Genomic DNA, 144,179 nt, shown 5'->3' with positions numbered 1-144,179 from the left:
CATTACCTGTGGTTATGATCAAGATTAAGCTTCATCAAATGTGCACAAGAGAAGGATCAGCAGAATCAAGTCAGGACTTCAAGCAATATATGAGTGTCTTTTATTTAGCACGTGTATATTGTTTAATTTTAGTCCTAGTCAGCTCATTTCTTGTATTCTGTTTTAGGTTGTTATAAGGTTGTTACAGTTATAACAACCTCGCTTTCTTGACTATGTATTATCTATATATAGGGACTCCTACATAGCTTGTAATTCATTTATTTTCATTTTTAATGGATAAGATTTTCTAAAATTCCTTTCACTTTTTGTTCTTCTGTTCTTCCTTGTTCTTGTATAGTTGATTGCTCCAAAGTGCAATCTTTAACATGTAACGAATACAATTTCTCTTAATGATTCATCTGTCCGTACAAATTCTCAAGATGAACTCAAATTTCTCTTACAGTATGCGAATCCATCACTTTTTCCGCAATCAATCTTTCCAACGAAGAGAAAATCCATCGAAAAACATTATTATCACATTTGAACCAAGCCTAGAAGTTTTTTGTATTAAGAGATGGCTGATCAAGAGTACCCATCCACAAAACACATTTTGTCTATACAGTTGTAATCCCTCGTTCCCGAAAAATATAATCCATTATACAGTGGATATAATATTTTAATAAATAATAAATTCAATGGAGGAAAAGTGGGATCATAAAACATTAAAATATATTAAAAAAAAGTTACTGGCAAAAATATAAACACCATAACTAATAATAAAATATTTATAAAAAGTTATTGGGAAACATGTGGGAATCATAAGAAATATAAAAATGTTAAAACAAAGTTACTGAAAAGTATATAAGGACCATAAGCATTATTAAATATTAAAATGAGTATAAACAAGATTATTTTTGTCTAAAATTTGTTATATAAATAGAAAGATTGTTTATAGAAGTAACAAATTAAACTATCAAAATGCCAAATATAAACTTGTTTAACAAATGGAGGGAGTAGCAGTATAGTTATCATGTATCGTTTCCAAATACTGTAACATTTTCCATCGAGTAGTGCAAGAACTAGATTTTAATATGTCGAATCGTCCGATGGATGAATATAATAAACACTCGAAAGATCCTGAGTGGGATCAATAAACTTACTTCTAGAATTCTTCATTTTGGGATACAGATATAAAGAAAAATCACGAAAGAAAAAAAAATTGATGAAATGAGAAAAATGAGGAAAAAATCACTATGAAGCAATGGAACATAATAGAACTAGAAAGTTAAATGATAAGAAAATAAACTTAATGATTGGTTAACCCAAAGTAATTTATACAATTATAGTTTTTATTTAATATAATTAAGACTATATTTTTTATAAAAAGTTAAATAGTAGGTTCTGAAAATTAAAAGTTAAATGAGAATCGAACTTAAAATCTTAAGTGGTACTTATTCCAAGAAGAGACAAAACCTTAGGCAAGAAGAGCATTGTTAAATAAACATCCCTAAATCCCTCCTCCCTAGCTAATAAAATTCATGCTTTTGAGAGTCTATGGAGTCATTCCTAATTGTTTTCCCACAACCTCATAATTAGCTATAGTTTTTAAGAAGATTCATCATTTCTTAAAAGAAAATAATCACAAACATCTTTTATTAAATAATTTAAGGATTTCACTAGCTTCTTAACAAAAACATCCTAAAACTAAACACATGATTAATCAAACTCAATAAACTCAAAAAAAAAAAAAAATACAAATATACTAAGTTACAAAGATAACCAACTCCAACTACTAATTTATTTTCCAATTCAACTCAATTAACCAAACATGGGAACCTCAATACATCATTTGTTATCCCTACATACAGTCCATAACAAATTGTTGCATAAAACAGTCCCACCGAAAGACACGTCATATACTTGGGTTGATTAGCCCATCTAATATGTATTATGTGATATGTGGGCTTCTTGTTTGAGGTCAGCTTACAAAAAAACAGTCTCTTACAAGAGTAGCTCACAACCCAATGTTACTTCATTGGGGTTGAGGTTGGGCGCGTTGTGGGGTCCAATAAGGCAAAGACGGGCTAAAATGGGCCGAAACAACTCTAGAATTTAGCAACTCCACAATGGGTAACACATTCACACATCTAGGCACTTTATATTGGTTGATAGAAGCTCCCCTAGATATTGCATAGTCCATTAACTCCTCAAATGTCCCATTCTTTACCACGCGGATCTCAAGCGGCCCAATGGATTTGTCCGAGACCCGACATTGTCGGTAAACAGAGTTGAGGGCCTCCTCCATTTTTAGACAACACTGGTCCAATACTTTTGCGCCCGGCCCATTTTCTGAGTCTTTAGTTAAGAGTTCCCAATAGATTACATAATGACCCGGAATTGTTGTGGTGTCTGCATAGCTTGTGTACTCTACAATGCTTGTATTAAAGGGTTTTAACAAAGCAGACGCGCTTTCAATCGCGTTTTGTAACTCAGACTCGTCCGTTTTGTCCGAGTCAATACTGAGTAGCACGTTCTTTCGCCTCACGAATTTGAATTGTGGGGCCGAGTTGTAGAACCCTGTCACATAGAGCACATCCCCAACACAGTACCTAAACAATAACAATATCAAACCGTTAATCAAAGCTGTCAATTAGTAAGGTCAAAGTAGTTCATCGTTAGGGCCTCAAAATTTTTAGGATCCAATGAAATTAATTTTCATCTTCAACGTCCATATTAACTTGATTTAAATCAATTAAAATATAATAAACAAAAAATATTATATTCTTTATTAAGCCATAAAATTTTAGGGGTCTTTTTAATTTATAGATTTAGGACCCAAAAATAAATGAGATAACTCTAACCTTTAATACATATACAAAAAATGAAAAATGGTTGATTATTGATCAAATATTAATTAACAAATTCTCAAATGAAACGATCTGACCGTGAAATCATTTTTATTGAGTTAACCCAATATATATTTAGTGTTCCATAATGATCACTATAGACTTAGAGTGATCACTATGATCTTAAAGTGATCAGTTATAATATTAAAATGATTACTTATAATTTTAAAGTACTCATATATAATTATATGAGCTCGTCTCATTGTGAGACGGTCTCATATAACACATTTCGACATTTATTAGTGAAAGTATTGGTAGAATTAAGTACCTGTACAATCCAGAATGGGTGGTGACAACGAGCTCGTACTCCTTTCCGACCTCCACGTCAGCCAAATTAACGAGTCGATTTGGACCACCGGAGTTTTTGAGTGGGATAAATTCGAAATATCCCATGTTGGGCAAAATAGTATAGGAAACCTCCGAAGGGGAACACAATGGGTTCAAATTTAGTCCAAAGAAACACTCCGAAGAAGCGTACATAGTACAAACCTTAGGCAAACCACCACTATAATAGTCCAATGTAGGTATATATTGGGCCATAGCACCCGTAACAATCACCTCTAAATACTTAGTATTGGGCCATATTTTTGTAATAATCCCTTCCCAATTTTCACCCTCGCATGCACATTTTATGAACTCAGCAAGTTCAGGGTCAGCCCGCATGATCTTTGCCATGCAAGAACGTAAGCCAGGGTTATTGACCTTCGGGCTTAAGGTTCCCGTGCTTATGTCATGGCAAAGATCGGTATAGTTGAGTTGGAGGAATCGGATGGCCCGGAGGAGTCCTGAGGCGAAAACGGCCCCCACTCGAAGGACCTCAAGGCGTTCGTACAGACCACAAATCATTTGGGTGTACATGGACTGAAAAGAGTCCGGGCAAAGTATGGCCTCGTTCGGGCTTGTATAGACATTGTACGGATCATATGGTCTATTTTTGAAGTGGCTACTCTTGTAATAGCTTGTAAGAACAGGACGTGCCACTAAACCTCCTGGAGTTCTTGTTTCGGCCTTAATGAATAGAAAGTAGAGGCCTTTTCCTTTGTCTAGGCCCGGCATGTATCTGTTACAACAACAATATTTTGGTTAGATCTACTTTCATTATAAGTATATACTCTCTCCCAGACAAAAATTATTTATTTAATATTTTTTATCATATATATAAATTTATTACCACAATAAAGTGTTTTATACTACGTATACAATAAGAAATATAACAATGAAAATATATTAGAATATCTACATATTCACAATATTTTACATGGGCTGGATCAGGAAGTGTATTATATTATAAAAAATGAAAAATCAATAATGATATTAAAAATAATTGTAAAATTATTTTTATTTTACAAGCTTGAAACTAACTAAACATGTTCCAACCTTCTCATCATCATTTACAATGTCCAAGTTTTAGTACACATTTTATATTCCCTCTGTTTGTTAAAGTTATTTCCGTTTTTAAAATTTTCTATTTTGGAGAAAAAAATTTAATTAAAATTTTTAAGACATATATAGATGATAAATTATATCCATATGAGATCTCGTTAAATTTGTCTTAATGTATACTTTTTTATCATATATTTTTTATAATGCGTATTTAGAGATATTAAGGCTCGAAAATTACTTTGAAAATTAAAACCATGCAAATAGTAAACAAGAAATAAAAAAGTGGGTAAAAGTAAATTGTAATTTTGTTTGCATGAAACTTTTTCTATGATATTGTAGCTATAGCTTGGAGTGGTATAATATATAATAATATTTTAAATAATCTATAAAAAGTCTTTGCTGAAAAAAGTTGCAATAAAAAGGTTCATAATATTAAAAATGACATCCTCTCCATTTTTGTTAAATTGTTACTATAATAAGATTCTATTGTATTGAGAGATTAATTATTCATTTATAATAATTTAAATTTCAAAGAATTTAGCTAAGTAGAGTAGTAAATATATTATCTATTATTGACATGATGTCATTTATGACTAGTAGGTAGAGAAAACATACTGGTTTAGAACGGGCATCAGAAGACTATAAAGCAGCTGCCTCCTATCCATTGCATCAGCAGTTGTTGGCATCAACTTGCGCTCGCCTGCTGATGTTCCTGAACTGCAAATATTAAATATATTTGTTAATTTATAATATATATCGATATTTTAACTACTAATTTAAGCTTATGATTTATTTCTCACATCATATTTAAAGTCAATAAAAGAGGTTACGAGCGAATTTAAATCTCACTTACTCCTCATTTAAATGAGTGAAGAATTTATATGAATAGGGTTAGCTTATGTTGCAACATTCATATTTCAGACTTCTGGTCCAAATAACTCTTATGTTAGGAGGCATATTAAAATATAAAACAAAGGCTTTAATTACTAGTTTAAGTTTTTAGTTGAGTTGGTTTTTTCGACAATATATATATATATATATATATATATATATATATATATATATATATATATATATATATATAAAACCTTATAAATTCAATATTTAAAATTTACAAAGGAAAATTTTTCAAAAATTAACTAAAACCCAAAATTCTATGGGCAATAATTTAAAAACATCATAAGATCAAAGGAAAACGTTTTATTTAGGAAAAAAAAAATAGGAGTACGTAATTTTATGTAATGAAGATTATAGAAGTATGGTTCAATTTGCTAAATTTATATATAATTATAAATATAATCGAAAAAGTAAAAAATTAATTACCTAGTGAGAAATTCAGAAATGGGTTGAGCACAAAGAATAGGAGAAAAATCCCCATTTGCTATACGTTGTATATCAGGTTGAATATCTTCATACGTCACCACTGGTATTTTTCTCTTAAAAGTCTCAACATCAAAACACCCCTTCTTCATTCCATGTCGTTTCAAGTACTCCGTTTCTGCGTTTTGACTTAATATTTCAGCCAAAACCTTTCTTTGCACCTCCCCACATTGGGTGGTTACCTCCTCTATGAATCGTAACGCCGCCTCGTCTTTCCCTCTCATCGCCATTGTCTCAACTTAAGAAAATAAAATGATTAAGAAAATGATTATGAAGAGATTAATTAGAAAGGTGACTTGGGAAAATAATTAAGTGGTTAATTTGATGATGATGGAATGAGTATGGGGAGAAATATCGGGGGTTATATATAGGGGAGAAATGAAGCACAACGTAGGCAAAGAAACGTCATGGTAGACGTAGGAAAATGTGCCCCATAGAGGAGGGACAGGTTATTGTTACAGTATTGTTGACAAAATTTTAAATAAATACAAGAATATAAGTATTACTATCCGTCCCACAAAATTTGTCGTAATTTTTTTAAGTTTGTCGTATTAAATTTATTATATTTTTATTTTTAATTGTTATTTATAATTTTTAAATTTTCATCTATATATTTACATTATGGTTTTATCTCACCTATCTTTAATGATTATACGCATAATTAACAACTTAGTATCACGCACAATTTAGATTCAAGGGAGAAGGATAATGAGCAAACTATACCATTTTATGTATCTTTCAGTTCTATTAAATTCTTCATCCATTCTAAATTAATTCAAATTTGAAATATTGCACTATCATTCATCACCTATTCACCTTTAATTTGCAATCAATTTTTAATTTATAAGTTAAAACGTATAGCTAAGTTGGGTCTTATGTGAATCGTGTAAATATAAAAATTATTAAAAATTAAATTAAATGTATTAAGGAATTATTAAAAATTAAATTAAATATATTAAGAATTAAATTAATACATTAGACTGTATGAAATATCACTTGTAGTAAGTATTTTAAAACAGAAAAAAATACCAATTTTTTTTTTTTTAATTTGTCCGTCAACTATCAATAGGGCAATTTTGTTGGTACAGCGGGAATAGTTATCCCCACTTTATTTAGAGCGACACGCATTTATTGTAAGACGTATGATGGTTGGTTGATTAGAGCTAATTAAACATGCAATAGTAGTCAATTTGACTTTATACAAATTGATTGGACATATATTTTGTTGCATGTGTTATTCATTTCTACTTTTTATATATTGTATATGGGCTGTTTACCCGTTTGACTCATCCGGCTTGAAAACCTGTGAGTTGGAACAATATTTTACAAAAAATAAATTATATTTGGATGGATAATTTTCGTCCGCTAAAATAAATAGACAGGTAAATATACATCTACTCACTTATTTATTAATATACAAATTTTTATTTTTTTATTTTAAAAATATATGAGAAATGGCAAATTACTTTGAAATTCTAACAATATGGAATTTTAAGTTTTACTTTTAAATTTTAAAACTCTAAAATTAAAGTTTTATCACATCCACATATTTTTCAAACTACTCTATAAAATTTACAAAATTCCTAAATGAGACGGTCTCATTGTTAGACTTTCTATTGGACTAGCTCATTTACATTTAGTGTTAAACTGATTATTTATAATTTTAAAGTAAACAATTACATAAATGGGCTATATATATGGGATCGTCTCTTAATAAAACAGTCACATACAATATGAATTGAAAAAAAAAAAATTTGTTCCTCTTTCTTGGTTTTCACATTAAACATTTATAGGATAAATTTAGTTGGATAAAAGTAGTATTTAGTCCCAATAAGTCAATGCAAACAACTATAGTAACAATGTAACATGATGCGTTTAGAGATGGTACCATAGTAAAATTTTGTGAGCTAATGAAGCGTAGAATATTGAGTATATTTTTGATAGATAATAATAGATGTATGAATATGATTTTACAAAATTTTAAATTACCGCATTGTAGTAGGTTAAGAGATTAAATGTTTATATTTACTTACGTCTATCCCAACTCCAACTCCTAAGTCCCACCTTATACCACCACCCCTTCAAATTTGAGGGGTCATATTTCATCGGTATTTAATATTTAACATGTACTATATTTGTATAATTATTATATAAAAGATAAAATGAAAAATTATAAAAAATTTTATAGGTGGTATATTCTTGTATTTGACGTAGTAATTGTTTAACTAAATATTAAACATTACTTATATGTATAGCTATAATACAACTACTCACTCTTATAACTACCTTGTATTGCCATTAACAAAGATCCTTTTAATTTTGCTATTAAATAGTAATTACTGTTCAATTAAAATAAGGAAGTTTCTTCTAGTAAATTTTCAAACTTTTTAAGTTTTGACTTAATTTCGTTAACTTGAACAAATTGGAAGTTTACTCTACTAGAAGTATTACTATGCCTTTTAAATTTACATTAAAGATAAATAATTTTTTTTTCAAAATATATGATTAATATTAAAAAATAGTAAAATATATAAATAAATTTTAAAAAATAATAAATTATAGTCTAAAAATAAAAATAATGTAAAATAGATAAAATAGAAAAAACATAACATTAAATGAGTGAGACGAAAAAACACAATTGTACTAAGTGATAGAGTAATATTCAAAAGCCGTGTACAATAAAAAATTGATCACGGTCCAGATAAGCATCTTCAAATAAATCCAAATTTTCCGTTCTTTGACTTATGTTTAGAGTGTAATACTAAAATTATTCTAAACCTGGTTATTTACTTGTACATGCATGGTCATAGAGAAGTACATTCTCTGTTCTGTATTTCTTGTTACAATTGTATGGGTATACATATTAAGAAAAATAATTGACCCACAATATAGTTGATTGTTTACTTTATAGAGTATAGTATTTTATTATTATTAATTGAAAAAGAAAAAGAAAAAGAAAAATAGATTGTTGGGAATAGATAAAGATTACATAATGGTAGATATAAAAGTTAAAGAGGTATAGACTAGGATAAAAATAGGAGTATGTAGAACTTTAAATGATTGTTTTATTACTAAAAACGGAAATGTAGCAAGTAATATGAAATTGCCAAAAATAAAAAATGTAGCGGGTATTATAAACGGAGGAAGTATATGATTTTGTTACTAGCTTTTGTCGTGATTGTCGGGCTACGAAGGGGACATGTGGGCCCACTTAAATACCAAACCGGGGACATATGGGCCCAATGAATGGGTCAAGTTAGAGAGTGTTTTGTCGGACATAGTACTATAGTACTATACGTGTTAACGGGATCACGGAGATTTATCAAAATGCAGAAGATAAGAAGTAACAAACCTCAAATCTAGGTTGCTGACCATGGATAACGATGGCCTGCGACCGGTTCAAATATAATTCTCCATCCATGTCGTTTAGATTATTTTTTTATTTGAATTGTTATTCTCTATTTATTATTTTTTTATTTTTAGACAATAATTTATCATTCTTTTTAATTTTAAAACATACATTTTAATTTTCTACCAAAAAAATCAAATAATTCATTTTTTTATTTATTACCAATCATTCACATTTTTCTTAAAAAAGTTAAATTTCTTTTTATTATTATTTTATAGATACAGAAGAGTACTGTTACGGCTATTAACTACGTACTAGTCGCTAGCTACATCCTAAGCCTCAGTGTCTGTGTCTTGATTTCTCTCATTTTATTTTATAGAAAATTATTTAAAACTACTTTTTTTATACCCTTCTTTGCAAAAAACTACCTTATTCAAAGTATTCTTTGCTAAAGACTACCTATTAACGGTTTCTTAGTGTTTGACCGTTGAAACTGACGTTGACCATCACGTGCAAGTCACGTGATGCATTAAAAAATTTTTTTTTTAAAAAGTAACAATAATAATAATAATAATAATAATAATAATAATAATAATAATAAAAATAATAATAATAGTAATATTAATAATAATAATAATAATAATAATAATAATAATAATAATAATAATAATAATAATAATAATAATAGTTATATAAAAATAAAAATAAAAGAAATAAAAAAAATAATATAAATTATAATAAAAATAAAAATAAAAATAAAAATAATAATAATAATAATAATAATAATAATAATAACAATAATAATAATAATAATAATAATAATAATAATAATAATAATAATAATAATAATAATAATAATAATACTAATAAAATCATAATAAAAAAAATAAAAATAAAAATAAAAATAAAAATAAAAATAAAAATAAAAATAAAATAAAAAAAAAATAATAATAATAAAAATAAAAATAAAATTAAAAAAAATAATAATAAAAAATTAATTAAAATAAAATAATAATGATAATAATAATGATAATAATAATAATAATAATAATAACAACAACAATAATAAGAATATTATTATTATTATTATTATTATTATTATTATTATTATTTATATTATTATTACTTTTATTAATATTATTATTATTTTTTTATATTTCTTTTTATTTTTTATTTTTAAATTTTATTATTATTATTATTATTATTATTATTATTATTATTATTTATTTTTATTATTATTATTATTATTATTATTATTATTATTGTTACTTTTTTAAAAAAAAAAATTTTTAATACATCACGTGACTTGCACGTGATGGTCAACGTCAGTTTCAACGGTCAAACACTAAGAAACCGTTAATAGGTAGTCTTTTGTAAAGAATACTTTAAATAAGGTAGTTTTTTGCAAAAAAATTTACAAAAGGTAGTTTTTTGCAAAGAAGGGTATAAAAAAGGTAGTTTTAAATAATTTTCTCTTTATTTTACTATGTTTAACTTTTTGTTTAATTTGTGACATAATCTAACCCTTTTACCTTTTGTATTATATCCCTTTATTACTCTCTTATATTCAAGTCAAGGGTCTTATTTGCTTTATACACTCTATTCAATTTACTTATTCACTTCTAAATATCTTTAATTGTGCATAATTAAAAATTATGAAAAATTGATGTGAATTATCCTTGCATTAAAATGAATCAATAAGATCTCATTTAACTATATTTTAACTTATATATTAATAATAGTATACAAATCAAGAGTAGGAAATAAATACTGTCTAAAAAGCAATTGAGACACCTATGCTAAATAAGAGGAAGTATTAAATATCGCACCTCTATACTTATTATATCTCATTTATAAATAGGAGGATATTTTTTTCAAAATTCTACTCATCACAATTTTTTTATAATCAGTCACAAACTTATGTTTTTAATTATATATGGCAAATTTAATGAGCCGGAATTTTAAGTTTTAAATTAAGCAATTGAATATAAGATATAACAATAATTTGTTTCTTTTATCAAGGAATATTTGGATTTATCTTGTAAAATGGAACAATTTGGGTTACAAATTTGATTTTGAGTTCAACCATGACTATTGATTTGAGGATGTTCAGATTTAAAGTACATTAATACTTCAGTTAGAAAATGACTTTTAATAAAAAAATAAATTTTTAAAAATTGCAAATTAAAAATAGTTTCCTTTTGTTTGATTTGATGGACACAAATAGAAAATATATAAATGTCAAGGATAAAATTAAGAGTTAAAGAAAGTAATTTCATTTCAATTTTAAGAAAAATGTATGTGTTATGTGAAGAGTTAAACTATTTAGTGATGGAGGTGATTTTTAATCGTCTTTATAGATGGGTGGAGGTTTTAAGCTCTAGTGGGTGGGCTTATAATGGTGAAGGATTTCATTATTATATTGTAATTGAATCTTTAGTGAAATATAATTCCCTTCGGAGGGCAAAGTTAATTTCTAAGACACCATTTGTATTTTTGTGTGTGCTTTGTTCATTCAAAGCTTTGATCTTTTGTTATGCTTGCTTTTGCTTATAATCTTCAGTAAAATAAAATCACTATTTTTATAATTTTTAAATGTCTTTAACGCAGTATAAATGGACTTTATGATATAAATGGTTTAAGTTATGCATTAAATTGCGTAAAAATAAAAAATGCCAAGTATAGTGGACAAATGAAGTTAGTGTCGGCTTTATGAGGGGACAAGCTGGGCCTACGCCAGGGGCCCATCCCAAACAGCTGTAACAAGTCTAATTCAAATTCATATTTACCTAATCTTGATACTCTTACATTTTTACTTTTATATAATAATTAAGGATCCACAATTATTTTGTTTGTTTGGGTCTCTTAAAACTCAAAATCAATCCAAGAAATGAGTTATAAGTATAAGACAAAGCCATGCAAAAAATGTAGCATAGTGAGCTTTTCTTTCTTTGTTTGTTTTATTTTTCTGATAGATTGTGCAGAATGTTATAATGTATTGGGACAAAAGTACTGTGTGATGATGTGTTATTGAAATAAACATTGAACTTGAAATTGCATGGAAACCGACTGATCGAAAGCATCACACTTGAAATGCCAACACAATTAAAGCCATACAGATAAATACAGTAATACTACATCTTTTATTTGTTAATGCTTTTTCCCTCCCATACTTTCAACCTGCTGCATGTATCATCACCATCCATTCTTTTTTTTCTTGTGACATGGTATTAGAGTCTTGGGGAATAAAAATTTTGGAGGCTTTATTTATTTTTACGATATTTTTTAAATAGTCTTTTTTTATATTAAAAGATAAAAAAGTTTTCAATTCAAGAAAAAAATTCTAATACACAATGCATTATAACATTATTTTCAAAAATTACTTCAAATATAAAAAAGTTCACAAGCACATCACTTAAAAAAATTTTGTTCAGAATTGGGCTTGAATAGCATCATTTTTAATATTTGAGGTCCCTTATTTTCTGGGGGACCGATCGCTACCCTGTATATGCCAAGAACCGGCCATATCAGAACCAACGTCACAATATACTCTAACAGTCACAGGTTCGTATCTCAATCATTTAAAGTGGAATATTCTGCGCCAACCATCGGGTATAAAAAAACGTGTTGCATCCATTCAACACTTACAGTTATAGCCCAAAGGACTCTCGTGTGAAGGGACGTATTAGAGTATATAACATATTATGGGCTTTTAATTATTAGCTTAAATTTTTGATTGCGTTAGTTCCTTGATAATATTCTTCACCATATACTCGTATATCCTACTTATTTTATATTATTTTTTTTAACGTAATTTTATTTTATTTTAAATTACAATGCAATAATCTTTTTACCGAAATTATTTAAATTGAGTGGAACTAAACATGTAAAGTTATGTGCCAGACGTAAATTAAAGTAATCCTGGTCTCCATTTTAGGTAGTTGTACGAATAGACAAGACCAGTTTTATTGTCTGTGACATAATAAAAATTATAATCTAAACAATTATTGTAAACATCTTGAAAACTAATGCACTAATTGTGCAAATTGTAATAAAATTTTATAAACGGCTACCCAATAAATTATATAAGATAAATAATTAGTCTTAGATTTTTTTTTAAAGAGAGTCTTAGATTTAATTAAAATATACTTTTTCAAAAATTATTTTTTCTATCTTTTATATTTTGGTTTGACGTGATTTAAAATGAAAAATTAAAATGAAAACGTGTTTTTTAATAGAAATATTCTATATAAACTTTTTCCACTCTTTGATGAAGGTCTTTAATTCTCCCTAGTTAGAATAATAGCTTTTCTATTTAACCAAATAAAAGAAAATTAATTATTATTTGTGAATTGTTATTAGGAAGTAGTTTTTAAGAAAAAATATTTTCCATAAAAAATGTTTTTCATGAAACAATTAATTCATGTGTTTATGATATAATGTATGAGTGCACCATGACGAAACAACTTAGTTTGAACTTGTAATTCTTGGAAGCTTTGGAGCACATAGATGTTAGGTTTGTTGGGTAAAAAAATAGAGACAATGTAGGTAGAGTGCAACAGATAAAAAGTTGATATTAATGAAATTTACAATAATATGAATTAAACAAGATCTCATATGACTATGTTGGAACTTATATATTAAGAACAAATTACATAATAAAAGTGATTGATAAATAGTGTTGAAAAATTAAATGAGACAAGTAAAGCAAATAGGAAGGAGTGATTGCATTATTTAGTTGTTACTTTCTCAATAGTTGGTTGTTAATTTCAAATTTCATCAAAAAGCGTACTATCATCATTATTGGGACTTGATACTTCCTTAAGTTGTTCCTTTGAGGACTGGACAACCAACCAAGCTCATTTGAGAATTTATAACCTTAAAAAATCAATTTAATTTAATTAATAATTAAAAATTTAAAACACGTGATGGATTATACCTATTTTTTACTGTCTTAACTTAAAGTACATTATGTTATAATCATTAATTTATTAAAACGTTGGGGACTTGCATTTCCAATAATTGACTATAATTTTTATAATAAAGAAATTATTTGTGATAAGAGTTGTTCAAAACAGACTTGATGATTTGAAATTTACCTAATTTTGTAAATAAATTTAATTTGATCCGACTTTAAAAATAATATAGTATACAATTATGTAAAAAAAATGACACAAATTAACTCAAAATGCTTAATCTAAAATTAGTTGGATATGTGATTGGGTTGGGCAAATAAAGAGCTGATAGGAAGAAGTGATAGATTTCTGAGAGCAGACACTTTATTTAAGAAAAAGTAATAGTTTATCACCAATTTTTTAGGAAGAAGCTAAGAGAGAAACAGTGCTAATTGTTTTCGCTTTAAAGAACAAATATAACGACTTCCTCTAGCGTTTCATTTAATTTGTACACCCTTCCTTCTTTATAATTTACATTAAATAAAAGATTCTTGTTATTTAGAAAAAGGGGAATACTCAAAATAAATTAAAAGAGAGATTGAATTATATGAATGAAATTAAAAAAGAAAGTTAAAATGTACGGACAGATGTAATGAAAATAGTGGGCTATAGTCAAAAATAACAATGATGCAAATTAAGTGAAAGAAGCAAAATTAAAAATATTACATATTAAATGAGACTGAGAGAGTAATGCTTTCAATTCATCTAAACTATTACTCTCTTTGTCGCTTTAAATTTGCACCATTTTTTATTTTAATTTATTTTACTTATTTTGTATATTTTTTTAGAAAAATTTCATTAATTTTTAAATTGCTTTCATTCGATATTAATTCTTGATCCAGTGTAAAACCAAATTATCAATTATATTGCTAATGTTCATGCTAAAGCATAAATGTGCATTACATAATTACATATCTGCTTATGTTCCTTTGTCTTATTAAGAATGATGTCCTTTTATCTTGTGATAATGTCAATGACATTAACTTATAGTTTATCCCACATCTATAAATTAAAAATAATATACATACTTTATAAGTTATTTGAGCTCTTTCTTCCACTTTTGCATGATTTATATTTTTTTGGCTCATGGAGTATGTGCATCTTAATAAAAGTCTGATACAGATAAATGAATTCAGACTCAATTAGTGGTAAGATACGGATCAATAATGCAAGTCAATGTATTTCGGCAATTTAATTAATAAATAAAGATATTAAATTTACACAAATATAAAAGTCTATTATAATTAGTCACTTGGAGATATATTTTATATTTAATTATCTCATCAAAAATTTCCAATTGGCAATAAAAAAAGGTCATCTAATATGTAAAATTGATGGTACAAAGCCATCAAAAATTGAAAACTAGCCTCTTTATAAATTGCATCAACATGAAAATTAGCACACATTCATGAAATTGATATCAAAGAAACGTTGATTTATGCTAAGCCATCAAAGATTAAAAGTAAACAACATTTATGAAGAAACAAAAATAACTTTAAAAAATTAAATATTTTCTCATGTTTCACCAATAAAAACCTATTGATATTGGAGTTTTTGGGATATACTTTTTCCGATCCTAATTAAATAAAAATACTTGTAGTTTTCTATGCAACATTAATCGGTTATTTTGCTCAATTGTTTTCTCATTAATTTGTAATAAATCGTAAAGTCAAATAAGCTCTTATTGAATTATATTCATCTCAAAATATAGTTTTCAAATATTAACTTTTTCGTAATTTTTCATGTATGCAATTAAAAATATTAATTATATAAATATTACACTAAGTTACATGAAAATTCAAATAATGCATTTATATAGGACCATAGGAAGTATCATTGAGAGCAACACAAAAGTGATCAAATGAATCAACAAAATTTATTTATAATTTTTTTTACCACTCCGTTGTAACGTTGTTAAATCATTTATGTGCACTTTTTACTCTTTCTTTTAAATAACTTTTTACGATATGAGCCGCGATATATAAAGAGGAAAAAATGAATTTATTATTACTAGTTAATTATTTTTCATCCATGATTTGATGATGAAAAAAATTATGAGATGGTGAAAAAATTATTACTATTGGGATAATGCTTGATTTTTTTTAATTTTCATCCAAAAAATTGTTTTGGTGATCAAAATAACTACCATTGGATTGGCCAAAAATAATGTATTGCTCTACATATAGCACTATTTGGAATAATAAGCTAAGTTCTCTTTTTTTTTTTTTTTTTTTTTTTTTTCCTCCGTAACTAATCGAGTTTGGTAAATTTGATTTAGTCTTTGTGCAAGACTGATCAAAAATAATATTATTTGTCAGTCTTAATCAATGTCGTCGGCCTTAATTAGTTATGGAGTAAAACATTTTTCTATTGACCTTATTTGGTCCACAATCCACATCTGTGTGATTTGTGGTTGATATGGATGTTGTTTTAGTGGATATTCGGATTTTGGATTAATAAACTACTCCTAAGAACTTTAGTTTTTAAAAAATAATAAAATTATAAATTATTTAAATATGTCAATAAATTATGCCCATATTAGAACTTTTTATTATTAAATTAATATCATATTAAGCAATTAATAATATTATTTTATTTACCAGAGCTCTGATAAGTTGATATTTAAAAATTTTTAATTATTTTTTTATATTATATATTGTCAGAGCTTTGATAAGTTGATATTACTGGGAGTCTGTGACGATTTCATGAAACAAAAAACTAGCTAGAGATATTTATTCAGGTCATCGGGTTAATTTCGAATTAGATGTTTTAAGTCAGTTCAATATTGAATTTTGTGTATACAGTGATTTTTACATTATTTTAGACTTATTTTGAAGTCGGGTAAATATTGAATTATCAAGTCTGTTTTAAACACTTTTACGAAAAACGCAGTTAGTTGCACGGAAGCTTTTAGGTAAGTCAACAAATAATGGAGTCATGTTTAAATTGTTACCAATTGTTCCTTGCAAGTTACAAACTTTGAATTGGCAGCACGATCAATCTAGCTGGCTAAAATCTATATCTTTTTGGTTGAAAATATATCATTTCGTTTTGACATTTGGGTGCTACTCTATCCAACTAATCTATCTAGACATCTTGACCATGTTATAATTTCTATACATTTTGTGTAATTATTAGTTAAAATTTCAAAAGATTCCTTCTTAAGTAAATATTTTATGTTATAAAGTTTTCAACTTTGTATTATTCCATACATGTATAGCTACCAAATGAAGAATTTTTTGTATATGTTCATGTGTAATTCAACTTTATAAATAATAAGAGAAAAGAACAATTGGTACAAACTTTATTTTCTCGAAGTATTAATTACTTTTTTATAAATTGTTGTATAAATCGATCTTACTAAAAAAATGGGTTTTATATTAGGTTATAAATAGCCTAATAAGTAGATATTATGAAAATATGTACTTTTTGTTTTTAGATCGTCTTACTAAGAGACAGTCTCTCACAAAAATAAATGTTATATAGTTTTTAGGATATATAAAAATATTAGTTGAGGTTATTAATAATTTATTAAAACTCTTCTCGGCCTCCTTGTTCTAAAAAGTAAATGTGAATATATTTTTTATATGACTAACTAAACTAATTTTAATCCTAAAAAGTAGATGTGTCTAGAAATTAAAGGGCATATTTAATTATGTAGGTGCATGTATAGGAATAATAATAATAATAATAATAATAATAATAATAATAATGTAAGCTACATAATTAATTATATGAATTAACCTTGATTTTTACTTTTTGTTCCCTACTAAACTAATTTAGCCGCTTTTAATAACATTTTAGTAGAAAAGAGCATCAAATTTGTGAAAGTGATAGGCTAATTAGGTATGACACCACAAACTAATTAACTTGTTGTGCATGTCTAGTGTTGGGGCTAGATGTCTTGGGTACAATTAACTCATTTGTTTATACTAACTATGCCCTAGAAAAATTACAATTAAAAACTTAATAAATAAAATCCCAACAACAACGAAGGAAACAAAATGTGGATGCACTCCAAACTCCAAAGAAAAAGCTAAAACTCTTCTTTTTTATAGGTGGTGACTCGCCGCTTGTCTCTTGACTTGAGAACTTCAAATGATAATCATCTTTTTCTTGGGTGTTAGAATCGGGCATATAACATATTGTTACAAATAAAGCCCTTAAAGTCTAATCTAGTTTACAACGTCACAAGTCTTGCATCAATACGTTCTTCTATCAAAAGCTATGATCAAAAGAGTGCGCATTTGTCAATTTAATTTCAAAACTTTTGCATTTTAAACACTATTGTAATCATTTGCTTCTCTTCGTTGTAAAAGTTCTTCAATGAAGCCAAAATCACCCTACTAAATCTACACTCATTAATATCATAAGTTTTACGCAAAAAAACAATCACAAACTCTCAAAATCAGCATAAACAAACCAAATGAGTAAAGTCACATAAATCTTCCAAATTAAGCACTGAATGACTGATAAAGACCATCATAAAAAATATATAACTAATTAATAAGAGTAAACAAAAAAATTTACACTTATCACTGATCATGATGAATTTGACTTTGACTTTTGACTAAGACATTTTAAAATCATTTTCCACTTCTTTAAAAGTAGTTGTTCTCGTCTTAATACAAAGATCAAGATCACCATTGTTAGATGTTTCAGAAATTTCATATATACTTGCTTTCAAAGTTTATTTTACAGATATTGGATGATTTTGCAAATGTTCTCCATAATGTTGTCCCCAACTTCTTCTATGCTTCTTGTTGGAAATAAAATCACAATCTTCAAAGTTTTGTTGTATGGCCAACTTCACGAGTTGATTTCTTTTGGTCATGAAATCCATGTGCTTTCTTACGGTCTTATGAAAGATTTTATCATCTAAAATTCCAATAAAACTACTTTATTTAATGGTAACATCGTCCAACAAGTTTCATATTTAAGTAATTATTGATTTGTTGTAAACTGACAATATTTTATGCGTACTCTTTTATTTAGGTTAATGCAATTATATTTTCCAAAACTAATTAAACTACAGAAATCATTTCAAGTTTAATTACATGCTATATACATACATATATATATATATATATATATATATATATATATATATATATATATATATATATATATATATATTATCTATTACCAAAACTGAAGACGTAAAGCCTAGTATTTTCCCTTGTTTTGTAATATATGATTAAATATTTCTTGTTAATTTGTGTTTAATTCACCATTTTAACTTTTAATTCACCGATTAATTTATCAACATCCTTAAATGTTGTAACAATTAAGTAGATATGTATTAGTGCTTGAAATGCACCTTTTGAACTTCTGAATGTACCTTTTGAGCTTATAAAATGCGCCTTTTGAATTATTTATTAGTATTTGTTATACACCTTTTGAACTTTATAATGCTAATAATTTGAATGAAAATAAAATTGTTACAACATTTAAGAACGTTGATAAATTAATCGATGCATTAAAAGTTAAAATGGTGAATTAAACATTTGAGAGCAAAAACTAGATGTTACCATGTGGATAAATCTTACAAAATGATGAATTAAACAAAAATTAATAAGAATTTAACGGAAAATGCTACGGCAGTTAGAGAGTGCATAATTGGATGCAACTATGTGAAAAAATCTTACAAAAGTACTATTATTGGCGTTTCATGAAAACTAAATACTACCATGTGAAATTAGGCTAACAGAAAATGGTCAACCATACACACGAATTACGTACGATAATTATACTCTATTATTACGAACAGCCGTACTCCATATTTCAACATGTGACTTAGTGGTAGGACAAGAAAGATTTGTTACTAGTTGGGTACAGTTTGTGACAATTTTTAGGCATTAAGCAACAAATAAAAAAGATCTTATATAAAAATTTTGGATATTTTCTTTAACTATATGTGTAGTTCAGTAGTCATGCGTTAAACTGAGAAACCTAATACTACAAGTTTGATCCATATTAGAAGTTACACTCATGCAAATACTTATTTTGTAATTATAAAGATTAATTGAATTTGGACCCCTTATGAGCTAAGATTTAGGCGGTTGCACATCAAAACTACCCTTAAGAACGACCTTAATTAGCTAAACCTCGCCACTCCTAAAATGCGTGAAATTTAGTAGAAAGAAATTTAGGATGGAGAAAAAGAAAAAAAAACAAGTGAACGACAACAACGAGTAATTAAGATAAAAAGAGTAGAAGTTTATAAATAACATTAAAAAAATAAAAATGTGATTATTATTAAAAAAAAAATGCAATGTTAATACTAAAATAAATAGTGATTGCACATTGAAAAGGGGAGAGAAAGTATTAAAGTTTTGCCAAAATAATGTTCCACTTGAACTTAAATTCTAAATATATACCATCCCAAGATTTTTTTTCCCAAAATATTGTCCAATAACAAATGGAGATGAAAGGTTCTGAACAATTTTAGTCAATAGAACACTTGAATTGCTTGAATGATAATAAAAAATTTGAATGAGAGTTTATATGAGTGTTGGTGACATTCTTATCAAAGAAAAACATGTAAAATTACTGACGCATAACAAATAAATAAATGTAGTAATCAATCAATCAGATAAAAAAAAAAAAAAAAAAAAAAAACACTCATTAAAACATTATTATTTTTAGTTCTTGGAAGATAAAACATATGCATGGTTATTACTAAATAAAACTTAAGCAATGTCAATATTTATCAAACTTTGTGATCATTGTTTGCAACTTATTATGCTTGTTTTAGCTCTCCTTTACATCCGTTTTGAGTTTAGCCAAGGTCAAGAAAAATATGACAATGAGGAGGCATAATGTTTTCAAGATAGCAGAGGCAGATTCAATACAAGTCAATGTTGTCAGTTATATTTAAAATGAACATATGTATTTTAAAAAGTGGTTTCGAATTATATATAGCATCTAGTAAGGTTTGAATATTTGTCAAATTTATATATTAGGAGAACAAATTAAATGAGCAGAGAAAATTTGGAAAATGAGCAAATAACTATTGTTTTGAGAAGAAGTATTTCTTAGGAAATAATCTTTATAAATGTGACAAGAAATTCACCTACTTCAAAATATCAAAAACCAAATCATTTGAAAAAAGCGATGTTCGAAAAAGAAGTGATGAGCTCGTTTGAGCAAATCGTAAAACTGGTGATGGCTTGTAGATGAGTAGGGCTCGGATGAGTAGGCCCTTGCTTTGACAAGCAATCTAAAGGCTTAGGAAAGCGATTGAGATAATGCTCGGTTAAGCAATCAAATGGCTCAAGCAAGCATCATCAACTAAGCATAGGCAATTACGTGAGAACAAGTAATTCTTCTAATCTTAACGGCCCATTTGGTAGTGGGTTTTAAATTGTTGGAATGGTAATGCAATGTTAGTGTAATTTTGCTAGGAAAATTTCTTGTTAAGTTTGATGGTCATACTTATCCCACTTCAACCATCTCATTTTCTTCACAAAATCTATTTTAATGTATTACCATTTAAAGATGTGGTATTAGATGGTAATATTGAAAAAAAAAAACTTTTTTATGATCAAATTTTCTTTCCCATGGAAATGATATGATACAAATCATGAAAATTTACACTACAACTCATTTCGATTATCACCATTTAGTACAACAACCAAACGGGCTGCAAGGGATTCAGTAAGACATTTTGAAATTGTAAGAAAGGTGTGAAACTTGTTGAAGTGCATATGTTTTCAATGGAAACTCTAAAGAGAGTTGGGAGGCAAAACCACCAAAGAGGATTGTAATTCTATCCTCCATAGAAGAAGGGAGGTATAGATCATAAAAGAAAACATTGAATCTAATTGAGTGCCCAAACAAGTGGAAAACAAGAATTAGAGATATAGATAGAACCATAAAAGAAAACATTGTACAAACCAATATAATTGAAGATGTTTGAGTTTTGTAAGCAAATATTTCATGTGTTTTTTGAGTGAAACTCATTTAATTGTAATTATCTGTGATTTATCTTGGAAAAGAGGACAAAGACTATCAAAAGTGAAGGTCATTTTTCTCAATATGTCTAGTTTTATATCTATCCAGAATAGCTAAATAACTGATCACTGCATACATATTTGTCTTAGTATCCAACTTATGGATACATTAGAAGAATAATCATTCTAATGTCTCATGTTCACATAATAATGTCAATAAATCCACTTCACCCAATTACAAGCAATATGTCCAACAAATTCTTGTATGAGACGGTTTCACAGTCAGACACGTCTTATACATGGGCTAGATAGCCCAACAATGCACATTTTTTGCATATGGGCTTCTTATTTTGTGGTCGTCTCACCGAGAGACGATCTCTCACTAGAGTAACTCATCAAACAAACTCACAAAATACTGCAATATTCCACTAAAGAACATCTCCCACCCCCAACCCCCTAATTGTTTGCGGGAACTAATTAATAGCTTACACCATGATCAAAATAAGGACTAGACCATAATAAAGTTCCACAATCCTTATCTTGTTGTATGTAAGCTCCATAATAGCATCAACAATTTTCGAAACCAGCTAAGTGATGTGCTACACTTATGAGAAATAAACATTGTATTTGTTGTTGCTCAAGATGCATTTCTCATGATGCTTGCATCTTGTTGTATGATAGCTTATTCCTCTCAATCCTTATCTTGTGTTTCTCCTCATTGTACACAAAACACAAAAATATCATGAGAATTTACATTAAGCCTACAGGGTAAAAAGGAAAAAGAGAAGGGAAACCATAACTATCCTAGTACATAACAAGAGAGTTTCTGAGCATGTTCAACATGTTTGACTGCACAAGCCCTAAAAAGTTTAGGGTCTTAATATTAATTTACATAGTGTATACTAAGTGTTTAAAAAAACAAAATTATTAGAAAAATATCTTAACTTTTAAAATTACACAGAGCTTACAAAAAATTTATCAATTTTTGCTCCGCCACTAGTACATATAACCAAGCTATGACTGGAAACAAAACAAGAGAGAATAAAGGAGCGAGCTATCATATGCATGTGAGTTACACACACAAGTATTATGCACAAATAGTCACTTTTATACCCTTTTCAAGTTGAGTTTGTTGTTATAAATCAAATCTTGAAGCAAATAAGAGTATAAGACAATGTAGACAATGTAGACAATGTAGACAAGCTTATTCCTCTGGATCTCTATTATATTGGGTGTTTTAAAAACATTGTAAAGAAACTTTCGAACTCTTGGAATTTTTAAAAACAAATAATTTTGAAACTGCGAAAGTGCACACCTTAATTTGTTGTTCGGATTGACTTTCAAAACATTTAATTGCTAATTATCAATCCTAATTTGATTTATTTATATGAGGCCACTATTGGGATGGGAGGAAATTTTGAAATAGATAAGATTTATCAAAAAAAAGTACATAATATGATACGAATGAACTTATTTTCATTTATTAGCGGCTCTACCCCTAGAGCTCAAATTCGGTTCAGTTCGCAGTTAGTAATTGCGAACAGAGGGTTGACCCTGTTTGACCAGGACTCCTTTGTTCCCAGATAGTAAGTGGGAATAGGGTTTTTGGTAAAAAAAACAAAGTCAACAGTCTGTTCTCACTGCGAACAATTCCTTTAGTTTTTTTGGATCACGACACTTGTTCGCAGTTAATAAGTGCAAACAGCCCTCTACTCTCAAGTTTGAGAATCAAACGCTTATAAATGAAAATAAGTTCATGAGTCTTATTGTATATTTTTTTTAATAAATAATCTTATCTATTTCAAATTTTCAAGATGGAAGCCGCATGGATTTTTGAACCTCTTGTTTGTAATTGCAATTTATTTTTTAACTAGTAACGGGTTCATCCAAGTAAATTTATCTCATATAGTACTATGTATGTCATCTTGCAAAGATATGTTGTTAAATGGATTTGTTGTACATCTACTTGTTTTTCTATTTATTTAGCATGGAAAAAAATTTGTTCTCCTTTTAGATTATTAAATGGCTCTTGCTTTTTATTTATTTAGCATGGGAAAAAATGATAATGAGTGATTGATTATCCCTATTATGTTCATTGCCATTTTTGCTATTATATTTTGAAAGGATTGAAAAATTAAAATGGTTAAAAACTAGGTCAATTATTCAAAAAGATAAAAGTCAGATCTTAGTTGTTTTTGACATCTTTAAGCTGCATAAGTAAACTAATGACATGCACAAAAATTGAAAAATATTTTAATTATTTATTTATTTTTAAAAATCCCTATACTTTGAGTTTTTTAATTTTCCTTTTTAATAAAATTAATTGGTCAATTTTTTAAAAATTAAAATGAGTCAAAAGTTAACAATAAAATTAAATAATTAATTTAAAAAAATAAAAAACTTAAGAGAATCAAGTTAATAATCAATACATTAGTCATGGACCTAAACCCTTAAGTAAATATTGTGATGTTGTAAACTTACAATATTTGATGTCAAATCTTTTATTTAGGTCAATGCAATTACAGGTTTCAAAAAACTAATTACATTACAGAGAATGCTATAGTACTTCTACTTACTACTTTACTAATATACACTAGTTAAATTAAGGGAACCATCTCGAGTCTTACTTGCTTCAACTTAGTCATAGACTTAGACAACTAATAAGAGCACTTAAGCAAAGCTCTTACATGGGAGTGTATTTATAAGACGGTAGTAGGCTTAACTTTCTTTCATCTACCGATATGGAATGTGGGATGTGAAACATGCAAAATAGATATTCTTCCATTCTAAGATTCATCAATATACAAGATTAGCATCCTCTTCATCAGCTCGAAACGTATAAGCATAAGTATCCCACCCTTGATCAGGATTCATCAATATATACAAACTATGGTCCTCACACAAAAGACATTAACCAGGAAGACTCTGATGTTTAAACTTTAAATCATTTGACGAACTAATTATGCCTTTCTCAAAGAGGCCATTATTTTATTAACCAATGCCCATGTTTAATGAGGTTTGTTCCTGGGATAATGAAGCAAAGGGGAAATTCTTACAAACTGAGCTCCTACCAGTAAAAAGATTATAAATGACAGGATGATCTACTCTAAAAGAGTATATAAAAGATTCCAAACAGTTCAAAAGTATCCAGCAGAATACACATGTCATGAAAGACTACATCACGTAATCCATTCAACATAACCAAGTAAAACATTATTCATCCTACATAAAGAATTGACAAAACAGGATTACCCATAAGTTCTTAAGGTAAAAGTAGGTTGAAATTCTTCAGACAAAAATTAAGAGTAAACTTCACAACAGAACACAAGGAAAGCATAAATGTAACCTACAGCTGAAAAATACTGCACCTTACATATTTCAAATCACTGTGCTCCACCAATTTCGCCAGAAACCTGAGTGAATTTCTTTTTCTTTTTTACCAAATCAAAGGCAAATTAAGTACCTGAAACATTTTAAAACTCAAAAGTTCAGAGAAATTGGAATGCTGTACACCCATCAAAATACATGCCAAGTTGGGAGACATCAACCTATGAAGTAGTGGCACTTGCCACGACTACAGATCATGAAGTCACTTCATCACTTACCAACACAAAAATGGGACATCAAATGTATGCTCCAAAGGATAGTTCATCTAACTCAAATGACTACATAATTCCACAAACCCTCACGTGGAAACAAAGCCAAACCATAAAGGAAAAAAAAGAAATATTGAGTTCATACATAGAGTTCGTGTTTACTATGGAAAGTATCATATCCTATTTTATTAAGTCCATATAATAAGTCAAATCCTGAAATTTTTGTTCCTAGACGTGTCTCAATATGTTCCTTAAGTTATTCATACATAGAGTTCAATATTACTATTTTTATAATGAGCAATACTTCTAGGAAAGTATGTAAGGGTTTAAGTGAATCCTTGTATTTGGAGTTAGAGAGGTTAAGTGAATTCTCTTTAAGAGTGGTAATTGAGAACAATTAGACAAGAGTTTTTTCATGAAAAGACTTTTGAGTCATTTCTATGGGAAAAATGAGTTGTAATTGGCTTTGACTAAAGCGTCAAATACAAAGTGTTGAGACAAGAATTCGAGAGCGCAGGGACATGAAGCTTCTAGGAAATTGAGTTCGTAAAGGAACTCTAGAGGAGAAAGAGTTAGTGTAATTGAGTTATTGTTTATTTCTAGTTCTAGAAAGTTTCCACGCTAAGATTTTTCTTTCATTACTCATGTTCTTGTATTTACTTCTTTATGGCTGTTCTTAATACTCGGCAAAAAGTTCATAACAGATCCTAATCTCATACAACAATCCACTATTTTCTTGTAGTCTCTAAAGACAACAGTCTACATGTTCTTCGTATAAAATCAATATCCCATAAGCAAGTTTCCTACTCCCTTTCTTTTCTTTTTACCTCCCTTTACAATTCGTTAGGTATAGAACTCAGCAGAAGTATATCTCTCTCCTCACTAAATTGACAGTAAGTAGCACTTGAACTCCTCGATTCTGAGTGGCTACAGATATTACAATCAGCCAAATTTAAAATCCCAGAATCAATAAATCCAAAACACCCTATACAGAGTCTCGTTACTATGTTTCAAAACTTGAAACGAATCAATATTAAAATAAATCAATCCGAAACAAAGCCTTTCCATAAATGTTTACTTTCATGGCACTCCTAATATCAACGTAACTAATATTTGCCCAGAGTGAAATTCATTCTAACTCTCTCAAATCTATGAAAACTGTAGTACCTTAGACAACACTCCCCATCTAAACTAACCAATTGAGGTTCCATATAGCCCAATATTGTCGCATTCATACTACAAACAAAAGCCTTACAAGCAGAATGGAATGACAACAGAGCCACAAGCATATGTGAGTATGGGACTACAATGGAGGTCATCTGATTCTGAGATGGAAAGATAAATGTCAAATTCAAGGTAAACATCTAAAATTAATCCTAACAACAGAAAATGAAAGTTACGCCATCAAAATTCAAGTTGAGAAAATCTTCTAGGCTAGTATAAACATAAGTATAGAATAAAACAAAATAAAAACTAACTATAATTTAGTAAAAATAAATATATGATAAAAAAATTTAAACAATTTTATTTCTAACTCTAAGACATTCAATTGAAATGAAGAATAGGAAAAATTAAGCAAACAAACAATCAAACACACAATTAATATAATAGATGGCAGGAAAAAAAACGAGACTCACTACATGAGTAAGGGGGAGAGGGATAGAGAAAATTAGCGATCTTGACAAGTGCGAGTGAAGGTACCCTGAGACAGCTCGCAAAAAGATCTTGCGTCTACCACAATGTGCGAAGTCAATCGAGCATCAGCCACCAGATTGTACATCGGCATCAATGAGTGCGCACATCCTAATACTCCCAGATTCCTGCATAATTCGTACATTTCAGAGAACTAGGCATCGATTTGGAAATATAAATTGACGGAATGAAATGGTAATGAAAAGACCTAGGGTTTGTGAAAGAAAGACGGCGAGATTGGCGGACGGAATTAGGGAGAAGTGGTGAAGAAGGGCGGCGGAAGGCGGTGGAAGGACGGATTGAAGGAGATCTTACGGCGTTGAGGAAGGACCTTGAGAAGGATCCACTTCGCCACGCCATTGTTTGTTGCTTTGTTTCTCTCTTTTTCTCTTGGTGCTGATTCTTGTGGGTTTACTGGTATGAAACAACTAGGGTTTAGGTCTACCCACGTTCTGCTTATACGTAAAACGACACCGTATCATGTCAACAATTTTATTTTATTTTTTTTTTTTTACCTTTTTTTGAAAGGATTTATGTTTTTTACTTTTTTTGTTTACTTACTATGTACTCCCCCGGTGCCATCCTTGGTAATTAGCTTATAATAATTAATTGTTAATTTTAATATAATTGATTGGCTAATAACTTGTAGGCTTAGCTAACGAAATTAGCTTTAGAATTTACGACTAAACTTGTTAAAAGTGTTTTGTGAAATCTGTTAAAATTGATTCTCGAAATATTATATGTTTGACAATTGATGTAATATACTTTGATGATGTGGGTAAAAAGATTTTTTTTTTTTTTTTACTTAAGCTTAAAAAATTTATTGAAAAGTCAAAACACTATTGGTGTGTAGCTACTCAAAATTAATATTAAACGATATTTATTGAATGTTATTTGACGAACATTTAATTAACTTAACTAAGTTAATAAGTTACAAAAAGCTAAAAGCTAACCTTAAAAACTAAAGACCAAATATGCCATTAGCCTCAATCAAAATTCAATATGTTTTTTAAAGAGAGATATTAAACTATATGAATGGTATAAAAGAGAACTTAAATATGTGAATGAGATTAAATAATGTGATAGAGTTTATTTTCGCGTTAACTGTGTTTGATGTGTAAGAGGAGAAACTGAGAGAGATGTGTGTTGGAGCTTAACGATTGATAGGTGCTTTTTAGCAAACTTTGATGGCAAAAACAATGTTGCACAAAACACAAAGCATGACTTTAAATTGCGTTTCAAAATGCCTATGAAAATGCTATGCTTTTTTAGTTTAGGAAGAGGAAAGAGAACAACTAGGATGAAAGGTATTAGTAATATTTATATAATGACAGAGGATGATAGAATTAGGGCTGCACACAGTCCGGTCTGGTCTAGTTTGACAGAAAAATCAGAGTAGAGTAGAAATTTCGGTCTGAAAATTTTTCAGACCAGAACAGACCGACGGTCTGGTCTGGTCTAGTCTACGGTTTTTTTCTTTTTATGTATTTTTTTAATTGAGAATCTAAGATAAATGATAATCTGTAAACAAAATACATCACCAAATCCGAAACATTACAAATTTTCAAAAGTTAAGTACATCACTAATTTTATAATATAGAACATAAAGTAAATTCATAGTAGTCACTAGTCAGTACTCAGCAATAGCGACTTCATCTATGAATAGGTATCATTGCAATAAGAAACGTCGATAACTGAAGGAGCCAAATTGATCTTCGATAAGTCTATACAATAAAAACAAACATCAAAAAATATGATTTTATAAAATAAACATAATACTAATCATGATATGAAAGATCGCATACTGTTCTCTAGTTGTGCTATATCCTCCAAGCACTCCTCAACTTTTGGAGAAGAAGCACGAAGCCAATCTTGACAAGAAATAAGAGTTTTCGCCATCTTTGGACTTAATGAACTTCAAAATAAATCTAGAACTCGGCCTCCAGTGCTAAAGACACTTTTCGATGCAAACTGTGGATATAGGAATGGTTAGCACATCACGAGTTACTAGAGAAAGAATGGAAAACCTTGAACTATTGTTTTTCTACCAGGTCAAAATATCAAAGCCATCTCCATCTTCTTCTGTAACCTCATCTAAATACTTGTCCACCTCTGTTTTAGTCAATTCCCCATCCTCACAAGACTCTTTGAGTTTTTTGAACTTAGATCTCATAAGTCCTTTTTTAGGAAGACCAGGTTCTACATCTTTGCTAGAATTTAAAACACCATCACTATGGTTCGTTGTTGCGGGTGTAGAATGAAAGCTTTTGTATTCATCATATAAATCATAAAGGGCATTCTTTACCCGAATGCAAACAACAAAAGCATCATTATCTTTTGTGTACGTTTGTCTTATCCCAAATTCCACAGTTTCCCATTTATATCTAGGATCAAGTACAGCAGCAACATATAGCATAACATTTAGTTTTTTAGGATCCCACCCATACTTATTACACTTCTCTTTCATTTTTTTTTTGTCATTTCCTTAAACTCATAATCAGGGCTTTCACACCATTCTTTTAGCAAACAACCAACATCAGTTATTTATATCATCAAAACTACCATTACAAGTAACATAATGTGAACCAGACACATGAAAAGTTAAATTATAAAACACTTCTAATAATTGAACTAAGTTCTTCACTTGGTCCCAATCATCAGTAGTAAGTTTTCCTAAACCATTCCCATAACCATGAGGATCTAGAAGATGCTCATGAAAATTTGGATCTTCCCCATCAAACCTCTCAAATGCCAATATAAACTTTAAAGCAATGCTTAACATCAAATAAGTTGAGTTCCACCATGTGACCATATCAAGAGACAACATGTTTTTTGATGGAATCTTCTCATCCGAAACACACTTATAAAATTTTTTAATTCTAGATAGAGAAGATAAAATAAATTTAACAGCACCTCGAACTCGACAAACAGCATCAGTTACTAATTTAAGACCATCATTAACCACTAAGTTCATGATATGAGCAATACATCTTACATGCAAATATTCTCCATTCAACACACTAGTTCCCCACGTTTTGACTCTTGTTTTTAAATAAGCAATTGTGGTGTCAACAATAATGGTCATCACATTTTCAAGAACCCAAGCAAGCAAACATTTCTCAATTGCTTTTCCAATGGCCTGACCTTTATGACATGATATTGGACAAAAGTTTAAGATTCTTTTATTTAACTTCCAATGATTATCAATAAAATGAGCAGTTAAACACATATAATTAATTTTTTGGATTGAAGTCCATGTGTCAGTAGTAAGACATACTCTCCTACAATTAGTTTTTAAAAAGATTTTAGATTCAACCTTTAATCCAAAAACATCTCGTAACAATCTCTAGCAACAATCATTCTAAAAGGAACTACAAACTTATTTTGCATATGTGAGCAAAACTACCTAAACCCCTGGGCTTCAACAAATCTAAAGGGAAGTTCATCAACAATTATCATGAACGCTAAGCCTTTCCTACAAGCCTCATAGTTAAACATCCAATCATTATGTAAGCTTCTTGTTCCCCTTGTTCATTAACACTTGATTGAAAACTCAATTGTGTTTGAGTAGCATTTGATTTGTTATTGAGTGAAAATCTAGGACACTTACTTAAATGTGCTCTATAAGTACTAGTCTGATTTACGCTAGAATTACACTTATATTCACGACCACAATAGTTGCACTTACATTTGTTTTCCATATTTTTGTTTGTAAATTTGGTGAAGTGATCCCATATGTCGCATCTTGGTTTCACAAGCTTCTTCCTTTGTTTGCTCATAACTTCCTCCTTTTTAGTTTCATTACCATCCTGATCATCCACTTCATTTTCATCACAAATTATAAAAGGTTCATCCATCGACATCTATAATTGAACCACCAATACTTACAAGTTACAACTTGTCATTTCAAAGCCTATTTCACATATATTCCAAATATTCTGTTTTCAATCAATATCAACAATCTATTTAGCCTACAATATCAACCAATATTAACAATATCAACAACATATCAACCAAACCTTAATTACTAAGAGGAAGCCAGTAAGTTAGTAACAATTTGGTCTACATAATACCAACCAAATAATATCAACAATCTACATAATTAAAGGAGCACTTTCTTGCATTTCCAAGACTATTTCTACCCAAAAATATCAACATTCAACATAATACCAAGTATCAACCAAATATTCTGTTTGCTGTTTCACATATATTCCACCCAAAAATATCAAGTATATCAACATAATATCAACCAAAAATCGGAAAAATCAAAACATCAACTTATAAATAGTCCAATTTATACAAAAATTGAACAAAAAAACCCTAAAAAATCAAAAAAATCAACCAACATACTTACATTACGAGCTTCTACACTTGATTTCGTGGTGAAAATTAGCACTTGAGATTGGAGAATGGAGATTGGACAATAGAGACTATAAATTAGAAAGAAACTATAAATTAGAAAGCAAGAACGAATCATGAAAGAAGCAAGAAGGTCGAAGCCTCGAAGGCGAAGCACAGAATGAACGAATGGAGAGTGAAAGAACACAGCTGCACATCGCCGTTTCCTGTTTGCGAAGAACACAGAATTAGGTCTGAATGAAAGAATGGTCTTGACTCTTGAATGAAAGAATGAAGGAACACAGCAGGTTTCCTGTTTCCACTTTTTTTAAGCTTGGGCCTAACATTTAAATAAAATGCTACTTGGGCTGCTAGACACAGTATTAAACGAAAATTTGAAAAAAATAGGGTTATTTAACAACTTAATTTCCAAAATAAACTTTGGAAAAACTTATTTTCCAAAATAAGCTTCCGTACATCCAAGTCTAGCATCGGGTAAAATCGCAGTTACTAACAGCGAAAGAGGAAAAAAAATAAAAAGGGCAAAGTCGCTGTTATTTCAGATTCCTTCTTCCTCATTTCAGTTCACGCCTTCTCTTTGCCATTTCGACACTTACGAGCTCTCTTTCTCCTTGCACCATTAAAATCAACTTCAATCCTTCAACTAAACTCATCAAATTTCAAGTTTGTATCAGTAATTAGTTATTTCATCTTCCTACATTGACGTAAGGTACTAATTTTTTGTGTTTTTTTCCATATTCGAAAAATTAGGGTTTACTTGATTTTAATGAACTTTCACATGAATGTAGGTTTTTAAACTTCTAATTTACTAATTCTTGTTCATTTACAGCTTATTGAGGTATGTTTTTAATTTAATTTTTTTATTTGGTCTTGATTTTAAAATGTATGTCATGTATGGTGATGTTGATTTTGTATGTATTGTTGTAGAAATGGATTCATTTCGTGTGACTGTTGTATGCTTTTGGAATGGTTAAATTCGATCAACTAGTAACAATTTTAAGTAAGTTGGGGGAAGACGTAAACTGTTTGCATGCAACTCATACATGGATTTGAATGAATTTAAACATTTTATATGCTCTAAGATTGGCATTGACACTACAAGAAGTACTGTTAATTTAAGTTTTAAGTACAATCTGAGTGGAGATTTGTTAGCTTTTCCGGTTGAGGATGAGGAGGCTATAGATGCAATGTGGGAGTATTCAAGGTCTACCCCTAGTCCTTCTTTAGAGTTATATGTAGAAGAGGTGCCCGGGAATGAAGATATCAATATTGTGGAAACAAATGCATTCATGAATATAACTTCTTCTGCTCCTTCTCATACGCCCTTCCCTACCCAAGAAACCCAAAATCTCTTTATGCTATCTTCCTCTTGTCCTTCTAATGAACCCAATCAACTTCAATTTCAAGTATCAAATGATGATACTTTTAACTTAGAAGATACAAATGAGCCTTGGGATGATGTTAATAGTGAGAGTAATGAATTTGTTGAAGCTCCTTCTGAGGACGATGTGTGTTGACGAGGAGGCTCTAGCTAATGACATGACCTTAGGAAACACTCCAACAATCGTTGCCCCTACACCCTATGCACTGGTTCCCCCTCTAGATGAACACATTGAGGACAACTCTTGGAGGTCTTGGGATTGTGATACAAGCTACACCGACGAAGGAGAGTTTCAAAAGGGTATGATGTTTGATAACAAAGATGCGTTGTTGGACGCTGTTAGATTGTATCATATTCGTAGGAACGTTGAGTTCCGTACTGAGACTTCAAATCAAACCGTGGTAGTCTTGAAGTGTAAGAGAGGGTGTGGTTGGAGGCTTAGGGCTAGGAAGAGCTCCTATTCACCATCATGGGAGATTATTACGTATAAAGGGAAGCATGGGGGTTGTGTATTAAGTACTGAAAACGTGTCAGCTGGGCACATTCATTTGACATCTTCCGTGATTAACAATCTTATTAGAAATTGTGTTGCTCAAGACCCATCAATTAAGGTCTCTGTTGTGCGTCAAATGGTGAAAGACCAATTCGGTGTCGAAGTGACCTATAAGCGGGCATGGTGTGCTAAACAGCAAGCCCTTCTGTCCATCTATGGTACATGGGAAGATTCTTATCCTCTTCTTCCACGCTTCTTGAAGGCACTGCAAATTTCAAACCCCGAGACCGTAGTTGAGTGGTTCTTTAAGAAAGATAATGATGTCGGTGTGTATGTATTCTTCAACATTGATTATTATGCATAGAACTTACACCTTATACATTTCATTAATACTTAAGTCTTACTGCAGGCACAAGGCATTGCATCAGTCATCAGCTCCTCCCAAGAGGAGCCCGTACGGGAGATTGCCCAAGGCATACTCCTAGGCACGCAATTTCAACACTTCATTCTGGAAGTGACTGCGCCCCACACCACTGCGTACGAGTACGAGTCATCTCCTCGTAACCCCGACGTTCATCTTGAGGAGGTTGACTTAACGTGCCCGGACTACGGTGTCGGGTCCTCACAGGGTGTCACATCATCACATTTTCAATCACCTCCCCTACCCGAGCATCATGCGACGGCCTCTTTGTAACACCCCGAGATTTTAATGAAGTAATTATTTAATATTTAATATTTCAGCCACCAGCAGGTACAGTAGCCGCAAGAGGTGGTTCCTCCACCATTTTCGTGCTCCACACCACTACAAAAACCACTTATACCCTCACCCATTTCTAGTTCCCCTTGTGAGCAATCTCTTACCCAAATTAAGTTTGTATGTGTTGATATTTGATTTCTTATTATTTAGAGTTCATATTTGTTAAATTGGAGTATGAATATCTTGATTTTGTTATGGGTTTGATTATTATGGTGATCTGAAATTAGATAAGTTAGGGTTTATATTATGATGAATTTAAAGGTAGTAATTTGGGTAAATTCATGAATCTTAGCTTGGATTAAGTTATATCTTAATAGGATTTAAAGTGGGTAAGCATTTGAAAGTGTGAATTGAACTTGAATAAGTTAGGGGTGGATGAATTAAAAGTATTATATACTATTTTTGTGGCTTGGATGATGTTTTGTATTGGAAATCTTGTATAAGCTTGTGTATGTGACACTTTGGATGAATGGTGACTAGTATTGTTAATATCCATTATTGTAGAGTAAACGATAATAATAATTACTGAGACGGATTAAGGTAGCGATTGTCATTAATGAAAGTATTATCGTGGTTATAGTCGTTTATGAGGTGGTTAGTTTTAAGCTCAGTTGCTATACTGATATGTTCAATTGTGTCGCTAAGTTGGGTGACTTTGACCCAAATTATACGAATCGTTATTGATTCGCCAAGCTACAAATCTAATTTATTCTTAATCGTTTCACTCTAAAAACCTTAGAAAAATAATAAACCACTACTATCATAGGTGATATGATTGTTATTAAGTGTAACGTCATGTATTACGTGTTCTTGAACATATCTTGATATAAACCTGACTAGAATCTAATGTTATGGTTTGATTGGAATTGATGGCGTAGTTCATGTATGAACATGGGTTGAATTTATTGCATGAGTATGCGTAGAATGCGTATTAGCTTGAATCGAAACTTAATTGGCTAATAGCGTAGCTTGTATGGAGTCGGTGCTTCGTAAATGATGTGAAGTAGGCTTATTAGTCTTACTTTAAACGTGTATAGGTGCCCGGTTCATAAGAGGGGCGTAAGAACCCCTTCGAAGCGATTTTTGTGGCTTGTCATCTTGCAGTGCAGGTAAGTACACGCAGTAACTGATTCTTGCATGCATCTTCAATATATTTTCCTTGCGTGATAATATTATACGAGCTAGGTTGAATATGATTTGCTATTTAAATACTGTTAAGTTTGTGTTACAAGTGAAAATCAGTTGTCAAGATGGTAGAGATTGAGTTCTGATATCGCGAGAGTAGAATGTTGGATTATATGAGATGGAATGGGAATGAGTCCCTTATTGATGAGATATTAAGTTGGATGTTACTGTGACTCCACTGGATTGGTACCCCAGTTGGTTTAGTTCCCGGAGGCATGGATCATCTATATATGGTCGCTGTACGGGGGTATGATCATACTTTGCCATTGGGCGCCGGCATGGCCGTCACCGCCCTTGGCTGAGGTGTTGCCATGTGGGTCTTGCAAACCCCAATATGGTGGCCTCTAGTCACAAAAGATGATACGTGGAATTAAGGAAGAAATAGAAAATGGTGAAGGCATTGAGAAGTGCACAGAAGTGAGGAATGGTTGGAGTAGATTTTTATACATTGGAGTGTCTTTCTTCCCTCGTTTTGTTGAATTGATTGTTGGTTGCATGTATAACTTGTTGCTAGATACTGACGTGTACTGCTTGTTTCCTTGTTGACGGTTTGTCTCTGATGGCCCTGCTATGACACGTTTGGTCTATGACTTTACGTTGAGCAGCAGGGGCGTCGTAGATAGGTCTTGCAGGTTTTGGAGTTTCCTTGCATTGCATATGGGGGGGGGGGGGGGATCGAGTGAGAACCTTGACGCGTGCCCTGTTCGAACCATTTTTGACGCTACATGTGATTTCGAATTGAAAGTGTGTATGTTTTGGTTGAGGCATGAGTCCTCCTTTTGATGTAATTCGTTCCGCTGCAAAGATTTATATCGTTTTATATTTTGTTATAGTATCTTGAATGGCTTGTACAGTGGATTATCTTTTTGCTTGGAAAACCCAAGTGTTTACATGGGAACCACGATCCATGCTTAGCATGTCGACAGAGGTTTTCGCGATGACCTTTCCGCCGTGATTCTGTTACGAGGCCATTGATGCCTCTTCATTATGATGATTTATCGTTTGTCTAAATCTTCGGCGCGTCAAATTTCAAGGCAGATGCTGCCGAAATTTCCGTAGGATTTTGTTTGGAAGTTTTCAAACGTCATCTCTTTCTTTTTCCTATTTAAATAAGTATTTATTTCTACAAGTGACACCCTTGAAGGGTCTGAAATTCAGGGGTGTTACAGGTGGTATCAGAGCCAGTGGTTCCTATCTTTCCCAAACGCTTCGTGTTTTCTCTAGTACTTATTCCTGTTTTGTTTTCGAAGTTAAACTGCTTTGTGAGTATGGGTAGACATGGGTTAGGTGCATTTATATATGCCTGCATTTTGAGTATTATTGCACATGAATTTGCACGCTTAGGCTTACGATCCTTGCAATGATTGGAATGAATCTTTGTAATGAATTTGTGGTGACTTAACAGATGACGTTTTATTAATTGAAATTTTAAGCATGAATTATGTTTGTAGGAGCAAATGTTGCAAGTTAGGGGTGTTACACTCTTACTATCGTAGGAGGCATCGTAAACCGTCACAGTTAGACAGGGTACAGGAGGAGGATTAGCATTAGAATAACGTTTGTATATATTGAACATTTGTACATACTCAATATTTGTAACATTTGGTCTTTTGTGTGTAAATTGTAACATATATGTTGATGTATATATTTTATCGTATTATCACACGTTTATTATGAATGAAATGATGTTAAGTATTCAGACTTTTCGGCGATGAATCATTCCGCCAAGAATGCAGTATGAATTTAATCAAAAACAAACAGACAATCATATTCAAATAAGGATGTTGCTATCGAACATTCAACACAATTTTAATCATGTTCAACAAATCCATATCAAATTACATACTTCATTCGTTAAGTTAAACTACCGTCGGTAACTAAGAAGGGTTCTTAAACTTTCTCATAATCCTTTCAGTCTCTTCTTTCCTATGTGTCATATCATCCATTTGTCTCTTTAGATTAAATATCTCATCTTTAAGCTCTTTTTTTCCTTTTCAAGCCGTACTATTAAGTCTCTCTGTCATTTTGTACCCTCCGGAGCAATCCATCTAAAGTATGTGCATCCTAATCCATCAACCAAGTAGAAAGGGCAAGCAACAAATTCACGCCCTGGATCGAAGTCACTCCAATCTGTATTAATCTCAACTTCATAACCACAATCACAAAGCTATTCAATACAATGCTCCTTTGACATCTACATAATACATATAATATAGTAACGTTAGTGAACTTTCTAAAATAATATTAACATTTATAAATTGAGAGTGAAACTAACATAATACCTTATGTTACCTTTAAAAATTGATTGAAAAGAAGAAGAATGATGTAGAATGGATATAATGAAGTATGGGAAATGATGGAGCTATTTATAGAGCATCATTACAACGGCTATTTTCAAGTTGCTAACGGCTAATTTTCTAATTAACAACGGCTACTTTAGTTCATTAAAAAAAAATTAAAAGAGCTAAAGTCGTTGTTAGTAACAGCGACTTAAGGAGTTGACTGGTCAACTCCATAAGTCGCTGTTACTAACAGCGACTTTAGCCTTTTATTTTTTTTTCTCTTTCGCTGTTAATAACAGCGACTTTACCCGAGGCTAGGCTTGGATATACGAACGCTTATTTTGGGAAATAAGTTTTTCCGAAGCTTATTTTTGGAATTAAGTTGTAAAATAATCTTATTTTATTCAAACTTTCATATTAAACTTGGGCCTTCTTAGTTCTCATATATTAATGCGGGTTTCGGTTTACGGTTTACGATTTTCAACAGACCGGAATTTATTACGGTTTTTCGGTCTGGTCTGGTCTGAAAATTTAAAAACCTACACCAGACCGGAAACCATTTAAAAAAAAAGTACCAGACCATTTTGACCGTAGACCAAACCAAATACTTAAATTACGGTTTGGTTTACGATTTAGACCAAACTCTGTTCAGCCCTAGATAAAATGTCACTACATAAGCGTCTGGTTAGAACCATAGGAAGATTAATATGATCCCCTTTTTTTCTATCTCGTCGTATCACATTCTCATTATGTTCGACGCTATTTGAAAATCTCCATCAATACTTCAGTGTAGGTCCAGGATAATCTTATGTTCCATAGTCCTGGGGCTATTTACAACTAGCCAATTAAGAATTCCTGGACTAACTAATAAAAGGCCTAGTGCCAGAAATGATCTTAGAAACCAATCACGTTCCGGGAAAAGATCTTAATATCGTATTTGTCTAGAAGAAAAACAAAAATTGCGTTTATTATAAGTTTTCATTATCACGTAGAATTGTCGTTCCATAGTAATATTAAAAAAAAATTATGGTACACTTGTGGCTAGGATTATTTTTAATATAGTTGGATTTTAAATATAATAGTAGTCTGAGAACAAAAATTTTCATCCAAGTTAATTTACTCAAATTTAATTAAAAATTTATTTTTAACATTTGATTAATTTTCATTTCCTTAGGATCTAAATTCTAAATTAACAGTTTTCATTTTCGTTTTCATTTCGTCTAATTGAAGCCAACAAAATTATGGTTGTATCATTGTTATAGCATATTATGGGCAAAGGCACTTATATTTCACTTGAATTGAAGGAATTAGAAGAAAAATAAATAGAGTCTCTCAAAACAAAAATAAAGTAAAGAGAGACATTTGGATGAAAATAATTTTCTTTATTTGATTTTCGAATTGAAAGACAGGGATTTTAAGAATTTAAGTCCCTAATTCTACGTTTGGATAAAAAATTATATGTTTTAATAAAATTTTCAAAAGAAATAAAAAAAAATGTGAGGCAAAGAAAGGAAAGGATAGGAAAGGGGAAAGAAAAAAATGGTAATGTAGGATCGAGAGTGACAAACAAATTACTAAACTTTTAAATTAGGAAAATTACACATGGTAGCATCTAGTTTTCATGAAACACTAGAGGTAGCATTTTTGTAAGATTTTTTCACGTGGTAGCATTCAATTTATGCACTATCTAACTGTCCTAGCATTTTCTGTTAAATTTAGGTTAATTTCTGTTTAATTCATCATTTTGTAAGATTTTTCCACATGGTAGCATCCAATTTTTGCTCTCAAATGTTTAATTCACCATTTTAAAGTTTTATTTACCGATTTATTTATCAACAACCTTAAATGTTGTAGCAATTTTATTTTCATTCAAATTATTAGCATGATAAAGTTCAAAAGGTGCATTACAAACACTAATAAATAATTCAGAAACCGCATTTTATAAGTTCAAAAGGTGCATTCCAAGCACTAATACATATCTACTTAATTGTTACAACATTTAAGGGCGTTGATAAATTAATCGGTGAATTAAAAGTTAAAATGGTGAATTAAACATTTGAGAGCAAAAACTAGATGTTACCATGTGGAAAAATGTTACAAAATGATGAATTAAACAGAAAGTAACAAGAATTTAACGGAAAATGCTACGGCAGTTAAATAGTGCATTGTAGCATTTAGATAGTGCATAAACGGAATGCTACCATGTGAAAAAATCTTACAAAAGTCTTACCATTTGCGTTTCATGAAAACTAAATGCTACCATGTGGAATTTCCCTTTAAATTATTTCAATACATCTTGTCACAAATAAAATTAACCAAGGTTTCCTGGAACATTGTGAATGTTGCAACTTGCAAGCATACACCAGCATAGATGATTTCTCAATTTACCTTCAACTTGAAAGAACTTTTTGAAAACAAAAGACTACACTTGATAGTTTCTTATTAAAAAGGTGCTTTATTGAATATTGATGCTTGACAATTGTATTTATGGTAAACAATAAAGGAAAAAAAGAAATCCGAACATTTAAACCTATCCTAGGTGGTTAATTAATTTGTCATAATAAGTTGAAAATTCAACAATCCCTAAAGAAGAGCTAGGTGTTTGGAAGCTATGCATGCTAAATCTAGAAGTACGAAGGCCATGAGGCGCAGCACGGGAAAGGATGGACATGATTGAAGCCTGTACGCCCTGTAGGCTGTAGGGTAAACAATGCTTGGGTTTAGCTAAACGGCTGTACAGTTCAATGAGTTATGCATGAAGAAGTTACGCCCCATCCATATGAACCTTTAGCGATGAATTGAAAGCCTTGTGCTCACGATGGCATTGTGTTCAAGGGAAGAAGACATGAATTGGTTGCTGCAGTTTTGAGATACATAGAGGATGAATTGAAAGCCTTGTGCTCACGATGGCATTGTGTTCAAGGGAAGAAGACATGAATTGGTTGCTGCAGTTTTGAGATACATCGAGATAGAGATGGCAACGGATCCTAGACCTGGCCCGGTTCCATGAGATCTATGAATCCGGATCTGGGTTCTGACAAATTGAATCCGCGGATCTGGAGCCTCCTTGGAAAACCAGATTTGTATCTGGGTCCACTTAAACCCGATCTAAATCCGATCCGTTACCATCCCTAGATAGAGATTACAACCATATATAATAAGCTAGAGATTAGTAAGGGATTAAAAAATTAAGAGTAATCCCTCGGACAGAAATCAGAGTATTAGGATACGGAGGACCAGAGCTCCAACAAAAATGTAATCTGTACAAATAATTAAATTACGGTTGAGTGTCGACAACATACACTGAACAAACAAGAAGATCTACTCCCCTAATATGCAAGCTAATCCTAATAACCCAAATAATAAAATAACTCAAATTACATTCTAATCCAGGACAAAGGCTAAAACCTGGAACTTCTAGTTCCTGTAAATATCCTCACTGTTACCGCCACATTCTGAAATCTAGAACACATACAGTATTGTTGGCAAAACATGCGGCGATTTTGTCGCCTTCTTTATTCCAACAAACTTCGAATATGCCCCCATTACCAGAGTACGTCTTCACAATTTTTCCTTCCCTAAGAGACCACACATGCAAGGATCTATCCAAAGATCCGCTAGCTAAATATTCACCATTAGGACTGAATGCAACAGAGTACACAGCTTCCCTGCAGATGGTAAAACATCAATCTTAGTAAATTCAGTTACGAGGGGAATACGAAATTTCATGCATCTACCTCCAATTTGTAGAAGCATGAAATAGTAAAAAGTCCAACTTGAGAACTTGTTTCAAATACAGCTTATCATCTGTCAAGAACAATAAAGAACAAAAAGTTCTAAGCTCTAACTTGAACCATCATATAATTGCTCGTCCAGGTCTCAGTCGACAGTCAACTGCACACTCCTTACCCTATAGTAACAATACACTTGCAATTTTTTTGGATTGAAGGAATTGGAAGGAAAGAAAGGGAAGAAATTTGGAGGAATACAATTTCTTTTGTTTGGATAGCAAATTTGGAGTAAAGTGATTTGGAAGGGAAAGATTTGAAGGGATTAGTTAACTCAATTTTGTTGATGACCAAATCTCTGCAAAAGTAGAAATATTTAAAAGGGAAATGGTTTCTCTACCTTCTTTTGTTTGGATAACAAATTTGGAGAAAAAGTGATTTGGAAGGGAGAGATATGAAGGGATTAGTTCCCTAAATATTGTTGATGACCAAATCTCTTCAAAAGTAGAAATATTTAAAAGGAAAATGGTCTCGGTCCCTTCCATTTCCCTACTTTTCTATTCTGTCCTAAATTCTTATCCAAACATGGCGTTAATAAAACCTCTATCCAATCAGGTCAAGGAAAGTAGCAACTGTCAAAGGCCCTCCTAACATCAAAACAAAGAAAGCCCTTGTCCCCAACTTAACCCGCAGCTCCTATTTTGATAAAGCGACCCAAGTACTATCATGTCACAGCAAAAAAAAGCTAATCACAAGTTTATGAAGCTCTACCAAAGTCCAAAAATGTCCCTAATGACCACAAACAAATAGAGAAAAAGAAAAAAGGTGGGGTTGTAGAACAGGCATTTTAACTCTTAAGCTATTGGAATGTATCTGAGATAAGCAACCCAGTTAGAGAAGGATGACAGAATCTCTTGACTATTTGCAAAAAGAATATATAAATAGTCAAAGGTAGCAAAATTAATTTATGTCAGAAAAGGAAATTCATATTTCCTCAAGTATCCTTAGACTCTAGCCCCTAATAATTATCAGATATGTGTACATCATATACATGCATCATGCATGGCAAATCATATAATCACAACACTCTACAAGTAGATATCAGGCTACTAGCGTATCATTTCAGCTAGAAATGATAATTTGTTACTCCACTTATCTCAGGAAAAATAAGTCTAGATATGGGACAAGTTCACATAAGCGCCAATACGGGCAAGACCAAATAAGTTAGATAAGAGACAATAACTTAGACAAGGGTCAATATGTCCACAAAAGGTGAATCACTCACATATTTCACTTATTTAGATTAAAAAAACAATGAAAAGCGCTAATTGACAGATACAGGTAAGTTCCGAAAAGCCATGTAGATGTAGCATTAAAGAATAAGCATCACAAAAAATCTACCTGTGACCATTCAAGCTGTGCAGTACTTTCCCTAGCCCAACATCCCATATTTTCACAGTGGAGTCAAAAGAAGCACTGCAAACATCAGTTACATTAGTGTACTAATAATCATTATTCAAAAATGGGACACCACATGAATCCATCTATAAAATACCTGTTGAAGACTGGGAATAAATTGATAATTGATGATTTACATAAATATGGGAACTCAGAGTCGTTCTCTTTTGTGTGCATTGTAACTTACTCATGCCATAACATAAGATATTCTATATTCTAATTTAAACCAAAAGTTCTCCACTAGAAAAATAAGGACAATAAACAACCATAATTGCGACGAATTAAGCACAAAATCAAAAAATTATTCAGGCACAAGACTTTACAAACCTCAGTAATTGTGTATAGCTACGTTCACATCAACCCTTCTCAGCAGTTATAGCACAAAAAATGACTACCTTGATATATTTTTGTACGAGAAACTTATAGGAGTACAATACACAACAAAAAAATCGGACATGTCCCTGAAAATGCAATTCTTGTGTACTTTACATGCTTTCTTAGGAAATGAAGTTGACAGGTGAGGTGAATATACACCATCATATCCTGAACATTTATAGCACAATATGACTACCTCGAAATATTCATGTATGAGAAACCCATTACAATACACAAGCATTGTTGACATCTTTATGCAAATGCATTTTGTATGAACTAGTTAAACTATTGTAAGGCAATGATAGAAAATGCTTACTCTGGAAAACGAAGTTGACAGGTGTGATACACAATAGTATTATTGTATGGCAATGATAGAAATTACCAACCTAAAGCCAAAAACAATAGATATATTTGCAAGTGTTTACATAAACAGTTTATTATCCAAGCTGAAAAAAGTGTCAAAATAAAGATCTTTTACAGAACAGGCACAACCTAATAATGAAAACACTTGATTATTCATTATACCTCATTTGCACTTGGTCAAAGAATAGTACCTGGCCAGAAGCAATTGCTGATTTGGGTTGTTTGTGCCTGAACCAGTAGGGCTCCACCTAATAGTGTATATCTCCTACAAAACAAACAGTAAAATTTATCATCCTTGATTTTCTAACACATAAAGACAATATTAAAGGAAAAACTAATCAAAAGCAAACCTTCGAATGATCTTTTAGATCATGGACAAAAGTATTCTGCTTCATGCTCCATACCTATACCAATACCAATATTTTATACATCGGTTTGACAAATCAGCCTACAGTATGCTCAAATATTAACCTATGATGCAGAGATGACAATATTCACAGGCTAAACTTTGTGAAAAAAACTTTAAAACGGTTTACATATTGATATAAGATATAACATGCATTCACATACTAGATACCATAGTCACACAAGAGATAAATCTTGTAGGAATAAGACATAGAAGTACTAAACCTTCCATCACACACAGTGAAAAATATAGCAGATAGCTCCGAAACCAGAATTTCTCAACTTATTCTACGTGCCACAATCCCACAACACAACTCTAAAGAGCAAATTTTCACTACAATAATGCGGACAGAGAGAAAACTCACTCAATAGTAGAAAAAGTGAACAGAAGATAGAAGTCAAATGCAGCGTAAAATTGCTAGAGCTTTTATAGCGTAACTAGAGCTGTTCAAATGTGATACGATCTAAAAACTCAAACCGACAGTGTATTCTTTTAGGTTTATAGAACCGCATCACCCAAACCAAAGTTGATCTAAACCGGTTTATAAGCGAAAATAGGAAAATTGAGCTCGATCTGCAACCAATTTTAATAACCGACATATAACCATTAATCGTGATTACTCGAACCTATAGTGGCCGTAAGTATCCGGCCCGAATTATGCACGAAACCGAACTTGATCAGACTAAAACCGACTTAATCCAAATCAATTTTTAATCGCACCTAGCTTTCATTTTGTCTCATGGCAATGTGGGATAAATTTTGTATGTCTAGCTCTTCTCCCTTTTCTTTTACAAGGAAGCACTTAACTACTTTCATTTAGTTTCCTAAGCAATGTGAGAGAAAACTTATTTTGATATTTTGCTCTTCTCCTTATTCCACAAACAATGTGGGTTAAAATTTCATTTGCCAACTTTTCTCCCTTTTCTATTATAAGGAGCACTTAACTTCTATTTTGTTTACTTAACTTTTATTTTGTTCCCCAACAATTTTGGGCAAATTTTTTTTTTTTTTTTGCTTTTATAAGGATTGAGCATTTAGCTTTCAAACAATGAGGGACAAAATTATTTTCCTAGCTCTTCTCCTTTCTTTTATAAGAGAGCACCTAGCTTTCATTTTGTTCCCCAAGTAATATGAGACAAATTTTATTTTATAAGTTTTACCTACTACATCAATATTACCATAAATAACAAAGAGGTACGTGTAAATTCAACTGAAAACTTAAGCATATAAATGAACCAGGCATTAAAATAAATAATTTAGAGTGCTTTTGTCAAGAATAAATAACTAAGTAACCTTTGCTGTGCTATCATCCGAACAAGAGGCCAATAATGTCCCAGTTGGGTCCCATTTGACACAGTTAACTTCACCCTGATATTGAGAGGAACACAAAACCATGCATTAATATTATGTTGCATACTTTGAGTAAACATCAGGTAAAAACTTTTGTATTAATGCTCCAACAAAAAATCAACTTCAGTCCTTAAGGCGCGAGACGCAAAAGGTCCATTTCTCCTAAGTGCAAGGCACAGGCTTTTTGTATGCAAGACGCACAATTTCGCTGAAAAGCTCCAGAAACAATTTTAATACATTTTTAATACTTAAAACAACATCAAATTCATATTTTAATAACCTATAAGTAAGATAAACACTACTTTAGCACATAAAGTCATACAATAAGTCGATAACATAGTCTTGACTTGATTTGTGAGAAAACAAGAAAGAAGAAGGGAGAAGACATTACCTAGGTGGCGAGGAGTAAAGATGGCGGCACTTCAAGGCTATGTTACATGGACACGGTTATGGGTACGGATAAGGGTGGAATCTTAGCATCCGGTACATCATTTTTAAATTTTTGGGATATGATTATTTAAAAAAATGTGAATTTTTAAATGAGATAAAAAAATAATTAAAACTGCCTAATTATAAGTTTTCCATAGAATGTAAAAAGTTAATAAAAATTAATAAGGGTAGAACTCTCGATTGATCTTGGTGGGACCTTAGAAAAATCAGAGTCTAATAAATAAAGTTTCAACTAGGGAGAGAGAAAGAGAACAGGTATATCAGGTAACTGTTTTCAAGTGGCAATAAATGTAGACTCGTTGTCAACTTGTCATGGTTTAATAAAAACAAAAAAAGTTAAAAGAATGATATAAACGTATTTACAACTTCCATGTAGCAGGGTATCACGTGGGTTTCTTTTACCCATTTTTAATTAAGTCTTTTATCCTTTTAACAAAGCCCAAAATTCACAGTTTTATAATTCACGAGAGAGAGAGAGAGAGAGAGATATATAAAAAAGACATCCAGGGAAAAGAGATGCAAATCAACAATGGAAAAAGACTAACGAGTTGAATACGATTGAGAAATTCTCAATTAAAAGATGTTTATAGTGGCCTTTTATCACCTTGGCGACCAAAAGCCCCAAATTCACAGTATTATAATTCACGTGAGAGAGAAAGAAAAGATATCCAGGGAAAACATATACAAATCGACAATGGAGAAAGACGAGTTTAAGAGGATGGAGAAACTCTCAATTAAAAGATGATTATGGCGACCTTTTATCACTTTCGCAACCAAAAGCCCCAAATTTATCCTCGATACAGTTAAGTTGGAGCTGTAAATTTCAAATTTATGAAAAAATTTCAAATCTAGAGTTTTAAAGAAATTGCAAACCCTAAAAATGGCGAAATAAATTTCAGATCAGGCCTACACAAGGCACAAAAGGCGCGTGAGATGTCGAGGCTCATGAGGTGCAAAAAGGCGCGCCTTTGAAGAGCCTCCTATATCGCGTTGCGCCTTAGAATCAAGGAGGCATTTAAGTGATGGCCTAGGCATGCTTTGTAAAACACAGCTTCAGTCTCAAAAGGAAGACACCAAACACTTCTTGAGTTCCCTTTCCAGCTGCAATCAAACCCATAAAACCCTTCCAGAGTCCAGACACCCTCCCTCAAAACACCAAATACTGGGGGGAGTACTCAGATGGGCAATCAACAAGAACCACTGATTTTTTTATCATAGACGATCTTTTTAGCCATTTAAAAAAGAAAAGACCAAATACTCAATGCACCATCCAAATGCCAGTTGCACTCAGCCAAAAAACAGACACTATTCACAGGAAGTGGTACAAGAACATGATCATCACAGAGAAAACAAACCTGGTGTCCCGCAAAGGTTTTTACAGGGCAGGCCTCGCCAACATTGCACACATATATCATGTTATCAGTGGAACTTGTTGCAAAAGAACTATTGTTCCGCCAGTCAACATCCAATGTTGGACCTAAAGGAAACCATAGATCGAGTAAAAAAAGAGCATATATAAGTTTCTAATAAAAGGAAATTTTCAATGATTCGACAATTTCCCCTAATAAAATATACCTGAATGAAACTCGAACTGTTGCTTTGGTTCTTCTGCTTTCACATCCCACACAATGGCTGTTTTATCACAGCTACCTGTAAGAAGATAATCACCCTTCTTGTTCCATTTCAAAGAAAATATAGGCCCCTTGTGTTTAGTTAAAGTAATCTTCAAGTCACCTGAACAGAAAATAATACGAAAGAAAGCTATAGTAATCAAATTGCAATGTACAACATACACATCTTGTACTGAGATCAGCATATAGCTCACATGATGACCAATGACCAGAAAAATCAATTCAAATTTGCAATGCAATTTGCGAACCAAAACAGTCCTGCCATGGTTACATAACACAATGCTCTGCTGGATTACATGACTACCATACCCACACATCTAATGTTCCAAACCAATCAGAAGCAGATTTAAGCAGATTTTTTAAAAAAAAGTTCAAGAAGTCCTAGGTAATTGAGGTTTACAGCCAGTTAAGACCCATAGGATCCAGTTCTTCCATTTTGATAAAAAAAATAAAATAAAAAAAAACAGGTGTAGATATACCATTAGTGTTCCAAATTCTTGCTTGGCCATCATAAGATCCTGTTGCAAGAAGTGTACCTTCCCCCTGAAAAAACGTAAGCAAACAAGAACCTTAAAACAAAGAACATACAAACATTAACCTCAGAAAACATATGGAGGCGAAACTAAGAGAAAGTTGTCCGTATCCACAAACTATCAAACTAGAAAAAGAAACAGGTAACGGATTTGAGGTCATTTCAAGTTATGGGACTTATCTCACATTGGTTGTATGGGCAACAAATGAGGGAGTTATCGATCACACCTCTCTCACCTAGTAGACTTGTCTTTTGGTATGAGCTCTCCGGTTTGATCTATAACATAGCACATTACACAACGTGTGATGATAACAACACTCCTTTAGTGTCGTTACTTCTTTTACTTCTCCAATCCAAAAAGTTATGACAAATGAAGTAATACTCATTATATGTTATCATGCATGTAAACAAGCAATCATATTCCCATTCATAGAAGTATAATCATGCAATTTGTGAAACTACTCAATTACAACTTACATTCCAATCAAGGGTAGTAACATCTTTGCTTTTCTCATTCGTTTTCCCCTTAACATGCTTCAACACCACAACATTGGCAGAAACATTTTGTGATCTAGAACCTTTATCAGAGATTGTCCAGATCCGAGCTGTTGAATCGCCAGAACTAAGACAGACAAAAATGAATGTTAAAATCTAAAGTGAAGCAGTCTGCTAAAGCTTCCACATGGCAGTGGTAGACTGATGTCAATCTGGAATGCTAAATCTTAAGATCCACTACAAGTAGAAAGACTGCATTTTAAGGATCAAGCTCTCAACAATCAAGTTTTAAATCCATCAAAATTTGCCTCAATGGATCAAACTATTTCTGTAAAGCAGTTTCTACTTTCTAGTGACAAAGATAAAGTTAATTGAACTGGAGACAAGCTTAGGCACAACCAAAAACATTGCAAAGTTACTCACCCAGATGCAAGAAGTGACCCAGAAGGACTCCATGCACAAGCGCAAACCTAAATAATATACAATTCAAAATACATTCATTAAGTTTATTTCTATCAAGGGTGTATTGAAATGAAGTGGGTTTGACTGGAGAGAAAAGAAATTAATAAAACCTCAGATGTATGTCCTTCCAAAATTGTCACATCAGAAGTAGAAATTTCACATTCCACAGAAAGTGTTGACGGGCATATATCCATTGGCTCAGGTTCTGTAACATCATGAACTGAACAATTTAACATCAACAAAGCCCATCTCACAGAGATTTGATCCAAGAAACCACAGGCAATGACATGCAAGAGGCCAGGAAGCCAAGGAACAACCATTTGTTGACATAAATTAGCACCAACCATTCAAGACTAACAAGCTTCACACGCTATTCACCAATCACTCAAGTTTGACAAGCTTCACACGCTAAAATGGCCAACATCCTTAAAATTATTCAAGTCAACAACATTCATGGACTCAGTTATTTCCTAATCAGACATAGGCCAGAGTGTCAATATACGTGCTTGAACCCACCCCATACTTGCATTCCACAATTGCACATGAAATGCCTCCTTTTCACATATAACAAAAAAAAAAACCCAATAAAGACCCCCCAATCAGCCAGTCATCCTCATTAAGATAATCAAGACACAAAGGTAATTTTCATTTTTCACTTAACAAAAAAATCTGGCCTTGGCAAGTATGAAATTGAAGTGGTTAAAATAACAGATTCCATTCTAATCACAAACCAAATTATGAAGTAAGTACTGCCATATCCAGATTTGATTGTCTTAAGGAGTTTTCTTCTCCCTTCTTATAATATCCTCATTTAAAATTGAATGGGAAGATTCTCATTATCCAGATCAAATTGCTCCTCAACAAAAGTGTACTCTCTTCTAATATCCTCAACAGGAACCAAAAGTGAACCATGTGAGCAAAAAAAATTTTTAAAAAATATAATGCAACAAGTTCCTTTATTAGTATGTCTCTTTCAATTAAGCTCAAATCTGAGCAGGATGAGCATAGCATAACTCTGAAATAAAGTTTTTCTCAACATATTAATACTATTACGAAAAAATTTCTAAATAGACAAAGGGATATGCACAATGTCTATGCTTTAAAAATTTAAAGAGCACCGAAGTATTTTTGTCAAATAAAAAAGTATAGCTAAGCATTTGCAATCCCACATCACAGCTGCAAAGATTTAGCAGTTAGAACACATCACATCAAAACCATATGGAACACAAATAGAAAAATAAACAAACAAATTAAAGACAAGGCACATTCAAATGAATTTTGCCGTAAAAAGAAGAGATAAGCACTTGCACATCCATATCCATAAAAATAGAGATTGAGGGGAAAAACAAGTAGAGCTGAAACACTTTCCACATAAAAGCATAAAACTAGACTCATGGATAAAATACCAGGACAAACTCGATTGTCTTCATTTTTTAAGACAGACTTCTCCTCTTGCTGAACACCAGTTTCTTTGTCAACGGGGCCATCTTGTAGCTGAATTTTGTCCTGCCTTTCTTTCCCAGCTTTATCTTCCTTTTCTTTCCCATTTTTATCATCCCTTTCTTTCCCGGCTTTCTCTTCCCTTTCTTTACTGATTTTTTCATCCCTTTCTTTACTGATTTTTTCTTCCCTTTCTTTTCCAACCTTTTCTTCCTTCTCTCTCCCAGTTTTTTCTTCCCTATCTTTACTGATTTTTTCATCCCTTTCTTTTCTAGCCTTTTCTTCCTTCTCTCTCCCAGCTTTTTCTTCCCTCTCTTTCCCAAATTTTTCTTCTTTCTCTTTTCCAGCCTTTTCTTCCTTCTCTCTTACAGTTCTTTCATCCTTCTCTATTCCAACTCTCTCATCCTTCTCTTTTCCAATTCTCTCATCCTTCTCTCTTCCAGATTTTTCAATCTTCTCTCTCCCAGCTTTGGCATCCTTCTCTTTTCCTTCTCCATCCTTAACATTATCTTTCTCCCTATCAATACCCCTACCATCTCTTCCACGCTTCCGATCTCTATGCTCCTTTTCAGATTCCTTTTCCCTATCCTTCCTTGAACTTCTTCGCTTCTCTCTAACCATCCGCCTCAACTCATTCACATCTTTAGTGATAAGATCAATAGGCTGAATAAATGAGAAATCTTCATCAATATCCGCATCACTCTGCCACATCAACAATATCATTAACATCAGAACCACATAGAGAACAATAAATAATACTAGAAAAAAAGGACGCACGAGCTTTTCGCTTACAATACTCATGTTCGCTTCCATTTCCAAATACTGAAGCCCTTTCTGCACGAGAGTAATAAGAGCACCTGGAGGAACCAAATTGCCATCAAGGGGGCACTTATTAATGCCGGCCTCATAACCTAAAGAAAACGCAGAGTGCGCAAACCCTACAACAGAAAATACATCACAAACTGATATACATTCAAGCAAATAGAAGAGTGAAAAGGAGATCTAATTATCTTACACATCCTATTATAAAAAATAATTGCAGTACAAGATAAAAAGTATTTTCTCAGGCAAAAGAAACATCCTAAACATGAACTCAAGCAATATATGATTTGACATCAAACATGAAAACAGAAGCATATTGCGTGTCATAAAGTAGGTTGTCAAACTGACTGCCACAATGTTATCCAAAGGTAAAGCTGTTCCCTGAATCAAAAGAACCAAAGAATTTTCTACTCCTTTAAATCCTTAAGTTCCTTTATACATGTACAACTCAAAGAAACACCGAGCAAACAAGCACCTATGAGATATAACCAAAAGCAACTGAAACTGGAGAGCAAGGTACATATCCAGATTCCAGAGTATTCATAATCGTACATTCGTATTTCGTGATGTCCAAACCACCCAGTCAACCAAGGGGTCCATCCGTCCATCATTAAATAGAGTCAATCTTCACTCAATCAAAAAGAGCTGATCAAACTACAATAGAACCATATATTGATCCCATCATTAGCAAAGTTGAAGTCTGGATGTACACACTACACAGCCACACCCTTACTGCCTCATAAGTTCATGCTAATACAGAGTTTTGTAAAATAGCATGACCCCAAAGTTATGCTAATACAGAAATCTTTTTACGGGTATAATAAAATCTTCATAAAATAGGAGATGAAATAAGAGAACCACCAAATGGAGCAGTGGGAAAAAACTCACATAAGAGGCAAAAGATTTAAAAATGGAAAAAGCATCTAATACATAATCTAAAGAGAGAAAATTTCCTTTAAAGGTCATCACTTCGGCAAGTTATCAATGGAACAAATCCAGCCCCATCAGTACCCTGGATTATACTAGTGTCTATTGTCTACTTCTTTAAAGATGTTACATAACAATCCAATAGTAAAATCTTTAAATATCCCCTTTAAAGGACACTAGAAAGCTTGTTCCATGTCCAAACCACTTAAAACATACATTATACATATTCAATCACTAAACTGCAGGCTTTAGTTAACATGTCATATATTCGATTGCCCTCATACTGGTAAAAAAGGGAAGTTTAGATCTAATCAAATAATTAAATCATGTAAAAAGACAGCTCAGATAATACTCTAACCAACTAATCCTAGCATAAAGAGGAAAGTTGTGCTATGATATGCAGATTCCAAAATTTCAAGAGTTTTCAAATAGGTGGAAGTAGGGCTCTGGTGGTCAATCTGCTGATTCCTATATCCAATATGTTTTCAGTTTCAAGCCATTCTTTTTATTCTGTTGATAATTGGTGTTATGTCAACTTTTGAGGCTTTAATTGTTTTTTCAAAATTATGGGTTTTTGATTTGAAATGCTTTTTCTTAGTAATTGATTTTGAATTGAGGGAGCTTGTATCTATTCCTTGGCAAAGTCATCTCATGTAGCCTAGTCCTAAACTTAATGGGGTCCTAAGCAAGTAGCATTTGGGGCCATTTAAAAAAATAATGTTCATACTAACTTAGAAATAAAAATCATAGAAGTCAACTTTACCAAAATAAAAAAAAGGTTCAAAGTATAAGCATTAATGTTATTACTTATTAATAGCAAATATGGATTTTTTAATGTTTGATTGAAGTTGAACTCATACAATTACTATTAAAACAGTAGTAATTTTCATTTCTAATGAACAATAAATCATATCCTTGTATTTAAATGAAACTTAAATTATCATAAACTAATAGTTTTCATGAAACTAAAATTCTAAGAGTAGTAGTTTCTAATTTTCAATAACCTTTTATGTTCGATCTCCAATCATAGGGAACATGAGAACTAGTAAAATTTTAACTTTATATGATGGGAATTTCAATAGTATTACTCTTCCAAACACCAAACTCCTCTAAAAAATTAGGTCTCATTTAGGACACTAAAAAATTTAGAATTGAAATTGGGCAAGAATTTGCAACTTTAGGAGTTAGAATTAAATCTACCAAAATCAATTTCCATATTTTAAGTTTTGGTTACCCATATTTTAAGTACATCCTTGCCAACTTTGATATTTTAGATTTGAAAATTCAAGTCATAAGATAAATTTCAAAAAATCAAATATGCAAATCTAAAAGAAAAAAGATCCCTATAAAAAAGTTATTCGATAAATATATAATCAAGCAATTAAGAATTTAAATTTAAAATCTGAAAATTAAAAGAATTGGCGAATGTTGAACATTAACGTATCTTTTACAATATCTTTACACAAAAAACACCTAACTAAAACTTTTTCCATCTCCTTAACTCTAAACCCCACTTCATTATTTCAAACTACAATCTCAAATCTTTTGCTATATAATTTCACCAAAAGCACATTTACTTTTCACCCATGTAGCACGTTGATGTTTGGCTTTTTCGCGTGTTGAAGAACGTTCAAAACCAAATAAATCAAAAACAGAAAGTAGAGTCATAGAGAAAAACCTGGTGAAGACAAGAAGCAAAGAAGAGGAGGAATTTCATCAGAGCGACAAGTTAATAATTTTTGAAAATGATCATAGAAGGTTTGGGTTGCTATCATGATGTAGTGGGTATGGCTGATTATGTTTATTCTGATCTAATCGAAGAAGGTGAAACTCCTCATATTCTATCCCTAAGTGGCAGCACCTTGGGCACGCCACAGCTGATATCATGTAAATAAGTGTGGTATAAAATGAGCAAGGGAAAAAGTACAAATACTAGGATATCGTCCGGAAACAATGGGCACCATGACCCATGTGTGTAATCAAATGAGCAACGGCACATAGGGTATGAGCATAGGAGGTTAAGGAAATATAAGAATCTTAGGTAATGGGAATTTAGAATATATGTAGCTTAAATGGTAAATATTTAGAGTTAGTAGATGTCATAGAAATGATTAAAATTAGCATTCTATGCCTAAAAAGACAAACAGGTTACCAATAGGGCCAAAACAATTGTAGCTGAAAAGCAGGAATATAAATTGAGGTGCTCGAGACAAGATAGAACGAAATTTAGTTGGTGTTATTAAGGATGAACAAACATCTAAGGATGTAGTTAGAGACATGCAGGAAAAATGATAGGATTATAGGAGTGAAAATTGTATATGGTAAAGAGATTTTGAATGCATAAGTGTATGCACTACAAGTGAGGATAAAGGAATCAATAAAAAGAAGACACTAGGAGGATCTCGATGATATGGTGCAAAATATACTAATTAAGGAGAAGCTCTATATCAAATATAACGTCACTTTTGACTGTTGTCCTATCATTGCGCACAAGCAAACTATTTCCTCTCTAGAAAATCGATCTTTGCCGCTTGGGGATGGAACATCCATCACATTTCCATTTAAGTTCCCCAAAAAAAACATTCATCTTTCTACAACTTAGACTACTCAAGTTTGCTTGTAGATTTCCAATGTGCAATCACTTTTTTCAATATGACCACTCATGTCATGACACAACCATAAGAAAGCATGACAAGCATAGGATGGTTCTTCGAATACATTGATGTCCGTTTGGGATTTTAAATGAGGAATTAATAGATTTTATAATTTGTTCACCTTTAAGGACTATCAACTTTATTGGATTTAGATGTAAAAGGGAGTCGCAATGAGCTTGGAAGGGGACTAAGCTTAATGGCCGAGAATGATGGAGCTTTTATGGATCTAAAACCTTAACTTAGTAATCAAACTCACTTGTACACGTACATATAGTTATGCACTCTTAACAACCTGATGGGCCAAAACCGCTCATACAAATTGATTTAGCTCCGCAAATAAATCCCAAGAAATTTGACACAAAAACTATATATATGAATATGAATATGAATATAAAAAATGTATGAAATACATATGAACAAGGCAATAACGAAAAGCTTCTTCTCAAATTTAAGATGGAACATATATACAAAAGGAAGTGAATTGATTAAACATTTTTATAAAAAGAATTCAACTAAAAAATTACTTGATGAGATTTTTGGATTTATAGAATTTAGTTCAAGATAGAATATCATCAATTTTGAACAACATTATGATATTTCATGTTTGATGAGATACTACAAAATTTCATATATTCGCCATCAGATGCAAAGTTGATTTATTTAACTTCTATTTTGACCTTTTGTTATGCATTGTTTTGTTATAAAAAGGATTTGGGGAGAAAAGAGATCATTTTTACCATATTTAATACTATTTTGTAGGATTCGTAAAATACAGTTGTAGTGTAAATCATGTTACGTTTATTATATTAAATAGTCGATTTTCACATGTGCTAATATTTATATATCTCATGAATACTCGTCGAACTGTATAATTTTTGTTCTTGTTAAGGTGTTTACATATACTCATAATTTTTACTACAATTGAAATTGGGAAAAAGAAAAAGGAAACAATGTTTTTTCTATATTTTATCAAAAGGCGCAGTACTAATGAGTTATGTCGGTCATTAAACACATTTTGAAATCAAAATTGAAGAATTGTTCAAGAAATAGCAAATAAGTCAATAAATAATGGTTCCAATAATTCATGTTTGATATTTTAGATTTTGATAAGGCATAGCAAGGGATGGGATTCAAAATTCAAGTACAAACGTACAATAGATAAAAACAAATTCAATAATCCATCCCAAAAGGGTAATATTTTTTGTTTATTCTATTTTGCATTGTTTTGGCGGCATGGCCGAGTAGAGCAACAAATCCTAGTTCCCAATTCAAATTTGATTATCTATTACAAGTCTTTTATTGACTATTGACAAAGATAACTCAAATAACCTAAAGCTTGCAGATTATAAATGATGATTTCTATGTATCCAAGAATTTTCAAAAGTGAAAGTTATGTAAGCTCTTGTGTATAGATTGCTAGGAAAGATTTTTCCCATATTAAATAGGGGAAGAAATACCATGAGACCCATCATTCGCTTCCATTTTGATTATTGATTGGACAGGGGGATCCGAGGATTAGTAATTGTGGAAAAGAACGGTGGAATAGATTTTGTACACATACTCAAAAAGAGTCTATGTATTACAAAATTGAATTGGTTAATTAAATTAACGGTTCAAACAGATAGTCCAAAATATTTTGACCGGTGCCACGGATTTCACTATTATTCATAAACAATAATGGAATAATTCCTTCATACTCATAGAAAGAAGACATAATTCACATAGATATTAACAAGTCTCGATTGGGTTGCTTTGATAATAATCATTACGTTTTCACCTTTCAAGGTAGCATGGGAATGAAGTGGACTCTAGAAAAAAAATGAAATCGTGAAATTCAAATTTACACCAATAATTAGCTTCAAAACCATTAAAATTGCACTAAAAATTGCTCACTTAGCCCTCCCCTTCCTTCGCCCTATAAAAACAATACTCCAAAATCTGAAATAATTGAAATCTCCAGACTCCATCTCAAGCCTTCATGGGAATTTTTCTATTTGTATTTTCGTATATTAATTTCAAGCATGCACGGTATACTGCTTAAACCAACTCATTTACAGATGGCATTTTCTCATCGATTTCCGAATCAACATTTGTAGAAATCTGATTCTACTACAGCATCTGGATTAAATCAACAATAATACAATTTTAGCAATAACTAACGAAACCCTAATTTTGAGTTCTCGAGTCTCAAACCAAAACAACGGCAAAAAGAGATGGCGTAAAACCGCAAACAACCCCCAGTGTATAAAATAATGGATGTTTTTCAGAATTAGAAGAAAACAATTCAAAAAGCGAAAAACAGGAGCAACGAATTATATTATATATTATATTTTAAAATGAAAGGAAATGATAAAAACAATAAAAAGAACCTGATTCTTGAAGATAACGAAAAATCAAAAAGTTCAATTCGTTGGAAGTGATGGAAGTCATGGTTGAGAATTCAGCGGTGAAGAAAATGAGTCAGGCAGCCATAGTTTTGAAGCTCGATATTTTTAAGCTTTCAATTTAAGGCAGAGAGAGAGAGAGAGACAGAAAATGAATGTCAAGAGTCAGCCAATACTGGAAACAACGTTTCGATTTGGGTTCAATTTTAATGACCATAAATTCTTCGGTAGGTATCGTGAGAGCAGGACCGGACCGCAATAATATAATCGGTAAAATTATAATTTTTTTTACAATATGTGAATAAGTTTAATAATTAATCAATTTAAAATTATATTCTCTCGATTTCTTAATGAATTTTTTCACAATAAATGTTTACGTCAATTAAGAAGAACAAAATCATTTATATAGTGAAAATTTATTGAATATTAAATTTGACAGAGAAGAGTGAAGATTATAAACATTAAAAAATATTAAAAGAAAATTAGTGCAAAAAATATGGGATTCACAACGAATAAAAAAATTATCTTCAAAAAAAACAAATAAAAAAAATAGTTTTAAGTTAGTAGACTAGAAAACATGTGGGTACCATAAGAAATATAAAAATTTTTAAATTAAAATTAGTGAAAGATATGTGAGGACCATAAATATTATTGAAATATTAAAATGAGGATGAATAAGTTTATTTTTTTCCAAAATTTATGACATATAAAAAATTCTTTGTGGAAACAGTAAATAAAAACTTCTTTAATGAACAGATGGACTGATTATTACCTTTAAGGTCAAAATTATTATTTTTTTTTAAGTTATAACTTATTGCTCCCTCCAATTCATTAGTAATGTCCTATTTGTTTTTTGGATACTATTCGTCTCTTACTCTTAATTTGTATTTTATTATTAATTTATAAGTTAAAACAAAGTCAACTGGTATCTTGTTTGATTCGTCTAAATGCAAGAATTAATTATATCAATTTTCCATGATTTTTAATTATGCACATTTAGAGATATTAAGGATTGAATAAATGCATTAGATGTAGTGCATAAAGCAAATGAGACATTAATAGTGAATTGGAAGGAGTATTTGATTGATCACTTTAAGGTCTGAATTGATCACGTTAATGTCGAAATGGAAGACTTTAAAATAATTGATTCATTTAAGATTATAAGTTGTAAGTCGAAATTTTTATCACTTTAACGTCAAAATTAATCACTTTGAAGTCAAAATTGAAATTTTTTATTGATTTCATTTAAGAGTTATAATTGATCACTTTAAATTCTGAATTGATCATTTTAATATCAAAATTAAAGACTTTAAAATAATTGATCCATTTAAGGTTATCAACTTGTATAGAAATTGATCTCTTTAATGTAAAAATTGATTTCTTTTAAGTCAATATTGAAATTTTTATGTATATTAATCTATTTTAGGTTTACATTAAGTTGAAATTGATCATTTTAATATCAAAAATTGATAAAACAAAATTAAATTTATATTTTTAGTTTTTTGATTTTGGGTCATTTTTATTTATAAATTTTTAACTTGTTAACTAGTCCAATTGTACCACCTCAATATGAAGTGCGTCTTTGTATGCTTTTATTGCAAAAATGTATGGATGACGCAATAAAAAATATTTTTGCAACTTTGAGCTTCAAAATACATAATTTTTTACTTAAAATGACAATTGCAACACTTAAAAATTTTATTTCAAGTCTTAATTTTCTTTTTCTAAATGCTCCAACTTTATTTTTAAACTATATATTTCAATTCATAAAAATCATATTTTAAGACGTTAATGAGCTATTTGGTTAATGCTCCAACTTTATTGCAAAAATGTTTGGTTAATTTTTAACTACATACTTCAGCCCATAATACACCTATTTCATGGCTTAATAATTGTCAATTTTAAATTTTAAAAATCCTACTCCAAGTCTTAAATTTCTTTAACACATGCTTAATTTAATTTTTTACTTACTTCAACGTTAAAATGTTTATCTAAAGCTTCAAACCTCTATGTCAAGGTTTAAAGTCTCTATTTCAAGTCTTAATTTTTCTCATTAATTGTTAAACTGACTAAGACTTGAAATATCTACTCTAAAAGTTTAAAATTGTCAATTTCAAGACATAAAAATGTTATTTTAAGGTCTAAAATGTCTATTATAAACTTTGGGAGATAAGTTAAAACATAATCAATGTGAGATCTTTGTTGAGATGACTTGTACCACATCGATCAATTAAAAATAATGCACTTACTTTATAATAATTAAAGCCCTTTTTTCCAGTGTCATATGATTTTGAAACGATATCTCCTTAATGTATGAAGTGTATACACTTCATGTTTTCCCAATAATTCAATCAAAACTTTAATGAATGATGTTCCTATCCTAATTAATTACTCCCTCTTGCGAACTTGACGAGGGTTCGCATGTATGGAGGCTGTTGGGATGCTTTGTCACACATCAATAAATCAAAGATGGTGTGCAAATTAAATAAATGATTAACGGTGTGCACATTATATAAATCATTGAAGTCCTTCCTCCCATTCATCATCATCATCATCATACCCAGTATAGAGAAGGAAGAAAGACGACATCTCATATCCATTAAGGAGAGTGCGGTCAAAGAATTCCTCGACTCAAGAAAAGCTTATAATGAATTTTGAGAAGATATCTAAGCTTATATTCCACTAATAAAAAAAAAGATTATAAAGTTAGTTCAACTCATGTTTTCTCCAATTATATATGGTCATTACAATAAAGAATATTCCAATTAACAATTTATTTGAATAATATTTTATTATTAATAAAATTTTATAATTTTAACCTGAATATTTAAAATTGAAATAACACATCAACAAACATGTAAAAAATAATATAACATTTAATTGGAATAAGAGAGAGTATAAATTATCATTCAAAATAAGTCTTTTTCATATTAAAGAAAACAAGGTTATTAGCAATAATATCCCTTAAACATGTCAAGGTCCATCTGATCTCCCTAACCACTGCGACTAGGCTTCGTGGAGACGTATTCAATCTGCACAAAATGTGTATAAATTGTTAATTTTTTTTTAAAAAAACATAAATTGTTAACGAAGTATCGTATTTATCTTACACTTACAAAAACTATGTTAGATTAGTTTATTTTAAAAACAATAATATTCGATTAAAATTATTTAGTTTGTTCAAATTATTATAAAGAAAAATTTGTTAAAAATTATCCAAATAGTTTATTTGCTCAAAATAATTTCTACTATAAATTAACTCAAAATAATCCATATTAAGGGATAATCTTTTCAAAATAAGCCGAAGTATTATGTATTTTCTCAAAATACACTCAATCATATCATATTAATAAAAAAAACGTAGTCCGTATGTAGATTAGCCATAATGAATTATTTTATACAATCATATAGATTATTTTGAGTTAACTAATATCATAAAACTTATTTTATGCAAATTAGTCATAATTAGAATTATTTTATTCAGAATTTTCAATTATAAATTAACATAAACAAAAATCAAGTAATCTGATCCATAGGGATTGTTAACTTGACATATTAATTACTTTAAAATATATTAGATTGAAATAAATCTACATCATAATTCACCTTATTTTTACTGATTCAAGTGATTTTTATTGAAAAGCTGTTTTTATTTTACTGATTGTTATTTGTTATAGCTGATTTTTAGTTATAAAATATTAATTAAAACAAACTGATTTTTGTGGATTATAATTGATTTTTGTTGATTAAAAATACTACTATTTTTTACTTGTTAAAACTATTTTTACAAATTACGTATAATTTAAGATGAACTAAATAGAATCTTAGTTCTATAAAAATAAGTTTAACATAAAAAAGAATCAAGTAATCATACAAATGAACTTGACAATTGACATCGTATGTTTAGAACCAACTTGATTACTATTTTTCTGAGTTACATGCATATTACACAATTTAATACTCCTATTAATAGGATCTTTTATCAAATGATTCACACCTATAACCAAGACAAGTTCGTGCCCAAATTCATTTGCTTTCACGAGCGGTTCGACTAACACAAATTCTTGTGTGAGAAGGTCTCACTGTGAAACGTTTCTAATACTACATGTGTTATGGAATACACAAATTCTTGTGAGAGATGGTCTCTTTGAGAGACCATTATTAATTGGGTCAGCTCATTATATATTTAAAAAAAATATAAGTAGACATTAAGAGTGATGTAAGTAGGCATTTAAAATATTGAAATAGACATTAAGGATACGGTAAGTAAGCATTAAAGATAAATGGATAATGTAAGTAGACATTAAGAATACGGTAAGTAGACATTAATCTTTAATGGATTGGGCTTAAGATGCGTCTCTCAAAGAGACGGTATCTCAAAAGACTAGTTGTCTTGAATAACCCAATTAATATAAATATTAGCATATAAGCAATAAACTACTTATTTTGAGATTATTTCACCAAGAGACGGTTTCTCGTGGCTCTTCAATTAAATAGTACATTTTCTTTTAAAAATTAGGACAAACCTGATCAACATTTGGAATCCAATCGTTAGTTGCAGGGTTGCTCTTGCACCCAGATAAAGCTCCCACCTTTTTTTCTCCTCCATTTTCATACAATCTTGGCAATTCATAATTCTCTCTATTTTCTGTATCTTCTTTTACGGCCCTTATAAATCCAGTCCCTGTCTGCTTAAATATAATTAAAACCAAAATGGGATAACACGATTAAGTATATTTCTGGCTTTGTTTCAAGAAATTGATAATTTGATCTTAAATTAGACTGAACTTATTGTGAATGCCAGCAATTATAGGGAAAAACATGAGATGCACACACTTCATAAGCCATTGAGATATATACTATCCCAAAACCATATGACAATGGAAGAAAGTCTTCCATAGCTTATAAAATGTACACACTATCTTTAATTTTGTTGACATGGGATAAACCATCCCAACACCCCCTCACATGCAAAACCCCGTCAAGTTCGCATGTGAAAAAAATCAATTATGGTAGGAACGCCATTCTTTTCGGACATACCGTTTTTAATTTTTAATCGAATCATCGACTCGGATACCATGTTAAATTAGGCTGGACTTATTGTGAATATTAGCACGTTAACGGGGAGACATGAGGTGTAAAAGAGATATATATACCATCCTAAAATCATATGGTAATGGAAAGGTCTCCAATAACTAATAAACGTGCACACCAATTTGTCGATGTGGGATAACTCATCCCAACACCCTCCTCACATGTAAACCCCGTCAAGTTCGCATGTAGAAGTAATCAATAGGGTAGGAACGCCAGTTTAAGCTTTCGGTTGAAATGATTCCTTGATATGGTATTAGAAGCCAGCGTGATAAGAAGTCACAAGTTCGAATCTCAACCAACTCTCATTTAAAGTGGAATATTTAGCACCATGTATGAGGAAGGCATATGTTGCATCCATACTTTAGTCCAAAGGGCTCTTGTGTGAGAAGGCGTGTTAGAGTAAATAACATATCCTGAGCCTCACCATCAGCTTAAGCTTTTGATTGAGTTGGTTCCTTTTAACAGTCAAACATATAATCAAGAAATTTTATAACATTGTGTTGAGGAACCAAATTAGCCATAGAAGAATCGACGATAAGTTTATGAGTACACCCTCAACGTATGTTGAGTTAAAAGTATTGACGCATTGTTCATAAATAACATTGTATATTCTCCTTTGAAAAAAACATAAATTAAATTCAAAATTATAACTTTTTATCTTGTTAATTTTTATTACTATATAAGAAATCAACTCAACTAACTTATATATATACTCTGAGTTTCCCGTGCAAAGTGTGGCAAATATGTAAAAGTATACTTTTCCCCAGGGCCATCTCATTCATTTTTGGCTCCAGAGCAAAAGATAAAAAGAACCCCTAAAAATTTAAGTGCAACAAATAATATGATACACCTTTTATTTTTTGTTGTTGATATTTAAACTACATTATATAAAAAAAACACAAATTACTCATTATCACTTAGCAAAAAATATAAATTATATCTAAATTAAATTCAAATTAATATTACTCAGATACATAAAAATAAGTTTTTTGGATCCTAAAAAATTTAAAGCCCTAAACGATAGTCCACTTTGCCCTCTCCTCCACAAGAGTTGATTATATTCTTTGATACCAGTCTTTATGAATGTTTTGTAGGTGATAAGAAACGGTGGTAATAGAAATGAAAATTAGTCTAATTTTGATTGAAAAATCTATTGGTTAACTTGATGGCCAACCATGCTTATCCAACTTTAATCATTTCATTTTCTTTATAAAATTCGTTCCAATGCATTATCATTGAAATGTGTAATATTAAGTGTAATGAATATTTGTAGAAATATTTTTTTTTATCAAAGTTTTATCACCATGGTAATAACAAGGAATTTTTAAAGAAATTCAACGCTATAAATCATTCTTATTACCAGTACTATTAATTAAACAGACCGTTATAGTACTCATTGAGTCAAGTATAAATGTGACATAACCTTTTAGCATCATTTCGTCAAGGAAGACTCTTTGGGTTAAAAGTGTGAATGCAACACGGACACTCCTCACATCCAGTGCGAAATATTCCACTTGAATTTGAGGGGTGATGAGATTCGAACCCGTAATCTCTTGTCATGATTGCTTTTAATACCATGTCAATAAATCAACTCAACCAAAAGCTAAAACTGATAATTAAGGTCTAAGAATCATTCTATTTGTTTATTATTTGATAGGTGCTTTATTTATTATTTTCATAAAAAATCATTCTATTTATGTCATAAATTTTAAACAAAACAATATTTTTCATCCTAATTTTAACAACTTATTCAAGTAAATGATTATAATAAGATTAGATAAATATACAAGTATTTAGAAAATAATCAATATAAATAATTTTTCAATAACTATTGGTTTTAATTAGCAAAAATCAGTTATAATTACTTATAATCAATTTTTTAAAAAAGTTATAATCAATTACAATAACCAAAAAATTAATTTTAATCATACAACTTTATAATCTATAACTAAAAATCAATAACACACAGTAAAAAATCAATTTTGACTAGTAAAAATAAGTTTAACTAGTAAAAATCAAATACAATTAATGAAAATTATTTTTGATTAGTAAATTAATTTTAATTATTAAAAATTATTTAAATCAATAAAAATACAATGAACTAAAATTCTTCCGTGGTTTCGCCTACTATTATACTTGTTACTGATAGTAATATTTACCGGACAACATAACCTTATCGAGTGCTAGTATTTTAGTGTATTTTTACATACCGTGTGATGCTGTTTATCAATGGATGCCAACTGTTTGTAATATTGGGTCTCAATAAACTCTTCTTGTACCACCAACTCTCCTCCTGTTGCTGTTCCTAAATCTACCTATATTTAAACATTATTACAAATTTCATTTATTCCTAAAATAACAATAATTTTAAACCAAAATTAAATTAAAAATAATAAAAAAGTTGATCGATATAATCATATAATATAATTTAGTATAAAGAAGAGCGCAAATTACTTGATTGTGATCAGATTTGAAGGAGATGAGTTTCTGAAGCTCGGGTATGGGGTCTGAGTGGGTTTGATAGGCCAGATAGGCGTCAGGATCGGGCTCACTTCGATTGGGCTTGATGGGTCTCTTAGGAGCCATGGACTCAAACCGGGTTTTGATTTCATGGGTGATCCGGAGTTGCTCTTCCGGGTCAACTACTTCATCGCTCCGGCTTGGTTTGATCACCGTCGCCATCTGCAGTCGTGTTTTCTTGGGATGGTGCAACAGCAAGTTCAAGTCACCTTTTCTAATAAAGAAAGGTCATTTTAATTAACTTTTTATAGTAAATTTAAAGACAAATGACAAACTTCTGGAATGGAGAAACCGCGGGCAGTTTGTAAAACCGCCTTCTAGTATATTCTATTTGGTATGTTTGATCTCTAAGATTATAGAAGGTGACTATGAAAGGAATTAACTTAACTAAAAGTTTAAATTGATAGTTAAGGTTATAAAATATATTACGATCTCTTACACGAGAGCTTTTTGGATTAGATGTGTGGATGAAACATAAGCTCTTTTCATACTTGGTGCTAAATATTTCACTTTAATTAAAGGGTGGTTGAGTTTCGAACCCGTGATCTCTTATCACGCTAACTTTTAATATTATGTTAAGGAAACAACTCCACCAAAACCTTAAGTTGTGATTGAAACTACATGATATGTTATATACTCTAACAATGATTATTCAATCAACCCATTAAATTCATTTTTTATTTTCTATTCCAACATTATTAGATTTTTAACAATTTTAAGCGTTGCTGATTGCTAGCAATCATCTATTTCTGCTCAATCTTAATATCCTATGTATCTATTGCATCCATTCCTTTTATACTCGTAATCGTTGTGACATTTTTTCATATAACATGTCACAAAAAGTTACAAATAATTCAAAATAGAGGTAATACAATATTATGACAAGTTAGATATAATTCTTAGTCTTACAATGTGTCACTACATAATAAATAGAGAATGGCAACAAGAGGTTTTTGCCGCTATTTTTGTCGTCAAACCTGTTTAGTGACATAAATAAAGACAAAACACATTGTTGCCTAAAAACATCCGTTGCCTTTTTTGTCGATAAATTTGCTACAAACACATTTTTTTGTTGCCAAAATAATTCCGTATAATAAAAAAGAGAATATTTGTTATTATTATTTAATAATAATAATAAATATTCAAATAATTTTTTATAATAACAGTCCGAAAAATTATAAATAAAGATAAAAATTAGTAGAATACAATCATTATTTGTGTTAAAGTATAAAAACATATAAAGCCATGAATAAAAACAACACAATTGAAAACTATGAAGTAAATAACAAAATTCAAAACCAAATCAATCTAAACAAAATCAAATAAATAATGATGAAATAAAAATCATTATGAAAAAATCAACAAACCAACAAGAGATGAAAAAAATGAGATAAAAAAACTATAGAAAAATCTCAAAATAAAAATGCGAAAAAAGAAAAATTACAAAAAAATAAATAAGAATGTGTTCCATCTACCCATCACTATTTCTTGCTTCATCCCTCTTTCACAGGTATATTGTAACAACCCGACATACATATAAATTAAGTATGAGAAGTTGTCACGTTTATAAAGCCAACATGAAGTCAAAGTCATAATAATGTTCTATAAAATTGGATAAATCCAAATCCTCATTTGTGACAACTAGCCTCAATCTCAACAGCTATATAACCTTGTTTTTGTGACCACACTATAATCATAATCATGGATCGACAAATAAAGGTTGATAAAAAAGAGCAAGCAACAAGTAAGGTGACACGATTCATAATCTTTGAATATACTATTTTAGCTACTAAAACGATAATTAACAAGGAGCTATAATAAACATAATGACATAGTGTAACACCCAGAGATTTTAATGACGTAATCAATTAATATTATAATAACTTTTAGAGATTTTATCATCATCATCATCATCCGACCCAGTTGCTCCCGCTTATGGAAAACTAAGGACAAGGGGGAGGGAAAGACGGCGTCAACTCATACCCATAAAGGAGAACGAGGCCAAAGGAGTCCCCCGGCTCGAGGATGATAAAGAGACGTAGATACACGTAAAGGATAACTAAAAGGCGGATAAATACAAACGAAGAACCCCCTACAAAAGAAAACACAAAACATAGAGAAAGGAAACTAGAAAAGTAAGAGGTTAAAGACACAAAAGGGACACTAAGAGGACATCAGTAATCTAAGGCGTGGATAAGACGTCTACAACTATTCCTATCCCTAGTCAGGTCCGCAGAGAGGTGTAACTCATGCAAGTCAACTCTTATTTGCTCGTCCCAAGTTCTCTTGGGTCTTCCTCGACTCCTCTTACCCTCTACTATAATGCTTTCTACCCTCCGCACAGGGGCGTCGAAAGTCTTTCTCTGCACATGTCCAAACCACAACAGCCGCCTTCCCCTCTTCCATGAGCAGCACCAAGCAGCAGCACAACAAACTATGTGTGCTTCTCCCCACCAGCAGCCGGCTTCCCCTGTGCCGCCAGCAAGTCAGCAGCCACGTGGTGGTTGCTCCACCACCCCACACGACCATCAATTGTGATCCACCACCACATTACCCGCTTTCCTCTTCAACCCCTTCTCTTGTTTCATCTTAGTAAGCCATCTTCTTTCCTCTAATTGATTTTTTATTCTTGTTTTGAATTGGGAATTTATATCAAGTTTATGGATTTTGTGTTGATTTTGTTTTATTTCTATTAAATCTTATGATGGGTAAGAGTTTAAGTGATGATTTGAATATATCTATGAATTAGGGTTAAAGTTTGAATAGAAGTGATAATAATTGTACTACTTTTGTGTTTGGCGATGTTTTAGAACCTGAATAGATTGGTATGAGTTTTGAAAATGTGATTATATTGTGAATGGTGATAATAGTAGTTATAAATGGTTGGGATTTTTAGTCACAAAAGGTGGGCATTAATTGTTACTTGTATTATAAAAAAATGATAATGGTTATTATTTATATTATCAAGTATTAATGTTAGTTAATTGTGTTGTGGTCGTAGTTATTAGAGTTAAATATTATCATTGTTGAAGTAGAAAGAAACCATTGTTATTATTGTTGCAGATTATTAGAGGAAGTATTTTGTTTCATGTTCTTTGTCATCACTAGTAATTTTGTATGTTGTAGTAAATTATACCACACCTTGAGGTTATCACTAACATCAACATTCTTATAGGTTATTAGTATTAATATTGTTGTATAAATGTTATTAGTATGACATGACATGGTGAAGTGGTTTTATAACTCGAGTCTCATAGGTTTGAAGAAATGGTCATCACGTACACTATGTTGTTGTGAAAGCTTATTTGATCGTCGGGTTAGTGAATGTGAAAGCTTATTTGATTATTGAGTTAATGTAACATCTCGGAATAACTCGGGTCTTTGAAAAGAAAAGAAAATGATCTTTTAAAACAAAACAACTAAAACCCGAGTCAAACCGAAACGTTAGGAACAGTTTAAAACAGTTTTGAAGTTAAGGAAACGTGCGGATCGAGTTCTATTAGCGTTATTTAAAACTATTAGATAATAAGAAATACTTAGCAGCGGATAAGAAACGAAAAGTCAAATCTACTTATTACAACTTGAGAGCGAAAGTCGCCTCATAAAAACCAAATGCTCTTTAACTAAACTTTGAAGTTCTTTTTAAGACTTCTTTACTTTAATAATTTATTTCTTCAAGGGACAATCCTCACTCCCCAGACCTGCAACTTAACTTACTGCTAGTCATTGCCCAGATAGGACACAACATCATCGCAGGGTCGTTAAGACCAAAAGCACACGTCAGCGAAAGTCGCATACCAATAAATAATAACATCGAGAAAGTTTAATTTGATTAATTAACAATTCACAGAACCGTACGCTTGATCATACTTATTAAGAATATTTATTTTTCTTGTAAAAGTTAGTCAGCTATATTGCTGTACTATCCGGCCATACTGCCAGTACTATCCAGCCATACTGCCGGTACTTTCCAGCCATACTGCCGGTACACACCAAACTTCATAAGTGAGACAATACATTAGGGGGAGCTAACCCCTAAGCAAGCCTCTACCATAGACACTCGCCATACTTCGGTGCCTATGGTTAAGTATGCATACCCCCGCGGTGGCTCATAAAGCCCTCATATGCCGCGAGTAATTCTTTTCCACCAATTGACGACATACTACGTCCACTTTTTAAGTTAGTGAGGTCATACTACCTCTACTTTCAAAACAATATATAAAGATTGACGTCATACTACGTCCACTTTTGAGTTAGTGAGGACATACTACCTCTACTTAAGTTATTGAGGACATACTACCTCTACTTATCATAACAATGTATAGAATTATTGATTCGAACGATAGCATTATTCGTTCTATATACCCATGCCTTACTTTTGGGTATCATTAATACATGATACATCGATCTATTGCGAACCACGCTGCGTGTACATACCTTAAACGAAATAACCAACTCGCAAGCGTCTCAATCAATTCCCGGTCACGAACCGACTTCCTACAAAGTTCAATCGTATTCGGGAAATAAGCACACATACACATTTTCCTCAATCACACATAACACACATATTCAATTACGTCCATACCTAGAATGCTACACACAATATGAACATCCATCACATACTACAACATGGTATAAACACAAAACTGGACAGCTTATACATTCTGTCCAGAAACTCATCTTAATACTGTCAAACTGAAAATCCGACTTCACCGTTGCGTCCGGAAGGCGTCAAAACCCCCGGGTACCAAATTTCATAATTTATAACATAGTATAAGTATTTTTAACTTAATTTCAAAGCCAAAAATGCTCCAAAAACACAAATTTTCCACTATTTCAAAACCTACGGGATTCCATTTTTTTATCACCAAAATATAAAATTTCAATGCTTTATTCTTTAATAAATCTAAACAATAAAATTTACATAATTTCCATGATCACATACAAAAATAAATTTTAATTAATTATCTATATTTTTCTTAAAAATAATTCTTTTTACTCCAATGTTCAAACACAAACACATCACATATATATACATGCAAATTTTTCTTCTATCAACCTTATACTTCTCTTTTATTAATCAATAAAAATAAATTTCCATCACCACATACACATTTTTTTTATGAACAACCATTTTTTTTTTTTTAATGTATATATATATATTTATATATATATATATATATTTCAATCATTCATCAAACAATTCTACACACACATGTGCACAAATCTAAAACCCTAAAATCATACATTAAATTTAAAATAGAAAAAACATCATACATCTAAAACCCTAAAGCCATATATTAAATTTAAATAGAAAAACATCATACATCTAAACATAAATTTTTAATTCATGAACAAAATCATAACTATAAAATCACACATATAAAAACATAGAAATTTAAATTAAAACTTAAAAATAAAACTAGTTTAAGAATTACTTACAATTGCTCAAGATTAACACCAAAATTTTATGAACCAAAATTGATGAATTAAGGAATGCTAGGCGTGAGAATGTGAGGGAAAAGGAGTGTGTTTTTTTTTTCTTACTTGCAAATTGAAATGTGAAAATGAAAAGGAGTAAGGTAAAAGGTTAAGGAAAGGAATAAGGAAAAGAATTGATTAAGGGATTTATGAGATTTTATTGCCATAATCATTCATTAATCCAAAATGGAAGTTACAATCTTCCCATAATACTTGCCATGGCCGGCCACTATTCATATTCCCTTATATTTTATTTATTTATTTTTTTTTTTAAATTAAAGATAGATTAGGAAAAGATTTGGACTTAAAATGATTTTATTTGCCTTAAAAGTTGGATTCTCATGATTTAACCTACTAACAAAATAAATAATAAAAGAAATATATATTTTTTTTCTAAAAGAATAATAATAATAAAAATAATATATCGGGAAAATATCGGGGTGTTACAGACTACCCCCCTTAAAAAGGTTTTGACCCCAAAACCACAACGTACAAACACAAAAACACGCACAATCACACATAAAAAAAATCGATAAAGCAAGCACACCACAAAAGAAAAAGATCAAAGTAACTCAAAACGCGCAAAATCCTATCGCTTCCTACCCCCTTAAGAAGTTACGTCCCCGTAACTTACTAACCTGAGGAAAAAGATGCGGATACTTCTCTCGCATTGACGCTTCTGTTTCCCAAGTTGCCTCTTGTGACCGATGATTGGACCATAAAACCTTAACCATTGCAACATCCTTCCGCCGAGTACTGCGAACTTTTCTATCTAAAATCTGGACAGGTTGCTCTTCATAGGTGAGGCTTTCATCAAGTTCTAACGGTTCCGGGTCTAAGACATGCGAAGACGCCGCAACATAACGTTTTAACTGGGAGATATGAAAAACGTCATGAACCTTACCCAACGCATTAGGTAACGCTAACCGGTAAGCTAACTTCCCAATCCGCTCCACAATATCATAGGGGCCAATGAAACGCGGGCTCAGTTTCCCACGAGCACCAAAACGAACCACACCTCTCATCGGAGATACCCGGAGTAGGACTTTGTCGCCCACTTCGTACTCATCAGGCCGACGTCGGAGATCGGCGTACGATTTTTGTCTATCCTGGGCTGCCTTCATTTTATCGCGAATCAACTTTACTTTCTCTGTCATTTGTACAAGCATATCAGGTCCTAAGGTGACAGATTCAGTAAAATCATCCCAACATACAGGACTACGGCACTTACGACCATAAAGTGCTTCAAACGGAGCCATTTGAATTGTTGCCTGATAACTATTATTATAAGAGAATTCTACTAAATCCAAATGTTCATCCCATGAACCTTGCCATTCCATGGCTATTGCTCTCAACATATCTTCTAGTATCTGATTGACACGTTCAGTCTGACCATCCGTCATAGGGTGAAAAGACGTGCTATGAAGAAGAGTGGTTCCCAAAGCCTGCTGTAATGACTTCCAAAAATGTGACAAGTATCGAGTATCACGATCGGAGACAATAGTACGAGGTATTCCGTGATATCGAACAACGTATCGAATATAGGCACGAGCAAGTTGCTCCATATCCCACTTACAGTTCATCGGAATAAACCTTGCAGACTTAGTAAGCCTATCTACGATGACCCAAAGAGTATCATTACCAGTCTTAGTTCGTGGCAACCCTAACACGAAATCCATAGATATGTCATCCCACTTCCAGACCGGGACTTCTAGGGGTTGCAGTAACCCAGCTGGTCTTCGATGTTCACTCTTAACCTTTTGACACGTTAAACACTTGGAAACAAATTCAGCGATATTCTTTTTCATACCAGACCACCAAAACATGCATTTTAAATCTTGATACATCTTATCCCCACCAGGATGAACCGAAAATCTAGAATAATGAGCTTCGTTCAACAATTTTTTTTCCTTCAAGGAGTCACACCCATCCGGCACACACCATCGTCCTTTAAAACGAAGACTACCGTCCTCATGAATTGTAAAACCTTCAGCTTTCCCTTCACTGATCTGCTCACGAAGTTTAATGAACTTTGGGTCTTCCAGTTGCTTAGCCATAATCTCTTCGAAAAAGGTAGGTTGAATAGACAAGGCACTCAACTTGGCTTCCAATTCCCCTTCTTGGATTATCTCCAAGTTCATTCTCCCAAACTCCTTACTCAACTCTTCAGAGGTTATTAACGCTGAAACGGAATGCCTCGATTTTCTACTCAAAGCATCGGCGACTACATTCGCACGACCTTCGTGATATGAAATCTCCAAATCATAATCGCTGATAAGTTCTAACCAACGTCGTTGGCGCAAATTCAACTCGGATTGAGTGAATAAAAATTGCAAGCTTTTATGATCCGTAAAGACCTTGCATTTGACACCATAAAGATAATGTCGCCAGATTTTCAATGCAAAAACCACAGCCGCTAACTCCAAGTCATGTGTTGGATAATTCACCTCATGAGTCCTTAGTTGACGTGAAGCATACGCCACCACCTTTCTCTCTTGCATTAAAACACAACCTAATCCATGTTTGGAAGCGTCACTGTAGACGGAGTATTCCAAAGATGGGTCAGGTAAGGTCAACACAGGAGCTGTAGTTAACCTCTCCTTTAATAACTGAAATGCTTTCTCGCAATCCTCAGTCCATTCGAACTTCTTTTCCTTCTTCATCAAGGCTGTCAGTGGACGAGCGATGCGAGAAAAGTCTTTGACAAAACGACGATAGTATCCCGCTAATCCTAAGAAACTCCGGATATCCGTAACATTCCGAGGTGTAGACCAATCCCGGACAGCTGCTACTTTTGCTGGATCAACGGAAATTCCCTCCTTAGAAACAATGTGACCCAGAAAAGCCACTTGTTCTAACCAAAATTCACACTTCGAAAACTTAGCATACAACTGATTCTCTCGTAGAATCTGCAAGACCATCCTTAAATGCTCTCGATGTTCTTCTTGACTTTTGGAATATACCAAAATATCATCAATGAACACCACCACACACTTATCGAGGTATGCGTTAAAGACCCGATTCATCAACCCCATGAATACTGCGGGTGCATTGGTCAACCCAAAAGGCATCACCGTAAATTCAAAGTGTCCGTATCTGGTTCTAAAAGCTGATTTACTAATATCCTCCTCCTTGATACGTAACTGATGGTACCCGGACCGCAGATCAATCTTGGAAAAGACTCCTGCCCCTTGCAACTGATCAAAAAGATCATCGATCCGTGGTAACGGGTACTTATTCTTAACAGTGACCTTATTAAGTTCTCTGTAATCAATACAGAGACGCATCGTTCCGTCCTTTTTCCTTACAAACAACACTGGGGCTCCCTAGGGCGACACACTGGGTCTTATATAACCCTTCTCCAACAACTCCTCCAATTGGACTTTCAATTCTTCCATCCCCCTTTGGGCCATTCGGTAAGGAGCTATTGAAATTGACCCTGTCCCAGGGATTAAGTCAATCGAAAAGTCCACGTCCCTTCTTGGCGGCATACCAGAAAGTTCTTCTGGAAAAACATCCTTAAAATCACAGACCACCGGAATGTTCTCAAGTCGCACCTCCCGCTCCTTCACCTTACTTATACTACACAGAAACCACGGTTGCCCTTGCTTGATTAACTTCTTGACCTTCAATGACGATATGATTTTTACCTTGGGTCCTTGGGAAGCTTTCTATATTTAAATTTCTCTCCTCAGGGTCCGCTTAGTGTTACAGATTGCCCCTGACAGTCTATTAATGCCTTATATCTACCCAACCAATCCATCACAAGGATTACATCTAGACCTTCCATTTCCAAAGAAACAAATCACTCGAGATTTTGTCTTTCCTATATTGACCGACACCCCACGAAATAATATACTACAATGAAAGATCTCTCCGGAAGGAATAGCGACTGAGAAAGATGTTTTCTCGGGATTTTCCAATCCTAAGTCTTTAATTCTAGACTTAGAAATAAATGAGTACGATGCACCAGAATCAAAAAGAACTTTAACAGACTTTGAATTGATGCAAAAAGTACATGTGACCACATCGGACACTTGTGCTGCTTCCCTAGCGTTAACTGCTAATAGTCTGCCATTATTTTGAAAGACTAGGGTAGCACCTTCTTGACTACCTCTTGTCCAGAAAGGTTCTCATTCCTAGCATTCCCTTGAGGTTGCTGAATTCTGAAATGATTTCTTTAAAACCTAAGGTTTGAGACACCCCCAGGGTTTCTATCAAAACAAACACCGTTTTGATTTCCATTTCCCATGTCATTGCCACTCCGACCATTACCAAAGCGTTGTTGTGGAAAACCTCTGTGATTCCCCCCTTGAGGTTCTTGTTGTCCCAATTGAGCATAACACTCATACATTCTATGACACGATTTACCACAGTATGAACAATCCCCTAATGCTCCCCGACAATCTCTCCTGGATGATTTTTCAGGCATCTCTTACAGTTATAAATTCTTTCCTTTCCATTGCGGTCATTAAGTGGTTTCTGTACCCTGGCCGCAGAAATCGTACCTCTCCCACCTTTACTTGACTGTCCTGGCTAGTACACTTTTTCTTGATAACCCCATAGGTTTTGTGTTTCTTAAAGTGGTTTTGTGCATGATTACTCCTGCTCTCTGCATTCTGGAACATAGGTTCCCTCCTTTTGTCCCCACTATGGGCCAACTTCTCCTGCTCCTTCCTAATAACATTTCCTATCTGGGCTGCCCTCTTATATAACTGGTCTGAAGTATCGTACCTATCGATCTCAATGTGTTTTTGAATCTCGTACGATAAACCCAATTCGAAGTGTTGCATTTTATTTGTTTCAGTCGGGACGTCCTCAGGGCAAAACTTCAGAAATTCCGTAAATTTCTGATAATACGCATGCACTGTTAAATTCCCCATTTCAAACCTAGAAAACTCGTTTGACTTATCTGTCCTCACGTGAGGGGGGGTAGAATTGATCCCTTAACACTCCCTTAGAACGTTCCCAGCTTAATTCACCATCATTCTCCTCTATCAGCCTCGCCTTACTATGTGTCCACCAGTAGTCATCATCTTCGACCAGATAAAATGCAGCCTGGTTGACCATAAATTCCGCGGGACATCGAACTACGCTAAAGAGTTTGTCAAACTCTCGAAGCTAGTTTTCCAGCGCAGAAGGTTGTCCTTTCCCATCATAAGTAAAGGGCTTACTCTGGGCTATTCTCTTACTAATCGATGAAGCCCTCTCTTCCAAGGATTTATGTCTGGGGTTTCTTGTACCAACTAGGGCTTTCACTAGGTTTTGAAGCACACGGTCAGAATCACCTCTATTTCCGTTCTTTCTCAAGAATGGAGGCATGATGGAAGGTATACTACATTTTAATAAACAAGGTATATATAAATATTCTATTTCCATCATCGAGGTTAAACAAAACTTAGGCTAATATAACTTCTTAGAGATAAGGAAGTCTATCCTAATAGTTGGTAGAATTAAAAAGTTTGGCCTGTTAATCAGCTCCTAAGCTTCCACCAAATAAAAATAATTATTTTAATTAATTATACTAATGCTCAATATTCAAAACATTTCAAAATTCATGATATATCAAACTTCACAAATTCAGCTAATGAGAAAAGGTTATAAATAATTAAACAGAAAATCAAGATGATATTATAATTCAACCCGCATACTCTGCCATAACATATTATTAAATTCCAAAATACTTGGGTACAAAATCCCAAATAATCACCGTTCTTCGTAACCATATTGTCAAAACAAAATAGAAGAAACTTCTCGACAGAATATCCATACATCATTATTAGCGTGAAAATAGTCATATAAAATCATAAGCATAAATACTACAATCAAAAGCAAGATCATATAGTAAAAGGCGATGCATCCATACGGTCCCGATCTTCCTCATATAAGTCAGGGTCAAAATCAGCATCCCCGGAGTCGTCACTGGATGTGCTATCAGAATCAGTGGGTGTCACTATGGGTAGGGAGTCACTCATATCTAGTTGTTCCTCAGAATCTGAAAGCTCAACAATTTCTGGTTCGGGTAATATTTCTTCCCACATTGTAATATCACTATCACTCTCGCTCATAATATCTTCCCTATCAGCTGCTTCTACCTCCATATCAGCATTATATCCCCCTTCCACACTATCCTCATAAAACTCTTCAGCCTCCTCCTCGAAATTTCCCCAAGTATTTTCCTCCAGACCTTCTTCGGGGACTTCCTCGGGATCTTCTCCTAGATCCTCCTCAGGATCCTCCTTATCAAAATCTATCTGCAGAACTGAGTTAGGGTCGACCACTGGAACATCCTCCTCAACAATCTCAGCCCTTGCCCCACTAGCCTCAGCATTCTTACATCTCTCATTGTCTACAACATCCATTCCTCTATCCCATCTATCAAACTCTCGCTCCAATTGAGCAATTCTCTCATTCAACTCCGCAATTTCCTCAGCTATTATTCCCTCATAAACTTGTTGAGACTTTTTATAGATCATCTCCATCCTGCGTTTATAATCTAGCTCACTCTCTCCTTCTTTCTTGTCCCAAATTTTTAATGTTTCTATCTCTGCCCAGACTGGTACATTTACTAAGGCTCTCCATGGTTCTTCTAGGGTACTACTTTCCCCTTCAGCAGGTCTTTTTCCTTTATCCATGACAGATAAAAAAAATGTTCGTAATCCATGACTCACGAATGAAAGAAAGAGCAAAGGAAAAATCAATTTCCAAGCTCAAATAATATCATAATTAATCAACAAAATATCTAACAAGCACACAACAAAATTATCCATAACATCATGCTTAAAGACACCAAGCAAAACACATCATATCCCCTTAATGTCTACCCCTTTACTCTCGTCATCATTTTTTTTTTTTTTGCGTTAGTCTATCAATTTAGATAAATAACACTAAATAAAACTCCCGCTCTGATACCAGTTGTAACATCTCGGAATAACTCGGGTCTTTGAAAAGAAAAGAAAATGATCTTTTAAAACAAAACAACTAAAACCCGAGTCAAACCGAAACGTTAGGAACAGTTTAAAACAGTTTTGAAGTTAAGGAAACGTGCGGATCGAGTTCTATTAGCGTTATTTAAAACTATTAGATAATAAGAAATACTTAGCAGCGGATAAGAAACGAAAAGTCAAATCTACTTATTACAACTTGAGAGCGAAAGTCGCCTCATAAAAACCAAATGCTCTTTAACTAAACTTTGAAGTTCTTTTTAAGACTTCTTTACTTTAATAATTTATTTCTTCAAGGGACAATCCTCACTCCCCAGACCTGCAACTTAACTTACTGCTAGTCATTGCCCAGATAGGACACAACATCATCGCAGGGTCGTTAAGACCAAAAGCACACGTCAGCGAAAGTCGCATACCAATAAATAATAACATCGAGAAAGTTTAATTTGATTAATTAACAATTCACAGAACCGTACGCTTGATCATACTTATTAAGAATATTTATTTTTCTTGTAAAAGTTAGTCAGCTATATTGCTGTACTATCCGGCCATACTGCCAGTACTATCCAGCCATACTGCCGGTACTTTCCAGCCATACTGCCGGTACACACCAAACTTCATAAGTGAGACAATACATTAGGGGGAGCTAACCCCTAAGCAAGCCTCTACCATAGACACTCGCCATACTTCGGTGCCTATGGTTAAGTATGCATACCCCCGCGGTGGCTCATAAAGCCCTCATATGCCGCGAGTAATTCTTTTCCACCAATTGACGACATACTACGTCCACTTTTTAAGTTAGTGAGGTCATACTACCTCTACTTTCAAAACAATATATAAAGATTGACGTCATACTACGTCCACTTTTGAGTTAGTGAGGACATACTACCTCTACTTAAGTTATTGAGGACATACTACCTCTACTTATCATAACAATGTATAGAATTATTGATTCGAACGATAGCATTATTCGTTCTATATACCCATGCCTTACTTTTGGGTATCATTAATACATGATACATCGATCTATTGCGAACCACGCTGCGTGTACATACCTTAAACGAAATAACCAACTCGCAAGCGTCTCAATCAATTCCCGGTCACGAACCGACTTCCTACAAAGTTCAATCGTATTCGGGAAATAAGCACACATACACATTTTCCTCAATCACACATAACACACATATTCAATTACGTCCATACCTAGAATGCTACACACAATATGAACATCCATCACATACTACAACATGGTATAAACACAAAACTGGACAGCTTATACATTCTGTCCAGAAACTCATCTTAATACTGTCAAACTGAAAATCCGACTTCACCGTTGCGTCCGGAAGGCGTCAAAACCCCCGGGTACCAAATTTCATAATTTATAACATAGTATAAGTATTTTTAACTTAATTTCAAAGCCAAAAATGCTCCAAAAACACAAATTTTCCACTATTTCAAAACCTACGGGATTCCATTTTTTTATCACCAAAATATAAAATTTCAATGCTTTATTCTTTAATAAATCTAAACAATAAAATTTACATAATTTCCATGATCACATACAAAAATAAATTTTAATTAATTATCTATATTTTTCTTAAAAATAATTCTTTTTACTCCAATGTTCAAACACAAACACATCACATATATATACATGCAAATTTTTCTTCTATCAACCTTATACTTCTCTTTTATTAATCAATAAAAATAAATTTCCATCACCACATACACATTTTTTTTATGAACAACCATTTTTTTTTTTTAATGTATATATATATATTTATATATATATATATATATTTCAATCATTCATCAAACAATTCTACACACACATGTGCACAAATCTAAAACCCTAAAATCATACATTAAATTTAAAATAGAAAAAACATCATACATCTAAAACCCTAAAGCCATATATTAAATTTAAATAGAAAAACATCATACATCTAAACATAAATTTTTAATTCATGAACAAAATCATAACTATAAAATCACACATATAAAAACATAGAAATTTAAATTAAAACTTAAAAATAAAACTAGTTTAAGAATTACTTACAATTGCTCAAGATTAACACCAAAATTTTATGAACCAAAATTGATGAATTAAGGAATGCTAGGCGTGAGAATGTGAGGGAAAAGGAGTGTGTTTTTTTTTTCTTACTTGCAAATTGAAATGTGAAAATGAAAAGGAGTAGGGTAAAAGGTTAAGGAAAGGAATAAGGAAAAGAATTGATTAAGGGATTTATGAGATTTTATTGCCATAATCATTCATTAATCCAAAATGGAAGTTACAATCTTCCCATAATACTTGCCATGGCCGGCCACTATTCATATTCCCTTATATTTTATTTATTTTTTTTTTTTTAAATTAAAGATAGATTAGGAAAAGATTTGGACTTAAAATGATTTTATTTGCCTTAAAAGTTGGATTCTCATGATTTAACCTACTAACAAAATAAATAATAAAAGAAATATATATTTTTTTTCTAAAAGAATAATAATAATAAAAATAATATATCGGGAAAATATCGGGGTGTTACAGTTAATGTCATAATTTATGAACAAGTATAGATTTTGTATGTGAATTGGTTTAATAGAATAAGTGAAAGTTACTTCAATGGATCAATGATAGCTTGTTCTAGCATTTAGATGCTCGTAAGTGGAGACAAATAGGCTTCTAGTTCTACTCCAAACTTTTATAGGTTCCCAGTTCATATGAGGAAGGTAGAACCTTAGTTGGGTGAGTATTGTGATTTTTGTCATGCAGTGACGCTGATAGGTACGTACACGCAGTAACGAACTTAAATGCAATTTCTTTAAGACATTATTGTTTATTGTAATAAATATGCATTGTATCGAAACTATGAGATACTAGCGAGTACACTTTATATGAAGAGTTATCGATTATGAAATCCTTGCACTTAGAATAGTTTAGAGAATGAGAGTGTTAGTCGAAGGCGGGGACCACCCCCCTTATTTATTTAAGAATTGGATTATATCTTACTTGGAGTTAGAATGACTCCTTTATCGATGAATTTCATATTTTGTTTGAGTTGCTCAGTGGGTTTTGGCGTTCTGCTATCCCAGGGCACTCATTAATAGTCGAAAGTGAAAGTTATTCCCATTTGATAAAGCATTAGATTACGATTAGCTTGCGTGACTCAACTAGATTATGTTCGGTTGATTTAATAGTCCCCTAGGTGAGATCCGAAGAGATCACCGTATAGGGGTATGAGCATACTTTTGTCATTGGGCGCCGGGTGACCGATACCGCCCCTTGACTAAGGTGTTACCATGCGAGCCTTGCAAACCCTAATATGGTGGCCTCTTCACTAGATTGGTACCCCAATGTGTCTTTTTCTCGAAGGTAGGATCCGAGAGGGTCAGCTAGAGGGGGTATGAGCTCATACTTTGCCATGGGCGCGAGGTGGCCGATAATGCCCTTGGCCTTGTCACTATGCCATGAAGTAGATAAAAGATTCACTGATAGAAAGCTACTCATTGATAGAAAGTTTATTTATTCATAGAAAGCTTACACATTGATAGAACGTTTACTCATTGATAGAATAGTTTATGCTAGTTAGAAGTGCCCCATAGGTCTTGCAAACCCCAAGGGTTTTCTTACATAGAAAGATTATGCCTAAGTTAAGTTAACTCATGGTAGTTAAGAATCCCAAGGATATATTATGATCATACTTACTTTAAGGTAGACAAGCTCAATAAGGTCTTGTGTTAGGTAGTCTGTTAATGCCCTTGGTTGAGTTGATACTTTGCGTGTTTTATAAGAGTTTATGTTTTGAGAAGAGCAGTGTGAAGACTTGCACCCACCTAGGAACGCATTGTTCGGGTTGGAAAGGAAGAAATGAGACTAATAAATATAGATGAATAATAAATTGTCACTGGTTGTGCTTTTAACTTATGAAGTCGTATTTATATTATTGTATAACATAATGTTATCTAGTATGTATGCCTTATTATGATATGATGTTAGTTACTGACATGTACCTGTTTGATTTGTTTGAAAATGGCTCTTGCTATGATGGCTCTGTGATGATACGTTTGATATTTCCGTCTTACGTTGAGCGGCAAAGAGATCATTGATAGGCGTAACAAGTATTGGAGCTTCTTTGGCATTGCATTGGGGAAGAGTGATGAGTGCGAAGCATAACTTGTGTTATGCGAGCGTCTATTGATTTTGTAGTTATTATGTCTTTTGCAAACTTTGGTTGTATATGTTTTTGGTACGAGGCCTTGTAACCCCCTTTGTATTATTTATATTTTCCGCTACGTAATTTATTGTTTTGTATGGTTTTAAAGTGTTTTATTCCTTTTAAAACTCAAGCGTCAATACTGGAACCACGATCCATGTTTGGCATGTTGATTAGAGGAGCGGGCGATGAATCATCCCGCCGTGGTGTGAGATTTTAAGGGCAATGATGCCTTAGATTAGTTCATTTTTTTATTATGTTATTTGTTTTATCACATTTTTTATTTTTAGTAGAGATGCTGTCGAAATTTCTACTCAAATTTATAAGATTTATTATTATTTTATTTATTTTTATTTTTAATGTAACACCTAAATTTCCTCCCATCCTTTGCGGTTTGGGTTTCGTATAAGCAGTTGGAAATTCAGGAGTGTTACACATAGACATCATCTAGAAAACACTTCCAACATTGTATCGACAAACTAAATCTTCTTACCGCCGCGATCAATCGTTAAAGTGTTTTCTATTTTACCCTGTAATCCTCACACCTCATATCCTACATTTGCTAAGAAAACCTAACCAACTCAAACACCTAGGTTAATACCACAATCATATTCACTTATGTTCCTATGTCTTATCTTAAACTTCTAAGTCCTCAAATTACGTTTTCCCTTACTCTTAAGAATGTGTGCCCAAGGTGAACTGATACCAACTGTAACAACCCAACTTACTTATAGACTATGTAAGAAAAATTGTCACATTTATAAATCCAAGATGAAGTCAAAGTCAAAATAATGTTCTATAAATCGGATAAATCCAAATCCTTGTCCGTGACAACTTCTCTTACTTAGTCTATAGGTACATCAGATTGTTTTACATATTCAACACAAATTTGAAATTTGGAAACTTCAAATGTTTAGTTGTTTGCTCTCTCTCTCTTTTTTTTTTTCTGAATTTTTATGAGAATAACTATTTAGAATCAAATCAAAAATGAGAGAGAGCAAAGAGGGAAGAATTAGTGATTTCTGCTCAAATTGTGCTCAAGCAAGATAGAAGATTGATTTGTTTGAGCTCTTTAATAATTCGATGTGATGAACGACATAGCTAAAACTTCAATTGAATGTACATGTCGAGATAGGAAATATGAGAAAATAGTATGGAGAAAACTTCAATGGAATGTAAATATAGAGGAGTGATTAGGGATTGGGGGAGAGAATGTCAATATAGATAAGGAATGTATGTAAATATATGAGAAAATGGCGAGAGAGATCAGATATGAAACTATACCTAGAAAGAAAATGGCAAAAAAAATTGGCAACAAAAGCTTTGTCGATCACTACGTTTGTCACCAAAAATAGAGTGAGATTTTGTGCAAAAGGTCTTTGTCACCAAGTTTACACCAAAATTAAGAGAGAGAAAATGACGACAAAGAGTTTGTCATAAAATTGTTTATTTCATTAGGTTTTGAGTAATACTTGGATGTGAAGATCATTAGATCAACATATAGGTGATAAATCAAGTCCAAACCATAAAAGGCGAGAAATAAGCTTTATGGTGGTAGCTTTTAGGCGTACGTATTAGGGATGACTTAAAGCTCAAGGATACCTCGGACAATAATTTTATTATTTTTTAGAAAAATAAATAATATATGACGACTTAACCGACGATATTTAACGGTATCAACTTCAATTCAATTCTTATTCTACTACTCTTCGACCTTACTCTATAGCTTTCATCAACTGGCCTTTTAAAATTAAGTATATCAAGAGTTTTTTAGACAATTACATAGTGCATAATGTTATTTTTAGTTTCTTTAGAGAGATGATTCTATTATGTATGAAATTCTAGTCCTAATATAAATCATTTCAATGTTTGATTTTTAACATCTTATTTTTTATCATATTCTAATTTACATGAAGTAGTGAACACTTTTCCAGTATGACTCTTTTACTTTGCAATACTTTTCTTTTATGAAAATTGATGTCCTATTAATTTTTTTAAATTTATTCTTATTCATATATTTTAACTTTTCATTAATATTATCTACGGTCTATACAAATCAATAGTCTCACCTTTTTTTAAACTTTCTACAATACACAACTGTGATAATTTCTTAAATGCGGGGAGAGTTGAATAAAATTAGGATAATTGAATCAAATTTGTAGTGAACGCATTAAAAACTTAAAGTTAGACTTGATTGATTTTATTACTTAGATTGTAAAGTTTAATATAAAAAGAAATATTGCATATATCTTAGGTACGATTCAAAATAAGATGTAACAATTAATTTAAGACGAAGAGAGTAAAGATATTATTAAGTCTATTTTGATTCATTTGACATAATACAATGATAAAATTTATTTATTGAAATTTTGCTAGAACAATTACATGAAGTTTGTGAAGAATTTTTTTCACAAAATTCATGTTCATTTTAAATTCATCATAAAAAATTTTAAATATATGATAATAAAAATTTATAAAGAAAAAGACATATTTAAAGTTGGAGTTCATTCTTGTGAGAATGATATGATATATTTCATAAGAGAATATTATATATTCTTAGTATTTATCATTATTATTTATAATTCAATACCAAATATGTTAGCTTATTTAAGGATGATTTTATCTGAATTATTGACCCATTAAATGAGAAGAGGAGAAAAGACAGAGAAAATAACTAAAAGTCAATTATACTATCAAATAGAAAGTTGATGACTTTTCCGGTTGTGGAAATCATCATCATCATATACGTTGTATCCCGCTCATAGAAAACTATGGCAGGGTTCGGGGAGGGAAGAAGAACGACAGCTCATACCCATAGTGGAGAGTGCGGTCAAAGAGTCCCTCGACTCGAGAAAGGTCTTCAAAGAGAGGGAAACCTGCAACTTACAAATAGAATAAATAGAATACGTACAAATAACTAAAAATAAAGATAAAAGTAAAGAAGGAGGTAAAGAGTGATAATTAAAGACAATGAACAATAACAAACGATGGGTAAAAGGGACGGGTTTAGTAATCTAAGACGTGGATAAGGCGCCGCCAACTGTCTCTATCCCTGGTCAGGTCCTTAGAGAGGTAAAGTTTATGCATGTCACTTTTAATCTGTTCCTCCATGTTCTCTTAGGTCTTTCTCAACTTCTAAAAACATGACGACAAAATATATGACAAATTAAAGTGATCGAAAAATTTGGGGTTAGTTGAGAAAAAATAAAAAATAAAAAAAATTGTTAATAATTAATGGGTAATTAATGTTAGAATATATAATATAACCTGAGGTTTAAGTTCTTGGTTGAATTGATTTCTTAACATGGTATTAGAGCCAATGTGACAAAAAGGTCATAGGTTTGAATCTCATTTACCTTTCATATTCAAGTGGAATATTTTACGCTAGGTATGAGGAGGATTTGTGCTGTATCAATACTTCTACCCTAAAGAATTATCATGTAAGTGTATGTGTTAGAATATATATCATATCCTAAGGTCTCAACTATTAGTTTAAACTTTTTGTGTGATTGAGTTAGTTCCTTAATAATGAGAATACTTTTTATTGTAAAGATATTTGATATTTGATACTCATAATGTTTTTTCCACAACCACGTAATAGTACCACACACCTCTCACTAGAATGAAGTATGCAAAGAATTGAGATGAGAAGATGCATGACCATTAAATTTATCAAGATATTTCCCCATCAAAATTATACTAAATTTTATTATTTTTTTGTACTATCTAATACCGACTGTCAAACGAGCCGATAGAGTAAATAGTTCAAATGCAAAAAAACATAAGCAAGATGAACATTACTCAAAACTGAGTATTAAAAGTAAAAACACTCTAAATAAAGTTTGACAAAATTACATAATCTATTATCTATTACAATATGTAATACAAAAGTCAAAGTTGGAATCAATAACAAAAATCTAGAACCTACTAGAAGTAATTAAGGTTAAATATTAATGACCTGAACCTTCTCTACTTGGACCAGAAGATAATGTAGTCATTCTGTCTATGGGAGTAAACCATGGTTTAGCCTTCCTATGAACATAAGAAACAGATGAAGATGAAGAATGATCCATATCCACCCTCTTCTTAACCATGGTTAGTGATTCAACAACATTTCTATGTTTTTTTGCTACTACCAAATTGATTAAACCAGCAAATAACAGCAGCATTCCCAAATAATAAGCAAAAAAAATTACACTCCTGAATTTCATCTCTCAAACAACAATTTTTTTTTTTTTAATTGTTGAAAGAATAACTTATAGAAGCTTATATAAGCTTTTTAAGTCATGAATTCATGATGATGTGATTTTATTTTGGATATTACTGTCTTTTTTTTTTTAACCAATAATTTGTACTTTTTTGAGGTGCAAAACAATTTGAGATCAGTTTTTACACTTGGATTTCCATTGTTTCCTAGATTGAAACAATAAACTGCTCTTTATGTAATCTCATGCTTGGCTTTTGCACCTTGTTTATATGTTTGGACATTGTTCTGACGCTGCACAATGATTTGTCTCCCAATTTTGTTCTTTGCTATCTTAAACTGCCTCACTAGTTATATTGTGACACCTAGAGTAAGTTTGTATACTCCCTTTCCGTTTTACGGGTTTTGTTATAATTTTTGTTTTTAGTTCATCACATAAGTTTTGCTATATTTTTATTATTAGTCATGATCTATAATTTTTTTATTGGAGTAAATATTTAACTTAATTTTTTTGTTTTATCCATGCATTTCTTCCATTTGCCTATGGACATGCTTATATTAGGGTGTTTAGTTATTTGCTTTGTTATTTCATTGAAATTTATTGAATATAAAGAGTCATATAAACCAAAGCTATGGCAATGATATGATTAAAATATTCTAGGATATTAACAATATACTAAATTATGAGTATATCTAAATAAAGAGATATACAAGAAACTATGAATAGAATAATATTTGACAATATTATTTTATTATTATATTTTTTCAGTTGTCCAAATGTAACGAAGGATCCGTCGTAGAACATGCATATATATATGTGAATCCATGGAATAATGTATACACGAACACACATGTTAGACTGCAAAAGATATTTCTGTTGCTGGTGAAAGAAATGTACAATAATGTTCCAAAGAGACTATGATATAAAGTAGGATCCTCACAAGGAGAAAATGATGAGGCTTTGAATTTAGGATTTGTGTTGGTTGGAGTAGGGGTTTTTATACGATGGCATGTTAGGACATACGAGCACGACTGAGAATTTATTTGGCATATTTTCTAGAGATAAAAACAAACTAGCGGGACGATATTTAACATCTATAACAAGGAAAGAACTATGAGTGCCCAACATCCCAAGTCTTTAATTTATTGTAAACTCGGCATTGAGCAAGTTATCACAAATCATAGGAGAGAATAAGATGTAGTAAGAATAATATCATCCATATAAATTAACGGATATGCATTAATAGTCTTTCTTGTAAATGAGCAAATAATGATCATTGGTATTATGAATAAATTCAATGGTAGTGTAACAACTTGTCTTTCTCATTGACTAAGTAACCTAGGTCATTTATGGGGTTTATTAAACCCAAATAAGTCATATCTCAAACCATAACCTTGGGGGGTCATAAGGTCTAAATGTAACTATAATAACTAATCATGAGTCTAAACAACTAAACTACAATCCAAAATGTTATTTCCCGATTGACACTGATCAACATAATCTAATCTATTACATAATTTGACATAGCCAACTACAACCCATATTATACATATTCAAATAAAAAAATAAAAAAAAAACTTTCAAGTACACTCTAGTCACCTTTGCTATCTCGTCACCTTTGCTATCTCTTATTTCCCGATTAACATCGATCTGTAAGCAATCTAAAAGAAAGGAAACCTCCATCAGACTTAATCGAATAAGAAAAAGAAACCCAAAACAAAATATAAAGTAAGAAAGAATCCAAAGATACATTTGAAAGCAAACGACTTAAAAACAACATCAGACCTAGAATTTTGTGCGCAATAGAAATCTACGAGAGAAGCTATACAGCTCTAAAACTATGTCACTCTCGGATAAGATTAGTCAATATCTCAATGACAATTCGCTTTAAAATAGGGAGCAAAGGATAAAATATCCTTCTACTCCATCAATGACCGACCCTCGAACCCAGTCCATTGGCTCATACAATAATATAAGTGGAAACAATCTCAACAAGCTATATTTCCATAAATTTATTTTAAAAATTTTATTCAATATGTTTTGATTGTAGCCCTAAATTTGATATATTGGTCTTTTTTAATACTAAGAAAAAAATTACTATATTTTATTGAAAAATATTTTGATGGAAACAAAAATAATTAATTATATATTTATTGAAAAAAATTAACGATGAGAAAAATCATAAAAGTTGTTGACCTATTGGGTTGACTCAAACCCAAACCAACACATCACACTCGAAAACTAATTTGATTTTAAAACAACTCAATTTGAAATTACCTAACTGAAAATAATCCAACTTAAACCGTCCCACACTTCCATCGACTGTCTTGTCAAGTTTAGGTGAAACATAGTTGAATTTGTTTGGGTAGACAATAACAAAATTCGAAGATGGAACATTCAAAGAGACCTTGCCATTTGCCAAAGTATGGTTAACCAAAAAATGATTCTATAAACACGTAAGTGATAAATTATATATGCGTATGTAATTTTTTTATTTTAAGCTATGTTGAGAAGGATATTCATGTCATTTTCTTTCCATTTAATTTTACATCCGTATTAAATATGTGTTTTTTGTGTTTTGTAATAATATTTGATAAAAAGAGAAAAAAATAAGCTTAGTGATGTCAAGAAAGAGAATGTTAAAAAGAAAGAATTAACCAAATTTCAAAAATACCCAATTGTGTATTTAAATATCCATTTGGGTATTTACATGTTGCTTAAATAAGGAAATTTGAAAAAAATAAGATTATTTAACAACTAAATTCTAAAAATGAGTTTCGTAAAAATTTATTTCCCAAAATAAGCGTCCGTACAACCGAGCCTAGCCTCGGGTTAATTCGCTGTTATCAACAGCGAAAGATCCAAAAAAAATAAAATTAAAGGTTAAAGTCGCTGTTACTAACAACGACTGAATGAGTTGACTGGTCAACTCCTTTAGTCGTTGTTACTAACAGCGACTTAAGAAGTTGATCAGTCAACTCATTCAGTCGCTGTTAGTAACAACGACTCCTTTAATTTTTTTTTATTTGGAGAACTAAAGTAGCCGTTGGTAATTTAGAAAAATAGCTGTTAGGAACGTGAAAATAGCCGTTGTAATGATGTTCTATAAATAGCTCCATCATTTCCCATACTTCATTATACCCATTTTGCATCATTCTTCTTTTCAATCAAATTTTAAAGGTAACATAAGGTATTATGTTAGTTTTAATGTCAATTTATAAATGTTAATATTATTTTTAAAAGTTTACTTACGTTTGTATATTATATGTGTTATGTAGATGTCAAAGGAGCATTGTGTTGAAGAGCTCTGTGATTGTGGTTATGAAGTTGAGATTAATACAGATTGGAGCGACTTCAATCCAGGGCGTGAATTTGTTGCTTGCCCTTTCTACTTGGTTGACGGATTAGGATGCACATACTTTAGATGGATTGCTCCGGAGGGTACAAAATGGCAGAGAGACGTAATAATACGGCTTGAAAAGGAAAAAAAAGAGCCTAAAGATGAGGTATTTAATCTAAAGAGACAAATGGATGATATGACACATAGGAAAGAAGAGACTGAAAGGATTATGAGAAAGTTTAAGAAGCCTTCTTAGTTAGCGACGGTAGTTTAACTTAACGAATGAAGTATGTAATTTTATATGGATTTGTTGAACTTGATTGAAAATGTGTTGAATGTTCGATAGCAACATCCTTATTCATAATAAACGTGTGATACTACTTTTAAAATATATACATCTACATATATGTTACAATTTACACACAAAAGACCAACTGTTACAAATATTGAGTATGTACAAATGTTCAATAATTACAAACAGTTTTCAAATGCTAAGCCTCACCTACAGGTAGGTGGAAGGTATGAGTCTCCTGGCGCCATCGCTCGACTAAAGCCGTGACTAGCGCCCGATCGACTCTTCCGTACGCGATCAGGTGGAAGTCATGCAACCTCGCAAGCTGAAGGTACGGGATGATCCTTGCGTCAATGGCCCACGGAGCTGAATCGGGATGCCTGGTGTATATGGTCTCCGTGTCGGACACCTAAATCCAAATATTATGTTAGCTTCAAGATAAAGTAGTGTGAAGTACTAAATTCAAAAGGGGTAAGTTCAATAACCTGTGTATCCCATAGCACACTGCTCTTGTGATTCGCCTGCATCGTAAGGACACTATGGTCAAGAGGGCCTGGAGCTGCTGGATCCATCTCTGCTGCAATTCAACAATAACTAAGAATCATGTTCATACAAAATCAACATCACCATCATGTTCATAAATATATGACCACTATACATTTTAAATTCAACAACAAATTCTCGAACAAACTTTTAATTATGAAGATCAAGGTAAATAACAACTACATTCGACATTTTCGTAGAGTTTAAGTGTAAATGACCACTAAATATGACATATATTTTGAAATCAGCACCAAATAACAAAATTTAAAATAAAAACGTACCTCAATAAGCTGTAGATCAACAAAAATTAGTTAATTGCAAGCTTTTGAACCTACATTAATGTGAAAGTTGATTAAAATTCAGTAAAACCAAAATTGAAAAATAAACCCTAATTTTTCGAAAATATGAAAAAAAACACAAAAAATACCTTAGGTCAATGTAGGAAGATTACAGAACTAATTAGTGGTACAAACTTCAAATTTGATGACTTTAGTTGAAGGATTAAATGTGATTTTAATGGAGGAATGAAGAAGAAGAAATCGTAAAAATTAAAGTAATGCGCGAACTGAAATGAGGAAGAAGGACTGGAAAAAATATAAACCCCATTACTAACAGCGACTTATCCAAACCACTGGTTTAGATGTACGGACGCTTATTTTGGGAAATAAGTTTTCACAGAGTTTATTTTGGGAAATAAGTTATTTATTTATCTTATTTTTTTCAAATTTTCCTTAAATAACTACTCCTATTTAAATAAAAATATCAATTTAATGTTATTAAACAATCACTTAAACTGATATGCCCAATACAAACAACCCTACGGATAAAAATACACGCAATTTAAAACTCAAGGCGCGGAACAGACTCTTTTGGCTGCGTGAGCCTAAAACGAGTGAGCGTGAGCAGAGGAAAGGGAGGGAAAATAAAGGGGAGAAAAAAAAAACATGGGAAGTTCGAACACCGGGGGAAAGAACGATTCCGACAACGCAGGCGGAAGCGACTCCTCTAATGGCGGACTTCCAGATTCTAAATCCAGTCTTTATTCTGAAGGCGAGAAAGTTCTCGCTTATCACGTTTCTCGCATTTATGAAGCTAAGGTACATCTTGCTCTCTTCTTAATTTGGTCATCTGCTTTACTGATTTTATTGTTTTCACTTTGGTTCTCTGAATTTTGTGTTTTGAGTATGATTAGTTTGTAAATTGGTGTTGTAGAATGGATGTTTTTAATATTTTTGTGGTGTTTGATTCAGGATACTGGGTAATTTGGAGGAATTGGAATGTAGTGAAAGTATTACTGTTTAGGTTTTGAGTGACATTGCATATTGATTAGTATTATTTTGAGGTTTTTGGCTATCAAGAAGCTATGAATATTTAGGAGAAAAAAGTCCATGTTGACATTGATCTGTTAGTTCTTTTGAGTTAGAGGAAAATTTAATTGAATCTAAGTTTGTTGGGACTCAAAATTTTCAAATGGTGTCGAACAGGTGAAAACATCGGATTTTAGTTCATTGTAGCTATTGTGGTCAAATTTTATCAATGAAGTATGTTTTGGTATTTGTAAATGTTAGAGAGGGCTAACAACACGGAAGCGGTAGCCTAAAAGTGCCCAATAAAGATTGTAATTAGGGGTGGAGGCATATAGTAGGATATAGGGTCATTTGACCCCACTTGATTCTTCCGACCTTTGAAATTTTAGGTATATTTATCAAGATATGATGTGATAAGGAAATAATAAAATAGGATTAGTGTATTGTTCCAATTTGACATATAAATTACTGGAAAAAGCATCTAAAATTGATAGTAGTGTGTAGTTATAATGTGGGAGTAGAGAATTATGTACGGTAAGAGGAGTATATGGGGGCTCAAACACTTGGTTTGGCTGTGTCTAATAACATAGGAATGTAGTAGGAATAAACGCATGAATTGAGCAGCACACCAAAAAGTACCTGACTTGCTTCTGGACAGCCTGCTCAAACGAGCCGTATGGGCGAGCAGGTGTGGTGCAACTTGTACATTTGTACTTGAGGCGTTTGCTTGCTTCCATGTGGTTTTAATTGTCACTCTTCAATCCAAACACCTTCCTAGTTCCTACACCCGTCCTATTTAAAATTACTCCTTGTTTGTCAAGGATTGTCCAAAACCAATCAACACACTTGTATTTGTTTGCCAAGTCATGGAATTCTTTATCAACCAATCAAAGTATGCCCAAAGTCTCGCTAAACTTTGTTACAGTTAACCTTTGGGTCCAAAGCGTCTACTGCCATTGCCATAAAATTAGCCATGACCAAAAGAGACTAAAACTCAAGTCACATACTCTTCAGTAAATACTTTTGAATTCAATGAAGTAAGTTATATACTATGCATTGATGCTGTTAACTGTTCCACAAAATTATGGAATGATTTTTTTGGTTTTTTTGTAGATCTAGTTATGGACTTAAAACTCACACTTGCACCTATAGATCATGTTATGCTGTTATGAACAAGTAGAAGTCTTGAATTATTCAACAACCAAATTGCAATTGTGAAGCAATATTTTTCGGGAATGTGGAATGAGTTGTAATTGCAAATGTGAATCTCGGTTTACAAATCTTTGCTTTCTCACATGTTTGGATAGTTCACATGTGGTCAAAATGTTTAAAACCTAAAAAAACATTTAATTCTAGATGCACTAATAATAAACAATGAATCTCTACGTTAAGGGTTAAGTAATTTTTTTCTCTCTTTGAGTAAAATTCGAATGCGAGTATAATTCATCTTTCCTCACATATAATGCAAAAAAGCACCTTGAATACTCTCAAAAACTTTGGGTTATTTAATCTCTCTTGCTTTTCTACAAAATTAATAAACGAGAACAAAAGCAATACATTCACTTTGTTTGAATATCAATATAGGTTGAAAAGGTAGAGGAGTGAGTAGGAGGGAAGGGAAGGGAGGGGAGAGGAGAGGGGAGGGACATAAAATATCCATTAAGAATATGAAATAAAACAAGAAACAACAACTACAACAGTAATAACAATGCCAGAGCCTTAATCTCAAAAGATTGGAATCAGTTACAATGCTCATTTATCTCTAATTCAAATAATCTTTCTAAAGTTAGAAAGATTTAAAAGGAGTATCATGAATCTTCCTTACCGCTTTATAACTTGAAAATGAGCATTGTATACATTATTCTAGGTATTGTATCACTTGATTTTTAAAATATGAAAAACTTGTGTTGGAATAAATCAATCCTCATAAGTTTCACTATCCTATAAAATAAAAAAATCTTTATTAACTGCATATTAAACTCTAAGATCTCTAGAGTACTTTTTGGCTAGAATCATTTACTTGATGCACAAATAAATGCAAAAAAATCCTCTCAACATTTTTTCTTTCGGGAAATTCCAATTAATACAATTATTAATGATAAATATTATGAGAAAATAACCAGCAAAGTTGCTGCCAAAATTGAAGCTTCAAATTGCATGAAGGTTTCCAAAATGTACTTGAACGCCATTGTTTTTGCAATCTTCAAATTCAATTTTTCTTACAAAAAAGCTTCAAAGGTTTTTTATATGCACCTCTAATACCAAGATGCACATGCACTTAATGGAGTGGTGAATCTCTTTATTATAATTTATGATTTAATAAGTGTTCTGGTCAAGGACTGAACAATCAACATCTTAATAAAGTTATCAAGAACGTCTTTTAAGCCCACTGATGATAGTGGACTGTTGGTAATGTTTAGGGTTGCTATCTATTGTACCGTTCAAGCTTTAATCGGCACAAGTAACAAACGAGGGCCGAAGAGGGGTTCTCCGGGGAGACCTCCTCTGATGGTAAAGTTAGTAAGTGATTGATAAAGGTTGTCTAACTTTTTTCTTAGAGTGCATAGTGGCCATTCACTTTAATAGAAGAAGTATTAGGGCTTGTTTATGGATGTGAGATCCTTACTTGGGAGTATGAATATTTGGATAAAAGTTTATGTACCTTATGGCGGTGTATGGGACTGTGTATATATAGTGTAGGTCTTTGGAAATTGTTCCCAAACTCTAATTATCAAAATCAGATAATAATAACTTTTGGAATCTTCCTTGGGATCATAGAAAGGTGGTGGGGACCATTGGAATTATGAGCAGTAATCATGTGGGATTCATTGATTGGTGGAGTCGCTTTTACCAGTTGTCCCTTTTGGTTCTTGTGTTAAATTCAGCTAATATAGTACGAGGTAGGTTGTGATGCCTCGCCTTATACGCGCATGGTAACTGTCATCATGTGATTACAACTGTCTCTTTACACGTCATCAATGGCCTTAAGACATTCCCCAGGGTGCAAACACTCCTGTTGTCGTCTTACCCCATCCTGCCTGGTTCTAATAGGCCACTCATGGGGTTCGGCTATTCCAAGGCCTTCAAATCAAGGTGGCCTGATCTTTAATAAGGTCACAGTATCTTTCTCAAGGAACTGGGACCTGTAAGGAATCCATCGTTATTCTTCATTCATATAAGGAAGGCAACAATAGTCTTCCTTTCCTAGGGGAGTTATAGAATTGCTTACGGATATCCTGGGTCTGATTAACCCCAGTGCAGGACGTTGGAACTTGTACCAGGTTTTGGGCACGTACAATAAGTAATAAGTAATTGTAGAAGGAGTACCATCCTCTTTAATTCAAACGCAAGTAATAACTCATCTTTCCTCACCAATTTCTCTTGCTCTCTCACACGATCAATAAAACACGAACAACATATAGTATTTAGGTTTATGTAATCATTCTCTTAGTAGTATGTATTTTCAAGCGCACAAGTTCACGTATTTATGTGTGTTGTTGTGAATGAATAACGTAGCTCTACCCTAATCGGATAATTACAATAATAATCTCCTAGACGCTAGACCCTAATAATTACTAATAATTACTAACAAAAGCCTATCAACTTCTACTCCTTTCATTTGATCACAAAAGGGTGGAATCCAGAGTAATTGTGAATGGTCTTTTATGGTATTTGCAGGTTTGTGTATATTTGTTTGTTGTAAATATGCTAATCTAATGCATCTTTTGATATTTCAGATTCAAAAAGCCGAGATTCGTAAAAAAGAATGGCGTTATTTTGTTCATTATCTTGTAAGTACTAAGTATTGGTCTCTTACTGCCCTTTGTTTGTTTTCCTATATTGAGTTTGCATAAACAACTCTTTCCTTAGCATGTTTACATTGCTTTGGAAATATAGATGCATTTTTATTATATTTGTGTGGTTAATTTTGATGCTACCTGTTGTTTAGTCATACTCATGTTAGAATTACTGAAATTATCTTTCTTTTCATTTTTGCAGGGTTGGAACAAAAAGTAAGTACCTTCATTCAAGCCTGTAAATCCAAAGGTTATGATGTATTTTATTTCCTTTTCCTTGCTTGTTTCTTTGTATCATGGATTTGCATTATTGTTTTTGAAGTCAATAACATTGACTTCATACTTTACTTATCTCATGAGAATGTCAATTATTTTTGCTTTAGAGTTGAGACTCTTAGGAATGGGACATTTGGCTGTGCCAGTGATTCTTGGGACTTGGATCACAATTTATAGTTAAACACGATACTTTTCGTAAGATTGTGGTCTAATTTTAAGGAAAAATTGACATTAATGATTCAACCTTTTGCCCCACCTTTAAATTATTTTCTAATAATCCAACATTTGCCATTAGTTCGCTGTGAATAATTCAACCTTTGTCTTAATTTGCTGGCATCATACCCTATTTTTACCTATTATTGGTAATATGGTATGTTGTAGGCCAATGTAGTTAGATTATTATAAATTAATCCAAAGGTGGGATTGTTCACAGTGGAGGGGTGAAAGTTTGGATTATTAATGTCAATTTTTTCTAATTTTAAATCTAGAAATTGCCTTTCATTTGTTTCACTTTCCTTAATTTGATAGTCTTCAAGATTGCTAAATTAATTGTGTTAGTTTTTTAGAGTATTGTATGATACTTTTCTAATTCATATGAGGGAGTTGTAAGGAAATTTCACATAACTTGCTCTTCTTTCCTACAGTTGGGATGAATGGGTTGGCACAGATCGTTTGATGAAATATACAGATGAAAATATCCAAAAGCAGCGAGCTCTGGAGAAGAAGCAAGGTGCAGACAAGCATCATAAGTCGGGACGTTCTACGCTGACAAAGCCAAAAACATCCACTGGTTAGCCACTTTGTTATTTTGCTTTTGCAATAGTACATTATTTAATGCATGGCTTTACAAATTGCCGATGGTTCATTTGACGAAATAATAATTAGAATTTTGATGTTAGAAATTACTTGGCTTTAGAGGTTTTGAGGACCATTTTTTTTTCCAGTCTTGTCAGTGTAGTACTGATGGCTAATTCATCAATATTTGAGTAACCATCTTTTTCTTAGTTGCTTCTAGTACTTGAAAAGTTTTAGCTTACTTACAAATCAAGGAGTTTTGTTGTCTACTTGCATGGCATGCTAATGATAAGGATATTGATTCCACCATCATTTTAGAGACCGACCAACTATGTTGTTTCAATGAGAATTTTACTATCTGCTGGATTTAATCTTTCTGGTGGTACAATGCTGAAAATGATGCCAATCACAGTTTCTTTGATCGTAGCTATAATGGACCATAGTGAAATAGATCATTAAATCACGTGCATATATTTTTTATGTGATAAGATTGCATACGTCCCACCCCTTTATACATGCCTAGATAGTAGGGGTGTTCAAAACCGGATACCGGGTCGACCTGGATCCAGAAATCCGGATATCTAGTTTTTCGGATACCTAAAAATGCGATCCGGTTCTGACCCGGATTAAACCAGGTGCTCGGTTTTATTAGAATGTTTTTTTTTATTATTTTTTTCTTTTTTTCATTCAACCATGCATTTTTTTATCTCTATTTTTATTTTGGAAAATCTTTTTATATAAAATTCAAATACTAACTCTCTAAAAATATATAGCTTAATTAGTCATAAAAGACAAATTAAAAAAAAAAAATTAGAATAACATTATTGCTCATTGGTTTAAGTAAGGACAATCATAAAAAAAAAAATCCGAGAGAGAACAATTATATTAAGATTCAACTCAAGGTTATCTTGGGAGATACTATCATCATTTTATTTAAGAAAAAAAGTAAAGAAAAGAAAAAATAAATAAAACCGGATACCGGATACCCGGTTTCCAAAAATATGTGATCCAGATCCAGTCTGCAAAAAGCAGGTAAATTATCCGGTTTTGGAAATCAGATACCGGATAATCCGGATTGGGTTTTTATGCACACCCCTACTAGATAGGATCCACTAAATGACATTGGGTTGGGGTAATGAAATTTTGGGACTGACTCGTAATGTGCTTATCTGAGTTTTGTGTTCTTTGTCCAAACAAGCTTAATTTTTCTCTGGTTATTTATTTATTTGATGTTTGCAGATGCAAAAACGGATAAAGAGGATGTGAAGAATAATGGTAATGCATGTACCTTCCTATAAATAATTATTTGAAAGTGTTATTGTTCTACTTCTGATGATTAGTTTCCTGTACTTTTGTATCCTTTTTTCTCTTGTGATGGAGATGCTTTCTTGAAGGGTATGAAGGGCTTCATGATATATCTCCTTCCCTAGACAATTGCTTGGTCATTTTTTGTTTATCGCCAGTTGCTAGAACGTATGTCAGATAGCGGCCAGATTGAATGATAAGAGTACAAAACATCTTGGTCTTATTTTTGGCCTTTGGTATACAAAAATCGTAATATAGTTTTGTCCCTACTAGGTGAACCAATCATTCAATTTCCTTTACTAGACGGTCTATATATGGATAAGGTTGGTGAGCTAGTTAACAACTTAACAATATAAACATAAAGAGCTGGCATAATTGGGGGCATAGTGAAAAATGTGGTTCGGGTCGCAGCTTTGGTCGCGGTTGCAAATCGACTTTCGTGGTCAATGTGGATGGTTTCATGGTTGTCTAGTCCCATATTTTGGCTGTATTAAAGTCAAAAACATTTACAATATGGTCTTGATACAGTAATGTGGGAGATCTTTTGCACTCTGTTGGGCTGTATGTGTCTTCATCACTTATCCTTATTACACTTGATATTGGAAGACAAGGGAATCACCAGCTTATAAGATCATCCAGAAAGGTTGTTTTTGGTTTTGGAATAGAGAACAATTAGTCAATATGATTGGACTGTCAATGTGATTCTGGTACACTGAATAGCATGTCAGATATTTAAACAGCAGTTTGCAATTCGAGTAGATAAAACCCATTTTCAGATATAAAATATAAACAAAGAAGAAAATTTAAGGAACAGAAATCCCCCAAATTGTTTATATTTTTTTTTCAGCCCTTGCTTTCTATGGCAGATTTAGATCTACAACAGATTAGTTGAAGTTTCTTGCTATTGACTAATGGATGAAGTGAGACTCGACAAATGACACTTTTTTTTGTTTTATTACCAGTTACCACTTTCATCCAGACATACACTAGGTCAAATAGAAATTGTAAATTTTAAGGCTATTATACATCGAGTGAAAGGAGCCATGACTCATGATCCATGAGTTGAGAGAGGAATATGAAAACCTTTGCTGGTAGTATAAAGAAATTTCCTTTTTCCTTTTAACTTTGTTTCTACTTTTTTAATGCTTTTTGTTTATTTACTTTTGTATTAATAGTTGCTTGTAGTAGTAATATGATCACCTTATTCTTTCTTATATTGGCATTTTTATACATGACGTTTTGACTCTTGATAGTCATAATGTGAATTCTTTTTGCTCAGATTAATAATTTTTAAATTGCATTTTCATGCAGTGGGAAAAGGGAAAAAGCGGAAGGTTGATGAGGTTTGTTTCTATTCAACTATTAATCTAAGTTCTTAAAATTGTGATTAATATTAGTATGTTCTTTCAGCAAGCGTTCTAATCTCTATATGAATCATTCCAACTGTTCCAATTACTTGGCTGCATCCCCCAAAGTACCTGTGCTCTTTACTTCATGTAGCTTTTAAGTAGTAAGCAAAAATGCACACTATTTCTGCTTTCTTTAGGGGTGTACTCTAGGTTTGAATCTTCATCCCTCTTCCCTTCTCATGTATTTATCTAAAAAGACTTGTCCAATCTCCTTCCCAGCAGGATTTGGTACTCTTTCTCTTCCTTTTCAAATTTCATTTTAAGGTTTTTGGGTGTTGTACATAGCATATTATTTTTTGATGAGAGGAAATGACAAGGTGCTTTTAAATAATATCACAAATTCTCAAATGAGACAGTCTCACGGTGAGATCATCTCTATTGAGTTGACCCAATGTACACTTACAGTCTTAAATTGATCAGTTATAATTTTAAAGTGTCTAATTATAACCTTAAAGTGATCACTTATAATTTTAATATGATCACTTTTTAGTCTCAAAGGGATCATTTATAACCTTACAGTGATCACTTACAATCTTAAAGTGATCACATACATTTTTAAAGTGATCACTTTTTATAGCTTAAAAAAATCATTTATAACTTAAAATGATCACTTACAATCTTAAAGTGATTAATTAGAGATATGGGCTGATTGTATGAGTTTGTCTCATGGTAAGACAGTCTCGTACAAGACTTGCTTAAATAATATTTCTCACGGAATGAGAAATTTGTTCATCAGTTCTAATCTATACAATATTATGGGGCTTTCTTCAGTTCTTGTTTATTAGAGGGAAACAACTGCTAAATTGTTTGCTTTAAGTTACCCTATTAAGATTATGTGACTTGGGACATATGTATCCTCGCTTGATGTATCAAGTTATATTTTTTGTGCTTTTTAATTCGTTCTAATTTTTTTTGTTGTGGAATTGAAAACTCAAATGCATTTACTATTCGTTTTACCTTTGAACACTCTCTTGCAAGCCTGCTTCAAAACAACAGATTTTCTTACTATTCATGAAGGGAACTTTGGGATCTTTTCTTTCCTTCTTTTCTATGTATGTAGTTTTTTTTCCTTGAAATAAATCCTTTCTTTCTTTTTCAAAATACTGTGTCAATTAGATTTATGTTGCCTTACTTGCAAGTGTTTTTATAAATTTAATATCATTTTTCACATATCAGGCTTATTTTCTTTTTCCAAGGATCACTTTGGTATACATGTGAGCTAATTTGTGTAGATGTTTGAATGGAAGCTGTTGCCTGATTTCCATATCAAACGTTGTCACCCGGATTAACATTTGATTTGTTTTGGGGGATGATAACGTTAACGAGAGCAAGGAAAGAGGAACACAACCTAGATTAACTAGGGAATAATTGGGTACAAGATACATTATGTATAAAAAATATATATAATAGCAAAAGATAATGAAATTGAATTTTTTGCCTGTAAAAATTGGTTTTAAGTGGGTTTTTATTTTATTTTTTTTTTTTAATAGTTTTCTAGGTTTTATCTCTTTATTCCCCTTTCTTTAATCTGTAAATGGAGGCCCAAATATTTTAAAAAAGTGTAGGCTGAACCAGGATGACGCCTTAAGAGGTTTTAGGTTGTGTTTCGTGGCGATTTGGGACAGATGTTCTGGAGCTCGTGGAACGTGGCTACATCCTAGGTTTTTTATGCTCTGAAGTATTTGCAGTTAATGGTTATTGTTTACTTTCTTATTTTTTAGAAAGAAAGCATTTCTGCTGATAAACTTGTGAAGATCCAGATGCCATCGACATTGAAGAAGCAACTGATTGATGATTGGGAGTTCGTTACACAGAAGGACAAGGTATGAGGACACAAAATTATTAATCCTTCCACTCATTTATTGTACTCCTTCTATTTTAGGATATCTAAAGTAATTGGCCATGGATTGGGATATTGATTATTGATTATACGGAAAAAGGAAAATTTTCTGGTTTCAATTTTTTGGGTCCCCAATCGCTCAATCACCACTGTGTTTCCAGTAGCCTTGTTTGATATTTTGTTTTTTGCAGTTTCTTTTTGGTCATGTTCCCCTATCTTGGTGGTGTGATTGAGCCTGCATGAATTAGTCTTTGTCTGTGTTTTATTAAGGAAGGGCATAGTTTGGTGAAAAATGTTTTGACTTAAATATGAGATGATGGGATAACTGAACCGACTGGTTACTGTATCACTGTAAATTCTTTTATCACTGACCATGGGAGACTTAGTTGTTATCCTCTTTCTTATATAAGAAAAACCAGTATATCTGTTTCAATTGACTTAATTGGTGAACTGGAAATAGCCACTTTATCACTTTTAAGGTGAGGCTGCATACTTCTGTTCTAATGCAAATTCTATGTAAGCATTGAATTTCTCATTTCTTCTTGCAACATGATGATTGTGATATCAAAGGAAAGGAAATAATTATATATGTCTTATAATGTTAATTCTTTCTTGATGTTAGATGATTAGATCTATATCTTGAGTAGTGCTTGCAGATGACGTGAGACTATTCCGAATTCATACTAAATAAGAGCATTTTTCTTTTTTTTTTTTTGGGGGGGGGGGGGGGGGGGGGTGTGTGTGTGTGTGAAGGGTTTTGTGGAATTTCCTTTTGCCATGTGATCTGTCCAAGTGGGATTCCGATATCATGAGTGGGCTCTAGGTTTAGAGAACAAATTTCAAGGGCCGATTCACATTATATTGTGATGTCTGATGCCATGGTGAGAGCATTTGTGGGTTGGAGATTCTACAAATAGGATTCTTCATCATAAAGATAAGTCAGTTTATTCTATAAACTATATATTGTTTTTTCATTGACCTAGTCTCTAGTAAATCCACAAAATATGTCTGTTCAATTCAAGAATTCAATAATCTTCTAAGTGCTTTTCATGGAATCAAATAACGGCTGTTCTAACACGACTCGGCTGAGTTGGAATGGTTTTCGAAGACACCGTTCCGCAATAACGCGATTTTTAACGGGCTGCGAAAAAATGCCGAGTTAACTCGGGTTTCGTCCGATTCAGTCGAGTTGGAACGGGATTTCGCAGAAAAACGGGCGATATTCGTTTTTCTTCACGAAATACAAGTGAGTCTGCTACTCTGAGTCTGTCATTGAAGGTCAACCTCCAAGCTTGAATCCCACGCCAATCACCATTGTAGGCCAACCTCAAAGCTTGAATCCCGCAAGCACTGCATACTACATTTTTCACTTAAGATTTTGCAGTTTAGAAATAAGTGAGATAGAGATGAATGATGGAATCATGGAATAGAAATTCAGAGAAAAAAAAATGAAAGAAATAAGGGTTGAAAATCAGAAAATAGAGAGTAGAGAGATGAAGACATTGGAAATTAAAAGTAAGATTAGTGGGGCTGCCTTTGGGGAGCGATAATCAAGTGTGTAAAGAAGATAAAGAGTTGTTTACTGAAAAGGTGGGGTGTGTAAAGGAACCAATGTCATATTCTTTATGAGTTAATTGTTATTAAAGTTTTTTTTGTTGTATGTATTAATTGTATTTTTTTTAATTATTATTTAAGTATGGTGTTTATAAATTCATTTAAATCCTTTCAAAAAAAATTAAATTTATTTAATGGTTGTAAATTTTTAATAATTGAAATTTATTTAATTAATCAATTACAAAGTGATATAAAATATAACATTTAAAATTTACTTATTTAAAAAATTAGTTCAAAAGCAAATAAAAATATTTATCATTTAGCATAATAATCGCGACTCGTTCCGCGATAACCAAATTTTTTCTGTTCCTGTGATCCGCGATCGCGACCGCATTTTTGCACCATGGTGCTTTTGCAGTCCTTTTAGCACATATTTGCTCGTTATGTGTTATGATCTAGTTACATCTGTTTTTTCTGTATCATTTGCTCCTGTTGAATTTTTCTGTATGCCAATGGCTGCATGTACCAATGTGTCAGTTTTCTTACTTTTTTCTATGCATAGTACTACTGCAGCTTATTTTTCAAGCTTTTGGTTATGTCTAACTAGATGCCGGAGATAGTGTTCATAGTTGTGAGATTTATCGGTTGTAGTCATGGAACCTAATTTGAACCTATTGGGGAAACCTTGGTGATTTAATTTGATCATTGTTTGACAAATAATTTGCAAACATTAATTTTTCTTAAAATTCTTCATTGCAGCTTGTCAAACTGCCGCGCTCCCCAAATGTGGATGAAGTGTTGAAGAAGTATCTTGAATACAGAACAAGAAGGGATGGCACGTAAGTTGTTAAGGTGTCTAACTTTCTATGTCATTTTATTTCTCCTTGTATGATCATTTGTGCTACGTACGACTAATGATGTGTATCAACATCAAAAAGATTGCTCAAGGAAAGGACAAAGTGTCCTCATAGTGGAACTATCATTTGTATTGATTGAGGTTGCTGTCGAACACTATAATCACACCATCTAACTAACTATGAGATTTATTGATTGCGTAAAGCTAAGGAGAGGGGGTATGAAGCATTGAATGAACTTATTTCGTTAATGGAAGCAACAACAAGGCCTAAGCCTTAATCTCATTCCCAACGGTGTATGAAACAAAACAAAGAGAAGCCTACGCTGACAAAGATTAGACTTTATTCGACGTTATTGTACAACTAGGACAAATCAATTTCAATGATCCTCTATGTTAAACAACATTCCTCATATTCTTAGACTTAGATCCATTCCATTTGATCCTAACACCTACATCTATATTTCTAGCTTAGCATTGACCTCATCTTTAGTTTCTTCCACCAATACAATGTCATCAACGAATGCCCCATACAACTTCTCGTTGGATAAGTCTTGTTATCTCATCTAGGATCGCAACAAACATGAAAAAGATCCTTGATGCAGACTAATCGTGATTGGAAAATCTTCACTCCTCTTCCTCATGTTCTAAAATTAGTTTTATAAGCTTTTTTGAGCCAAAAGGTGCACCTCGCCCGCGGAAAACTCATGCTTTGGCCTTGCCTCTTGCGCGTAGATTCTAGGATCTTTTTGCGTCTCAGTGCCCCTTGCGCCTTTTGAAACGGAGGTATTGTTGATTGTCAGTAACCTATCGCAACTCTTCTATAATCGAGCTTATTACACTCTCGGGGTGTGCGGTGTATAGAGGATTGAAACAAGTCATTTGGTTGATTCCTCCAAAACAAAACTCTTAAAAGTGGCTTTGCAGCTTTTATCTTTTGTTCATTAAGTAAGTTTATAAAAATAGTTGGTAATATTTGTTGATATTACTTTTAGAAAAATTTGCAAAGAAACATTTTATAAAACCAGTTTTTTGTAAAAAAACACCTTTAAAATTTTTTTTTTGTAAAAAAACACCTTTTAAGAGATTTTTTATTAAAAAAACACCTTAAATCAGTTTCCGGTGACTTTTATCAACTTTCCGGCGTTGACTATGCCATTTGAGCTCAAAAGTCAACGCCTTAAAGTTGACAAATGGCATAGTCAACGCCGGAAAGTTGACAAAAGTAACCGGAAACTGATTTAAGGTGTTGTTTTTAATAAAAAGTCTCTTAAAAGGTGTTTTTTTACAAAAAAAAATTTTAAAAGGTGTTTTTTAACAAAAAACTGGTTTTATAAGGTGTTTCTTTGCAAATTTCCTTACTTTTATTAACTATGAACCAATGACCAAATGGAGCTAAAATGTTGTCTGTTGTGTGTTTATATTCCAAATCTGAATTACCAGACAAAATAGACATGATACATGAATTTTTGTATGACAAGCATGCTTAGTTGTTAAATGATGTTGAGCATCGTGTTTATGTGACATTATTGGGAATCTGGGATGCAGGTGATTTTTTGCCTAATTTGCATTTGATACCAGTTTGTGACTCCTTTTTTTCTTCAAAAACATTAAGCTGTATGTGGTAAATATGTCGCGTCGGAAGGCATAATTGTGCATGGGGAAGTAAGGAAAAAGAGGATTGAAAAAGATTGCCATACAACTTAAAAGATTTGATGGGGTTTACTCTACCAACTAGTACATGTTTTTCTTGTTATTTCGCAGAATCATATATGCTTAACTATTCTGTGGATATGCTTGCTTTTCTAGGAGCTTTTTCACGTGCACTCAAGTTATTGTATCAGACATTTATTATCTGGAAAATTCCAAAATGTTGTTCCTAGACTAAGTGTTGTGTCTCATATCCATATCAGAGTATCAAGGATTTGACGTGGGAGCTAGAATAAAAATGAAGATTTTAAGGAACTTTGTTTGGGAGAAGTAATAAGATGGATGATCTTCTTAGAAGTTTCTAGGTAGCACGAGTGAGGGAATAGTTTCCAATAAATTCTATGTCAACATCTATGAGAAATAGCCAGTGTTGTGAGCTGCGTTTTGTAGTTGGAACTTGAAAGAAAATACTGGTGGATCATTATGTATAGCTGATCCTTGGCCTTAATCCAGTGTGATTGAATGAGAACTTGGAAATAAACAGGTATTCATTGAGTCTTGACACAATTTAAGTCAATTATGCGAGATAGCAGAGAACAGAGACTTATATTATTTTGCCAAAGACATTTTTTGTATTTAGTGTTTAAACCAAGGTTCTTAAGGATTTGAAAGGTATAATGTCTTTATATGGTCTTTGAAAATTTTGTGCGAGTCAGCTACAAGAAAAGGGCAGATACATGAATGCTATATGCAAATTGATTGTGTATACTAACTTCTGCACTTCATGATGATCTTGGTCTTAGTATGTGCAGTACTAGAAATGTAAATGACATATTTGTAATGCTTTCTGCTAGGTTTTTCAACACTTGTTATTTCTGAAGTGCTTCATCAGTGTAGTTGCTGCATTCACAAACTTTGTGTTCTTTTTTGGCAGGATGACTGATTCTATTGCAGAAATATTGCATGGATTACGCGGTTATTTTGACAAAGCATTGCCATTGATGCTCTTATACAAAAAGGAAAAACCGCAATATCACGAGGCTGTGACTAATAACATGTCCCCATCAACTGTATACGGTGCAGAACATCTGTTGCGTCTTTTTGGTATGCTAATTCATCAATGCATTGCTCTTGGAATTCGTGTAAGATTTGGACCTAACAAAATTAGTTTTACTCAATTACCTGATCCAAAACCTTGAATTGCTCTAGAACTTGCACCTTTCACATGAAGATGAAGCTAAGGACCCAACCTGTCTTGATTTGAGATTGGCAATAAATGAATATTTGAACCTGCATTTCACTTGAACCATCCTAAGTAGATCGAAATGACTCATAGTATTTTACTTGATATGAACTTGCTAGGAACGACCCATATGGGTCTTGTGTACAACATTCAACATTCCATTACCCCAATGTTATTAAGTGGTTCCCACCTAGGGTGAGTTTTTTTGGGGTCTGATGTAAGCTACCTTACCCTTGTTAATTAACACTAACAAATTAAAGAGATTGTTTGTGATTGACCCTTGGTAGCAAACATCATATGCAACTTTACATAAATAAGTACACATGATTTGATGAGTCATTTTATGGTAGTTCATTATAATCTGAAATCAAAGAACTACTATTCGTTGGCCCCATCAAAATAAATTACATTAGGTCTTGCGTAAATATTTAATTTCTTGTTCTTTGTTTAATCATAAAAAGCCGTTCAGAAATTGTTGCCTGTTGAGTTCTTCAGGGATGTGGTTATACCTTCTTTTTTACATCAGATTTGCATAAATTTGATTATTATCATTGCCTTCAACCATGTGGTTATGCTCAGCTGTCAGAGTTCATCTTAGGAAAATGAAATTGATTTCGTTGGTAATGTTAGAAACTAGGGAAGAGATTGGGACAATTTTCTCAACTATAGAGACAGCCCATAAAACCTTTGTAATTAACCACAAGAGTCATTTCTGTTCTTCTAGTCAACCCCCTCTTGGATGGGATTAAGGCTTTGGGATTGTGGTTGTCATTATGGAGACATTGGGTGCGCTAGGATTCAGCTGATGATTAACTATTTTGTGTGTACTAATTTCCATTGTGATTGTAGCAGTTCATCAAGAATTTACTTTCTCAAACAGATTATAGTTGTGTTGTTTTTAGTGCTTCTGAGCTCTAATAGATCCTCATCTGATTGCAGTTAAATTGCCTGAACTGTTAGCTTATGTAAACATGGAAGAGGAGACAACAAATCGTTTGCAGCAAAAATTAGTTGATTTTCTCAGGTATTACCTTATCTTTCTTGGTGTGGTTACTTCCTTTTCAAACCATGAAAAGTATTTTAGGATGTTTTACATTATGGAACTATGACTTGTGTGCCAGTTTAGAATGTGGCATTTTTGTCTGTTGGAGGATCTTTGATTTAGGCACAGAAACATGAAACTTGGGACATAGCCACGTTCCACGACCCCATAACTTCCTACCACATCACCACGAAACACGCCCAAATTGCTTAAGGTGTAGTCCCAGTTATCATACTTTTTTAAAGGTGTTTTGGCCTCCATTTACAGATTAAAGAAGAAAGAAGGGAGGAAATCGAGACTTTAATATTTACTTTGCTGAACCTAATCTTTTGGGATTTAGGCTTTGGCATTTTTGTATAAATATTTACTTCCAATCTAAGCATGGCCTTAAGGAAATTTTTTCCCCTTGTCTTGCACCTTTCCTAAAGCTATGATGGTTTATGATTTGGTTTTTCAAGACACTCGTACAGAGATACTAATGGACAATGTAGGATTAACTTTACGAAGGGTCTAGCTGTCTAGCCTTTATTGGCATTTGAAGGACCGAGTGAATGAAAGGCAAGCAGCAAACCTGTAGTGTATTTCTGCCACTCTTGTTATATGCAATCTTGCATGTGATATGCTTCTGTGCTTTTGGCTAATTAGCGCATATCTTGTATGATATTCACACTCACCCACTCATTTGAGTCTGATATGAACTGCAATATTTATTCTGTACTCGCTCACTTTGGTTGGGGCTGTGGATCACTCTGTAATGTGTGAAATGACAATTTTGCATCTTTTTGATAGATAGCCTTCATCTTTCCATTTGTAGATTGTAAATTCAAAGAACTTGGATGAGTCTAGACTTTTCCTGTTGTGATTATGCATCTTCATATCACATTCCCAATTCACTTACAAGGCAGTTGGCATTATTATAAATCTCAATTATCTACTTAAAACGATGCAGCTTAAGTTCTGTCATATTTATATGTTGACTCAATGGCGGTTGATTTTGGTGTTGCAGATTTTTGCAGAAGAATCAAAGCACATTTTTCGTCTCTGTCTATGACGGCTCCAAGGTTGCAGAGGGAGCGGTTAAGGGTAAAGATTAAAGAAAACTGATCCTGCATGTATGCATATACTTTGATGCTTTGAAACTTGGGCGCCTCACTCGTATGGAAAATCAAAAGTTGAAGGGAACTCTTCCATTAGGTATAGCGCAAATGATCTTGTTATGTACCAATCCTTCATACCCTTTGTATTCTTGTATTAGTAAAATTTCCCATTTCCTATCTTTCATCTTGTTCATCTGCTCAGCCTCTATGCTGTTATTTGTGTGTGTGCTTGTAGAGTGTCTAAGACATCTATAAATAGGTCTTCTGTGTACTAAAATCAAGAAAGAACTTGAATTGTTCAATTCATGTATGTATGATATTCATCTGTTTTGATATAATCTTAAGTTGAACTCATAGATTGATGTACGTTCTTTTGCCTTTTCTTGTACTTTTTAGCAAATTTTTTATTCTATCTTTTTATTTCTTTGTTACCATCTTTTCTCTTTATAACCTCATGGCATTCGTCTGCACAAATATTCTATTAAGATCTACACTGAAATTTGAGAATGTTAAAAGAAAATGCCAAAAATCTATGATGTAACAAAATCGAAAAATGTTTGCCCAAAGTAATACCGAAGGCGAATCTAACCAAAATTCTTACTCTGTGGCCACCGAATTATTATTCGCCACAATACTGTTCATGTAGACTTGGATGTGACTTTGATGTAAGGTAGCATAGAAATACTGATGAGAATAAAAAATAGAACTTTTTAGATAGTTGATAAATCATTTTATTGAATAATAAATCTAATGGAGGAAAAATAGGGAGTAAAAATATTAAAAGAAAGTTAGTTGATGAAATATGAAGACCATGACTAACAAAAAAATATTTTTATATAGTTAGTGTAAAACATGGAGGGACGTAAGCATTATTAATATATTAAAATGGGGATGTATAAAATTATTTTTGTCCAAAAGTTGTGATACATACTGAAAGATTCTTTATGAAAACAATTGACCGGTTTGATTAGTGATATTAGATGGTGGTAATGAAAATGATTTGTAGTGTAAAATTTCATTAAAAGTTCCATATCATTCCCATGGTGATGAAATTTTGATCACAAAAAAGTTTTTTGTGCACAAATTTTCATTACCTTCTAATACTACTTCTCCCAATGGTAATGCATTGGAATAAGTTTTATAAAGAAAATGAGATAATTGAAATTAGACAAGCATGACCATCAAGGTAGTCAAGAGATTTATCAACAAAAGTTACACTAGTTTTTCATTCTCATTACCACCGTTTATTACCATATACAAAACAGGCCGCAAGTGGAACACCAAAATGGCAAATGAGAACTACTTTAGTAAACGGAGAAAGTAATAAAAAACAAGTGAGTTCTAAAATGGAAATTTTGGTTTATTTCTATGAGTACATGGTAAGCTAAGGGAAAGAAAAATTTACAAGAGAGAAGTGCAAAACGAACAAATGTAAAATAATACATGTTTTAACTAAAACAAGAACTAATTCCTTAAAAGTTTTGTTTAATTAAAGAATTAATTTGAGAGAAAAATAGGTGGACATAGGAGTACGAAAGATGAGCCAATAGGCAATAGCAGAATCTATTCCTAGAATATTGCAAATTAAACAATTAATTCCCACTTTGCTTGAAATGGGAAACTATTTCCCACATTACCGTCCACGTAGGATAGGTGTGAGAATTTTTTAAAATTTTTTTTTTTTAATATAACCGCTACATGAAATGGCGGTTTTGTTTAGGGATCTGAATTAAACCGCTAGTTGAAATGGCGTTTTGTGGATTTTTATTATTTTTTTTTTAAAAAAAAATTTAGTAAACCGCCACTTGAAGTGGCGGTTTTGTAGCAGTACAAAACAACAGCTTTGACATTTCTTCACTGCATTTCATTTTGCTGTTCTTCCTTCTTGCTGCCGGTATAACCCTAAAAAAAAAAAATTTCTTCACTCTCATTTACTTCAAATTTACAATTCCTCTCATTCAACTAAGCTAATCAACTACATTCCCTTCTTCTCCTTGTGTACTAGTTCATTTTCATCCTCATTTAAGGTATGAATAAAACCCTAATTTTTTTTCAATATGCAAATTGTTTTTTTGTTCATTATTGTTTTGAATTGAAGTTATAAAAACGTTAATTGTTTGTTACATTCTATTGTTTTCATGATTTAAGCTTACATTTTACACATTTGTAGTTGAATTTTAGGATTTGTTTTGTATGCATATAAAGTGTTTTGATGAAATGCTTCAATGAAAGTTTATTACTTTGTAGGGTTAGTTTAATGGTTTTTGTATATATTCATGGTATTTTTAGCTTTTATATTTGAAATGAACCTTATAATAAGTGTTCTAATACCTTAGTATCACAAATTCTTGTATTAAAATTTACACTTCCCGTTATAGTGTATTGGGGTAAGGAAGTCATGATATTGGTTGCAAATTGGTAGCAAATTGGTGGGGAAATCACATGAAAGATCATTATTCCGTTGAAAAACATGTTGAATTGGTTGCAAATTTGGATAATGCGAGGGAAGTCATGATATTTATATGATTTTTATAACACTTATGTATGTAACAGCGATCATGGCGATGCCGGGCCCAGTTGATCCATCAGTGCTTACGCTTCAGGCGACACACAGGAGCGTAGCTGCATGGGAGGGCTCCACTGCCCAATTGGTTACTCGTCAGCACTACCAGGCGAGTACATTACAGTGGGAGATCGATGACAGGGTATTAGAGGTAGTCGAACTAGCTGGTTTCAGATACATTTATAGGTTGTTGGGCGGGGTCTTAGAGCTCGATCGAGCTCTTATCACTGCATTGGTGGAGAGGTGGAGGCCGGAGACTCATACCTTCCATCTCACAGTTGGCGAGGCAACGATCACGTTGCAAGATGTGGCAGTTATAATGGGACTGTCCATCGAAGATCAAGTAGTGATAGGCCATGGAGAGGGAAATTGGCCAGCATTAGTTCATGAGCTACTAGGGGTTTGGCCTGAAAACCCCCAAGACCCCACACAGCCGAAGATCATCGTTGGATCGTCATTGAAGCCGACTTGGCTCCGAGAGCATTTTAGCGCGCTGGAGGATGACGCGGATGATGTGACGGTTGATAGACATGCGCGAGCTTACATCTTGTGTCTGTTTGAATGCATCTTGTTTTCAGACAAGAGTGGAAACTCGGTACAGTTGATCTATCTCCCTCTACTGGGAGACTTAGAGCGCATAGATGAGTACAGTTGGGGAAGTGCTACACTGCTACCCTAGCGTATCTGTATCGTAATTAATTTTTTATCTGTATCTTTGCATTATTTTCATAATTAATTTTTTCAAATCAAGCCGGTTCGTAATTGATTATTATAGAATAGATGGTATTGAACTAGTTTAATGCATGTTGCGTTCACTATTTTAAAATGAAAGAAAAAAAAAATTCAGGCCACAAGCAAACCGCCACATGAAGTGGCAGTTTACCAGGGACCAAACCGCCGCTTGAGATGGCGGTTTGCCTTGACCAAACCGCAGTGCTTAAGGCAAACCGCCATCTCAAGTGGCGGTTTTATCTGAAAAATAAAAAAAAAAAAATAAATTTCCACGTGGATGATATTGTGGAAATACTTTTCCACATAATGCAAAGTGAGAATTATTTTTTTTTAGCCATAATATGGAAAAAGATTCGCAATAGCACCGTCAGAGGCGTGTGGCTTCTGGTAATAAACCCCAAAGCTGTGACAAAACTCAACAAGTTGAAATTCAATCAGCAAATTCAATAAGCCAAGACAGGACAGATGAGCACATAATGTGGCCTCCATTTCAACATCATCCCTCACCACCTTCTCTTCTTCTTTGATTGCAAAAGGATCACAGTTTTCCAATGCTTCTCATTCATTTCTACTTTTGAATTCCTTCTCAGCTCAATCTTTCTTATCAATGGAGGTTTTATCTCATCCTCTTTCTAATGTTTTTTATTCTAACCCTAATTTCGCAATTTTCCGCAAAAAATCGCACCATTTTCTCTTTTCTTATTCATATATTCGTCATAAATCCTTTTTTTCTCCTCCTAATAGCTTTAATTTCCGCAAATGTGCTGTAAAATCATTAGCTTCTCAGCATCGTAATAACCATGATTATGATCATGATCATCATCACCATAGTAATAGTCAAGGTCATGATCATGGCCATGATCACCACCACCACCATCATCATTGCCATAATTGCGGAGGGGAAACCAAGCTGAGCAAGTCTCAGGAACGGGTGTTTCGGGTGGCCAAAGCCATAGGTTGGGTGGACTTGGCGAATTACTTGAGGGAGAATATGCAATTGTGTATCTGTTCAATGGGGTTGTTTCTTGCTGCTGCTGTTTCTCCTTATTTGGTCCCTAAACCTGTCATTAAACCCTTGCAAAATGCCTTCATTTGCCTGGCTTTTCCTCTTGTTGGGGTAATGAACTCTTCTTTCACTGGTTTCCTGTATTGCATTTGCTTCTTTTTTCTTTAGTGGCATTAGAGTCAATGTAATGCTCCATCTTTGGAGTTGTAGCAAGCGATAAGGGAGATTACATACTCCAATTTGTGAGCAGAAGCAAGTAATCCAAATGGCTCCCTCTCGTGTAAGGGGGTGTCTAGAGTACATAACGTATCAAAGCTTCAATCAACATCTTAAGCTTTTGGTCGAGTTAGTTCCTTTAAGATAGTATCAAAAAAGTCACTCGTTCGAATCTCATTCATCCCTCTATTCAAGGAATTATTCGCGCCAAGTATGAAGGAAACTCGTGCTGCATCCACACTTTTCCGAAGGGCCCTCGTGTGAGGGGTGTAGCATTTTGGTGGAGTTGGTCTCTTACCAACAAACCCTTTACAAGTAACTTTGCTACAATTTAGCAATTTTATTGGCACATAGAAATATTCATTTACTTATGGCTACCACTATGCTTGTACTGGAATTTTTATCTTGTTAATTTTTGCAGAGTAAATGAAATAGAAATAGGGGACGCAGATATTGTGTTGGCTGCTTTATTTGAGTCTTAGCTGTTGTATTGGTGTTTTCATTGATTGTCGAATTTTTGCTTTTTAGGGTTTTTTTTATTTATTATGGATATAGTATAGTGAGTTATGTTCATTGCATTTCATTTTATCAGAATGAGTTTTCCTTGAAACAAATTCCACCTGTTTCAGTGGACCAGTAGAAGGAGAAGTAATTGAAGAAGATATGGCAATTAATATATTTGATCATGCTGCAAAATTTTTGTATTTGAAATCTAGGTGGTAAAGGAGAAGACCTTAAATATTGGTGACAATCAACATGGAAGTTTATACAAATATTGGAACCTTTTACCTTACTGTCCTTATTGATTGTCAAGTTTGGTGTTTCTAACTTCTGCTTTGCTTATTCTGTTGAAATTGTTCTTAGTATTTTGATTATTAATTATTGACTTAGTTTTCTTATTATATGGTTTATTCATGCCAGGTTTCAGCATCACTAGATGCGCTAATTGACATTTCTGGCGGAAAAGTCAACATTCATGTCCTCATGGCCCTTGCAGCCTTTGCATCAGTTTTTATGGGGAATCCCTTGGAAGGCGGACTTCTCATTGCAATGTTTAATTTGGCTCATATTGGTAGTGTGCTACTCGTTTATCCTTTTCATATGCCTGTGTCCAGTTTCTTGGCAGTTTCTGTTGATGTAGTGATGTACATCACTTTTGAAATCAAAATTACTGACCTTTCATATGCTTCCAAATGCAGCTGAAGACTATTTTACAAGTCGGTCAATGTTTGATGTTAGAGAATTGAAGGAGACTTATCCAGATTCTGCTCTTGTGCTAGATTTGGACAAGAATGAGACACCTAACTTCTCTACTTTATCGTACAAAAAGGTTCCTGTGACTGAAATTTCCGTTGGCTCATATGTGTTGGTTCAAGCTGGTGAGGTATGATAATCATGTATATATTTCCCATCTGCATTATAATATTTCCTTGTTAATGATTTTAGTTGTGGTTTTGGGGGAGTGTGTGTGTGCGTGTATAGTGATTGTTGGATTTCTTGCATGAGTAGAGGAGCCTATCATGACTTTGTTTGGAACTGTTGTGAACAGTACTCGTTTGTGGCTATTGAGCTAGTTGTATTATATAAGCACTTATCTTGATATTTTGAGTAATGTCACCTATAGTCTTTATCTCTAGTGATGAAGAATTGAGGAAATTAGCAGCCTACAGATTCTTGGGTAGGAAAACCACCTTTTTGCTGTTTGCGACCTATATGGTTAATGACTGATGTCTTAGTTTTTTTTTTTTTAAGTTGAACTCGAAACACTTTTTTCACAATTGATATGCTAACTTTGATCATTTTTAATTGAAATAGAGTAATACAAATGTTTGAACTGTTGTTGGAGTTGTCTTAGATAGCTTCAAATTATCAACTTCTCTTATATTTTATGATTAAAGATACTAATGGTGAAAGCTATATGTTAGAGAGCATGAAACCGTGCAGTATAAGTTCATTTCATGTTAATAGGAGGCCTGTACACTATGAACTATGAATTTATATAGACCAAGGAGTCACTTTTATGCCCTGGTGACAACCTTGGTACCATTTGTTCAGTAGTCAAAATTCTTTATAAGATTTGAACTTTGTAATTGCTGATCAGACATTCTGGTTCTTGTTTAGTTTGTGCCCGTGGACTCTGTAGTATCACAAGGAAGGTCAACAATCACCATAGAACACTTGACTGGGGAAGTGAAACCTATAGACAAAAGTGTTGAAGATAGTATTCCTGGCGGAGCCAGGAACTTAGATGGCATGCTGATAGTGAAGGTATTGCTACAACTTTCTCTGTCATCTCTAAGAATTTTTGTATTCTGTGAGCAACTATACTGTAATTTTCACTGTATCATTGTACTTTCTGATGTTCCAAAACATAGTTGAACTTCTAGATCTTGTCTTGACAGTGAGTGCTCTGCTATGTTCTATTTCTTGGAGTGAGGGTGGGAAGTAAAAAGTAGATCCCAGATTGGCGGGTTGCATTTTGGACTCTGATCACAGACTTGGCTGTGTGACTTGTGAGAGGGAAAGAGCAAGGGGAAAGAGAATTTGTTTTCACCTAGAAGGTTCAAATACAGTTGGTGTGAGAAAGCCTTCCAAAGGGACTTATGCTTCTGTTATGTAGTAATGACTAAAGGATGGCCATTTTTTCGTTCTTGCTTTCATAGTTTTATTTATCTTTTTTGTCATATAGAATTCTGTTGACACTGACTGTAGGGAGTAAAAGGATGTGTAATCTTGTTTAAGCCCCTAAAAGTTTTTCAAGAAACTTGTTAAAACTTCTTATCATCATATTTGAACTAAATTTATTTATTTAAATAAGAAATTAGGAACGGAAAGAAAGAGGAGGGATTGATACTCAATGGAAAGGGACACAACATCGTAAAAAGAAGGATTTAGAAGTGGAGTAGAGTGGGGTGTAGAGAGGAATTTGTTTGAATCATAGAAAAAAATCGCAGATGTCGTTGCGATGCCATGGATGCAACACCTCATGTTGTTACGACTCCTTTGACGGACATTACAATGAGAATAGTTTGATTGAAAAATATTTGATTTATCGTCGTAATTCAGGATTTAAGATTATGTACGTAAATAAAAGCTTAAAATAGACCGTTTAGAACCTATTGCATATTAATTATTATTGTAATATTAATACGTTAGAATAACAACTTATAATGGTTGTTACTTGATGTGTTTTAATCACATGTTACGTAATGGGGTTTCACGGAACAATATGGTTAAAAGGAAAGGTCTACAACAAATATTTTCCTTCTTTCATTTATAAAACAAAATCTTTGAAACATTGGTATTTGGAAGTATCATAAAGTCTGCATACATGGTCTTTCCTGAATCTTATTAATTAATTCAAGATATTTTATTTTTGTAAACTCTTTGCATAACATACTTGGGTTTATGACTGATCAATGTAATTTAAACTAATCCAACTCTTTTGAGCACTTGTTATGTGACACATGAGATACAACTTTGTGGCTGGTTTGGTGAAATAGACCATATATTCGTAATAAAAAGAAAGTATATTTGCTAATGTCTTGTTCACTTCCAATGACCTTATGACCATGACAATTCACAGGGTGGAGTATATCAAGTCTCCTTTTGTCGAAACAATATTTTCTCTCCCCTTGAGTCGAGACAAATGTTTTTTATAAAGGGGAAAATAAATGTCACCAACCCCTCAAGGACCCTCCAAAGCATCTCATGCAAAAACGTTGTTAGTTGAAAGAATATATTAAAGGGAAATTTTGTGTAAATACCAACATCTTGATAGCTAGACAATTTTTGGATGCTATTCTAAATATATGCTATTCTAGAGAGATTATACAACATTGAATTGGGAGGAAACTTACAAGTGGTCAATAATTTTTCGATTAAGGTATATACAATATGAGGTCAATGCTAAGTTAGAGATGTGGTGACATGCGTGAAAATTAAAAGGATTTAAATTAAGTTGAAGTAAGAGAGAGTATATGTTGTCTTGGCATAGAGAATCATAAAAGAGGTGTTGTAAAGATAGATATGAAGGAATTCATTCCAATTAAGTGTTTCAAATACATTAATTTAACTTTTCACAAGAACGAAGATATTGAGGCAGATGGTAAGCATAAAATCATTGCACTTGGCTCAAATGAAGAGCTATGACCGGGGCATCGAGGTAGATCCCTTAAGTTAAAAGGGAAACATTTGGTATCAGAATTTAGACCAACTATTAGACGAACACTACTTATTGGTCAAAATGTTAGACTCTTAAAATATTGTTGGAAGATGCATGTAGCTGAGATGGATATGTTAAGATGGACTAGAATACACGTCGTAAAGTTTATTATTTGAAATGAAGATTTAGGAAAGGGTCTTAAGGTCATAGAATATCAAAGACTAAAGGAGAGAAGATCAGTCATGTTGGTTTGATCATGTGCAAAGAAGGCCAAAAAAATGCACAATATAGAAAAGTGGATGGTTAAATATAAAATTGGAAGCTTGGAACTGAATGAGCTTAGAAGAGGAAAAGGTAGACCATAGATGATTAGGCTAATAGAATAACGTGAATGAAGAATGACATGGAAAATTGAGATTTACATAAGCATTAAGCACTAGATAAGATTGAGTGGAATGGAGAATATATGTAGTTGATCATTGAAACTTATTTTCTTAGTTGAAGATAAAAATTAAATAGGATTGAATGGAGTAAAATCTTTGTTTGCGATGATTTCCCATGTTAATATGTTTTGTTCATCTCCTAATTCGGTCAATTCTACCACATAAACTCCTAATATTGCAAAGGGCTTGTTTTATTTGATCAATAAAAATGCCAAAATCTTAATCCTAGACCTTCTATTTTTCTTCTAATTAAAAGGATGACAAAAAAGTACTTCTGAAGTGTCACATTTGATTTTACACGTTATCTAATGCACTAATTCAATCCTCAATATCTCTAATGTGTATAACTAAAAATTATAAAAAGTTGATATTAATAAACTTAAATTGAGATGAATCAAATAAGATCTTAGTTGACTATGTTTTAACTTATTAATTAATAATACAATACAAGTGAAAAATGATTAATGAATAGTACAAACTACAAAATTCCAAATGTACCACTTCAAAAGAATAGGAGGGAGTAAAAGCAATTCTAAATTCTCTCCCCTCTTCCCTTACATCTATTAATATTTGTTCGCTTGTTTGCTTCAGAATATGTTCCTTTGTCCACCTAACATCAAGGTTTGAATCAGGCTACAAAAACATGGAAGGACTCCATGCTAAGCCAGATTGTGCAATTGACTGCAGAAGCCCATCACAGTAAACCAAAGCTTCAGAGGTGGCTGGATGAATTTGGCGAACGATATAGTAAGGTGGTTATGGTTCTATCAGTTGCTGTTGCACTCCTCGGACCTCTTATTTTCAAATGGCCATTTCTGAGCTCATCTGGTAATATGGAGGGAACGTATGCACATAGACTGGTTTTCATTTTTATTTCTGAAGTGTGTATTGCTTTTGCATATAGTATATGTATTGGAAACTTACTGTGGTAGATGTGCATTACAACCCTCCCTTCCCCCTCCTCTTATTGTTTAGTGGATTTCTCCTCAAAGATGAAGCATGTCTGACATCTTAAGCTAATTGCGTTTATTGTGGTTTACCATATCCATGTAATGCTACTTCTATAAGTGTAGTGTTTTATAACCTTTAGTCTCCATAACACAGAGGTTCTGAGATATACAAAATGGTTTTTTTTTTGACCCGTAAAGTAATGATTTTTATGTCCGTGTGAGTGGTTTTTGAACAAATTGGTTCATTTATATTGAATAAATAAATGTGTTGTATGCTATATTTTTATCCTTATTTTTACATTCAATAGGTTGCAGGGGATCAATTTATAGAGCTTTGGGACTTATGGTTGCGGCTTCTCCTTGTGCCTTGGCTGTGGCTCCATTAGCATATGCTACTGCAATCAGTGCTTGTGCTAAGAAGGTAGTATTTAAGAAGTCACAGTTGATCAAGTTATCTTTCTCGGTTTTGCCTATTTTATACTATCATTTTTTGCTGCAGATTTTTTGAAGCTCAAATTTAAAAATGCTCCATTTTATTTTACTTTTTTTTTCCCCATCTGTGCATCAAAATGAGGAAAACTTTTTTACCATTTGTCATCATCATTGATACAAACCATTTCAATGAGCCCATCACCACAGCTGAATTTACAATGAGTACGGTCCACCTAGTTTTAGTCTCTGGTAGATGGCGGCCTTCCACTAAACAAATTCAGCGAGGCAGGACAACTGTTTGTTCCTGTTCAACTCTTCTCTTGATAGAGCTGAATTCCTCTTGTATATCTATGTTTCCATGAATGATTTTTTTTTTCCCAGAAATAAGATGTTTGAGTACGAGAGGTGAAGCAGTTGCAATAGTGTGCAGGGCAAAAGTACATGTTCTTTAAAAAGTTCATTTCTATGGGTGGGTGGAGGGATGTCAGTTGAAGAGTGGCAACTGGAGGACTGCAACTTCTTAGATCAAATACGTTACTTGGTTCATTCAGTAATCATTATTAGATTTTTAGATTTAATTTCATTCGCATCCTTGCCATGCCGATGGAAGTCGGATATTTGCAATATGAATGCTTCAATACCAGAAACGGACAGTGAGGAGATTATTTAAAGTTCAAATTCACTATCTTAGTTTAAAAGTAATAAATAAATTGATGGGTGTCCTAAAAGGTAGTTAATTGAATTTCTTACCAACTATCACATACTAGGACATCTCCCACTGAAGGTTCTAGATAAAATTGGCTTCTTAACCAAGTGGTCTACTATTTGGTGTTGCTATTCCCAATGTTTTGGCTGGAAAGTTTTTCTGTACTTCTCATCCAATTTTGCAGTCTACCCTATGCATCTGCAGTGTAAACCATGTGATGCTCTTGATTTAATAGAGGTAACCAGAATACAGGCTGACCATGAACCGAGCTTGTGCTGGCCTGTTCTTGTATAAGACTGACCCGGAACTGGGACAAACCGGTTCGTAACCGGTCGGAGACCAGTTCGATTAAGGGTCACGGTTTCTGACAAAAATACCGGCCCATAAATGGTTTGAAGTCTTCCTGGTCCCTAATCAAACTATGTTTTTTTGAAAAAGATCATCTCAGATTTCATATTAGAACTTTAGAAGTTCTAGCACAAACATTCAAAATCAAAAATGCAAACTTTAGTTTCCTCTCTTTTTTGCTTCACTCATGATCGCTTCGCATCAGTTCCTTTCTTTTTAAAGCATCGTTAGAAACGTTAACAAGCTGTTAAAAATGAATGAGAAAACTCTGGCAATTCACCTAGCACGCCATGCCTTCCATCGAAGATGACCATTTGACTCCATGTGTACTAAAAGACTTAATGAGATACGGTAACTTTTCTCTACCTCATGATCGAGTAGTGTGCTGTTCAACAAAGCTCCACTAGAATTAGAGTGGGGAAGAATTCTTCTACTAGTACATCAAGACTCAGGAGAAGCTGTTATACTTGTAATCATAGCTCCATTCTTGTAAAGTCAAGATTGACAAATATATCATGTATCTTGGCATCTGCTTCTTTCCCCTTGTATAGTGCAACTCAAATTAGAAAATTGGCATCCTTCACTCTGTTTCTCCCTTGTCTCTCTCATTTAATTGGAAGTGTTACTTATATTAAATCATTACGGCTCAGTTATTCAATTTCAGCTTCCTGATAAATTGCAGTCGTGGTATTAAGCTCTTAAAACAACTAATACATTTGGCGACTTCCTGTCTATACAGGGTATACTGCTGAAAGGTGGCCACGTGTTTGATGCTCTATCTTCTTGTCATACCATTGCATTTGACAAAACTGGAACACTGACGACTGGAGAGCTCAAGTGTAAGGCAATTGAGCAAATCCACGGCCATCATATTGGTGATGATAAATCAGAAATCAGTGCTTGCTGTGTCCCCACTTGTGAAAAAGAGGCTTTGGCTGTAGCTGCTGCCATGGAAAAGGGTACTACTCATCCTATTGGAAGGTACTGCTATACTTTTTTATTGATAAATATCACCACTAAATAATTACCTCCTTTCTATAATTTCCTTGCTTCTTTTATATTTAATCATACAACTACCCAGCCAAATTCTGGTTTAATGAGAAATTTCTGGAGGAATTATGGCTTATTAAATTTCTTTTGAATCTACTAGTTTCCATACTTATCAATCCTTTCTAGTTAATACAAATATACAACGGTACAGTATTCTGTCCAGATTCTTGTTTCTGCATTCTTTTTAATGTTTTTATCAGAATGATGATTCCCCTGCTCTGGTAAAATGGACAAAGGATTTTTGGTTTGGAGTTTGTACAAAACCTTTTTTAGGTGTTTCTTGTTCACAGAACTTTGTTTTATTCCACCAATATTCATTGTGTACTTGATTTTGCATTTGCAGAGCTATTGTTGATCATTGTACGGGCGTTGAACTCCCTTCTGTTTCTGTTGAAAATTTTGAATCAATACCCGGTAGAGGTCTTTTTGCCACGGTATCTGGTAATGAGGTAGTGCATTTTGTATCAATACATCTTGCAAGTTTCTGAATTTCTGCAGTGGATGAGTCGTTGGATTTTCCATCTTGTTCAATCTCTCACTACTTTCTTATGTCAAATCAGTCAACTGATTTTTATAATTCTTATAGTCTGGAATTAAGATCGTTTTTCCTTCTTGTTGTGTTGCAGTCTGGAATTGGAAGAGGTCAACTAGTAAAAGCTACGTTGGGTTCTGTTGAGTATATTGCTTCACTCTGCAAAACTGAAGATGAGTCACAAAAGATTAAGGAAGCTGTGAGCACATCAGCCTATGGAAACGAATTTGTTCATGCCGCTCTTTCTGTGAATGAGAAGGTGAATTTCATAGAAGTATTATAGTTGGATGTGTATAATTGTGATAACATTGATTTGTTGAATTAAAATCTCAAATTTACTGAGCGTATATGCTTTAAGAGATATTTATTTTGTGTAATATAAAATCCATTAGCAGCATGGTGATGAATGAAGTACCACCGAAGGAGTGAGATTATGTTTTGATTTTTCATAAATCACCATTATTTTAGTTGTTAAAACTCAATAGGAGCTCTCTTTGATGCATTTGTTTTCCCTTTCCCTCTTGCTTTTCCATTAAGCATGGTATGGCTTGCTCGACTTACGGGGTTCTCTTGTCAGCAATCCTAGGTTACTGGTAATATGCATTGTGAACTTTTTTTGTTATTATTACCACAATTGTTCTGTTCAAAACTTACTCTGTGTGGGTTTGTAAGCTGAAAAATGAGGGATAACTAGAGTACCAACTAGCAAGCATAGTGTAAAACAAGGCCGCATTGCATTCCGTCGGCCGCGTTGTAAAGGTTTTAAAAAACAACGAAACGAAAGTATCCGTGTGGTAAAGGTGTAAAAAAACCGTGTTTTGGATCGTATCAAGGGATATCTTATCGTTTCAACCAATATTTGGGTATTATGATAAATGCATCACTCCCTTTATCGCATTACCGTTTGTTACCACAATCATAACAGTTACCGCATTTTTACTTCTATGCTAGCAAGTACCAATTATATGTCATCTCTTTATCTAATGAAGTGGCTTGAACTTTTTCCAGATAACATTATTTCATTTTGAGGATGAACCACGACCTGGAGTTGTTGATGTCATTAGATGGTTACGCGATCAAGAAAAGTTCCGAGTAATGATGTTAACTGGTGATCATGAATCAAGTGCGTTGAGAGTTGGGAATGCTGTGGGAATCGCTGAAATCCATTGTGGCCTGAAGCCTGAAGACAAACTTAATCATGTTGTGCGTATATCAAGAGAAACAGGTAACTATAATGTTGGATTCTCTGTAGCAAGACGCTCTAGAATGTTCTTCAGTTTGTAAGAATATTGAATTTGATTTTGTGCTTTAAATCAAGTACCTGATTGCTCCACGTTGTTTAACATACAAATCTCTTGTTCATATCCTGGAATTTTCCAACAATAAATGGAAGATGTTGCTGTTAGTTTGTAGGGTGAGTAGAGATAATTGAATGGAGAGTAGATGATGAAATTATAATAGAAAATCAATAATTAAAAGCTGAGTGTTGTGACTATCATCAGCACTAAGAAGCACCACATGTTTGCTTTATGATTGCGAGTTTGATATGTGTGCCTACCTTCATAAGTAGAAGCAAATCTTAGTAAATAACTTTCATGTTGCAGCTTATGAGCTTAAATTAGTCTTACTGCTAAAGTCAATGTGTGAAACAGCTTTCTTCACATTCGAAACAGCTTTCCACTTTGATGTGTGAAACCATGTGAATTAAACAGTGTTAATTTTCTTCTTATCAAACACATCTGGCCTCTATTTGTCTCATGTCCCTGATTGGGATAAGCCAAGTATATTATGAAATCAGCAGTCATTTTACGGTTTCGATGCAATGCAGGCGAAGGCCTTGTAATGGTTGGAGATGGTATTAATGATGCCCCAGCTTTAGCTGCTGCTACTGTCAGTATAGTTCTTGCTCAACGTGCTAGTGCCACAGCCATAGCTTTTGCGGATGTGCTTCTCCTGCAAGATAACATTTCTGGTGTTCCATTCTGTATAGCCAAAGCTCGCCAAACAACTTCACTGGTATGGACATGCTTGCTGTTGACCTTCTTCTTGTTCATCCATTTATTGTTAATACTATTTGAATTCGCTTCTTGCAGGTCAAACAAAATGTAGCCCTTGCACTATCTGCTATCATTTTGGCCTCTCTACCATCTGTCTTGGGATTTCTTCCACTGTGGCTAACAGTAAGATTATCTGTGCCATAGCTTCTTTTTTTGTTCTCTTTTTAGTTTTCTTTTTGATTGCCACCCCTTGGTGCAGGTTCTTCTTCATGAGGGTGGTACTCTTATCGTTTGTGCCAACTCGATACGCGCTCTAAATGATCCCGCATGGTCCTGGAAGCAAGATCTTCATCGTGTACTTGATATTTTCAAAAATTTTAATACACGGCAACAAATCCCCAGCTCAGGCACTATTCAAACAGCAGATTCACACTAAGGTGCTTTCTTGCTTTTTCCATTTTGAAGCTTACAATATAATGAATGTAGATCCAGTATAGTTATTTTGTACATGAACCATCTATGAAAATATAAACTAGAATTAGTGCTCCCACTTTCTCTATCTCAGCCATTACCTTTGTAAAGTCTAGTATAGTCAATTCATAGCTGGATCATCCTCCTCTTACAGTAACCTGCTACTGTTTGATTCCAAGTTTCTAACCCATTAAACTATTAAGTGTTTAGCTTTCGTTGTATATTTTTTGGCCACAAAATTAGTGGCCAACTGTCAAAACGTTCCATTTTTTCACATTCTACTGCTGTTTTCCATTCATTCTCTCTTTTTTTCATTTTGTTCCGTCTCTTTTGTTATTCAAATAATAGTAATCGTATCCCTCGACTTCTTTTTGTCCAAACATAGCACAAATATAATCAAATTAAATGCGGTGACAACTGGCATACAGTTGATGAGTCAGGAAAGGGGGTTATATTCCATAGAAATTGAAAACTCTGCAAATTAACGTCATGTTTTATGTTGGGAGTTGAAAGGTTGACATCAAAAGACGGCTAAGATTGGGGCCGTTTACCAAGTCGTCTTCCTTGTCCCCTATCTCACTTATTCAGTTGAGTTTTTCAAATAAGGATGTTACTCTTAGTTGTACATTTATTGTTCCAAAGTCCAAACCAATTACCCTTTTTCTTTGTTTGTTGTGTTGTTTGGTGGAACTTGCATGTAGAAATAGAAGTACTTTTCTGTCCTTTTAAGTTTGCTATTGAAAGTGATATGTTGTATCATGTTATGCTGAAAAGTGTAACTTTTGATAGAAAACTTAAAAGAGACAAACGGATCACTGATGAAGTATATCATGTCTTTGGTTTATTATCCAATGAAAATATCTTATGTTTTACCCATACTTTTTTTTTCTTTACTTGTGGATGTTAGTTACTTAATTTTAGTTGAAAAGATTTGAGTCATAATCAAAACTCTGCATATCGAACCACCCTGATTTTGACCTTCCCACTTATTTAATGAGATACATTGTCGTTAAATGAACTGATATTAGTTAAGAAGTTAGGAATAATTGTAGTAGACAGTAGTATACTAGTACACCATAACTCAAAAAGAAAAAAAGAAAGTATGCTAGTAACACCATATTTTATTTAAGTACAAAAATTTTTATGTACGTATCCAAGGGCAAATAATAATATATACATACGCATGAAAAAATTTACACAAAACTCCTGTATTGCTAGTTTGGAATCACTAATTCACTATCACTATCTTTGTTGCTCTTTGATGCATTATGTACATTTGTGTACATTTGCTATATGGCTACTCTCTCTGTCTCCATATAATCACCTAAAATTTTTTGGGTGAAATTTAGTGAAAAGAGAAATTAATTTGGAGAATAAGATAAAAATTAAGTAGATGATAGAAATGAGTGGTTAAAATTAAGAGAGATAATAAATTTGTAAATGAGATTAAAAGATAGAAAGAGAGACTATTGCCAAAAAAGAAAAGATGTAAAATGAGTGGAAAAAAATAAAATGGAAAGTAATGCGAATCGAGAGGGATGGAGAAATTAAAGTTAATAATTTAAATAATCATTGGAATCATAAGTATAGCTAGTTTTGTTTTATGTGCCAATTATATATCATTATTATTATACTTAATGTATCCTGCTCATACAAGTTATGGTTAGGGACTATTGAGGGATGGAAGACAGTATACTCTACCCTTATCGAAGGATATAGTAAGGTGGTTGCGGCCAATGAGACCTTCAATTTTAAAGGCCAATGAGACCTTCAATTTTAAAGAACTTGCAAAAGAAAATAAAAGGCAAAACAAGACAAGTAGCAATTGTGTCTATGAAGTTTGATGGTTCAGATTTAAAAAAATATTTTGCTGATCTTTCAAATTATTAATTACCAATACTAATCCTTATAATTAGAGACTAGGAGAATTAATGTGATTGCTACTCATAACACTTGAAAGCTTGGTTCTAATATATTGTACTGATTGAGGAATAATGCTTTAGGAGAGGAGTAAAAGTTATTATGATAAAAAATAAAAAATTTGAATAAAATAAATGAATACAATTTATTTTAAAAAATATGATATGAATTAGATTGGAAAACAACAGACTAAAATAAACTTCTATTATTTTAATTTAAAATAAAAAAATTGAAACTAAAATACAAATTAATATTGGTTTTTTTTTTGTTTGATTTGGTTTTAGGGAAAAATCAAACACCCACCTCTACTATTAGATCTAAAGAAACAATTTTCTTTCACTTATTTTTAATAATTTCTTTATAATGAAAACTCAAAATTAAAATTACATACAATATAAATAATCTAAAATAACTTGTTTATAGCCAAGTTAGGCTAGAGAAACGATTTTACTATTTGAAGATTTTAATTTTTATACGTACACCATTTTGGATAGAAAACTCACAATTTGAAGATAGCAATTTTAGTTGGCTTGTGTATGACAATAAGAATATTGGAAGGGAATCAATCTAATGATGGTGTGAATATTAAAACAATGATGCAAAGGGGAAGGCAAAAGGCAACTGCCAATTCACTCCTCCGTTTTTATTTAATATTTTTATATTTCATTTTACACAATTTTATTTTTCATTAGTTTACCATAATTTATTTTTTTATTGTTTATGGTCTTTATATACTTTTCATTAATTTTGTTTTAATATTTTTATCATATTTATGGTTCTTATATATTTTCAACTAATTTTATTTTAGCATTTTTTTTAATCTATGGTCCTTATATTTTTCTATTAACTTTGTTTTTATATATTTTGAGTACTTATAGTCTCTTTTTTTCTCTATTAACTTTATTATTTAATAAAATAATATTTTTACATAAATATTATTATTATGGGAACATCAAATAGTTTGGGAACGTTATTAGTAATAAATGTTGATGCTGGTCTTGTTTAGAAAGTATTCAAAGGGCAAGGAAGTCGCAATCAAAAATTGGTGGTTCATTAGGGTTGTCAGTTGTCACAACACACTGATATTTTTGAATAATCACAAAAGTGCTTCCTGCTTGTAGTTTTATGCAAAACTCAAACTGCTTTGTGCTCTAATTTTCTTCTTTTGGGGCTATTGCTTTCAGATTAGATCATCCCTGATTCCCCCTTCCCTTTTGAATAAGTGTAATCCAACTGTATGCCTGTTTTTCTTATTCATCACAACCAACTTTTATTATTGTTTTCAGTTTTACTTTTAAATGTCTGGTCATTGATTTCTACGGTTTTGTTATACATCTTCTATTTTAAAATACTTACACGAAATACATTTTTGCAGAATTCGATGTATTTGTCGGATTCTTTTGTTTCTAAAGTTATACTTAACTAAAAATTATAAAAATTTGATATTAGAAAAATATGCTATCAGACGAATAAAACAAGATTTCACTTGACTATTTTTTCTCTCGTATAATAGCTGAAATATGTAAATTACCATAGAAGAATGAATAGTGCAAAAGTTGATTTAGTGCAAGTAATATGAAATGAAGGAAGTATATTTTTGTTACTCTTTTTGTTCTTATTACATTGCACCTTTTTAATGCTAATATGCACTCCAATTAAGATAAAACACATCACACATGTAAATAGTAAATTCGAGATGATGAGAGGAATGAAAAAATTAAATTTGTAAATGAGATTAAAAAAAGGAAGAGCAGAAACATTATCAATAATAAAATAGATATCAAAGTAAGTAATAAAAATTTTGGTAGAAATATTTGAAATTTCATTAAAACATGAGGAGATAACACACGTGTTTATTTATTTATCTTACCCAATAAGGCATTTTCCCTTCAAGTGAATGAAATTGTTTTGTATTAACAAATATAGGTGTAGACTAGGTTTATAGATAATATCATCATTATCATATAAAGTATATCTGACAAATGTAATAAAGAATTGTTGGGATTCATAAAAAATTAACAAATACAAGTGTACACAGTAGAATTGTTGGGATTCATCGAGAATATTATTATTATCATATTAAATATATATGTAACATATAAAACTATGAATAGAGTCTAGCTTGATAGAGAATGTAGTAGTAGCATTAACATTAGGGTACGTCAAAGTACAATATATAACAAAAAAGTACATTCTTTACTTTGTAATTTATACTAATTTTATATCTATTTAGTTTAGTTTGTGTTACAATATGAATTGTAACTTAAAGTTCGACATAAAATAGACTCGCATATTTAAAGTAATGTGATAAATTTCAATACACGAATTAGGTCTTACCAAATACTTTTTATACTTATGTTATATTTAAGATCGTGTGACAAAAAAGATATTGTATAAAAATATCTAATTTCAAATTCAATATTTGACTAAGTATATGGTTTGTGAATTATGAGCTCAAAAATATTGTAATTGGGGCAAGTAAATTCGACCCATGTGATTTGAGATGTTGAAAAAAAGAGTAATTGTACTTGTACCTCAAATGGTACTTACTACTTACTAACTTATCCTTCCCCCACTTGTATATGCATTTATGCATTCCAACGTTGAATTTTGGAATTGAGACTTGCCCTTTGCTTTACGTCCATAAAATATTCAATCACCACCTTCCTAACCAATCCCACCATTTTCCCATCCATTATTTTATGTCTATTATTATTTTTTTATTTACTCCCCATGTCTGTACTTAGATTTTTAATTTTTAAAATGTCAGATTTGGACGGTTGTACAACCATCATAACTTCTAAGTTGAAACCAACTGGAAATTCAAAACAAAAAAAAAAAAAAAAAAAAAAACCAAACTACTTTCTAACCCTTTAACCTTATTCTATACGAGTGATATTTATATTTTGTTAGTTTCAACTAGTCTTATATAAAAGTAAATAACCATCTCACTAAGACTATTAAACATATCTGAACCAAAAAATTATTTATTATTTTTAATTATATGCTATTAATTAAAACTGTAATATAATCTTAATAAATATATTAAAAAATGAGACAAAATCATTAAATAGAAATTGTAAAATGTAAAAATTTAGAGTCCCGCAATCCATATTTTCAACCATAATTTGTTGGGAATATTATAGATCCGTTTGATTTTTTGAAATCAAAAATTAATTCTTTTTTCCTAATCTAATTTGATTCCAACCAATTTTTTCACATTTAATTTAATTTTATTTTAATTAAATTTAAACCTAAACAATAATAATACTTCTATTAAATTAACAGAAAAATTAAACATGAAAATGTAAATTTTTTTTTTCTTTTTTCCCTCATTCTCTTTTGTTTTGTAACAAGTTTTTGTTTCTCAATCACTCAATTTTTTTTCGTCATCATCATCATCTTCATTCATTGATTCATCGTTTCCTCTATGCTGATTCTTCTTCACTGTACACTAATCCATACTCAAACTTATTTCTCTACATCATCAGCATAAGATAGATAATCCACAGTTTTGTTCAATTTCTCATCTTCCATCGTAATCATTACTCAATCTTTCCGATTCCAATCCTACTCATCGCAGCTCTCATAACTCCATCCGCCGCCTGTGCACAGAATCCGCCATTGTTGAATCCTCCATAACCTAGTCCAATTCCATTATTGCTCACCTCTAATCCTTCCATATATGTCCTCACCTCTTTCCTTATCATATCCTGCATCACCGCTAAAAATTCCGGACTAAACGCACCAGTTGGTGGCGCAACTGCTGTCGGCGTCGCCATCACCTTCACCGGCGAAGTATCCGCGGAAGAGCTCGTCGGAAAAGCCTGAATCTCAGATCCAACCATTGGCATCGTCATCGGTTCAGGATCCGAGTTCGCGACTTCACAGGAATCCGATCCAGGAAGCGACAAACTCAGATCGGTCATAGGAGGAAAACTCGGCGCCGGAACAATATTAACCGGACCGGGAACCGCAACCGGTCGGAAAATATATGAACCAGAATCACTCGCATCGGACGATCCTGGACTACCAGGATTATTAGTATTATTATTATTCAAAGTCAAACCAGAAACATTTTTCAAAATAACATCAGTACCATCACTCATAGCACGCTTCAATGGCGGCGGTTGAGGAAAATCGCCGGAAAAATCATCCGGAGCAGGACAAACCATAGCAGAACATTTACGCTTCAAGGTAGAATTCCAGTGATTTTTAATAGCGTTATCTGTGCGACCACTAAGCAATCTAGCAATGGTGGCCCACTTATTACCAAACCTAGCATGAGCTTTGATAATGGTATCATCTTCATCAGGCGTAAAAGCCCGGTGCTCAACTTGCGGTGAAAGCTGATTGCACCACCGCAACCGGCACGATTTACCGGAGCGACCGGGAATAGATTTACTAATCAGAGACCAATTTCTTGGACCATGTTTTTGTACCAACCTAGTCAAGGCCTCATCCTCTTCAGGACTCCATGGACCTTTTATCCGGTCCACCTCTTTCCGGTTCATCTTGGTGTAAGTACTGCTACTACTACAGGTATTAAACATTTTTTGTGGGTTTAATTGATTTCGTAAATTTGTGTTTATTTATTCTGATGAATTATAAATTTGGGTTATATTTTTAATTTTATATTTATATACAAAGAGAGAAGAGAGAGAATGGAACGGAGAGAAGAGAGGTAGGGAAGGTGATTTATAGTGATACTAACGGAAAGAGAGGGACTAAGGAGGATAAGAAGAGGGAAAAAGGAGGGGTGACAGGTTAAGCCGGTAAGAGGAGAGAGAAAGTGAAGGAAGATTAGAAGTTAACGGGTAAAGAAGAGAGAGTTCACCGCTTAAGATTAAGTAAACGGTTAGTTGGTTGGGAGAGTAGGGTCTCACTGGTGACTGGACGGAAGCCGTTTGGGATACAGCTGTAAAATTAGACACGCGTCTTCTTATTGCACTCATTTGTATAACACCCACGCCTTTTCCTTTCTTTTTCTTTTCTTTTCCCAATTTTTGTTGGTCCGTCTATTTTCGTTGTCCTCGTTTTTCTTATTATTTTCTCCCGTTCAAAACTTTACTTATCAATTATTTTTAAGTATTTTGTTTTTTAATTCAAACATTAAAACAGTCAAAAAAGATATTATTTAATTAGCGTGAATTGGCAATTTTAATTAATTATTAGAATTATAAAGATAATATTGAATTCTTTGTTCTGTTTGTTTTTATATGATTTTTTTTCTATTGCCTCTTGGTGTAAATTAGGAAAAAGAAGAATTTTTTAAGGAGGTATAATAAGGTTTAAAATGAAAACTTTATTTTCTTAATCGAATAATAATAAAAAAATACAAGGATTGTACGTAAGAACGTTGTTTAAGTCTACAAAGATTTTAGGAACTGCTGGTGAGGTACTGAGATGAAATTTAGAACGTCTTGAGCTTTATCCTGCATAGGTGAATAAATGAGGGCCGGAGATGGGTGCTCCAAAAGACTTTAATTTTCTTAAAAACCTACATATGTCAATAGGTGCTCCTGGGGACCTACTCCGACGATAAAGTGATTAAGAAATCCTTAGCGAATGAATGCACTAATTGCTTAGAATGTTTGGTTGCTTAGGATTGCTCAAAATGCTAAGAGTTAACGTACCCTTGGTTAGTGCATGACACTATGTATTTATGGTAGGAAATAAGGAAAGATGTTTCCAAACCCTAATATATCAAACATTTTACCTTGATATAATCTTTCATGGGATCAGTTAAAAGGTATGGAATGTTCTTCGTATGTACGTGGAGCTTACTGATTGGTTGATTCCCACTTTACAACTATCCTTTTATCCTTTTATGGTGAATACAACAATAAAATACGAGGTAGGTGATGGTGTCTTGCCTTGTACAAGTGGCAACTTTCATCATGTAACCACAATAGTCACCTGACACGTCGCTATAGAAGTTGTGATCTTCTCAGGGTGCTAGTGCCTTTATCTATAAGTATAATCTTTTCAGGGTTACTCCGTCACTTTTGTGGGTCATCACCTTGAGGCCTTTATCTATGGCTGTCTTGACCTTCCAGGGGGGTCGTGCAGGGAGTTTAGACCTCTAAGAAAATCTCTATTATTTTCTTTTTCTTCTGCTCAGGGGAGGAAGGTTCTTCCTCCCCAAGGGGGTCTTAAGGGTGAATATTACTTCTTTGAGGTTTATATTTACCACATGTTAGGGTCTGACCCAGGCTTAGGTTATATATATATATATATATATATATATATATATATGTATATATATATATATATATGTATATATATATATATATATATATATATATATATATATATATATATATATATATATATATATATATATATATATATATATATATATATATATATATGTATGTATGTATATATATATATATATATATGTATGTATATATATATATATATGTATGTATATATATATATATATATATGTATGTATGTATATATATATATATATATATGTATGTATATATATATATATATATATGTATGTATATATATATATATATATATATATATGTATGTATATATATATATATATATATATATATATATATATATATATATATATATATATATATATATATATATATATATATATATATATATATATATAGGGGAGGGATCCATTGAGAAGGGGTTAAAAATGAGAAGGATAAGAAGGACTCTACACCCTTGATTTCACTAAAATAAAAAAACATCTATGGTTACGATTGAGCCAAAAACTCATAATTGTAAAAGTAACTATGTTACACAGAAAAATAACTATGAAATAATTTTTAAAATGTTCTTATTTTATAACATATTATCCTTTTTTGTATATATAGTAACTAAACAAAATCAAACAAAAATTCTTCTCACCCTTCTCATTTTAAAATCCTTCTCATTTTAAAATCCTTCTTATTTGATCCTACATCTATATATATATATATATATAAAAAGATTTTTTATTAGTCACTATATATACAAAAAAATACTATGTTATATAAATTAAGAACTTTTTTTAGATTTATAACGTAGTATTTTTTTGTGTAAGATAGTGACTTTTGCATTAATTGTTTTTAGCTTGATCATGACTTAGATATTTTTTTTATCTCATTCAAATCAAGGATGTAAAGTGCTTCATAGTCATCTCATTTTGAACACTCTTTTTATTGGATCTCTTTCTCTCTTTATATTCCTATGTCGGATAACGGTTTTTAAAGAAGAATAAAATAATTTAAAATAAAACAAACCATAATCTCGTGAGCGGTTCATTTATAAATCTGCTCCGCGGATAGGTTTCTTAAGAAAAATAAGTTTGAAAATAGTCTGACGCATTGTAGATATATTGTTAGAATTAAGTGAGTATTAAGCGAGTATTAATGCTATAAATAAAACTTATACCGGAAGCTGATGTTTATCTAAAATTATAACGGCTAACAGTAGCACCCGAAAAAATGGTTGACTGTATAACAGTCAATCAGTTGTGCTTTTTGGTTGTTTTAAGGCGTAACCTCTCAACTTTGACTTAGCTTTCGGGACAATCTGGATACCAACTTCTTGCATCAAAATTTGTTTTCTTTATCCTCATAAATTAATTAGACTATTTCTTTTTCAAAATGGGGCCTCTGCTTTTGTTATTGCTTTATTATCGTGTACTTCAACTGTAAAATATTTCTTTTGAAAAATATTTTTAATCAAGAAATTAGTAATTTTTACAGTTCTTAAGTAAGTCTTATATTGTATTCAGATGTAGTTTTAGTACACATAGAGTTGAAATTGGTGATGACATATCATTTAGCCGAGAAGTATTTGCCAATTCCATCTTTAAGCATATAATAAGGTAGATGCATTGACAAGTGGTCGGATAACTAAAATTAGATGCGGGAGCTTCTCTATCACCGGAGATAGGGAGTGCGTGTATGCCCAAACGATACTTTAATAATTGACGCACTTCAAGAAGTTGGACATGGTCACTTACTCCCAACATACACTACTACTACCCACACATCTACTTCGTCGAGAAATATCTCATCGCCTATATTATGCGCTCCTCATTCATGCCCATTGCCCCCATATGCTCTCTCTCCATTCATTTTGCGTACACATGTATCTCCCCATCTCATCCATCACCTCCAACACCCCCCGTTTACCTACATATACGAGTCTCCTCTAATGGTTCAAGTAAATGAGGATGACGTCCATATATTTTAGGTTCATGTTTATCAAATTAAATTGTAAACTAAATTTTTTACATATGTATATACAAACTTTTATTCGGATGGATTGGTGAGCTTAGTATTTAAAATTTTGTCACTAGGCTTATCGCATAAACCACTATGTCGTATAGAGGTTTAGTTTACTATAAACCGCTATCTAGCTTACCACTTCATATTAAACTAAATTGCTATTTGACGAAGCGGTTTATTTTATGTGTTTGAAACAAAAATTCCTGTTGCATATATGTATGCTATGGTATATAACAATTTTTACGAACATACAAACTGCTGATATAGCCCTTTACTATTTACCTTACGATTTTAAAAACTTATTTGATTTGAGATAGACTTTACTTTGGAAAATAAGTTTTAATTAAAGATAAAGTGAAAAATATCTTTTAATTAACAATATATTTTGAAAAAGAATGGGCTATTTAATGCAAAATAAAGATAGAGAGTATAAAAAAATATGTAGGAAAAAAGGTGGAGGAGTGATACGCCGGAAATAAAGAAGAATGATGAAAGAGAGAGAAAGAGAGGGATGGAGTTGGTGAGAATGCAAGGCTGTCAAAACTGAAAAGCAAGGGGCAACATTAAAGCCAAAGGCAAAGCTCCCTACACAACTCCCCAACTGTCTCCAATTTACCGGCTTCTTTGTACGGAATTGCACCTTCTTGTGACCTTCCTTCTCTTACTATTATTATTTTTATTTAATTAACAACAACTCATGTGATGTTAATGACGCAACAAATTTATTTATAGCCAAATATACTCTATAAAGATATTAATATGGATTATGGAGCATGGAGCATAAGGAGTATGATTTATGAAGTACTTCCTCCGTTCCATTTTAGTTGCTATATTTACATGGGCACGGGTATTAAGAAAAGTGATTGACTTACACTGTAGCTGATTGTTTACTTTATAGAGTATAGTATTTCATTATTGTTAATTGAAAAAGAAAAAGGAAAAATAGGTTGTTAGGTTACTTTATAGAGTATAATATAGTTTTTATTATAGAGTATAGAGTATAGAATAGGATAAAAATAAGAGTAGGTAGAACTTTAAATGATTGTTTTATTACTAAAAAAGGAAATGTAGCAAGTAATATGAAATTGCCAAAAATAGAAAATGTAGCAAGTATTATGTAACGGAAGAAGTATGATGGATGGGATGACTAATAAGAAATTATTATTTTATCGGATTTTTGTGAAATGCAAAAAATTACTAGTTTTGAGATCGTCTTTTTAAGATATGATCTCTTAAAATAGTAAGTAATAATGTTATTAATTTTTCTAATTTTGCGTCGCAATTGCATTTTTATTATGTAATTAATCTTTAAATGAAAAAGTAATATTAATTTGAGTATTATGACTAATTAACAAGATAAGAATCTTGAGCATTTTGTCTTTCCAATTCTTCTATCAAATTTTATTATTTTCAGTTATGACTAAGATCTTATTTAGTTCATCTTAAAAACTAAATAATAACTAAGATTTAATATTAATTTGTAAAAAAACTTTGCAATGAGCAAAATTACTTACAATTAGTAAAGATTAATTTGTATAGATCCAGTTAAAATTAGTTATAATCAGTTACAATCAATAAAAATCAATTTCGATAAATAAAATTTAGCTTCATCGATAAAATCAGTTACAATAGGTAAATATTAATTTTATGTTGATACAAATCAGACCAATTATTTTAGTGTATATCAATATTAAAAGGTATTAAAACAGGAATAGTTAAATATATTGAAATAAGAATAGTAATTATTTTTACATGACAAGTACAATTATTGAGAAATACTTATTATTAAGTTAGTGCATTGTCTGCATAATAAAATAGCGTCAATTAAGTTTATATAAAAATTTTACATTTTTTTCTTATTTTCTTTTTTAATTATATTCGTTATATTTTTCTTGTGATCATAAAAAGCTATGAATCTTAAAAAAATGAAAAACGTAAAAACAACCCAAAAATAGTCTTTGGATGCGAGATCGGTGCATTTAATTGAAGATACGAGATCTGGGATATGTGTTCAGTGTACGGTGTACCGTGTACCTACTACCTATATCCCCACACTTTAATACGTTGTTATTCACTTTCCTATACAATATACTTCTACTTTATACCATTATGAACTTCGAGTATGAGTACCAGTATATTCCTATTAAATTATTATAATCATTTAATTTATTTATATTCAAAATATAAAAGAAAATGTCTAGTAGTTGGCGTTGTCAGACTCACTTTATTTCAACAAATTTACTCAGACTTTTAGTAAATCCTACTTCCCCGTTAATTTACTTGCAATATTTATTTTTTCATTTGTTTTTTCATGCAATTTAATATACTAATTTAATTTTTAATATCTTTAATTACGTATAAATAAAAATTATAAAAATTTAATATTAAATTCTTTGCAATAGACGAATCAAACAAGATCTCACTTGACTATGTTTTAACCTATAGTCTATAGATTAAAAACTAATCACAAATTAAAAGTGAGGAATGAATAGTGTCGTTTTTCTAATGTTGCAACTAATTTGGAACCGAAAAAGTATTTAATTTGACCTATTGATATTACATTTTCATTTTTTTTGGAGCATATTTTGTTTGAGACTGTTTCACCATGAATCGAGTCCATATAGGCATTCTAATTCATGTCATTTTAAAAAATAATTAAGCAGCCCAATTAATTAATGTGGTTTCTGAGTCTTTACCACTTATCTGGCGTTGTGTTTTTTCCTAGCCTTCATATCGATCTTTTACTCGTTTTTACTTCCTCTGTTCCATAATACTTGCTAGTGATAGTAACATTTCTCCACTAAACATGTCACTATCAGTAGCAAGTATTTTAAAATAGAGGAAGTATTTTTCTACCTTTCTATTTTTTTTATTTTTTATTTATTTATATGTATTTTATTTTTATTTTTTATTTATTTATATGTATTTTATTTTTATTTTTTAAATTATTGTTAATGGTCATCGTGTGTGTCAGTTGTTGACTTTAGGAATAACTGTAGGTTCTCACGCTCTTTGAAGATCTTTCTTGAGCCGAGAGATTCTTTGACTGCACTCTCCTTTATGGGTATGAGTTGTCGTCTTTCTTTCTCTCTCTAGACCCTGATCATAGTATTCCTATGAGCAGGATGTAACACACCCGAATTTCCCCCTGAATTTCCGACCTCTTAACGAAACCAAAACCGTAAAGGACGGGAGGAAATTCGGGTTTTACACAGGATTCACCGAGTATGATAACGATGATAATGATGCAAAACTTTTTTTTTCCACTTTTTTAAAACTAAATATTGAATCAGTGGTATTAAGCTGTCTCACCATGAGACAGTCTTAACAAAAATTTATCTTTTGGCAATACTCTCTGTAGCACCCCGGCCCCTCGGACCGCTGGTGACTACTCTTGGAGATTGTAAACTAGCCCCACAAATCAACACAAGTCTTTCCAGCGCACTTTGGCCTCACTCGTGCGCACCCGGGAAAACTTCCCAGGAGGTCACCCATCCTAAGATTGCTCTCCACCAAGCATGATTAACTGTGGAGTTCTTAGCAAATGGGCTCCCATGAAAAGAAGATGCACCTTGTTGATATGAGTAGTCTATCAATTCTTTTTCAAACTAAATTTGGGGTATTACACTCTCACTCTTTTTTTTATCTCATTCACAAACTTATACTTTTCCTTCATTTTAATCACTCATTTGTATCTTTCACTTATTTTTCAACTTAATTTCTTTTCCACGAAATTTCACCTATACTAATTGCAATATGAGATGAATAAGGAGAGAAATTACTTGATATGTTGCATCAATTTTATCTCATAGGTAATTAGTTGGAATGCAAAATATGCATAAAATATAAATATTTTTATTAACTAAAATATTTATTGAACAATGGAATACTTATTATTATTAATTAATACATATTAAAATTGTATGGATCAAAATAATACTTTTATTTGCAAATTTAATAGGGATAGAGGGAGGAGAGTATTGCGTCATTGCCTTTTCTATCTTTTTTGACTTCTAAATTTCTGTGAATCTGTCGGTCTATGCATGGTTTATTGCTTATTTAATTATTCTTAATCTTATTATTAATTAATTTGTCTTTCGTTTTATTTTGTTACGATAAAAATTACTATCCTAGTCAGGAAGTAACTAATTTCTTGCATTTATATTTTAATTTAATATGCTTAATTAGTTAATCTAATTACTTTTAACATATCATATCTAGTTACTTGTCGCTTAACTCATCACTTTTTTGTGGTCCTAGAGACCATGGTTAGATATTTTTTGGGGTTAGGTCTGTGGTGGCCCCAATCTCTTTTTCTTGTTTTACCGGAGTTTGTACATTTGGATTTTTTAAATGTGACACAAACATCCAAAAATGATTTTTGTCTGTTTCTTTGAATTTGCACTTTAAAATTTAAATATGTTATAATTTTAAAAATTTTAGAGCAAATTCAAAGGAACAAAGAGAGTATAATATAAGATGACGTATGGACCGTTAAGTGTGAACAGAGAGGCTTTTTAATCAGTTAATCTTGTACATCATGAACACCAACAAATAATCGGGGAAATATGATGTACACACACTCCATAAATCAAAAGATATCATCTCAAAACCATATGGTGATGGGAGGATGGGCTTCAATGACTTATAAAGTATGAACACCAACTTTAATTTATCGATGTGGGATAAATCATCCTAACACCTCCTTCATCTGCGAACCCCTGTCAAGTTCGCATGTGGGAGTAATCAATTAGGATAAGAACACCATTCTTTTCGGACCTATCATTTTAATTTTTGATCGAACCATGGCCTTTGATACCATGTTTAGTTGAACTAGAGTTATTGTGAATGCAACAAATAATCGAAAAAACACTAGCTATACACACTTCAAAAGCTAAGGAGATATTATCTTAAAACCATATGGCAATGAAAGAGAGGACTAGCTCCAATAACTTATAAAGCAAGCACACCGTTTTTAAATCAATGATATGAGATAAACCATCCTAACACTCAGGTCAATTTGACGTTAAATCTAATCAATTGTGTGTTAAGTTAATAACGAGTCAATATGAGTTAGACTATGTATGGCAACTATTAAGTTTAAGTTAACATTAGATATGACGCCAGTCCTGTTTGATTAACTTCTTTATGACTTAATCTCGACTATGGATTGTTCTTGGGTTGGATGTAGGTCAAATATGAACCTAAGTAGTTGGTTATTTTCAATATCGGGCCTACCTACAGCTACATGTCAGGTGTAGATTGGTATCATGCGATTGTACAGGTGCGGTAAAATTTTTACAGTCTTCAGTTTGTTCGGATAACATTTTAGGAAGAAAAGGAGGGGATGGCAAATCAACAAAAGATTGATGGATCTTTGTTTCGAAAATTTTGAGGATTTGATTAATACTCCTTTTGTCCTTAAAAAATTGTCACACTTTTCATTTTGTTTGTACCTTTAACTTTAAAATATGACTATTATACGTGGTGTCCCTATTATCTTTTTTAATACATATTCACCTATCTTTTCATATTTTCTATCACTTTTAATGATAAACACAATTTAATAATTTCTATCAATTTCTTAATACTTACGTTAATTATTGATGGTGCAATTTCATAATGACAATAAAAAGGTTATCCTCTCAAAAATCCTCCCCTCAATTTTCATACAACATTCTCCTTTAGTACCAATAATTAAAGATCCAGTCATGAGTAGATGATCTTTGCTTGCACTTAAACTAGTTGCGTGTATAAATACTTATTAGTAAAATAAAAATAAAAGTAAAAAAAAAGGATAAAAGAGACAAAGACAATTAACTACTAACAAACATATCTTTTGTAGATGACTTGTTGCTCTAGTCACCACTCACTAGTCTTAATTATCATTAACCACATGCAAAAACGATCACATTTGCCTTTTGTGGAAAGATATCATCTCCTCTTCTCTAAGGTTCATGTATCCAATAAGAATTAGGAACTTTCGTACCATACCAAATATACTAATTAGTAATTAGTAATTAATAATACTTGATTCATTCGTTTTAGACCAAGATATAGATGTCTACTTAAGGTTTCAATATCTTTGTTTGAATCTCCCACATTAGGTGCATATCCTTCTAATTAAGGGGTACTCAAGATTTGTAGTAGATCTTATAGGTTCAATTAAGTTGGGTTCAAAGTACTCTACTCTCTCATTTCATTCGTTTAACAAAGTATATAACATATTATGAAATCTCAACCCAAAACCATCTCATTAATTTTAGGGCCTCGTGCCAAACTTTTTATAAGACCCTTACAAGTTAATTAAATAAAAAAATCAAAATACTAGTATTGGATAAAATCTTTTCATTGATTACACTACTAATATATGGCTATTTATTACTTGATTACTCTCATGTAAAATAGTATATGTGTGTTCGTGGCAATTAAAACAACACATCAAATAAGTATAAAATTAGATTTTTAGGGTCGTTTGATAATGAGCCATGTACGGTAGACCGTTTTGCACATGCTAATCCACAGCCATGTCTCAACCATAAGTTAAGCTTTTGCATTTGTTGAGTTGGTTCCTCGACATGGTATCAGAGGTGAACGGGACAAATGACAAGAGGCCCGATATTGTTATTAGTTGAGGCTCTAAGATATATTATATACTCTAATAAACTTTTCAATCTAGTCGATATTTATAATGAATTTGATTTATTTCTATTTTTGAATATGATTCACTGCTTTCACTCTCCTCTTTCTAAATGCTCCATTGTTTTAACTTTTAACATACTATATTCAATTTATTAGTTTTTATACCAAAATCAAATGGGTTGATATGGAAGAGGAGTAGGAGTATATGAGATAGGATAGTAAAAGTTAGTAGCTTTAACTCAACAAAAAAAAAAAAAAAAAAAAAAAAGTTAGTAGCTCAATAATTTGGATCCATTATCCATCTCATTAGCTGTCATCATGAAGTATGAGAGAAGGTAGTAATTGAATGAAACATGATATTTTTGTATTTGACATGTACTTATACGGCTATACCCATATACGGAGTAATTGTTTTGTTGTGCCAATTATGGAAACAAGTACATTATTTTACATACTATAATCAAGTGTATTGTTCATTTAGGCATGTAGGAAAATATAGGTTAGTTGCATTTGAGAGCAAATTTTACGCAAGCTCATTCATGACCATCATGTATAATGCTCATTCCTTGTTTTAGGGAAAATCATGAGTCAACATCATTTGAAAATGTGTAAATTAGGAAATTTAATTTTTTTTTTTTAACTAAGTTAAAGATTTACTGTTTATTGATTTTGGATTATAAGTCTTCATATGTCTCTTAATGTTTGACTATGAAGCAAAAAGAAGACAAAATAAGAAAAAAAGTCAATCTTGTATTGTAATAAAATCGTCTTTTGGTAAGAGTTCAATATATCTGTTTTAATATACAATTAATTTTAACATTTGAAATAACACGATAAACATTCTCAAATAAATTAATGTGAGTAATTTGAGTACGAAAATATAAATTTTACTAAATTTTATTAGACTAATTATCCCAATTTAAAACTGTCTCGGTGTAACCTTTTTAAATGAGAATTTCTATCACAAAGAAGCCCAATTTTTTTAATAAAATTGAGACGATTTTTGGGCAAATCTTAAACCACAAACAATATACTTCATTTCTTTATTTATAAAAATGGTCCCACAATCTTAGCATAATAAGAAGTAAAAAAATGCCCATTTATGTCGTTTCAATTATGAGTTATCATACTAAAGCCCTATGTTGGTTATAGATGAGTTTAGTCAATTCACTAAACATATTTAGATAAATTTTCAATTTTTAAAAACGTTTCTGATGTCTAGTATTTTTATTTTAGGATTGATAATATAATATCAAGCTATTTAGATATTACATATTAGTATAAAAACTAGTGTATGTACGAATTTATTAGTATGAAATATATAAAAATATAATTTAAAAGAATAATACAAGCATATATTATCGTGATTAAATTTATTGAATATATAAATTTTAAAACAGCAATTACCTAATGGTTTTTTAAAAAAATATTTATCGAATACATAACTATTTCATTCAATTAAACGTATTAAATTTCTAGGTTAGACATATATAATTGCTATAATAAATTATATAACTATTATTAAAATTATTTCATTTATCAAGACAACATAAAAATAACATTTATTATTATCCAACATTATTATAAGAGCTAACAAAACTATGTAACCCTTTGGAAAAAAGTGCAATATAAAACTGTTGAATAAGAATAAAATTTTGTTAAAATTACTTCTATAAAATATAATTAATGTTAAAATTATGTGCTCTCGTCCACGGTAGTTTATTTTTTAGTAACCAATTTATATTTACGAGAGATAATGTTTAGTAGTTGACGATAGGGATGAGGAATGAGAAAGGAAAGACCAACCAAGAGCAACATTAAATGAAAATTAAACTTAGAATTTTATTTGGAAAAAAAGAATGACATATAGTATTCCTTTAAATTTCTTTTAGTTTTTTTTTAATTTTCCATTTGAAAATTTTAAATTATACTTCTCATTTAAAATTATTTTATTTTAATAACCAATATAATTCAAGAAAATAATTCCACCCTTTAATCTATATAAATTAACTTATATTTTAATTTATAATTTATTAGCTTTATACACACTCAATGATATTTAATGACATTATTACACTTACGTTCAATAACATCTTTTTTATATTAGTTTATTCATCTGTCAGTATATAATGTATAATTATTATTTATATTGATTTTCTCCAAATTACAAATGAGAAAATAGAAAAAATATATATATAAAATTTGATTCTCCAAAAGGAAAAATAAAGGAAGGGGAGTTAAAAAGCAGGAATGGAACACATGGTTTGTGAACTTGTGGTTAATCCTAATCCGATTGCCACGTATCTGTAATTATCTAATTTGATTTATTTATTACACTTTTTATTTCAAACTTCATCCTTACCTCGGACAGATCCCTCCAGCTGTGTCATTTGTATTTAAAAGTGGGCCCCATTGTCTGTTCTAGCTTCAATGATCCCCCACCATCTCTACCTTAATCTTATCACGGGAGTATAAAATTACATCCATTTATAAGAAATAATATATTAATGTGTAATTTTGATAGATTCGTCTTAATATTTATTTTTTAAATGTTAATTTTTTAAAATTTTAAAAACTCATAATTAAATTGACTTTTAAGCTTGCATTGAGATCTAAACAAAAACTAAATGAGAAGAACAAATGAAATCAGGAAGAGTAGTACATTAATACTCATACTATCATTCTCGAATAGTAATACAGTTTGTTCTTTTTTTTTTGGAAAATGAAAATATTCTTGAACCAAATCAAAAATAGATACAACTCAAAACAAGGGAACATCCCACTCTATAATGCATCAGTATGAAGAAGGAACCCACCTTTTAGGAAGGGTTGAACCAGCTCACTCTTCATGTATAAGAGAAGAAGGTAACCAAGCCAAAAAGAAACAAAAAAAAGCACTATATAAGCAGCTTAAAATTAATCTAAAAAACACCACTGCACATGAGGGTGTATAGTAAAAACTCTAAGCCTGATCTCGGACTTGATTCTCTCCACAACCGCTTCAGGGGAGATCACAGTAAAGGCCCAGACAGCTTCATTGCGAACTTTCAAATATTGTAGACTAGGCTACACAACTAGCAATAGCGACTCGTTTCTTATCTTTAGGAATCTTCCATTTCCTCGGATCGAATCGAGATAGTTGGGGATGGATTGCAATTCCCAACCATATAGCTAAAAATTGCACACACTTAGCACTAAATTTGCAATAAAAAACAAGTGATGCACTTTTTCAATAGCATCATAGCACATAGGGCAAAGATCATTATCAAACACTCCAAATTGGAACAACTTGTCCTTAGTAGAGAGCTTACAGAGCATAGCCATCCACATGATGAACCTCTCTTTTGGGATAGTGGTTCTGTGCCAGATCAGCCTGTCCCAATGAATGGTGTCAGATTCAAGAGTGAAGCTTTTGTACACCTCCTTGATAACATAGGTGGGCTTTGTCATGAAAACCCGAAGCTTCTCCTTAGCAGCACAAATTTTGCGAAATAACCAGATTGCTGTAGGAGGAGGATTAAATAAAAGCCAATTAGCCCCCTTGGTACATACTGTAACACCCCGACCCAACGAACCACCGATGACTACTCATGGAGACTATAGACTGGCCTCACAAATCAACACAAGTCTTTCAAGCGCACTTTGGCCTCACTCGTACGCGCCCGGAAAAACTTCCTATGAGGTTGCCCATCCTAAGATTGTTCCCCACCAAGCACGCTTAACTGTGGAATTCTTAGCAAATTGGCTCCCATGAAAAGAAAATGCACCTTGTTGATATGAGTAGTCTATCAATCTTTTTTTCATGCTAAATCTGGGTATCACACTCA

The 144,179-nt window shown here is 32.2% G+C and overlaps 8 protein-coding genes across 12 annotated transcripts; 3 read left to right on the top strand and 5 right to left on the bottom strand.

Moving 5' to 3' along the window:
• Positions 1 to 1,581: 1,581 nt before the first annotated feature.
• On the bottom strand, positions 1,582 to 5,995 carry LOC130821266 (probable indole-3-acetic acid-amido synthetase GH3.1). Its single transcript, XM_057686954.1, has 4 exons — positions 5,592 to 5,995; positions 4,884 to 4,985; positions 3,154 to 3,945; positions 1,582 to 2,588 (listed from the first exon to the last, which is right to left on the bottom strand). Exons 1-4 carry the CDS (start codon positions 5,876 to 5,878, stop codon positions 2,012 to 2,014), a joined length of 1,758 nt encoding a protein of 585 aa, XP_057542937.1. The 5' UTR covers positions 5,879 to 5,995; the 3' UTR covers positions 1,582 to 2,011.
• A 19,014-nt stretch (positions 5,996 to 25,009) lies between these two features.
• Positions 25,010 to 27,628, bottom strand: LOC130821255 (uncharacterized). Of its 2 annotated transcripts, XM_057686944.1 has the most exons (3): positions 27,404 to 27,625; positions 27,205 to 27,323; positions 25,010 to 25,370 (listed from the first exon to the last, which is right to left on the bottom strand). In XM_057686944.1, the coding sequence occupies exons 1-3, from the start codon at positions 27,553 to 27,555 to the stop codon at positions 25,363 to 25,365; spliced, it is 279 nt and encodes a 92-aa protein (XP_057542927.1). In that variant the 5' UTR covers positions 27,556 to 27,625; the 3' UTR covers positions 25,010 to 25,362. The 2 variants fall into 2 exon arrangements, with proteins under 2 accessions (XP_057542927.1, XP_057542926.1); XM_057686943.1 differs by lacking the exon at positions 25,010 to 25,370 and having other exon boundaries at positions 27,173 to 27,323; positions 27,404 to 27,628.
• Positions 27,629 to 32,996: 5,368 nt separating this feature from the next.
• On the top strand, positions 32,997 to 37,141 carry LOC130820772 (uncharacterized). 2 transcript variants are annotated; one of them, XM_057686280.1, is made up of 4 exons: positions 32,997 to 33,754; positions 33,838 to 34,273; positions 35,223 to 35,294; positions 35,976 to 37,141. In XM_057686280.1, exons 1-2 carry the CDS (start codon positions 32,998 to 33,000, stop codon positions 33,990 to 33,992), a joined length of 912 nt encoding a protein of 303 aa, XP_057542263.1. In that variant the 5' UTR covers position 32,997; the 3' UTR covers positions 33,993 to 34,273; positions 35,223 to 35,294; positions 35,976 to 37,141. The 2 variants fall into 2 exon arrangements, with proteins under 2 accessions (XP_057542263.1, XP_057542264.1); XM_057686281.1 differs by having other exon boundaries at positions 32,997 to 33,758.
• A 3,715-nt stretch (positions 37,142 to 40,856) lies between these two features.
• On the bottom strand, positions 40,857 to 57,349 carry LOC130821801 (WD40 repeat-containing protein HOS15). Of its 2 annotated transcripts, XR_009045372.1 has the most exons (15): positions 57,115 to 57,317; positions 51,135 to 51,280; positions 50,309 to 51,044; positions 49,013 to 49,107; positions 48,864 to 48,910; positions 48,423 to 48,567; positions 47,893 to 47,956; positions 47,358 to 47,516; positions 47,138 to 47,259; positions 45,276 to 45,350; positions 43,927 to 43,980; positions 43,768 to 43,841; positions 43,530 to 43,599; positions 42,782 to 42,856; positions 41,303 to 41,320 (listed from the first exon to the last, which is right to left on the bottom strand). XR_009045372.1 is itself a non-coding variant. In XM_057687579.1 (14 exons), exons 1-14 carry the CDS (start codon positions 57,173 to 57,175, stop codon positions 41,095 to 41,097), a joined length of 2,079 nt encoding a protein of 692 aa, XP_057543562.1. In that variant the 5' UTR covers positions 57,176 to 57,349; the 3' UTR covers positions 40,857 to 41,094. The 2 variants fall into 2 exon arrangements, 1 of the variants encoding a protein (XP_057543562.1); XM_057687579.1 differs by lacking the exon at positions 43,530 to 43,599 and having other exon boundaries at positions 40,857 to 41,320; positions 57,115 to 57,349.
• A 2,636-nt stretch (positions 57,350 to 59,985) lies between these two features.
• LOC130821311 (uncharacterized) lies at positions 59,986 to 65,020 on the bottom strand. The gene is made up of 4 exons (XM_057687010.1): positions 64,678 to 65,020; positions 64,434 to 64,538; positions 61,656 to 61,817; positions 59,986 to 60,161 (listed from the first exon to the last, which is right to left on the bottom strand). Exons 1-4 carry the CDS (start codon positions 64,903 to 64,905, stop codon positions 60,123 to 60,125), a joined length of 534 nt encoding a protein of 177 aa, XP_057542993.1. The 5' UTR covers positions 64,906 to 65,020; the 3' UTR covers positions 59,986 to 60,122.
• A 25,583-nt stretch (positions 65,021 to 90,603) lies between these two features.
• Positions 90,604 to 108,314, top strand: LOC130820818 (protein MRG1). 2 transcript variants are annotated; one of them, XR_009045265.1, is made up of 11 exons: positions 90,604 to 90,856; positions 94,804 to 94,857; positions 95,066 to 95,079; positions 95,784 to 95,929; positions 97,174 to 97,209; positions 98,551 to 98,582; positions 100,370 to 100,471; positions 102,802 to 102,881; positions 105,480 to 105,687; positions 106,728 to 106,812; positions 107,837 to 108,314. XR_009045265.1 is itself a non-coding variant. In XM_057686337.1 (11 exons), exons 1-11 carry the CDS (start codon positions 90,704 to 90,706, stop codon positions 107,922 to 107,924), a joined length of 960 nt encoding a protein of 319 aa, XP_057542320.1. In that variant the 5' UTR covers positions 90,606 to 90,703; the 3' UTR covers positions 107,925 to 108,309. The 2 variants fall into 2 exon arrangements, 1 of the variants encoding a protein (XP_057542320.1); XM_057686337.1 differs by having other exon boundaries at positions 90,606 to 90,856; positions 105,480 to 105,649; positions 107,837 to 108,309.
• Positions 108,315 to 111,632: 3,318 nt separating this feature from the next.
• Positions 111,633 to 126,292, top strand: LOC130821454 (probable cadmium/zinc-transporting ATPase HMA1, chloroplastic). The gene is made up of 13 exons (XM_057687242.1): positions 111,633 to 112,339; positions 113,366 to 113,516; positions 113,644 to 113,828; positions 114,566 to 114,712; positions 117,685 to 117,880; positions 118,311 to 118,423; positions 120,228 to 120,469; positions 120,882 to 120,987; positions 121,165 to 121,329; positions 122,079 to 122,295; positions 122,899 to 123,086; positions 123,164 to 123,250; positions 123,327 to 126,292. Exons 1-13 carry the CDS (start codon positions 111,830 to 111,832, stop codon positions 123,501 to 123,503), a joined length of 2,484 nt encoding a protein of 827 aa, XP_057543225.1. The 5' UTR covers positions 111,633 to 111,829; the 3' UTR covers positions 123,504 to 126,292.
• A 2,280-nt stretch (positions 126,293 to 128,572) lies between these two features.
• On the bottom strand, positions 128,573 to 130,423 carry LOC130821455 (transcription factor MYB73-like). Its single transcript, XM_057687243.1, has one exon. The coding sequence runs from the start codon at positions 130,009 to 130,011 to the stop codon at positions 129,004 to 129,006; it is 1,008 nt and encodes a 335-aa protein (XP_057543226.1). The 5' UTR covers positions 130,012 to 130,423; the 3' UTR covers positions 128,573 to 129,003.
• Positions 130,424 to 144,179: the final 13,756 nt, after the last annotated feature.

This window comes from Amaranthus tricolor, chromosome 8 (genome assembly GCF_026212465.1).
Source record: "Amaranthus tricolor cultivar Red isolate AtriRed21 chromosome 8, ASM2621246v1, whole genome shotgun sequence".
In the NCBI taxonomy this organism is placed as follows: Eukaryota; Viridiplantae; Streptophyta; class Magnoliopsida; order Caryophyllales; family Amaranthaceae; genus Amaranthus; species Amaranthus tricolor.
This window is presented reverse-complemented; position numbering and strand designations above follow the sequence as displayed.

Coding starts and splice junctions, on each gene's coding strand:
- LOC130821266 (XM_057686954.1), bottom strand. CDS start 5,878: ATGGCGATGAGAGGGAAAGACGAGGCGGCGTTACGATTCATAGAGGAG. Junction 4,986..5,591: donor ATTTCTGAATTTCTCACTAG/GTAATTAATTTT, acceptor TAATATTTGCAG/TTCAGGAACATCAGCAGGCG. Junction 3,946..4,883: donor CTGATGCCCGTTCTAAACCA/GTATGTTTTCTC, acceptor TTGTTGTAACAG/ATACATGCCGGGCCTAGACA.
- LOC130821255 (XM_057686943.1), bottom strand. CDS start 27,555: ATGGCGTGGCGAAGTGGATCCTTCTCAAGGTCCTTCCTCAACGCCGTA. Junction 27,324..27,403: donor CTTTCTTTCACAAACCCTAG/GTCTTTTCATTA, acceptor CGAATTATGCAG/GAATCTGGGAGTATTAGGAT.
- LOC130820772 (XM_057686280.1), top strand. CDS start 32,998: ATGAGCCTTGGGATGATGTTAATAGTGAGAGTAATGAATTTGTTGAAG. Junction 33,755..33,837: donor TAAGAAAGATAATGATGTCG/GTGTGTATGTAT, acceptor GTCTTACTGCAG/GCACAAGGCATTGCATCAGT.
- LOC130821801 (XM_057687579.1), bottom strand. CDS start 57,175: ATGACTTCCATCACTTCCAACGAATTGAACTTTTTGATTTTTCGTTAT. Junction 48,568..48,863: donor GGGTCACTTCTTGCATCTGG/GTGAGTAACTTT, acceptor TGTCTGTCTTAG/TTCTGGCGATTCAACAGCTC. Junction 47,517..47,892: donor AAGAATTTGGAACACTAATG/GTATATCTACAC, acceptor TTTTCTGTTCAG/GTGACTTGAAGATTACTTTA.
- LOC130821311 (XM_057687010.1), bottom strand. CDS start 64,905: ATGGCGACGGTGATCAAACCAAGCCGGAGCGATGAAGTAGTTGACCCG. Junction 61,818..64,433: donor TTGATAAACAGCATCACACG/GTATGTAAAAAT, acceptor ATATTTAAGCAG/ACAGGGACTGGATTTATAAG. Junction 60,162..61,655: donor GGATTCCAAATGTTGATCAG/GTTTGTCCTAAT, acceptor CATTTTGTGCAG/ATTGAATACGTCTCCACGAA.
- LOC130820818 (XM_057686337.1), top strand. CDS start 90,704: ATGGGAAGTTCGAACACCGGGGGAAAGAACGATTCCGACAACGCAGGC. Junction 98,583..100,369: donor AAAAGCGGAAGGTTGATGAG/GTTTGTTTCTAT, acceptor CTTATTTTTTAG/AAAGAAAGCATTTCTGCTGA. Junction 105,650..106,727: donor ACATCTGTTGCGTCTTTTTG/GTATGCTAATTC, acceptor ATCTGATTGCAG/TTAAATTGCCTGAACTGTTA.
- LOC130821454 (XM_057687242.1), top strand. CDS start 111,830: ATGGAGGTTTTATCTCATCCTCTTTCTAATGTTTTTTATTCTAACCCT. Junction 112,340..113,365: donor TGGCTTTTCCTCTTGTTGGG/GTAATGAACTCT, acceptor TATTCATGCCAG/GTTTCAGCATCACTAGATGC. Junction 113,829..114,565: donor TGTTGGTTCAAGCTGGTGAG/GTATGATAATCA, acceptor GTTCTTGTTTAG/TTTGTGCCCGTGGACTCTGT.
- LOC130821455 (XM_057687243.1), bottom strand. CDS start 130,011: ATGTTTAATACCTGTAGTAGTAGCAGTACTTACACCAAGATGAACCGG.